Genomic DNA, 144179 nt, shown 5'->3' on the forward strand with positions numbered 1-144179 from the left:
AAATGGTGGAAATAACTGCCGAGGAGCAGAAGAAAGAATGAAACGAATTGAAGACAATCTCAGAGACCACTGGGACAACACTAAATGCACCAACATTCAAATTATAGGGGTCCCACAGGAAGAAGAGAAAAAGAAAGGGTCTAAGAAAATATTTGAAGAGATTATAGTTGAAAATTCCCTAACATAGGAAAGGAAATAGTCACCCAAGTCCAGGAAGCACAGAGAGTCCAATACAGGATAAACCCTAGGAAAAACACACCAAGGTACATATTAATCAAACTAACAAAAATTAAATTCAAAGAAAAACTATTAAAAGAAGCAAGGGAAAACCAAAAAATAACATACAAAGGAATCCCCATAAGGTTATCAGCTGATTTTTCTGCTGAAACTCTGCAGGCCAGAAGGGAGTGTCAGGATATACTTAAAGTGATGAAAGAGAAAAAAACTACAATCAAGATTACTCTACCTAGCAAGGATCTCATCCAGATCTGATGGGGAAGTCAAAAGCTTTTCAGACAAGCAAAAGCTAAGAGAATTCAGCACCACCAAACCAGCTTTACAACAAATGCTAAAGAAACTTCTCTAGGCAGGAAACACAAGAGATGAAAAAGACCCACAAGAACAAACCCAAAACAATTAAGAAAATGGTAATAGGAATATACATATCGATAATAACCTTAAATGTAAATGGATTAAATGACCCAACCAAAAGACACAGACTAGCTGAATGGATACAAAAACAAGACCCATATATATGCTGTCTACAAGAGACCCACTTCAGACCTAGGGACACATACAGACTGAAAGTGAAGGGGTGGAAAAAGATATTCCATGAAAATGGAAATCAAAAGAAAGCTGGAGTAGCAATACTCATATCAGATAAAATAGACTTTAACGTAAAGACTGTCACAAGAGATAAGGAGGAACACTACATAATAATCAAAGGATCAATCCAAGAAGAAGATACAAAAATTATAAATGTTTATGCACCCAAAAGAGGAGCACCTCATTACATAAGGCAAATGCTAACAACCATGAAAGGAGAAATCGACAGTAACACAATAATAGTAGGGGACTTTAACACCCCACTTACATCAATAGACAGATCATCCAAACAGAAAATAAGTAAGGAAGCACAAGCTTTAAATGGCACAATAGACAATATAGATTTAATTGATATTTATAGAACATTTCACCCCAAAGTGGCAGAATACACTTTCTTCTCAAGTGCACCTGGAACATTCTCCAGGATAGATCACATCTTGGGTCACAAATCAAGACTCAGAAAATTTTAGCCAAGAGATCACTGAAGAAATCAAAGAAGAAATTTTAAAAAATACATAGAAAAAAATGACAATGAAAACACAATGACCCAACACCTATGGGACACAGCAAAAGCAGTTCTAAGAGGGAAGTTTATAGCAATTCAATCTCACCTCAAGAAACAAGAAAACTCTCAAATAAGCAATCTAACCCTACACTTAACACAGGTAGAGAAAGAAGAACAAAGAAAACCCCAAGTCAGTAGAAGGAAAGAAATCATAAAGTTCATAAAGATCAGAGCAGAAACCATAAAGGTCAGAGCAGAAATAAGTGAAATAGAAATGAAGAAAATAATAGCAGAGATCAACAAAACTAAAAGTTTGTTCTTTCAGAAGGTAAACACAATTCATAAACCCTTAGCCAGAGTCATCAAGAAAAAAAGGGAGAGGACTCAAATCAATAAAATTAGAAATGGAAAGGAGAAATCACAACTGACACTGCAGAAATACAAAGGATTATAAGAGACTACTACAAACAACTATATACCAATAAAATGGGCAACCACGAAGAAATGGAGAAATTCTTGGAAAGGTACAATTTTCTTGGAAAGGTACAATTCTTCCTGAACCAGGAGGAATTAGAAAATATAAACAGACCTATCACAAGTAATGAAATTGAAACCATAATTTAAAATCTTCCAACAAACAAAAGTCCAGGAACAGATGCTTCACAGGTGAATTCTATCAAACATTTAGAGAAGAGCTAACACCCATCCTTCTCAAACTCTTCCAAAAAATTGCAGAGGGAGAAACACTCCCAAATTCATTCTATGAAGCCACCATCACCCTGATGCCCATACCAGAAAAAGATATCACAGAAAAAATAGACCAATATCACTGAGGAACATAGATGCAAAAATCCTGAACAAAATACTAGCGAACAGAATCCAACAATACATTAAAAGGATCATACACCATGATCAAGCAGGATTTATCTCAGGGATGCAAAGATTCTTCAATATACACAAATCAATCAATGTGATACAACACATTAACAAATTAAGGAATAAAAACCATATGATCATCTCAATAGATGCAGAAAAGCTTTTAACAAAATTCAACACCCATTTATAATAAAAACTCTCCAGAAAATGGGCATAGAGGGAACTTACCTCGACATAATAAAGGTCATATATGACAAACCCACAGCAAGCATCATACTCAATGGTGAAAAACTTAAAGCATTTCCACTGAGATCAGGAACAAGACAAGGATGTCCACTCTATCCACTCTTATTCAACATAGTTTTGGAAGTCCTAGCCACAGCAATCAGAGAAGAAAAAGAAATAAAAGGAATACAAATTGGAAAATAAGAAGTAAAACTGTCACTGCTGATGACATAATACTATACATAGAGAATCCTAAAGATGCCACCAGAAAACTACTAGAACTAATCAATGAATTTGGTAAGGTTTCAGGATACAAAATTAATGCACAGAAATCTCTGACATTCCTATACATCAACAATGAAAACTCAGAAAGAGAAATTAAGAAAACACTCCCATTTACCACTGCAACAAAAAGAATACATTACCTAGGAATAAACTTGCTTAAGGAGGCAAAAGACTTGCAGTCAGAAAACTATAAAACACTGATGAAAGAAATCAAAGATGACATAAACAGATGGAGAAATATACCATGTTCCTGGATTGGAAGAATCAATATTGTGAAAATGACTATACTACACAAAGCAATCTACAGATTCAATGCAATCCCTATTAAGCTACCAATGGCATTCTTCATAGAATCAGAACAAAAAATTTTATAATTCTTATGGAAACACAAAAGACCCCAAATAACCAAAGCAATCTTGAGAACGAAAAACAGAGTTGGAGGAATCAGGCTCCCTGACTTCAAACTATACCACCGAGGTACAGTAATCAAGACAGTATGGTACTGGCACAAAAACAGAAATATAGATCAATGGAACAGGATAGAAAGCCCAGAGATAAACCCACGCATAAATGCCGGAGAGGGTGTGGAGAAAAGGGAACCCTCTTGCACTGTTGGTAGGAATGTAAATTGACACAGCGACTATGGAGGACAGTATGGAGGTTCCTTAAAAAACTAAAAATAGAACTACCATATGACCCAGCAATCCCACTACTGGGCAGATACCCTGAGAAACCTGAAACTGTTTACAATAGCCAGAACATGGAACCAACCTAAATGTCCATCCACAGATAAATGGATAAAGAAGATGTGGCACATATATACAATGGAATATTACTCAGCCATAAAAAGAAACGAAATTGAGTTATTTGTAGTGAGGTGGATGGACCTAGAGTCTGTCATACAGAGTAGAGGGTGGGAGGGAGACACAAGAGGGAGGAGATATGGGGACATGTGTATGCATATGGCTGATTTGTTTTCTTGTGCAACAGAAACTAACACAGTATTGTGAAGCAATTATACTCCAGTAAAGATCTATTTAAAAAAATGGTATGTACAGTACAAGGCCAATCTTAATTCAAAATAATTATGAGTAGACAAAAGATTAGGTAGAGAAATTTGGTTGGATTTTATTTTCCTCCGTGTGATTTTATGCATTTGCAAAATTTTCTCTTTGAATATGTATTATAATAAAAAATGTGACTAAGAATTTTTAAATATATCTTTTCCCTTGAGTTTCCAAAAAAAAGTGAACGCTATTGGTCCGCAGCCCCGGGGTTGAGGACCCCTTATTTAGATCTTGTTACTTTCAAAAAGCACATGAAATTGTTTATAATAAATATCTGTACTATAAACAATAAAAATAGAGGTAGGAGTGAACTTTTTCAGAGACATAGAATTAGAAGTAAAAGTCATCTATTTCTAGTGTTTTAGACCTGGCCAGTCATTAGTTATCTGTTTTAAAAACAAACCCAGTTTTCACTTTGCACTCAAATGAAAACCAATGGTGGCAAATGTCAAATCCGAGGAGGTGAGGGAATTTTTGTGTTTCATCTATGGGACTCATTCCTTCCCAACTGTATCAGATCCTCGGAGACTGTATATTCTTCAACTCAGTGTCTGTGAAGCAAGGTCTCTGGCACCTTGATGATTATGCCTGTAAGAAAAATAAAGAAAAAGAAGGCGTTCACGCACAAAAAACTGTTAAAGAATATTAAATAGTTGTCTTTCTTTTAATGCATGGATCCAAAATATAAAACGATCCCCAAATGTTTCGACCCAGAGATTTCTGCTGGAGCAAAATCTCTTTTTCTCTCTCTCCTTCATTCACACACAGACGCACGCACGCACGCACAGTATTATTACAGTGGTTAGGAGAACGGCAATCAGAGAACTTTAGCGCTGTAGAGACTGCTGAGCCCAGAGCCCTGGATGGAGAATGCGCCTGGCCTCGGAAACCTTTAACCACACTGTCCAGGTCGCGGTGGCTAGTGGTCAGCGCGCGTCTGGACAGGAGGGAACTTTCGGACACTCCCGACGACCCAGGGCTTCCCTCGAGACAGGGCGTTGGAACCAGGGACAGAGTGGAGGGAGGAAGAGACTGTGTGAGTCGGGGGTGGCGGCAGCAGCGCTCTGGATCGGTCGCCCTCGGATCCCTCGGGCTGCGGGACAGAGAGACTCGGAAGAGGAGCGCGAGCGCCTCCCCGCCGCCCCCGCAGCCACTCAGGGCGCGCACGGATCCACTGGGCGCTGGGGCCGCGAGTCCAGGCCGGGACTCGAGCAGCTCTCCCCGGAAGTAGCAACCAAGGCGCGAGCTTCCGCGCGGCAGAACGGAGACCGAAAGGCACGGGGCTCGGACAGCCTGGCCCCGGGCATCCCCGACTAGTGGCCTCGAGCCCGACACCCCAGCTGCGCCGCGCTCCCGGCCACAAGTTTGCCTCGCGCCGGCCAAGTTGCGAGTGTGAATCTTTCCTCGGGCTTCAGGAGGAGTGTCCCTGTTCCTCGCTCGGGCTGGCTCGGGTATGGCCGGACCCCACCTCTGGGGGTGGCTGCTGCTTGGCGGCTGCCTCCTCGCCAGAGCCCAGGTAAGAGCCCCTGTCCCGCGGCACCTGCTTCCCGGAGCCTCCGGCCGGTGTTCAACGTTAGGGCGGCCGAGACCAAGGCGCGCGCGGGCGCTGACGCTTACACATTCACGCACTAACACACTCAGAAAGAGACAGACACACACACAAGTGCACCCGGCAAGGTTTGACAGTCATTTAGTGGAGCTGCAAAGATATGCTATAGGTGAATGATGTCCTGGGGGTGGGCACTATTCCGACCAGCATCTTGGCATCTGCAAAGTAAGAGGATATTTATGAACAACGGGGTTCCGGGTCAGGAGGGTTGAGAGGTGAAGAACTTTTCTTACTCTTAGTCTCCTTGATCCCCGTTTAATTAATTCAAATTATTTTTTGTCTGCTGGCAATTTACCGTCACTTTTTTTTTTTTTTTTTCGGTACGCGGGCCTCTCACTGTTTTGGCCTCTCCCGTTGCGGAGCACAGGCTCCGGACGCGCAGGCTCAGCGGCCATGGCTCACGGGCCCAGCCACTCTGCTGCATGTGGGATCTTCCCGGGCCGGGGCACGAACCCGTATGCCCTACATTGGCAGGCGGACTCTCAACCACTGCGCCACCAGGGAAGCCCGTACCGTCACTTTTGAGAACTTAAATTTCTAGGATTGTTTGTGACCACTGTCTGAAAGGATAATTGACTCTCCCTGTTACAGAATCACGTATCATTAAAGCGAGGAGACTAGATAGAAAAATACATATAACTTGTTAAAGCTGAGTTATGTTTAGACTAAATGGTAGTTGTCATTTTCATACTGCTAATATCGTTTAGAGATTTTCTGGGTGATCTTTCACAATGGAGCCTTTCTAATGCGCAAGCCACAATTCATCCTCACATTTTTTTGAGTCAAATAAAATGTAGGATTTACACTCAGCTTTTTAGATGAGCTAGAAAGAGATGCTTGTAGTGTAATGCAATTTAAGAGCTCTGTAACTTTAAATGGAAATCAATGTTATTTCTCTTTTCTGTTCGGGAGGGGGCGCACTTTGACCGTCAAATAAAGCCCCAAATTAGGTGTTTTTTTTAAATTCTTTCCGCATGAGAAAATTAAGGCATTAATTTATGTACTGGTACTGTCTAAACTTAATACTATGTTCTTGGCTTTCAAATGGCCGGTTTAAATTTGTTATTCTAAACGTGCAGTTTTTTTTTTTTGTTTGTTTTGTTTTTTAACCACATCGCTACATATGTTAATAGAAATAGGTGTTCTCCTAAATACTGGGCTTTATGTAATATGACTAGGATATTTCAAGTGAACTTAATATGTTAAAAAAATCAAACGATGTGTGTTATACATTGACTAATAGGATGGTCAATGAATACTCAAAAGTAGAGTATGCTCTAACCTGAAAAATTTCACCAAGGTAACAGAAGGAATTATGAATGAATGGAAAAACTCTTAAGAATTTGGTGACAGTTATAGAGCTCGGGTGATCTCTAATGTATTTCCTGCATTTCTCTCTCATAAGATATTTGGATAATATGCTTGAAAACACCACTTCCTTGTATAAGGGACAAGTGACCTCTAGCCATTTATTTTATTCAGCGTTCCAGATTACTTTTTCTAAGGAAATAGACATTGTTTAGTACAACGGAGAAGGAAATCACTGTGCAATTATGGGAAGAATATTTAGCTTTCAAAAAAACAATCAGAACATTGAACGCTTTTCCTATGATTTTAAACCAAGGTTTCTCAACATTTTGGGCCATATAATTCTTTGTTATGGGTGCTGACTTGTACATTGCAGGTTATTTAGCAGCATTCCCGTCCTCTCCACTAGAAACCAGTAGCAGCTCCCAACCCCTGCCTTGTGGTAACCAAAAACATCTCCCGCTATTGCCAAACGTCCCTTGGGAGGCAAAATCGCCTCTGGTTAAGGCCCATTGCTTAAAACCCATTTCCATTTATATTTATAGATTAAGAATTATGTGAAATGAGTTTGTGATAATACGTTACATTTCTGGCACTCTAAACAAAATCTGAAGGTTACATTAAAGTGATTTACATTGACACGCTGACACCTTCTTTGATCTTCAGTTTCTTCATTCCCAGCAAAGACATATATTAAAAAATGTAATATATTGATAGAACAACAAAGGAAACTCATCCAAGCAGAATGAGCTTGTGTAGAATAAATGTTTACTATCTGGCAAACATTGGATTACATTACACAATAGGCAACATAGGCCAGTACTTGCAATTGTTTTAAATATCCCTGTGGGTTTTGGCTGGTGAAGATGCTGCCTTTGCCTCAGTGCACAGTTCAAAAGCCATGAATTCATGCATCAGGCATCATTGAAGAGCCCAGAAATGCAGTTCCTAGAGTCAGAGTGAGGACAACTGTGTGAATATGTGTAGTATTTTCTTTATTGGAGGGTAAAACCTGAGAAAGGTAACAGGGTGGGGAAGCAGGATTGGACAAGGAGAGACTCAGACTGGGCTGCAAACCTGACAAAGTCTTGGCCAACCCCATGGAGAGCTCTGGGGCAAAGGTTGCCCATCATAGTCATCCTACATGGTGAAGAAATGGCCATGTCCTGGTTCTTCCACTGTGCTCAGTCATCGGCTAGGGTTTTTTTGTATGATTGTTGACTGGGATCCAGAGCTGAGACAGATGCTTGAAAGCACTGCAGCTGGAGGCTGTTAGCCAACTGCACTCCTTCCAGACAGGTAGCTGGTTCCTTCTAGAAGGACTGTCTCAGTGGTGTACCTCCATGGCTGTTCCCTCCCTTACAAAATTATCAAGGAACAACACTGGTTTTGCTGGGTTTGAGAATGGGCTGACGCCACGTGATGCAGGCACCTTCTCCAGGCTTCAGGGCTGCAGATCAGTGGGGCTCTCAGTGTGTGAGAGGAAGTGAGTACAAATCCACCACCACAACTGGAAAAATTTCCCAGGAGCTCCTGACATACTGAGTGGAAGTACCTCAGTTCCATAGAGTACCAGGTGTGAGCAGATGCCAAGGCAGGGCTGGTTTCCTGTTCTAGTTATTACTCATTTTTGCCTGAGTGGAATCCCAGCACCACCGTAGACATTCTGGTACAGGGGAAGGAACACTGGCCTGGGGGCTGGGAAAGCTGCATTCAGATCCCTCCTCTGATAACATGCAACCTCCTCAGGGCATGAAACTTGATCTCTCCAGTCTTCCTCTGTGCAGTTAGGAGGATGGGCTTTACTGACCTTCCAGCGTGATGATTCAGGGTCTCCTGGAAAGTCAGAAATCTCTTACTGGGTGGGAAGAAAATGATGACCACATACCACATACTGTGGTAAGCACTTTATCATTATTTCCTTTAATTCTCACAGTAACTTTATGAGCTAGGCACTGTAAATTGTTCATGCTTTATAAATGAGAAAATGGGGCTAAGAGATGTTACGTAGCACTCTTGGGTCACACCGCTAACAAGTAGAGTAGCCATGAGTCACACGGGGACTTCTGCTCCTGAACCCACCCCTCAGACTGGTGCCCTCAGCGTGGAGATCAGACGGGCATCAATTAGCTGGATTATGTATACACACATGCTCTTTATCAGCAATATCCACCCCGGGTCTATTTCCCCAAGAATTTCTCACACAAGTCCATAATGGTTATTGCAGTAATTCTGTGGTGTTAGAGAGCTGGGAACAATCTGGGTGTTCAGTGGGGTATCAGGCAGCAATAAAAAGCAATGGATTCAATGTACGCAAAGCAGCGTGAATGAAATCCTTAAAATAGGCTGAGATACAGCACAGAAACAATGAGATGTATATTACCATTTACGTACATTCAAATACATACACATAAAACAGCAATACATATTGTATCAACATATTTAGTTAATATTTTGTATATATATTTCACATAAATGGTTGTGTATGGGAAGGTAGAGAAGGAGGAGTGGGGTATAGAGATACAAGGGGATAGATAATCAATCAATCAATCAAATAAACCAACATGCTGTACTGGAAATTGTAGTGATAATAAATGGAATTACCAACAAGCCATTATTGGTAGACTTAAGAATGAAGACATAGGGCTTCCCTGGTGGCGCAGTGGTTAAGAATCCACCTGCCACTGCAGGGGACACGGGTTCGAGCCCTGGGCTGGGAAGATCCCACATGCTGTGGAGCAGCTAAACCCGTGTGCCACAACTACTGAGCCTGCGCTCTAGAGCCCACAAGCCACAACTACTGAGCCCACGTGCCACAACTACTGAAGCCCTTACACCTACAGCCACTGCTCTGCAACAAGGGAAGCCACTGCAACGAGAAGCCTGTGCACTGCAACAAAGAGTAGCCCCCGCTCGCCACAACTACAGAAGCCCATGCGCAGCAACACAGACCCAACTCAGCCAAAAATAAATAAACAAATAAATAAATAAATAAAATGGGGGCAATAATGACATTTATCTCATAGAATGTGAGAGTATTAAAATCATATAAACAACAAAAGCCTTAAGGTGTCTGATAATGAAAATGTCAGCTCTTTCCTTCTATCAGCCAATTAGTAAAGAGCTTTTTAATGGAATGATTATTAGATTGAGATAATTTCTAAACAAGATTGGGGGTAAGTGAAGGCTTTTAAAAGGGGTATGTGTGTGTGTGTATGTGAATTTTGCAAGGCTATTCCCTCTGCCTGCAGCACTCTTCCGTCTATTCCTTATGCTTTCTTTTTCAGAACCCAACTCCTTCAGATAACAATAGGACATTTTATTCATAATGCTGATAGATGTTATAGTTTGCCAGTTATTAATGAGTCCTTGATTAACATCTATCTCCTCCTTTGAAGAAGTTGTTCTGAAGACAGTACAGCTAATCATAAGGCAGTTGCAGCAGTCTTATAATCACTGGTGTGTCCTTGTAGAAGTGGAGATGCAGGGAGGCAGATGCATTCGAGAGGTAGAAGGTACATTCAACTGAAGGAAGAGTGGGTTGGGGCAGGTATCATCGATGAGTTAGATTTTTAGATAAGCTGAGCTGGTGGAGCCTGTGAGATATTTAGGAGAGGGTTGGGTATTGGATTATGGAGTTTAAGAGAAGCTCTGGATTTAGCATCATCCCTTTTTAAATAGGGAGTACTTGAAAACACATGAAAGAATGATATTCTCAGTGAGAGTATAGTGGAATTAAAAAGGGTTGGCTAACTAGTTTGAAAAAAGACATGCAGATTGGTTTTCTATAAGATTACCCCTGAATTGTAAATTCACAGGGGAAAAGGGGCTAATAAGCAATTTGGAACCCTCTGTGACAATTAGCATGGTGCCTTTGGGTGGTAGGTTCTCCATAAATGTTTGATTAAGATAATTTGTATTTCTTTTATTCATCTTCTTTGATCCCACTTGGAACTCAAGTCTCTGATCATTTACTCCAGTTTTTTTTTTTTTTTTTTGCGGTACGCAGGCCTCTCACTGTTGTGGCCTCTCCCGTTGCGGAGCACAGGCTCCAGATGCACAGGCTCAGTGGCCATGGCTCACAGGCCCAGCCGCTCCGCGGCATGTGGGATCTTCCTGGACCGGGGCACAAACCCGTGTCCCCTGCATCGGCAGGTGGATTCTCAACCACTGCGCCACCAGGGAAGCCCTACTCCAATTTTAATTGAAAAAATGTCATTCTATTCTAAGGATCAGAGATGACTGCCCTGGGTATAAATGATGCAGTGCAACGTATATCTGGTCACAAAGATGGAGGAAAGAGAGCTGCTGGTAAAGCAACCCTGAGGGAGTTGAGTGTTTCCAGAGATCTCTTGTCTTAATAACTGACAAACTAGCAGGCTAAATGTTGAGCTTGCCAATTAGTCCACTGGATGATAGAATTTTATAGACTCTCAAAGAAAGTAAATCATAGCTTTCTGGAGGAAGAGGGAACTACACAAAATGGTCAAGATTATGGACCTTCTAATAGGAACTGAATTTGGAATCTGTGTTTCCTATTCTCATGCTATTACTTATCTCAAAAACTCAGTTTCTTCATCCCAAAAATTGGGGTGAGAAAAAGTAAAAAAAATGGGATGACCTAATGCCAGTTATTTTTTTCTGACGTGTATTACATGAAAACCTCATGATAAGCATTTAATGTAGTGGCTGTCACAGAGTTTGCTCACTGTACGTATCAGCCATCAGTGTTGTCGTCATCATCATCATTACCATAATTTCTATCACATTTTAAATTATTGTTTGTATAGAGAATCTCTATTATTTTTATTTTTTGATTCATACCTATGAAGTTTATTCCTGAACAGTAACAATTTTCTCCAATATCTGTATCTGTCCTTTCTTTCTTTTTTTAGAGATAACTTTTATTTACAATAGTAACATTAATAACAAACAGTTACTGAGCACTTCATCTGTGACTGTGTTTTACCGTCATATTATTTATCTCAGATTATAGCCCAAGAGTGTAGATTTTATTTTGTTCACTTTGTATAGATCAGGACTATGAGAACTAGTATTTCATGGATTTCTAGAAGGTACATCTTTTTTGTTTTGAATACTTTATTTATTTATTTTTTGTAATTTTTATTGGGGTATAGTTGATTTACAATGTTGTCTTAGTTTCAGGTGTACAGAAAAATGAGTCTGTTATACATATACATATATCCACTCTCTTTTAGATTCTTTTCCCATATAGGCCATTACAGAGTATTGACTAGACTTCCCTGTGCTATACAGTAGGTCCTTATTAGTTATCTATTTTATATATAATAGTGTGTATGTGTCAATCCCAATCTTCCAATTTATCCCTCCCCCCTTTACCCCTTGGTAACCATAAGTTTATTTTCTACATCTGTAACTCTGTTTCTATTTTGTAGATAAGTTTATTTGTAGCCTTTATCTGTTACTTCTTTTTATCTTTTTTCTTACGTTACATTAGCTAGAAATTCCATATAAAGTTGAATGATAACAGTAATTATTGTGGGCATCTTACCTTGCTTATTACTTCAGTGGGATGCTTCTAAAGATTTATCATTAAGTATGATAGTTGCTCTAGGTTTTTAATAGAAGTAACATCATTGCTAATTTTGTTAAGTTGTTAAATGTAAGGCTAGTATAGAACTTTTGAATGACAACATGTATAATTTTTAAGTCACAAATGATACGTTATTTCTTTAAAAAATGTCATATTCGTTGTATTGAGCTCCTGTCACAGGTATTGGACTACTTGAGGGCAGGAACTGATTCTTAATCATTTTTCTAGAGTGAATGGTACCAGTAGATGCTCATTAAATATTGGTAAGTGTTTTCATAATCATAGGTAGAAGGGCTATTATATATTGCTTCTTAAATTAGCAACTAAGTAAAATACTTTTGTTATTATGAGATATAGGATAAAAAATTCAAATGTCTAGCAAACAAACAAAAATGTTGTTATTTGGCCAACTTTTCAGTGCCTTGTCTGCCCTCTCTCAAGAATTTGCCTGGATTCTTTCCCCTGTATGCATCACCAAGTTAATTTCCAGTTTGTCCTCTAGATATCAGCTCATGTGTACCTTATTCAGGAAAGCCTGGCTTATCCAGTAAGGCAAAAATGTCCTTACAATAAGCTCTCAGAACACTGTATATCTTACTTTCTCTTGTAGCATTTTTCAGAGTTGTAACTTAACATTTTCTGTGATCATGGTGTAATTACTCTTTCTCCTTTTCTAGACTGCAGTTTTCATGAAGGCAAAGGCTGTACTTGTTTTTGCTCCTTTTTGTATCCCAAATGGCCAGCACAGAGCAAGAAATCATAAACACCACTTGACTAAATGAACATTTAGTCAAGTAAAATAAACATTTCTCCGTAATAAAATATAGTTCCCAAGTTTTCTTGGTCCTGCAGAGATTATGAATATTTTGGTTGATTGAAATGGCATTAATTACACATTAATAAATTGTGTTCTGATTTTAAATTAAAAAATACTCTTTGGCCAAATATTTATATGAGAAGATTGGAATTGTATATATGTATATATATGTATAATTAAGGTAATTAAGGTAAAACTGCCTCTCTTTTATGAAACCATTTACATCAAATTGCAAACTGGCTGAAATTTCCTAGATGAGAATAGTTTATACTGCTTGTCACTTTCCTTACTTTTATAATCAGGTTAGTTCTGTTTTCCACGGTAAAAAGTTTCTCAGTTATTTTTTAAAATACATTTTTTTTGACAGCAGAGATTGTATTTAACAATGCAATTTTGTGGCATGAGATATGCCTGAGCTTGAATATTCTTCTGCCTACACTGTAACAGAACCTGCCTGTAGCAAGCCACTCATGCGTGTAATGAGTACCAAGGCGGGACTTCTCCTCTCAACCTATATTCTGGCATCTCATTACTTAGATGAATAAAGTCTGTAAGACACAATATTCAGAAGCTTTTGGTAGTTATCTACACAAAACTTAAGCTCAATTTTATGTTGATTAATTGAGCTTAGAGATATCTAAAAACTGGAAGAAATCGTGAGTAGATACGTGGGGCTTTCCTGCATCCTCAAGAATGCCTTTTAAAATCATTCCAAAGACACAGCATACTTCTATTTCCCACCCATCAGATTGGTAATATTTAGTTATAACATTTTGTTTGTGAGTTTATTGCATTTCTTACCACTCACGGTTATAGTGTAGTCTGAGAGCCATATTGTACCCCTTGACCTACCCCCAGGCAAGATCAATGGCTTGAATTTCTTTTATGTCTACCTTTTGCCACAGTATCTTGCCCTTGGGAGGATTAAACGAATACTATTGAAATAAATACTCTCAACACTCCTCAGTGCTAAACCAGCACAATCAGTGTAGAATGAGTAGATGACTGGCCGATGGCTTTTCTGTGAATTTGAGGAGTTGCCCCCAATGAAAATTCTTTTTCCCCAGGACTTTTTTTTTTTTTTTTTGCGGTACGCGGGCCTCTCGCGTTGCGGAGCACAGGCTCTGGACACGCAGGCTCAGCGGCCATGGCTCACGGGCCCAGCAGCTCCGCGGCATGTGGGATCTCCCCGGACCGGGTCACGAACCCGTGTCCCCTGCATCGGCAGGCGGACTCTCAACCACTGCGCTACCAGGGAAGCCCCAGACTTCTCATTTTTAATTCAATAAAATTGCACTGCGTTACTAAGTATTATGTTCATTGTGCAGGTTCCGAAAGTGGTTAAGAGATGGCTCTGTTCTCCAAGGAGCTTTCACTCTACGGGAGGAGACAAGATTGCTACTACTGCAAAAAGGAGCTCTTGGCCTCTGCTCTTGACTTCTGTCTCCCCTCCCTGCAGGATCTGTTCCTTTTCCTTCTTTCTAATATATCTTGTCTGTCTTTGACTTACACATTTTTGCAGTGTGAATGGTAGATACTCAGCTAGAGCTGGGAAAACCTCTGCCAGAGGTTTCTCATGTTCAGCCTTTTTTTTTTTTTCTCTTTTTACTTCACTAAGTTTATTTTGGTCGAATATATTTAGAATGTAATAAAAGTATAGGCTTGGTGATAATAGCAGTAGTAATAGTTAACATTTATACAGTGTCCACTATATAAAGGCACTTAATTAGGCATCTCTATGCATTATTTTCTTTAACCCTCACAACAATCTCATGAGGAAGGTAATGAGCATTTTTATTGCCTCTCCAAAATCCGCTCCATTTCTTACCAATTTTGTGGCAAACAAGGACAAGTGGTAGAGTAAGTGAAAAAAAAAAAAAAAGCAAAACTGAAAATCCCTGCCCTCATGAATTTTACATTCTCCCATTCTCCTGAAGCCTGCTCTACCTATGGAGTCAGATGTGTGCACCAAGAAATTTCCTTATGTTATCTAGTTAAGCATATTGTTGGCACAGTTTTACGCTGAAACTACATAAGATCTGTGCTTTAATTCTGTAGATATGGGAAAACAAAGAATAACTTACCTATTAACGTCTTCTCATTAAAATTTCAGCCATGCTAGATGACTAGGTTCTAGAGATTGGCTATTCAACACAAGGCCCATGGTTAGCAATATGGTACACTTTTTTTTCCCCCTTAGTTTTTTTTTTCTTGGCACTTAGTGCACTTAAAACTTGTTTAGAGGGTAGATCTCATGTTAACTGTTCTTACTACAAAAAACCGAAAACTAACAAAAGGGTCAGAAGTACTCTTTGGGAGATGTTGGCTGCATCTTTTATTTTGATCATGGTGATGGTACTGTGAGTATTTGCACATGTCCAGACTCATCAAATTGCACACATTAAATATGTGCAGCTCTTTGTATATCAATTATACCTCAAAAAAGCTGTCTAAAAAAAGGTATCCTATCTAATTAAAAAAAAAAAAAGAAACAAAAAAACCCCATAACTTTTTATTCATGACAGTTCCAATTGGCAAGTATTGATACTTTGATGGTCTCTCATGCACCAGACAATGTGATAGTCACTGGAAATATAAATATAGTGAAATACATGCTCATGTTTTCAAGCAGAGCATGTTCAGCATTTTTGTAAATGTTTCTAAATTTGAGTTAATGTTTAAACCAGCCTTTGAGTGATGACGGTTCCTTTGGGAGAGGAAATCAACTTGACAAAACACCTTATTGTTGAATTGTAGCCTCTTGTGTCTCTCCCCCTAGTCTCTCCAAGGTTTGTGTCCCAAGTTACACTGATCTCTCACAATGTTATCAAATATAGCACCCCCGTTTTTGCCCTTAGTGGGTTAAGTTTTGTTGGTTCAAAACCTCAGGAGCTCCCCGGGTAAAATGTGAAATGGCTTCTGTACACGGAGGGCAAGGAGAGATGGAAGAAAGAGGCAGATCACTCCACATTGGTAGGTGGCAGGTTTAATAAGCAAGGGAACTTAATATGAAGCTTGTCTTGGGCAGCAGCAAGATGAGTAGGTCTCCACACTCACCTGCCACCATCTTATAAGTTGATATAGAGGCCTTACCTAGGTTCAGTCACGTGTACCATCCGGATGGTCTCAACAACATGTTCTTTCAAGGCTGCGTCCATGAAAACAGCTCTCACTGTGGAAACAGTGGACAAAGTGTGCATTCCAAGGGCAGGGGAGGGGGTGAGGAGCCTCTGATTGCCTGGGTCCAGCCCTCGGCTCTACCTGTGGTCATGTCCTCTCGATAACCTCCCCCAGCAGTTTTACTTTACCTACAGTAAGACCATAGACTTTCACTTCTTACTTGTTCAGAGCCCCTTTATCATTCCCAATCTATTAACTAAACTGCTCAATACAGCCTACCTTTTCCTCCTTTTTTCTCCTATTATTCACTCAGCTATCTAAGAACTGTTACATCTTGGCCTCCTCTTTTTTGTTCATAAAACTAGCTGTTTGTTGTCTGATGGAAAACTAGCTGTTTCTGATATCATTATATCATAAATTAGGAAACCAAAGTTTTATTCACACCTTTTTTGAGAGGCCTTAGAACATTGTTTAATTTACAAGTTCTCATTGTAATTTTTCTTTATTCGCTTAATAAGCATGCACAATTTTTATGGCTAATGAGTGCGTAGTGTTTCTACTATGTGAAACTTTACCTTATAGTTTGTTGACCTATTAATGGTGATTTTACTTCATTGCTTTTGCTCAAAATTATTCTCTTCACTGCTGATGATATAATACCAACCATGTTAATTTTCCAAGCCACTACTCTTTCCCAGGATCCTACAACTGTGCCACATGACAGATGTGTTGCCTGGGGTGGTAACACCAATTATAAATGGAATATTGGACACTGCAGTTTGGCCTGTAGTGTGATTTTTCTGTAACTCAAATTCTGGTTGCCTACTGCCTGAAGGAAATGATCTTCTTGATGATTTGTTATGTCCCCACAAAGGTCAACACTGTGTGTGTGTGAGGAGTGGCTTATTTATTTATTATTTTATTCTTTTTTATATTATATAATGTGATTTGCAAAAAAGTGTACAACTTGATGATTTAATATCTCTATATATTGTGAAATGATTACCACTGTCAAGTAACCCATTCGTCACCTCACGTAGTTATCTTTTGTGTGTGTGTGTGTGTGTGTGTGTGTGTGTGTGTGTGTGTGTGTGTGTGTGTGTGTGATGAGACCACTTAAGATCTACTCTTAGTGGGAATTCCCTGGCGGTCCAGTGGTTAGGACTTCTGGGTTCAATCCCTGGTCAGGGAACTAAGACCCACAAGCTGTGCAGTGTGGCAAAAACAAACAAACAAAAACTACTCTCTTATAAAAATTCAAGTATACATACAACATTGTTAACTCTAGTCACCATGCTCTAGGTTAGCTCCCCAGAGCTTATTCATCCTATAACTGGAAATTTGTACCCTTTGACCGGCAGCTCCACATTTTCCCCACCCCACAGCCCCTGGTAACCACCATTCTAGTGTCTGGTTCCATGAGTTTGACTTTTTAGGTTCCACATATAAGTGAGATCATATACTATTTGTCTTTCTGTCAACACAGTTTTGATAGTGCTAATTATTGTCTGCTTTCCTTTCCACATGAGATGGACTCTGTCATAGTGCAGCACGTTATCGAACAGGCTTGAATGACAGAATCAGTCCTGTGTGAGAACATTTCCTTGGGAGATAGGAAACTTGGCTTTTAGTGCACATTTTACTATAACTGAGCTGGGTGACCATAGATAAGTGGCTAAACTCTGGGTTTCATTTTTTATTTGTAAAGAGTAGAAGGTTTTGATCTTTAATATATTAGGGATTCAGACTTCTTCAAATTTTCAATATAGTTTTAGCTTTTAGAAAGAACTTTATTGAAATTAGTATGTAAACATAATAGGAATCCAAGATAAAATCTGCCTACATTCTCATTTAGTCTTTGGCTATTCACATATTCAATGAATACATACTTTCAGTTACATTATAAATGAAACTTCATATGTTACTTTTTCACTTGACATACATTACATATTTTTCCAAAAAATGACTTTTTTTTTCTGTTTGACACACATTTTTCCTCCATCTTTCCTCTCACCACCATTCCACCGTCCCCATCCCACTTAGGTAATATGTGTCCTTCCACCTTTTTCTCCATAACTCATTTGATTGTATAAAATATAAACATACATGTAGGGGTGAAATAGCATTTTGTTCATGGTTTCCTTTGCTGTACAGAAGCTTTTTAGTTTGATGTAGTCCTACTTGTTTATTTTTGCTTTTGTTGCCTTTGTTTTTGGTGTCAAATTAACAAAACAAAACAAAACAAAAACACCTGCCAAGACTGATGTAAAGGAGCTGACTTTGTATATTTTCTTCTAGGAATTTTATGGTTTCAGGTCTTGCCTTCAAGACCTTAATCCATTTTGAGTTTATTTTTGTATATGGTGTAAGATAGTGGTCCATTTTCATTCTTTTGCATGTCCAGTTTTCCCAACACCATTTATCGAGGACACTATCCTTGAAAATTAGTTGACCATATATGTGTGGGTTTATTTCAGGGCTCTGTTCTGTTCCATTGATCTTGTATCTGTTTTTCTTCCAGTACCATACTTTTTTTTTTTTTTTTTTTTTTGTTATTACCGGGGCACGAACCCGTGTCCCCTGCATCGGCAGGCAGACTCTCAACCACTGTGCCACCAGGGAAGCCCTACCATACTTTTTTGATTACTATAACTTTGTAATATAGTTTTAGATCAGGAAGTGTGATGCCTCCAACTTTGTACTTCTTTTTTTTTTTTTTTTTAACATCTTTATTGGGGTATAATTGCTTTACAATGGTGTGTTAGTTTCTGCTTTATAACAAAGTGAATCAGCTATACATATACATATGCTCCCATGTGTCTTCCCTCTTGCATCTCCCTCCCTCCCACTCTCCCCATCCCACCCCTCCAGGCTGTCCCAAAGCTAATATCCATTAGAAAAATTTTTTCTATTTCTGTGAAAAATGCCATTGAAATTTTGATAGGGATTGCATTGAATCTGTAGATTATTTGGGTAGTATGCACATTTTAACAATATTAATTCTTCTAATCCATCAGCATGAAATATCTTTCCATATATATGTGTTTTCTTCAAAGTCTTTTATTAATGTCTTATAGTTTTCAGTGTAGAGGTTTTTCACATCCTTTGTTAAATTTATTTCTAAGTATTTTATTATTTTTGATGCAATTGTAAATGAGATTAAAAAATATTTTTCTTTCTGATAATCCATTATTAGTGTATAGAAATGCAACAGATTTTTTGTATTAATTTTGTATCCTACAACTTTATTGAATTTGTTTATTAATTCTAACCGTTTTTTTGGTGGAGTCATTAGGGTTTGCTATATATAATATGTCATTTGAAAATAGAGACAGTTTTACTTCTTCCTTTCTGATTTGTATGCCTTTCCTTTCTTTTTCTTTCCTAATTGCTCTGTCTAGGAATTCCAGTAGTATGTTGAATAAAAGTGGCAAGAGTGGCCATTCTTGACCTTAGAGGAAGAGCTTTCAGCTTTTCACCTTTGTTTTGTTTTCAGCAAGTAATTAGGTTTATTTTTTTCAGGTTTCTATTGACTTTATTTAAAAATTTTTTTATTTTATATTGGAGCATAGTTGATTAAAAATGTTGTGTTAGTTTCAGGTGTACAGCAAAGTGATTCAGTTATACATAAACATGTATCTGTTCTTTTTCAAATTCTTTTCCCATTTAGGTTCCCTGTGCAGTGTTCCCTGTGTTATACAGTAGGTTCTTATTGGTTATCTATTTTAAATATACCAGTTTTTCACCTTTGGGTATAATGTTAGCTGTGGGCTTGTCATATATGGTCTTTATTATGTTGAGGTACGTTCTCTCTGTACCCATTTTGTTTAGAGTTTTACCATGAATGGATGTTGAATTTTGTCAGATGCTTTTTCTGAATCTATTGAGATAATCACATATGACTTTTGTCCTTCATTTTGTTAGTGTGGTTTATCTCATTGATTGATTTGCAGATACTGAACCATCCTTGTATCCATGGAATAAATCCTTTGATCATGATGTATGACCCTTTTAATATATTGTTTAATTCAGTTTGCTAATATTTTGTTGAGGATATTTACATATATGTTCATCAAGGATATTGGCCTGTAATTTTCTTTTCTTGTAATGTTCTTATCTTGTTTTGATATAAGGGTAATGCTGGTCTGGTAAAATGAGTTTGGAAGTATTTCTTCATCTTCTGTTTTTTGGAAGAGTTTGAGAAGGATTGGTATTAATTTTTCTTTAATGCTTGGTAGAAGCTACCTAGTCCTGGACTATTGTTTGTTGGGAGGTTTTTAATTACTGATTCAATCTCCTTACTAAAATTGGTCATTTCAGATTTTCTATTTCTTCCTAATCCAGTAGTGGTCAGTTGTATGTTTCTAGGAACTTATCCATTTCTTCTAGGCTGTTTAATTTGTTGGCATATAACTGTTCATCATTTAAGTGTAGTTTCAATCAAAGCCAACAGATTTCTTTTTCCTAATTGGACTAAAATTTAATCTTTAGTAATCAATATGGAAAAATTGCATAAATAAGGGACTTCTGCTCAACTAGCTGTTAAAGCTTATGTATGGCAGAAATAAATACTTGGGTGTAGATAAAACTTGAGAGAGAGTAAAAGTGTACTAATTTCCTCATTTTCCAGAAAGGTTAAGGTCAAAGGGCTAACTAAACATTTACTCTGGAAACTTAATCAGGAAGAAAGTTAAATGTTAGAATTGTATAGTGGTAAATCCAAGATTAAAAAAATACCAAAGAGAAAGGTATAATTTACAATAAATACATAACTGATATACAATTGTATATGACTAATAACATAGTACTAATATTTAAAGACAAGTAAAGGACAAATCCAATTAAAATATTGGCAAAAATTTGATCACTTTGTAACAGATCATAGTAAGAATGGCCATTAAACACACAAAATTTAAATTAAAATCACAACAAGGTACCATTCATACCCTCTAGAATGGCTATAATCAAAAAGTCTAACAACATCAAATACTGGAGAGGATGTATACTATGTGAAGTCTCATACATTTCTAGTGGCAGTGTAAAATGGTATAATCACTTTTGAAATATTTTGGCAGATTCTAACAAAGTTAAACATATACATTCACTATTCCTTAGCAATTCCACTTATACATTTTCCAAAGAGAAATGAAAACTATGTCCAACAAAATGTACAAGAAAGTTTAGAACAGCCTTATTTATAGTAGCCAACAAGTGTAGTTGTAGTATATTTATAGAGTATTACTCAGAAATAAAAACCAAAAATCCATGCAACGACATGGATGAATCTCAAAAACAGTTGTTATGCAAAAGAAGACAGATGTTAAAATATACATACTATAAGATTATATTTATATGAAATCCAAGAATAGATAAAAATGATCTGTAGTGAAAGTAGTTGCCTGGGGCTGGGGATGGGAGTGGGAATGGGTAAGAGAGGAACTGAATTGAAAGGAGCACGAAAGAACTTTCTGGAGTGTTGGAAATGTGTATAAAATTGTGATGGAAGTCCTAGTCCCAGCAATCAGAGACGAAAAAGAAATTGTATTTCTAATACAAATTAGAAAAGAAGAAGTAAAACTGCCACTGTTTGCAGATGACATGATACTATACATAGAGAATCCTAAAGATGCCATCAGAAAACTACTAGAGCTAATCCATGAATATGGTAAAGTTGCAGGATACAAAATTAATGCACAGAAATCTCTTGCATTCCTATACACTAATGGTGAAAAATCTGAAAGAGAAATTAAGGAAACACTCCCATTTACCATTGCAACAAAAAGAATAAAATACCTAGGAACAAACCTACCTAGGGAGACAAAAGACCTGTATGCAGAAAACTATGACACTGATGAAAGAAATTAAAGATGATACAAACAGATGGAGAGATATACCATGTTCTTGGATTGGAAGAATCAATATTGTGAAAATGACTCTACTACCCAAAGCAATCTACAGATTCAATGCAATCCCTATCAAATTACCAATGGCATTTTTTACAAAACTAGAACAAAAACTCTTAAAATTTTTGTATGGAGACACAAAAGACCCCGAATAGCCAAAGCAGTGTTGAGGGAAAAAATCGGAGCTGGAGGAATCAGACTCCCTGATTTCAGACTATACTACAAAGCTACAGTAATCAAGACAATATGGTACTGGCACAAAAACAGAAATATAGATCAATGGAACAGGATAGAAAGCCCAGAGATAAATCCATGCACCTCTGGTCAACTAACCTATAACAAAGGAGGCAAGGATATACAATGGAGAAAAGACAGTCTCTTCAATAAGTGGTGCTGGGAAAACTGGACAGCTACACGTAAAAGAATGAAATTAGAACACTCCCTAACACCATACACAAAAATAAACTCAAAATGGATTAGAGACCTAAATGTAAGACCAGACACTATAAAACTCTTAGAGGAAAACATAGGGAGAACACTCTTTGACATAAATCACAGCAAGATCTTTTTTGATCCATCTCCTAGAGTAATGGAAATAAAAATAAACAAATGGGATCTAATGAAACTTAAAAGCTTTTGCAAAGCAAAGGAAACTACAAACAAGACGAAAAGACCACCCTCAGAATGGGAGAAAATATTTGCAAATGAATCAACGGACAAAGGATTAGTCTCCAAAATATATAAGCAGCTTAATGCACCTCAATATTAAAAAAACAAACAACCCAATCCAAAAATGTGCAGAAGATCTAAATAGACATTTCTCTAAAGAAGACATGCAGATGGCCAAGAAGCAAATGAAAAGCTGCTCAACATATCACTAATTATTAGAGAAATGCAAATCAAAACTACAGTGAGGTATCACCTCACACTGGTTAGAATGGGCATCATCAGAAACTCTACAAACAACAAATGGTGATGAGGGTATGGAGAAAAGGGAACCCTCTTGCACTGTTGGTGGGATTGTAAATTGATACAGCCACTATGGAGAACAGTATGGAGGTTCCTTAAAAAACTAAAAATAGAACTACCATATGACCCAGCAATCCCACTACTGGGCATATACCCTGAGAACACCATAATTCAAAAAGACACATGCACCCCAATGTTCATTGCAGCACTATTTACAATAGCCAGCTCATGGAGGCCACCTAAATGCCCCTTGACAGATGAATGGATAAAGAAGATGTGGTACATATATACAAAGGAATATTACTCAGCCATAAAAAGGAACAAAATTGGGTCGTTTGTAGAGACATGGATGGATAAGAGACTGTCATACAGAGTGAAGTATGTCAGAAAGAGAAAAACAAATATTGTATATTAATGCATGTATGTGGAACCTAGAAATATGGTGCAAATGAACCAGTTTGCAGGGCAGAAACTGAGACACAGATGTAGAGAACAAACATGTGGACATCAAGGGGGGAAAGTGGCAGGGGCTGGGGTGGTGGTGTGATGAACTGGGAGATTGGGATTGACATATATACACTAATATGTATAAAATGGATAGCTAATAAGAACCTGCTGTATAAAACACAGAGATATTGTATACCTTTCATACATTTTCTCCTGGTGGCAACGTCTGTCATAACTGCAGTGCAATATCCCAAGCAGGAAATTGACATTGATATAGTCCACCTACTTTATGCAGATCTCACTGGGTTTACATATACTCATTTATTTGTGTATTTTGTTTTATGCAGTTTTATTACATGTTGATGCACGTGACCACCACCATAGCTAAGATATAGAACGGTTTCAGTACAGGAATCCCTCCTGCTACACTTTTATGGCCACAACCACTTCCCTCTCCTCTCTTGCCTCCCATGCTCCCCCAATAACTGGCAACCACTAATCTGTTCTCCATTTCTATAATCATTATATGTCTCTTAAAAGAATTAACTGTGCTTTGATTCTAATTATTAATTGGAGGTCTATAAATACCTACAATAAATTCATGTCGTTGAAATGAAAGAGAAAGAATGAATAATAGGTGTGCAGGATGACAGCTCTATGTGATCACGTTCCTAATGCTGTCATCTTAACTGTTACTGAGCCATGGTATAGATAGACACATTTTATTCTTTAAAGAAATTTTTTTTATTAAAATTAAAAAAAAATTTTTGTATTGTAGTTGATTTACAATGTTGTGTTAGTTTCAGGTGTACAGAAGATTCTTTTCCCATATAGGTTAATACTGAATATTGAGTAGAGTTCCCTGTTCTATACAGCAGGTCCTTGTTGATTATTTTATATATAATAGTGTGTATATGTTAATCCCAACCTCCTAATTTATCCCTCCCCACCACTTTCCCCTTTGGTAACGATAAGTTTGTTTTCTATGTCTGTGAGTCTGTTTCTGTTTTATAAATAAATTCATTTAGATACATTTTATTCTTAAACTGCTTTTGATTTGCTTCTCATATGAACAGGGTCATGGGGAATTTTATACAGCCAAATGTGCAACATGGCCTGGTCTTCAGATTTAGTTCTGGGTTAGAGGTCAGTTTGTGAAAGGATTATAAAACTTGAGAAGTATGGACACTTTTGTGGTTTTTATGGTATTTATGCTTGTATTTTATACATATTGCTTGTTTTTCTTTGAATTAAAAAAAGGACAAATTGGGGGAACACTTCCATAGCTGGTGATTGAATTAAAGGTGGGTGGTTCAATAATATTTTCCCCCAAACTATCAGTTTATTATGGCAGATTCCTGTCTCTATTCTAACTGAATATTACAGACAATACATTCTAAATAATTAAAAACATGTTTCATTTTCAAACTTCCTTTACAATATAAAAACTTCGGCCACTCTCAAGGGAATCATACTCTTGAGAGTGACAGCAGCATTTAAGAATGTAAAATAAAACATTAATAGGTATATATGAACTCTTTTGAGGCCTGTGTGAAAACATGGATTAGAGAGTTAATAAAATGGATTTATTATTTGGCAATCAATTCTAGAGTATACGAGAAACCCTAAATTACAAGCAAAATACTTTATATTAGGCCAGCTCATCCTTCTCATGGACTATGGAAAATAGAATGTCGCCTCCAAGGGAATTCATTCTCTTTAAACATATTCTTTTTTAAAATTTATGTCCTATGAGCTGATTATCAGCCTTGCTCTGAGGGTCAGCAGCTGTCCAGATCCCATTCCTCAGCAGAATTCAATAAACATATTCTTTTAATCTTTTCCAAATTACAGTCTAATTTGATATATGAATGTTATAGTAACTTTCTAAGAGGACTTTTAAACATTAAAGAAACTTCAATTTATGAGAAATGTTTTTGCAAAATTATAAAATAATCATATTTGAACAATTCTCACTTACCTTTGTTTTTTACAACCACCTTGTGGCAAATCTTCATTTACTAGAATGAGGTAATGCTTTTACATATTGTGTTTTTAAAAATTAGGACAACATAATTCTTTTTTGAAAAATTAACTTTTGAGATAATTGTAGATTCACATGCAGTTGTAAAAAAAAATGCAAAGAGAACTGTATATCCTTTACCCAGGTTCCCCCAGGATAACATCTTATAAAGCTATAGCACAATACACAGCCAGCACGTTAACATTGATACCGTCAAGATACAGCACATTTCCATCCCCACAAGGATCCTTCCTGTTGCCTTTTTATAGCCACACCCACCTCCTTTCCACTCCTCACTCCTCGTCAACCCCTGGCAACCGCTAATCTGTTCTCCATTTCTATAATTTAATATATCTGCTCTTTTTTTTCTTTGTCTGCTTGCTAGAAGTTTATCAACTTTATTGCCTTCTCAAAGAACCAGCTCTTTGTTCCATTGATAATCTATATTGTTTTGCTGTTTCAATTTCACTGATTTCTGTTTTTATCTTTATTGTGTCCTTCCTTTTATTTTCTTTGGTTTTATTTTATTCTTGAGGTGGGAGATTATGTTGTTGATATATGACTTTTCTTCTTTTGTAATATAGATATTTAGTGCTATAAATTTCTCTCAGCATTGCTTTATCTGTGTCCTATACATTTTGATATGTTGTATTTTCATTTCTTTTCAGTTCAATGCATTTAAAAAAAATTTCCCTTAAGCCTTTCTTTTTGACCCAAGGATTATTTAAAAGTGTGTTTAGTTTCCAATGTTTGGAGATTTTCCTAGTATTTTTCTCTTATTGATTTCTAGTTTGATTCCACTGTGGGCTGAGATCACATTCTTTATGATTTCAGTTCTAAACTTGTTGAGATCTGTTTTATGGCCCAGGATATGGTCTACTTTGGTATCTATTCTGTGAGCTCTTGGAAGGAATGTGTATTCTGCATTGTCGAGTGAAGTGTTCTATAAACGTTTATTAGATCCTCTTGGTTGAGTTGTATCTTTGTTGATCTTCTGTCTAGTTCTATCAGTTGAGAGAGGAGTATTGAAGTTTCCAACTATAATTGTGGAATTGTCTGTTACTTCTGTCACTTCTATCAGTTTTTGCTTCACATGTTTTTCTCTTTTTTGATGTATACGCATTTAGGATAGCTATGTCTTGGGGGAATGACCCTTTTATTATTATATAATGTCCCTCTTGGTCTCTGGTAGTTTGCTCAGAAGTCAACTATCTGGTATTACTATAACTGAGGAAATGGGGGCATCTCTTTGTTACCGCTCAGTGGAGGTAGAAGTTGAGGTTCCCCAGCCAGCATCTGTTGCACTCAAGTTGGAGAGTTCCTTGTTACTGCTGGGTGGGGGTGTGAATTCTGCTCCCCATGTGGTCTTCACCAACACCACAGTGGGGTAGCCTCATTGTTACTAGACTGACTCTCCACTAGGTCTTCTCTGACACCACCCCAGTGCAGGGGATGTAGGGGCATCTTGTTACTGCCAGCTCTGGGTGAAAGTCTAGGATCCCCATATAATCTCCACTGATACCAGGGATGTGAAGGGCCTTGTTACAGACCACTGTGGGTAGGAGTACCGACCCTCTACTTTGCTCTGAAACCACTCTGGGGAGGGTGTAGGGACCCCTCCTTACAGCTTGGCAAGGATGGAAGTCTAGGCTCTCCACTTGGCCTTGGTAGGTATGGGTTGGGGTAGGACTGCAGTTTTTCTGTGGTGTTTGGCTTGGATTAGGCTGTTATTGTCTAAAAGTTTTCTGTCTTGTCAGGCTGCCCCTTTCCTTTCTTTGCTATAGAGAGCAGGGTTTTCTTGAGGTCTGTTTGTTTTTTTTGGCCAGCACTTGTTGATATTTCAGAGTTGCCCACTTTCTCCAACTCCAAGTTGGGAATATATGAGATAAAAAGAAAACCCAGAGAATTTACCACAGTATTGTTCTTCAGGATCTGAGGTCTTTAGCTGGTCTATATTTTGCTCTCCACTTTTCAGATTCATCTTATGTTCATTTTATATATAATGTCCAGAGTTTTTAGTTGTACTCATTGGGAGGAATAGAAGGAAATGCATATACTCCATCAATGCCAGAAGTAGAAATTCCAGAATGCTTCTTTTTGTATACTACATCTAATTTATGGATTCATGGTTGTTTGAAAATGGAACATATGTGAATATTGTAATTATGAAGATTCACATGTACTGGCAGTAACAATTAATATATATAAGGATAGCTACGTACTTTTAATAAAATATACATGATCAAATTACGGCTTCTTTTAGCCGTCAAATATGTGACAGATTGAAATTTAACATTTACTTTCAAATTGTAAATGATCACTTGCCCAGGAAAAATTGCTAACATCTGTTTTTCTAAATGTACCACTTTGTTTTGGATGCAATTGTTGCTTTTGGAGTAATAGTCATTGAATATGAAGACTGTTCTTCTCTTTTAAGTACACTGTGATTTTAATGTCCCTCTATGGTAAAGAACACTTGTTTCTGTAACAAAGGCCGAAGAGAAAACAATATAAAGGAAACATTTTCTTACTCTCATTTGAAATGACTAAAAATCAATTTAACAGGTCATCAATTAGCACACGCTAATCAAACTTGCTCCTGGTTGAACTGGCCACATTTTTTAGAACAAAATTATCTTTAGAAGCTGTAGTTTATTTGATGATTACGTGCCTGAAAAGGTTATCCCAGTAAAAAGGCTACATCTGCACAAAAGGAAACAAAAATGAATTTGTTCAGGTAAAAATGGTACAAGGGGTGATTTGAAATGTTCATGTTTAATATTTGAGGTCAGATTTCTCTGAATCAAATTTATAGTTCTGAAACTTGGTCACAGATTACCCAGTGTTCTCTGGGATTGAAGTAAAATAAAGTAACTATTGAACTGAAAAAACAGCCAGAAAAAATTAAAATAAAATAAAAATAAAGCCAACCAATTTGAATGGTGCCTGAGTGTTTCTAGATAATAGATGGGAAGAAGTCAGTTTTTCCTCCTGGCCCATTCACTTGGCTTGTCTCTTTCCATTTTGTTCTCCCTTTTTGATAAGTGAGATTTTTATGGCTCACTTTTAATGTAGCTGCTTTTAACTCAGAATCTGCATTGTGTTAGCCTGATACCTAAATTATGGTGTGTATTCCAATCCCCAAAATTAGTTTTATTTTCTCCTTTCACATTAAAATAAATATGGGCATTGAACTATGACTACTATCCAGAAATCTTTAAACTACATACCTTTTTACTGATCTACTCTTTGTATTAAAATACATTAGAAAATAATAAATTCATAATTTTCAGGAATAAGGCAATTTTTTGATGCTAAAACTAGTTCTTATGATAGATATTCTTTCTGTATCCTTCATTTCAGTTTAACCTGCCAGTCTATAATTTTATGTCATTTAAAATCATAATGATCAATAATCTCTAAGTGTACTTCCTATAGCTAGTAGTGTAAACATCTTTCTATTTCTAATGTTCAGTCCATAATGTCTTATTGCACAACATTAAAAGATTTGTTTTCCCACTTTCCTTAAAGAACAAATCTAGAGGATAATTTTATTTGCAGCCTGATATTAAAGATTTGGGGATGGCAAAGGATTGTATCATTGAGAGGCTATCAATTTAGGTAAATTGATAGGTTTTATTATCATATTTGATTAAAGAATCTCTAAGTCCCTAACAGAAAACAGAAATTCAAAGCTCTGGACCCTATTATTGTTAGCAAATCCACAGAAAACATAATTTTCAGTATTCTCTTTCTAGAAAACAGATGACCACCTGCAGAAAATTGTGATTGTTTAAAAATATCTTGCCATTTGTGACATCACAGATCTTGAGGGCATTATGCTAAATGAAATAAGTCAGAGAAAGATAAATACCTTTTGATTTTGCTCATATGTGGAAAATAAAAAGAAAAAAAGAACAAATCAAACCAAACAAAAACAAATACATGGCTACAAAGAACAGAGTAATGGTTATCAAGGGGAAGTGGCAGGGAGAGGGCAAAATGGATAAAGGGGATCAACTGGAGACTTCCCTGGTGGTGCAGTGTTCAAGAATCTGCCTGCCAATGCAGGGAACACATGTTCAATCCCTGGCCCAGGAAGATCCCACATGCCGTGGAGCAACTAAGCCCATGAACCACAACTACTGAGCCTGTGCTCTAGAGCCCGTGAGCCACAACTACTGAGCCTGTGCATGCACAACTACTGAAGCCTGCACACCCCAGAGCCTGTGCACCACAACTACTGAGCCCGCATGCCGCAACTACTGAAACTCACGCAACTCAGCGCCTGCGTGCCACAACTACTGAGCCTGTGCATGCACAACTACTGAAGCCTGCACACCCCAGAGCCTGTGCACCACAACTACTGAGCCCGCATGCCGCAACTACTGAAACTCACGCAACTCAGCGCCTGCGTGCCACAACTACTGAGCCCATGTGCCGCAACTACTGAAGCCAACATGCCTAGAGCCCATGCTCTGCAACAAGAGAAGCAACCACAATGAGAAGCCCGTGCACCACAACAAAGAGTAGCCCTCACTCACCACAACTAGAGAGAAAGCCCATGTGCAGCAACGAAGACCCAATACAGCCAAAAAAAAAAAAGGGATCAACTGTATGGTGACAGATGAAAAGTAAATTTTTGGTGGTGAACACATTGTAGGATATACAGAATTAGAAATATAATGTTGTACACATGAAACATATAATGTTATAAACCAATATTATCTCAATAAAAATTTTTATATTACCTCAATAAAAATTTTTTTTAAAGAAAGAAAAAATATATTTATAGATATTTTGATACCTTTCTTTAAGAGGTAGAGATTAATTCCTCTCCCCTGGAATGAAAGTTGGTGACTTGCTTTTAACCAGTAGAATCTGATGGGACTGACTGTAAGTGATATCTGAGACTGGATCATAAAAGGCATCGAAGCTTTCTCCTTTCTTTCTCTCTAGAATCACTTACTCTGTAGGAAGCCAGTTGTCATGTTGTAGACACTCAAGCACTCAAATGGAGAGAAGCATCAGCTACTGAGGAACTGAGGCCCCCTGACAATAGCCATGTGAGTGTGCCATCTTGGAAGTGGATCCTTCAGTCCTAGTCAAGTCTTTAGTTAACAGCATCTATAGGTAAATTCTTGACTGAAACCTCATAAGAGACTCTAAGCTAGAAGCACCCAGCTAATCCTCTCCTAAACTGTGAGATAAACAATGTTTGGTGTTTTATGCCTCACAGTTTTGGGTTAATTTGTTACACAGCTATAGATGACAAATACAGATTTTTCCCTCCTTAAAATTCTGTCCCTCTGGAATCACTCTTGGTACCAAATGAATTGTACCATGTTAGATGGAAGCATGACTTTGTTATTGAGTTTTCTGGAAATTGTGTGGTTTAAAGAGCTGTATATGGGTGCCAAGTTGACAGATGTGGATTTCGGTGGCTTTGTAATGTCAACTTGGCTATGTTTAACTGTATTACCCAGAATTCCCTTCCCTTCATATTTTTGGCTAAGATGAGCCACAAGAGACATTTTTTCATGAGTGTTTGAGGGCAAAGGTGAAGCAGCAGCTATTTTGTTTTTTACACTCAGATAGTCAAAGCAGGCACTTCTGTATCTCATGGACATTGTTGCTTGTCTGCTGGCTGATCTCATGGGAGAGGGATAGCAGCCAGGCCTGCAGCTATGTCATCTTTCCCTGGGTCCTCCTTTAACTTACCTGATTCCTTGGCCAAGTATGTATTTAGGTCCATGATGAGAGTGCCGGCTTCTTCTGCTGGGCACCCCCATCATGAAGGTTGGAGGCACCAAGAATTCACATGGATTCCAGTGTGTCCTCATGGTTTCTAGCTCATGCTGATGGTTCCAGCTTGTTTTCACTCTCCTTCTCTTTACACTCATCTTCTCTTTTTGACTCCTGACCTACAGATTTCTAGCTTCAGCATCAGACAAAAATATTAGCCTTCTGGAGACTGTTAAACCAGCTCCCACAACTGTATAGGTCAAATCTCTGTAACACATACTTTATTCTATTTCTAGCTTTATTTCTATTTCTACCTCCATCTTTTTATCTATAATCTATTTCAATCTCTTAATAGTTCTGCTCCTCTGAATGAACCTTGACTAATAGCGTGATCTTCATCATCAACTTGTACCTTCAAATATGTTTGTTCTCAAACCCATTAAAGTAAGTATAAGAATCAGGGGTTCCTGTGAAACATGAAAATTACCAGTCTCTACCTCCAGAAAAAAGTTCTGATTCACTGGGTGGATGTGCAGCCTAAGAATCTACATTTTACATAGGCATCAGATTCAGGTGGTCCAAGCACCATACTTTGAACACATGCTTATGAATGTTTTATCATATTTAAAAGATATTTCTTTGAAATTGAAGTTTTCCAATAATAGAATTTCTTTTTAATGCTAGTAGTGTTAAAACCAAATCTAGGTGAATTCATCCAACAAACATTTATTATTCATGTGTTATATGTTAGAAACATGCTCCAGGGTGGGAAAATGTATGACGGTATCTAGTGAAAGATACCCAGTAGAAAGAAGCATTGTGTTGGAGTCCTATAAAACGTTGTTATACATCTTTCTATTCCTATTGATAGTGATTTTTTCTGACAATGCTTTAAAAAGCCCTGTGGTTTTTCAGAGCAAGTTCAGGTATAAAGGAAGGTACAGATTAGTGAGACAGTGTGATTCTGCAGTTGCCTTTTCCTAGATTTCAGCCAGGGAAGTTCTGTTATTTTACACACACACACACACACACACGAGGTTTTCTCATGAGGTGTTTTATTTGGAGAAAATGTACTACATAAAAATAATTGAAAATGAAAATCTTTACTATAAAATATTAAGCATATTATTTTTCACATTAAAAAGTATTTAACAAATATTGATTAAATGGATAATGGATATGTTGATGCATTTTACCATTATAGAGTCACAGTATTAATGCAAAAAAGACAAACCATAGCTAACATCATATGCAGTGATGAAGTGTTGAAAGTTTTCCCTCTAACAGGAACAAGACAAAAGTGCCCACTCTCACCATTCCTATTCAACATAGTACTGGAAGTCCTAGCCAGAGCAATTAGTTAAGAAAAAGAAATAAAAGGCATCTAACTCAGAAAGGAAGAAGTAAAATTGTCTCTAATGGAACATGCTATGATCATGTATTTAGAGAACCCTAAAGATGCTATCAAAACTAATAAATGAGTTCAGTAAAGTTTCAGAATACAAAATCAACATACAAAAATCAGTTGTGTTTGTATGCGCTAACAGCAAACTTCTGAAAAAGAAATAAGGAAAACAGTTCCACTTACAGTAGAATAAAAGATAATGAATAAATTTAACCAAAATGGGTAAATATCTGTACACTGAAAATTCCAAGACATTGATGAAATAAACTGAAGAAAACAGAAATTAAGGGGAAGATATCCCATGTCCATGGATCAGAAAAATTAATATAGTTAAAATGTCCATACTACAAAACGCCATCTAGAGATTCAGTGAAATCCTTATAAAAATTACAATGACATTTTTTTTACAGAAATAGAACAAATAATCTTTAAATTCATGTGAAATCACAAAAGTCTCTGAAGAGCCAAAGCAATCCGGAGAAAGAAGAGCAAAGCTAGAAGCATCACAATTCCTGATTTCAAACTTTATTACAAAACTATAGTAATCAAAACTGCACAGTTCTGGCATAAAAACACACATAGACTAATGGAAAAGAATCAGGAGCCCAGAAATAAACTCATGCATACATGGTCAACTAATCTTTCACAAGAGAGCCATGAATACCTACTGGAGAAAGGACAGTCTCTTCAATAAATGGTTTTAGGAAAACTGGGTAGTCACATACAAATGAATGAAATTGGACCCCTATTTTATACCACTCACAAAAATTAACTCAAAATGGATTGAAGACTTAAATGTAAGTCTCAAAACTGTAAACCCACCCAAAGAAAACAGGGGAAAAGCTTCTTGACATTGGTCTTGGCAATGATTTTTTTGGATATGACACCAAAAACACAAGCAACAAAAGCAAAAATAAACAATTGAGACTACCTCAATCTAAAAAGCGTCTGCACATCAAAAGAGACAATCAGCAAAATTAGAAGGCAACCTGTGGAATGGGAGAAAATATTTGCAAACCATCTATCTAATAAAGGGTTAATATCCAAAATATATAAGGAACTCATACAACTCAACAGCAAAAATTAACAATCCAATTAAAAAATGGGAAAAGGACTTGGATAGATATTTTTCCAAGGAAGACATACAGATGGTCAATAGATACATCACTAATCATCAGGAAAGTGTAACTCAAAACCACAGTGAGATATCACCTCATATTTGTTAGAATAACTATCATCAAAAAGACGAGACAACAGGTGTTGGCAAGGATGTGAAGAAAAGGGAACCCTTGTGCACTGTTGGTGGGAATGTAAATTGGTACAGCCACTCTGGAAAAAAGTATGGAGTTTCCCCAAAAATTAAAAATACAACTACCATATTATCCAGCAACCTCACTTCTGGATAATATCCAAAGGAAATGAAATCACTATCTCAGAGTTTAGATATCTGTACCCTCTTGTTTATTGCAGCATTGTTTACAATTGCCAAGACATGGAAACAACCTAAGTGTCCATGGATGGATGAATGGATAAAGAAAATGTGACACACACACACACACTCACACACACACACACACACAGAGGAATATTATTCATCTGTAAAGAAGAAGGAAATCCTGCCTTTTGTGCAACATGGATTGACTTTGAGCACATTAGGCTAAGTGAAATAAGTCAGACAGAGAAAGACAAATACTGTATGTTCTCACTTGTTTGGAACCTAAAAAGGCTGAACTCATAGAAATAAGAGAGTAGAGTGGTGGCTGCCAGGGTCTGGGAGGTGGGGGAAATAGGGAGACGTTGGTCAAAGCATTCAGACTTCTAGCTATAGGATGACTAAGTTCTGGGGATTTAGTGTATAACATGGTAACTATAATTAACAGTACTTTATTATATACTTGAAAGTTAAGAGAGTAGATCTAAAATATTATCATCACACACACACACACAAAAGGTAATTATGTGGGGAAGGAGGTGTTAACTAACTTTATTGTGGTAGTCATTTCACAATATATAAATGTATCAGGTCATTACATAGTACACCTTAAACTCACTTATGTTATCTGTCAATAATATCTCAATAGCAAAAAGTTAACTAGAGACCATTTGGTGTAACCCTCTTATTTCATAGATGAGTAAACCAAAGCCCCAAAACATGGAATGATTTGTTTCATTGGTAAATTTTCAGTAGAGCTAAGCATAGTCTTCTAGTACATTTCTCCTTTCTATGTGCCATAACTGACATATTGTAAGAGGATTAATAAATATTGGTCTTTGTAACATTTCAGGAAATTTTCAATGTTTATTATTTTTTTTGATTATATTATATCTATTAGACTTACCTAATTAAATTAAAAATTTCTGGAGTTTTTTAACTTTTAACAAAGGGGATTTTTTTTCTTTAGGCTAATCAGGGTAAAAGTATGATTATTCTAAAATCTTATACATTGATGGATTTTTGAATTTTGATTCAGATAAAGAACTATTTCAGATAGCTTCACATCAAAACTAATTTTTAATTATATTAGAAGGTGAAATAATGAAAGATTGTATCGTGGCTTTAAAAAAAAGTAACAGGCATGTTTTTCTCTGTTTGTATTTTGTTCATGCCTACAGCTGGATTCTGATGGCACCGTTACTATAGAAGAGCAGATTGTCCTTGTGCTGAAAGCTAAAGTGCAGTGTGAACTCAACATCACAGCCCAGCTCCAGGAAGGAGGTAAAGATGCTGAGAACACTGGTCTTCACAAAAAATGCAAATTTCCTCCTTAGTGAGTATTAGGGAATTCCTCATCAATCATTCCATGTTTCCATGTGGAGAGCTGTGTAGCAGAATAACGCTCTTTTCATCTCTTTAACCTACCAGCTCTTCGCTCCCTGTGGATGAGTGACTTGCCTGGTTTGTGAGTTTGAGAATGACCGGGCACGTGCACATCAGCGTCTCCCTCAGACCTGTCTTTGGGATCTGTCTGTCTGCAGAGAGCATGCATATTGTTTTGCCCTTGACTGTGCAGTAAGCTTGGAGGAGCAGGCTCTGTACTTGTGGGTATCACCTGCAGTTTTAGGTAGTATGTAAAATTCAAAGGAGCCAATAAGCAAGCCCGTTGATAGACCATGTTCTAGACCATGTTCATAGAACATGTTCTCCAAAAAACTTTCTGCTTAATAAAATGATTATTTTATCTTCATCAGCCTGATTCCTTATGTAATTCTCAGTTAGTTCCAAGTTCAAGTGGGAAACTACAAAAACAAAACTACAAAGCTGCAGATGAGCTTGTGGTAGTGTTGGTACTCTTGTGTGCCTCTACCGTTGCAGCTGCACAGGGACCTGTGGCTTGTGTTCCTTGGGGTCTGATGGTCACTCACAGTCCTAAATGGAGCCACTGAGTAAAGTCATTTATTGAATTGGAGTAGTGGGAAGATTATAATGTTTTATATAGTGAAATGCCTTGATAGTTGAATATATTCAAAGACATTTTTTAAAAAGAGGGAGGTGCTACTTACTGAACTCTTTAAATTCCCAACAATCTGAATGAAGTAGATAATGTCCTTAAAGCTATGCTTTAAAAAAAATTTGTGATTGATTTCTCAGTTGGTTATGATCAGAGAATGTGGTCTGCATGATACTGATTTTTAAAAGTGTGTTGAGACTTAATGTCTTATATTGGGGTCAGTTTTGATAAATATCCTATATGGTCTTTAAGAGACTGTGTACTGTCCAGTTTCTGAGTACAGTGTTTTATAGTGTCCACTAGGTTAAGCTTATTGGATGTGTGGTTCATGTATTCTGTGTCTATGATTTTTCATCTATTTGACCTATTCTTTCCTGATATATATATATCTTAAAACATCCCACTCTGAGGATGAATTTTCTTGCTTCATATATTTTGAAAATATGATATTGAGTATATACAAGTTTAAAAATGTTATACTTCCTAGTAAATCAAACATTCCATTGATATGAAGCAGACTTCTTTATTTCTAGTTTACTTTTGTTTTAAATATTAACTAATAAACATCCCAATCCAAAAATGGGCAGAAGACCTGAATAGACATTTCTCCAAAGAAGATATACAGATTGCCAACAAACACATGAAAGAATGCTCAACATCACTAATCATTAGAGAAATGAAGGACCTAGTGGCAGGACAGGAATAAAGACGCAGACGTTGAGAATGGACTTGAGGGCACGGGGGGGGGAAAGGTAAGCTGGGGGAAAGGGAGAGAGGGGCATGGGCCTATATATACTACCAAATGTAAAATAGATAGCTAGTGGGAAGCAGCTGCATAGCACAGGGAGATCAGCTCGGTGCTTTGTGTCCACCTAGAGGGGTGAGATAGGGAGGGTGGGAGGGAGACGCAAGAGGGAGGGGATATGGGGATATATGTATGTGTATAGCTGATTCAATTTCTTTATTTTTTATGTAAACACATACAGTGTATTGAGACCATTTGGGCAAGAATTAGTTTCACTCTACATATAATGGACAAAAGTGATCATTATTTCATTAGTCATTATTGATTCAATTTCTTATAAAGCAGAAACTAACACACAATTGTAAAGCAATTATACTCCAATAAAGCTGTTAAAAAATATTAACTAATATATAATATAAAATTATTATATTAAAATAATAATATTTAATAAACAACATTAGTTCTTTCTTCTTTGGTATTTGCCTTGCATATCTCTTCCCATCCTTAAAAAATCTTTAATTATGATACAATGCACAAAATATTAAATTAATCATACTAAATGTTTTTAGATGTACAGTTCAGTAGTGTTAAGTGTATTCACATTGTTGTGCAAACCAATCGCCAGAAAATTTTCATTTTGCAAAATTGACACTAAATCCATTAAACAGCAATTCCTTATCTTTTCCCATTCTTCTGTTAAACTTTTCTGTTTACTTATGTTTGGGGAGTATCTTTTATAAAGGAGACACAGGTGGACTTCTTGTTATTTATTCTGTTAGGCTTTGTCTATTAACTGAAGAGTTTAGCCAGTTACATTAATTATGATAATGAATATACAGTATTTGAATTTAATTTTACCATCTTATTTGGGCTTTAAATTTCACCAGCTCTTCCTGTGTGTCCCTTCTACTCCCTGCTTCCACCTTCTGTTGGCTTCTTTTGAATTGATTGGAACTTCTTTCCTTATTTTATCCTCCCTCCCCCTACTAGTTTGGAAGATATATGTTATATTTAATTCTTTAGTGATTAACCTAGAATTTTTTCATGTATATTTAAGAAAGTTTAATGTTATCAATAACTTCCCTCTCTCAAATAATGAAAACATTTTGAAATACTTTGCTTACAAATTATGTGCTATTATCATATAGTTTTTTTTTTTTTTGCGGTACGCGGGCCTCTCACTGTTGTGGCCTCTCCCGTTGCGGAGCAACAGGCTCCGGACGCGCAGGCTCAGTGGCCATGGCTCACGGGCCCAGCCGCTCCGCGGCATGTGGGATCCTCCCACACCGGGGCACGAACCCGTGTCCCCTGCATCGGCAGGCGGACTCTCAACCACTGCGCCACCAGGGAAGCCCTATCATATAGTTTTATCTTAATTGTATGTTTTTATAATTTTTCTTCTTCCTGAAATACATCTTTTTTAATAGTATTTTATTTATTTATTTTTTAACATCTTTATTAGAGTACAATTGCTTTATAAGGGTGTGTTAGCTTCTGCTTTATAACAAAGTGAATCAGTTATACATATACATATGTCTCCATATCTCTTCCCTCTTGCATCTTCCTCCCTCCCACTCTCGCTATCCCACCCCTCTAGGTGGTCACAAAGCACCGAGCTGATCTCCGTGTGCTATGTGGCTGCTTCCCACTAGCTATCTATTTTATGTTTGGTAGTGTAGTGTATATATGTCCATGCCACTCTCACACATTGTCCCAGCATTCCCTTCCCCCTCCCCGTATCCTCAAGTCCATTCTCTCGGGGGTCTGCATCTTTATTACTGTCTTGCCGCTAGGTTCTTCTGACAATTTTCTTTTTCTGTTTTTAGATTCCATATATATATGTTAACATATGGTTTTGTTTTTCTCTTTCTGACTTACTTCACTCAGTATGACAGTCTCTAGGTCCATCCACCTCACTACAAATAACTCAGTTTCATTCCTTGGTATGGCTGAGTAATATTCCATTGTATATATGTGCCACATCTCCTTTATCCTTTCATCTGTCAATGGACACTTAGGTTGCTTCCATGTCCCGGCTATTGTAAATAGAGCTGCAATGAACATTGTGGTACATGACTCTTTTTGGATTACAGTTTTCTCAGGGTATATGCCCAGTAGTGGGATTGCTGGGTCGTACAGTAGTTCTATTTTTAGTTTTTTAAGGAACCTCCATACTGTTCTCCATAGTGGCTGTATCAATTTACATTCCCACCAACAGTACAAGAGGGTTCCCTTTTCTCCACACCCCCTCCAGCATTTATTGTTTGTAGATTTTCTGATGATGGCCATTCTGACCAGTGTGAGATGATATCTCATTGTAGTTTTGATTTGCATTTCTCTAATGATTAATGATGTTGCACATTCTTTCATGTGTTTGTTGGCAATCTGTATATCTTCTTTGGAGAAATGTCTGTTTAGGTCTTCAGCCCATTTTTGGATTGGGTTGTTTGGTTTCTTTGATATTGAGCTGCATGAGTTGCTTGTATGTTTTTGAGATTAATCCTTTGTCAGTTGCTTCATTTGCAAATATTTTCTCCCATTCTGAGGGTTGTCTTTTCGTCTTGTTTATGGTTTCCTTTGCTGTGCAAAAGGTTTTAAGTTTCATTAGGTCCCGTTTGTTTATTTTTGTTTTTAGTCCATTTCTCTAGGAGGTGCGTCAGAAAGGATCTTGCTGTGATTTATATCATAGAGCATTCTGCCTGTGTTTTCCTCTAAGAGTTTGTTGGTGTCTGGCCTTACATTTAGGTCTTTAATCCATTTTGAGTTTATTTTTGTGTATGGTGTTAGGGAGTGTTCTAGTTTCATTCTTTTACATGTAGCTGTCCAGTTTTCCCAGCATCACTTATTGAAGAGGCTGTCTTTTCTCCACTGTATATTCTTGCCTCCTTTATTAAAGGTAAGGTGACCATATGTGTGTGTTTCTCTCTGGGCTATCTGTCCTGTTCCGTTGATCTATATTTCTGTTTCTGTGCCAGTGCCATACTGTCTTGATTACTGTAGCTTTGTAGTATAGTCTGAAATCAGGGAGCCTGATTCCTCCAGCTCCGTTTTTCTTTCTCAAGATTGCTTTGGATATTCGGTGTCTTTTTTGTTTCTAAACAAATTGTGAATTTTTTTTTGTTTTCATTTCTGTGAAAAACGCCAGTGGTAGTTGGTAGGGATTACATTGAATCTGTAGATTGCTTTGGGTAGTATAGTCATTTTCACAATGTTGATTCTTCCAATCCAAGAACATAATATATCTCTCTATCTATTTGTATCATCTTTAATTTCTTTCATCAGTGTCTTATAATTTTCTGAAAACAGGTCTTTAGTCTCCTTAGGTAGGTTTATTCCTATTTTATTGTTTTTGTTGCAGTGGTAAATGGGAGTGTTTTCTTGATATCACTTTCAGATTTTTCATAATTAGTGTATAGTAATGCAAGAGATTTCTGTGCACTAATTTTGTATCCTGCTACTTTACCCAATTCATTGATTAGCTCTAGTAGTTTTCTCGTAACATCTTTAGCATTCTCTATGTATAGTATCATGTCATCTCCAAACAGTGAGAGCTTTACTCCTTTTCCAATTTGGATTCCTTTTATTTCTTTTTCTTCTCTGATTGCTGTGGCTAAAACTTCCAAAACTATGTTGAATAATAATGGTGAGAGTGGGCAACCTTGTCTTGTTCCTGATCATAGTGGAAATGGTTTCAGATTTTCATCATTGAGGACGATGTTGGCTGTGGGTTTGTCATATATGGCCTTTATTATGTTGAGGAAAGTTCCCTCTATGCCTACTTTCTGCAGGATTTTTATCATAAATGGGTGTTGAATTTTGTCCAAAGCTTTCTCTGCATCTATTGAGGTGATCATATGATGTATTGTTTAGCCTCCATGTGTTTGTATTTCTTACAGATTTTTTCCTGTAATTGCTATCTAGTCTCATAGCTTTGTGGTTGGAAAAGACACTTGATACGATTTCAATTTTCTTAAATTTACCAAGGCTTGATTTGTGACCCAAGATATGATCTATCCTGGAGAATGTTCCATGAGCACTTGAGAAGAATGTGTATTCTGTTGTTTTTGGATGGAATGTCCTATAAATATCAATTAAGTCCATGTTGTTTAATGTATCATTTAAAGCTTATGTTTCCTTATTTATTTTCATTTTGGATGATGTGTCCATTGGTGAAAGTGGGGTGTTCAAGTCCCCTACTATGATCGTGTTACTGTCAATTTTCCCTTTTATGGCTGGTAGTATTTGCCTATATATTGAGGTGCTCCTATGTTGGGTGCATAAATATTTACAATTTTTATATCTTCTTCTTGGATTGATCCCTTGATCATTATGTAGTGTCCTTGTCTTTTGTAATAGTCTTGTTTTAAAGTCTATTTTGTCTGATATGAGAATTGCTACTCCAGCTTTCTTTTGATTTCCATTTGCATGGAATATCTTTTTCCATCCCCTCACTTTCAGTCTGTATGTGTCCCTAGGTCTGAAGTGGGTCTCTCATAGACAGCATATATATGGGTCTTGTTTTTGTATCCGTTCAACCAGTCTATGTCTTTTGGTCGGAGCATTTAATCCATTTACATTTAAGGTAATTATTGATATGTATGTTCCTATTACCATTTTCTTAATTGTTTTGGGTTTATTATTGTAGGTCTTTTCCTTCTCTGTGTTTCCTGCCTAGAGAAGTTCCTTTAGCATTTGTTGTAAAGCTAGTTTGGTGGTGGTGAATTCTGTTAGCTTTTGCTTGTCTGTAAAGGTTTTAATTTCTCCATCAAATCTGAATGAGATCCTTGCTGGGTAGAGTCATCTTGGTTGTAGGTTTTTCTCCTTCATCACTGTAAATATTTCCTGCCACTCCCTTCTGGCTTGCAGAATTTCTGCTGAAAGATCAGCTGTTATCCTTATGGGGATTCCCTTATGCATTATTTGTTGTTTTTCCCTTGCTGCTTTTAATATGTTTTGTTTGTATTTAATTTTTGATAGTTTGATTAATATGTGTCGTGGCATGTTTCTCCTTGGATTTATCCTGTATTGGACTCTCTGTGCTTCCTGGACTTGATTAACTATTCTTTTTCCCATATTAGGGAAGTTTTCAACTATAATCTCTTCAAATATTTTCTCAGTCCCTTTCTTTTTCTCTTCTTCTTTTGGACCCCTATAATTTGAATGTTGGTGCATTTAATGTTGTCCCAGAGGTCTCCGAGACTGTCCTCTATTCTTTTCATTCTCTTATCTTTATTCTGCTCGGCAGTAGTTATTTCCACTATTTTATCTTCCAGGTCACTTATCCGTTCTTCTGCCTCAGTTATTCTGCTATTGATCCCTTCTAGAGAATTTTTAATTTCATTTATTGTGTTGTTCATCACTCTTTGCTTGCTCTTTAGTTCTTCTAGGTCCTTGTTAAATGTTTCTTGTATTTTCTCCCTTCTATTTCCAAGATTTTGGTTCATCTTTACTCTCATTATTCGGATTTCTTTTTTTGGAAAACTGCATATTTGCTCTTCATTTGTTAGGTCTGGTGGGTTTTTGCATTTCTCCTTCATTTGCTGTGTGTTCTCTGTGTTCTCATTGTTCTTAACTTTCTGTGTTTGGGGTCTCCTATTTGCAGGCTGCAGGTTCGTAGTTTCCGTTGTTTTTGGTGTCTGTCCCCAGTGGCTAAGGTTGTTTTAGTGGGTTGTGTAGGCTTCCTGGTGGAGGGGACTAGTGCCTGTGTTCTGGTGGATGAGGCTGGATCTTGTCTTTCTGGTGGGCAGGTCTACGTCTGGTGGTGTGTTTTGGGGTGTCTGTTGCCTTATTATGATTTTAGGCAGCCTCTGTGCTAATGGATGCAGTTGTGTTCCTATCTTGCTAGTTGCTTGGCATAGGGTATCCTGCAGTGTCGCTTGCTGGTCGTTGAGTGGAGCTGGGTCTTGGCGTTAAGATGGAGATCTTTGGGAGATTTTCGCCATTTGATATTACGTGGAGCTGGGAGGTCTCTTGTGGACCATTGTCCGAAACTTGGCTCTCCCATCTCAGTGGTACAGCCCTGATGCCTGGCTCGAGCACCAAGAGCCTGTCCTCCATGCGGCTCAGAATAAAAGGGAGAAATAAAAGAAATAAAGAAAGAAGAAGATAACATAAAGTAAAATAAAATAATGTTATTAAAATAAAAATAAACAATAATTATTAAGAAAAAAATTTTTTTAAGTAAAGAAAAAAAAATGGACAGACAGAATCCTAGGACAGATGGTAAAAGCAAAGCTATACAGGCAAAATCACACACAGAAGCATACACATATACACTCACAAAAAGAGAAAAAGGGGAAAAAAAAATATATCTTTGCTCCCAAATTCTACCTCCTCAATTTGGGATGATTCGTTGTCTATTCAGGTATTCCACAGATGCAGGGTACATCAAGTTGATTGTGGACATTTAATCCGTTGCTCCTTAGGCTGCTGGGAGAGATTTCCCTTTCTCTTCTTTGTTCGCACAGCTCCCGGAGTTCAGATTTCGATTTGGATCCACCTCTGCATGTAGATCTTCTGAGGGTGTCTGTTTTTTGCTCAGATAGGACGGGGTTAAAGGAGCCGCTGATTCGGGAGCTCTGACTCACTCAGGCTGGGGGGAGGGAGGGATATGGATGTGGGGTGAGCCTGCAGCGGCAGACGCCGGTGTGACGTTGCACCAGCCTGAGGCGCACCGTGCGGTCTCCCGGGGAGGGTGTCCCTGGATCATGGGACCCTGGCAGTGGCGGGCTGCACAGGCTCCCGGGAGGGGCGGTGTGGTGAGTAACCTGTGCTCACACACAGGCTTCTTGGTGGCTTCAGCAGCAGCCTTAGCATCTCATGCCCGTCTCTGGGGTCCATGCTGATAGCTGCGACTCGCGCTTGTCTCTGGAGCTCCTTTAAGCGGCGCTCTTAATCCCCTCACCTCGCGCACCAGGAAACAAAGAGGCAAGAAAAAGTCTCTTGTCTCTTAGGCAGCTCTGGACTTTTTCCCGGACTCCCTCCAGGTTAGCTGTGGTGCACTAGCCCCCTTCAGGCTGTGTTCACGCAGCCAACCCCTGTCCTGTCCCTGGGATCCGACCTCCGAAGCCCAAGCCTCAGCTACCAGTCCCCACCCGTCCCGGCAGGTGAGCAGACGAGCCTCTTGGGCTGGTGAGTGCCGGGCACCGATCCTCTGTGTGGGAATCTCTCTGCTTTGCCCTCCACCCCCCTGTTGCTGTGCTCTCCTCCGTGGCTCTGAAGCTTCCCCTCTCTGCCACCCACCGTCTCTGCCCGCGAAGGGGCTTCCCTAGTGTGCGGAAACCTTTCCTCCTTCACACTGGTGCAGACCTCACACTGGTGCAGGTCTTGTCCCTCTTGTTTTGTCTCTGTGTTTTCTTTTTTCTTTTGCGCTACCCAGGTATGTGGGGAGTTTCTTGCCTTTTGGGAGGTCTGAGGTCTTCTGCCAGTGTTCAGTAGGTGTTCTGTAGTGGTTGTTCCACATGTAGATGTATTTCTGATGTATTTGTGTGGAGGAAGGTGATCTCTGTATCTTACTCTTCTGCCATCTTGAAGGTGTTCCCGAAATACATCTTTTTAAAGGATTTCTTTACATTGGAATCTACTTATAGTGAATTCTCTCAGTTTTTGTTTGTCTGAAAAGGTATTTATTTCGGTCTCAATCTTCAGAGATAGTTTTTCTGGATTTATGATCCTTGGATGAGAATTGTTTACTTTTAGCTCCTAAGGATATTGTTTTACTTTTCTACCCTGGCTTCCATTGTTGTTGTTGACAAATCAGTTCTCAGTCTTCGTTGGTGATTTGTTTTTCTCATTGGCTCCTTTTAAGAGTTTCTCTTTGACTTTGATGTTCTGCAGTTTCATTCTGTATTTAGGTATGAGTTCATTTGATTTCTGGAGTCTAAGGTTCTGTGTCTTTTTTCAGTGATGGGAATGTTTTGCTATTTTGTCTTCGAAAATTTGCTCTCCCCTATTCTCCTATTCTCTGTTTCTGGAACTTTAAGTAGACAAGTATGGGAACTTCTCACATTACCCTTTGTATCTTTACGTCTTATATGATTTCCTTTTCTTTGTTTTTCTACTGCTGTTTTGTTAATTTCTGCAAATATATTTTCCAGTTCACCAACTCTTTGTTCAGCTTTGTCTAATGGCTCTTTGATCCATCCATTAAGCTAATTTTGATTATTCTATTTTTCAGTTTTTTGGGATCTTCCTATTTAATTTTGATAGTTTCTTTATCTTAAATATCATTTTAATCTCTTTTCTTTTTCCTTCTTAGACATATTTTATATTCTGCATTTGATATTAAAAGAACGACAGACTTTGCTTGTCAATACTGACTACCACACATGGGGGCTTATTTCCTTGTGTGTCTAATGACTTATGATAAAGAACTTATAAGGTACTCATGTAATGAGGTACTCTTCCAAAATTTCTGTTTTCTGCAAGGTGCCTAGTGGAACTGTTGATCTATTTCCAGTTTAAACTAAGACCACATATTAGACCACACATGAATGTGAGCTTGTGGTTAGAAATTGTCAGAGAAGAATTGTTTTTTCCATTGTTTCCTAGTCCAACTCTAAATGCAGCCAGGAGTGAAACAAGCCAATCTCTTTCTGAAAGATACTTTTGTTTCTTGTTCACTCACTAAGGGGTTCATATTTTGGGGATCCTGGAGTTATACAGGAGTTTCCAGTCCAGTTTCCCACTTCATCAGGTCTCAGACTCATCTTTTGTTACCAGAATACAATCAAAATCCAAGCTCTTAGCCAATAAGTCAGTAGAGGCCTCTAATGTAAGCCCCAAATGCAGTGCCTACTGATCCTACGGAATAATTTCTGGTCTCAGATTTATTCCTTTAATTTGTAGCCAGCTAAGCCATGTTTTAACAAAGAAGGTTTTTATATTAATTCAGCCTTTGTAGGTGTCTTATACTAGGAAAGAGTTCTCTGAATGGCTAGACTAATAATGTTAGGAAGGGGAATCACTTACGTTACCTTTAAAGAACACTGACCCTGATATCTCAAACATGTAGTCTACTAACAAAGAGCAACACTGTCATGAAGGCATTTATAAAGATTGTTATCTAGGAGGGCTAAATGAACTATTTTCTATGAAGTCTCATGAAATTTTGAGCTGGAAGCTATCTTAGAGACTATCTAGTCCAACATTATCATCTTTATTGTCCCTTTAACAGTTCAACAAAGATATTATGTGCCTACAGTGTGGTGCTTCTGTAGTAAGCACTGGAAAAAATGAATCAAAGTCTGTCCTTACCCCATGGAAATGATGATCTAATAAGGGAAGTAGACACCTTTCAGATGGTGTGTAAGTGTAACAACAGAGGTATCACAACTATGGAACCACTGAAAAAGCATCCTAATTCATCAGGGAAGAATCAGAGAAAGCTTTCTGGAGGAGCAATCTTGAAATTAAAGGAGTAGGATTTAGATGTGTACAGGAGGAAGTAAAAAGACATTCCTGGCAGAGGGAATAGGGTCAGAAAAGACAAGCAACTGGGAATCAGTCACACACCACAAGAGTTAAAAAGAGTAAAAGATCTGGATGTAAACGTATGTAACATCTAAAATTTGTGATGGTGCAACTCATGTGAAATGTGTAGATGAATAAATATTAAAAGAGAAAAGCCACTTTCTTTGAGATCTTTCTCCATACAATAGGATAGAATTAAATCTGGTCGAACTTTGGTCTCCCTTTCAATGAAAAATGTCTATATATGTAAATTGACTTAGCATTTCTTCACTTTACAAGTGTGAAAAGATAAATGACATTTTGAATTCACTAGTTAATTTAAGAAGTTTTCATTTTAAAATTCTCCTAAAATTGAGAGATGCATATCAGAATATTTAGGAGTGAGCTGTTATGCTGCCTGCAACTTACTTTAAAATACCATAGCATTCATTTAGGTGAAATAAATATGGTAAAATATTACCAACTGTAAATCCTAGATTGTGGGTATGTAATATCCTCTGTTTTATTTCTGAAGAAAATTTTATAATAAAAATAAAATATAATTTTTCTTCTTGTCTATGAAAGAAGGAAAAGAAAACATAAATGCAAATACCTCGTTATACAACTATTTAGGTATTTAAGAACAAAACCTCAAATATTAATGATCTCAGTTTTATTTCACAATTGTATGGTTGTATTATGTTATGGGTAACTGTAGAACCGAAAACAGTCAAAGTTATATTTTCCAAATTTTAGATTGCTCTGTGTAAATATCATGGTTTGACAAGTTTCACTAATGATCAGTTTGTCCTGGCACACACAGAAGATTACAGGGAGTATAATTAATGGTGTTAATTTATAAAGGGAGTTTGGTGACTCATTAGGCAATTTATTAGTTTCTTGCTAAGTAATGAAAGTATGTACTCGCATAGAATGTGAAATGATGATCAAAGAGATGTTATTTAAGATCTCTATGTTAGCTGTATGAGGGCATGGCTTTCACAATCTTTTCAACCTTTTGTGAATATTGACTATTCTCTTTGTCAAAGAGCCACCAGAGAGATGATTATAATCTACAGAAACATTTTCCTGGGAGAGTGTTGGTTTTCTGAATTTTGAAATATGTCTGTGTGTGGGATGGTATCTTTTTTTTTTTTAAAGGACATGCTATTCTATTTTATTTTAAAAAAACTTCTTAAAATTGAAGTAGAGTTAACTTACAATGTTGTGTTAGTTTCAAGTATACAGCAAAGTGATTCAGTTTTATATATATATCTATGTTATATATGTTGTTTCCATTATAGGTTATTACAAGATATTGAGTATAGTTTCCTGTGCTCTACAATAGGTCCTTGTTGTTTACCTATTTTATATATAGTAGTATGTATATGTTAATCCTAAACTCCGAATTTATCTCCCACCCCCACCTCACTATCCCCTTTGGTAACCAATAAGCCCCTTTGGTAACCAATAAGCTTGTTTTCTATTTCTGTGGGTCTATTTCTGTTTTGTAAATAAGTTCATTTGTATCATCTTTTTAGATTCCACATATAAGGGATATCATATGATACTTGTCTTTCTCTGTCAGACTTACTTCACTTAGTATGATAATCTCTAGGTCCATCCATGTTGCTGCAAATGGCATTATTTTATTCTTTTTTTTTTTAAGGCGATCTCCGCGTCTTACTCTTCCGCCATCTTCAAGGTCCCCCCTATTTTATTCTTTTTTATGGCTGAGTAATATTACATTGTATATATATACCACATCTTCTTTATCCATTCCTCTGTCGATGGACATTTAGGTTGCTTCCATGTCTTGGCTATTGTAAATAGTGCTGCAATGAACATTGGGGTGCATGCATCCAGGAGTGGGATTGCTGGATCATATGGTAGTTCTATTTTTAGTTTTTTAAGGAACCTCCATACTGTTCTCCATAGTGGTTGCACCAATTTACATTCCCACCAGCAGTGTAGGACATTCCCTTTTCTCCACACCCTCTCCAGCATTTATTATTTGTAGACTTTTTGATAGCCATTCTGATAGGTGTAAGGTGATAACTAATTGTGGTTTTGATTTGCATTTCTCCAATAATTAGTGATATTGAGCATCTTTTCCTGTGCCTATTGGCCATCTGTATATCTTCTTTGGAGAAATGTCTAAGTCTTATGCCCATTTTTGATTGAGTTGTTTTCTTAGATATTGAACTGTATGTATATTTGGACTGGTATCTTTTTGGGAAAAAAAAAGATTCCTTTAAAGCATAAGGAAAATATCAGCAGTGTTCTTTATTGCAGTTTAAAAACTACATAATTATAGAATAAACTGGCCATTGACTTTTAGACTTCTGTGAAGACCTTAGTCCATCACATGATCAACTCTTGTCAGAAAATCTCACGTGACATTGCAGCATATATTTTAGAGGGACAACTAGTTACAAGAACACAGGAATATGTGTCTGGGTCCATTTTATGTAGATTGCACCATAGATACTGTATCTGGTAAAGGATTGGATCCAGATAAATAAGGATGCATGACTTATTAAAGATAAAGTGAATGGGTGGGAAACCATATGGAATGCTATCAAGACGTAGAAGAGTATCTAGTGCAAAGTTTATGGAAGAGATTGATTCATTATACTCTGTTTAAACAAGAAGGAAGATAAACACACAAAAAGCAGGTCATGGTGGAAAGAAGCAGGTGAAGCCGTATACCAGAAACAGGAGCCAGCATAATGAGTTCCCGGGTTACTTGCAATATGCAAAGCCCAGGCTTTTATTATGAGAGCAAAGTGAGGCTGTTTCCAAGAAACATTCTCTTCTATGAGAACAATGTGGTGAGGGAAGATATTTTCTTTTTCTTGTTGCTTCAGCAATTCACAAAGCAAATCAAGTACTTGTTTCCATGTGATACGGTGGACACTAGCAAGTTAATTTCAGGTTTATGCTGAATTCTTTTCTGTAGAAATCGATGTTTGTATGAGGTTCTGTCATGCTGACTATTCAAAACTGAACAACTCGACATAACGAATGTTAGCTATAACAAAAATCCTCAGCTACAGTTAGTGTAATTGGTAACTAAAAAATTGAGAGAGCTGTAATGGTACTTGTGGTAGCAGAATAATGTCCCCTCAAAGATGTCCAAACCCTAATATCTGGTGTTCTGCCTGTGTATGTTATATTACAGGGCAAAAGGGCATTGCAGATGGAATTAAGGTTGTGGACCTTAAAATAGGAAGATTATTCTGGATTATTTGGACGGGACTAATGTAATCACATGGGTTCTTAAAAGTGAAAGAGGAAGGCGGAATAGTCAGTAATGGAAAAAAAGAATGGAAGAGAGACTTGAAATGTAAGAAGGACTTGACCTCCCTTGCTGACTTTGAAGATGGAGGAAGGGGGCCATGAGCCATGGAATGCAAGTGGCTTTCAGAAGTTGGGAATAGCCCTCAGCTGACAGCAAGGAAGGGGATGGGAACCTCAGTCTTATCACTACAAGGAAGTAAATTCTACCAACAACTGGAATGAGTAAGGAAATGGATTTTCCCCCAGAGCCTCAGAAAGCATCACAGTGCTGCCCAGCCCTTGATTCAGCCTTGTGAATCTATAAGCAGAGGTCTGGCTGAGCTCACCGGACTTCTGACCTACAGAAAGAGTGAGATAATAAATTTGGGGTACTTGAAGCTGCTAAGTTTGTGCTAATTTGTTATGGAAGCAATGGAAAATGAATACAGCACTCATGAAAAATAGTCTCTTTTGGGTAAGTTGGAATATGACATGGCTGATAGGCTCTCTTCTTGAAAGTTTCATACACAACTAATGGAAGCGAGTCCTGAAAAACACAGAGTGGCAAACGCATGAAACAAGGCAGGAGAAGATATTTGCAAAGGAACCAACTGACAAAGGATTAATCTCCAAAATATACAAATAGTTCATGTAGCTCAATACCAAAAAAACAAACAACCCAGTCAAAAAATGGGCGGAAGACCTAAATAGACATTTCTCCAAAGAAGACATACAGATGGCCAAGAGGCACATGAAAAGATGCTCAACATCACTAATCATTAGAGAAATGCAAATCAAAACTACAATGAGGTGTCACCTCACACCAGTTAGAATGGGCATCATCAGAAAATCTACAAACAACAAATGCTGGAGAGGGTGTGGAGAAAAGGGAACCCTCTTGTACTGTTGGTGGGAATGTAAATTGATACAGCCACTATGGAGAACAGTATGGAGGTTCCTTAAAAAACTGAAAATAGAACTACCATATGACCCAGAAATCCCCCTCCTGGGCATATACTGAGAGAATACCATAACTGAAAAAGAGTCATGTACCACAATGTTCATTGCAGCACTGTTTACAATAGCCAGGACAAGGAAGCAACCTAAATGTCCATCAACAAAGGAATGGATAGAGAAGATGTGGTACATTATATACAATGGGATATTACTCAGCCATAAAAAGGAATGAAATTGGGCCATTTGTAGAGATGTGGATGGACCTAGAGACGGTCATACAGAGTGAAGTAAGCCAGAAAGAGAAAAAAAATATCATGTACTAATGCATATATGTGGCACCTAGAAAAATGATATAGATGATCTTATTTGCAAAGCAGAAATGGAGACACAGACGTAGAGAACAAACATATGGATACCAAGGGGGAAGCGGGGGTGGGATGAATTGGGAGATTGGGATTGACATATATACACTATTGATACTATGTATAAAATAGGTAACTAATAAGAACCTACAATATAGCACAGGGAACTCTACTCAGTGCTCTGTGGTGACCTAAATGGGAATGAAATCCAAACAAGAGGGGATATATGTATATGTATAGCTGATTCACTTTGCTGTACAGTAGAAGCTGTCACAGCATTGTAAAGCAGCTATATTCCAATAAAAATTAACTAAAAAAAACAAACAAAATTCCTCACCCTCAAGCTCCTTAAATCCTATGGTTTAAGAAAATGATAAATAACACTTAATAGTGGAAGGTGATGAGAGCTCAGGTGAAAACTATAGTAGGAAAGGGGATAAGGAGTATGGGTTGGGGTGGGTGAGTGGGGAATAAGCCAGGGGAGAGAGAAGATCCTGAGGGGCCATTAGGCCTTGGAAAGACTCGGCTTCTGCTCAGAGTGAGATGGGAAGCCTTTGGAGGATTTGGGGCTATTGTATGAAGAATAAATGAGAGGAGAGCAAGAATGGAATCAAGAAGACCCATTGGGGGCCATTGCAGTAATTCAGTCTGGAGATGTGGTGGCTTGGACCAGGGGTTTGGCAGTGGACATTGTGAGAATTAATAAGGTTCTGGATTCATCTCAAGGAGAGTAGAGTTTCTGAGAATTTTGTGTAAGATGAGTGTGAGACTCAAAGAAATTACTAGTAATTGGTAAAAGGGCAAACCCAAATCTTGGAGCTTACCTGTGAAGCTCAATCTGTTTCATGTGTCACATGTTTTAACAGCAATTTAAAAAAAAGTCTAGGGTAAAATATGTAGCTACAACTATGATAGACTTTTACGAACAGAAATTGTTCTTATCTCCCGATTCATCCCACCCCGCCCCCTTCCCCCCTTAGTATCCATACGTTTGTTCTCTACATCTGTGTCTCTATTTCTGCTTTGCAAATAAGTTCATTTGTACCCTTTTTCTAGATTCCATGTATAAGCGATATTATCCGATAGATAACTAATGAGAACCTACTGTACAGCACAGGGAACTCTACTCAGTGCTCTGTGGTGACCTAAATGGAAAGGAAGTCTAAAAAAAGGGGATATACATATATGTGTAGCTGATTCACTTTGCTGTACAGCAGAAACTAACACAACATTGTAAAGCAACTATACTCCAATAAAAATTAATAAAAAAGAAATTGTTCTCAATGAATTCTGATGTTTCTTTTTTAAAATATCTTTATTGCAGTATAATTGCTTTACAATGATGTGTTAGTTTCTGCTTTATAACAAAGTGAATCAGTTATACATATACATATGTTCCCATATCTCTTCCCTCTTGTGTCTCCCTCTCACCCTCCCTATCCCACCCCTCTAGGTGGTCACAAACCACCAAGCTGATCTCCCTGTGCTATGCGGCTTCTTCCCACTAGCTATCTATTTTACGTTTGGTAGTGTATATATGTCCATGCCACTCTCTCACTTTGTCACAGCTTACCCTTCCCCCTCCCCATATCCTCAAGTCCATTCTCTAGTAGGTCTGTGTCTTTCTTATATATTAATTGCTATAACTCATATATATTGGAGTCACTAAAATATGTTTAATTTATGCAAATCAAATGTTCCTATCAATGGGCCTTTGATGAGGCTAGATGGATGAGTTTTGGGATATTTGCATCATATCTACCCCATTCTAGTTTCCAAAACTACCGATTTGTTTTACAGTGTCTGTGTTTTACATAGGCAGTGACCTGAAATTTTGTCTTTTGAATGCATTCATTCTCTGCTTCTAACTGCATCTTTGTTTATTTGCTTTTTAATTTTTTTCCTTATCAGAGGGAAATTGTTTCCCAGAATGGGATGGACTCATCTGTTGGCCTAGAGGAACAGTGGGGAAAATGTTGGCTGTCCCATGCCCTCCTTATATTTATGACTTCAATCATAAAGGTATTGAATTTTTCTGAAATGATTAATTTGGAAGAGAAATATTTTTTTTTTTTATAATGGACTCTACAAGAACTGAGCAGTCTCAGTGTTTTTCTTCATGTCTTCACAGGAGTTGCTTTCCGACACTGTAACCCCAATGGAACATGGGATTTTATGCACAGTTTAAATAAAACATGGGCTAATTATTCAGACTGCCTTCACTTTCTGCAGCCAGATATCAGCATAGGAAAGGTAATGGTATCTTTGTATTTGTGAACCCCTAAGGGAAAGCAAAAGTCTTTATACAATTCTTGATTGTCAACCACTATTATAAAAATCCTTATATTATATGACACAAAGATCAAAAAAGATAAAAGCAAGTTTTCTTCGTTTGATTTTTGTTTCCCTAGTTAAGGAAAGGTCTAGGATCTGAAACATTTTTTTTTCCTGTTTTAAGAAGTTAGTATTTTATTTTATTTTTTAAAAGTTAATTTTTATTGGAGTATAGTTGCTTTACAAGGTGTTAGTTTCTACTGTACAGCAAAGTGAATCAGCTATACATGTACATATATCCCCTCTTATTTGGATTTCCTTCCCATTTAGGTCACCACAGAGCATTGAGTAGAGTTCCCTGAGCTATACAGTAGGTTCTCATTCATTATCTATTTTAGGACCTGAAACATTTTGATATTTTCTTTAGGTTAGAGTGACCTGGCTGAGATATATGCATATATACTTATAAATATGTGTCTGTTATATTATGTTTACATTACACTATATGATGCTACATTATTTATGTATAAAAATTCAAATTGGTAGTCAGCAAAGTGATGCATGATTTTTTTCTTGGTTACCTATGAATGGCTACATCTCATCTCACTCTATTCCTGGAGGAGCTTTGTATTTTTGAGATGTATTTTCCATATCATAAGATTTGCCAGCAGGTGATTTCATTAGTATATGAACGATTAGAGTTTCAGAATTAAAGAGGAGCAAGGGGTGTCTTATAGGTCTTCTCACACAATACCTTAATTTTACGCGTGTGAGGCAATTCAGAACCAAAAGTTAAGTGTTGGTCAAAGTGACAGCTGGATCATGGCAGGTTCAGTGCTGTTTCCGGTATGGTAATCATATGTAAATTTCAAAAACTTCTAGATAGCTACTTTTAGGTTATATGTGGTGGATTAAAAGTTATGCCTAAATTCCTATCACGCAGACCTCGTCAGTAAAATGCATGATGCTATAAGCATATGATTCTAGGAATGAACATGGTAAGTTGATGTATAAATGATTTTATGAGGATCCTGAGAACAGTCATAATACATAACTCTCCTAACATTAGACATTTTTCTTTATGCTTGATGATATTTATTTTTTGGTGGGGAGGGAGGGAGAGCAGTAGAAGAAGTGGTAAGTTGGAGTTTTCTTCGTTTGATTTTTGTTTTTTGGCCATGCTGAGCGGCATGTCGGATCTTAATTCCCTGACCAGGGATCAAACCCACACCCCCAGCATTGGAAGTGCAGAGTCTTACCCACTGGACTGCCAGGGAAGTCCCTGTTTGATTTTGCATTAATAGTCAGAGCTTCTTTTCTTAACTTTTTTTCTAGCACAAAGCGCTACCACCTTAATGACTCTTTAGTAAATTGCCAAAAGACCTCAGTTTTGTATTTCACTGTTGACATGCTTCTTAGATAAAATTAGTCAATGTGAGGAGACAATTATGTACTCTACAATGGAACCAAAGCCAACAACGACTTAATATAAAATACTTCAAAATAATTTCAATTTCATTGATATAAATAAACATTCACAATAGTTAGTATACTCTGCTATGAATTTGTGCATTAAATGATGATAAGGGCAAGTCTTCACAGCTTTTAAATGGCCATTAAATTATATCATGATTTTATTTACACTTAACTCTATTCAGAATATTACAACCATTCTTTTTAATTACTATGTATTCCAAGAATCAAAATAGCTAAGGATGGTGAAATACCCAAAATATATACTATTTTATATAAACATGATTTAAAAGTTAACTGAAAAATTTGATTTTGTTAGTGTAAGTAATTTTATCTCCTTAGTCAAAAATATAAAGAGTGTTTTCTATTGTTTACAACCCTTAAGCAATAACTTGAGAAAACTTAAGAATGTAAATATCTTTTAATAAGAAAACTGGATACCTTCTAAAGTTTTGATATAGTGTAGGGCAAAATGATATTACTTATGAGATATTAATTATTAATGGTTATAATCAGAGTTTTTGCATAAAAAAAGGTAAAAATGAAAAAGTGCATTTAGAATAAATGCCACATCTTTACAGGGAACATAAGGTAAAGATTTTTAAAACATCTATTGTTTTGTTCTTTAAATAATTCCCATATCATTGACTTGACAAAATGAGCTAATTACTTTCAATAAAAAAAGCAAGAAAACTCTTATGATGGACCATGAGGTTGTTAAATTCTTTAGAGTATGATATTTTAAATAGTAACATACTGTAGAAATTACCATATATCTCATGTCTAAAGGTTATATGGACTTTTGGACAGTAAATTAACAATATATATTAAGAAATTTCAAGGGGGTCATATCCTTTGATCTTATAATTATAATTCTAAGATTCAAGCATAAAGATTTGAAATGGGGGGAACTGAATGGAATAATATTCATTGAACCATTAATTATTATAGTGAATATTCTGAAGAATTTAAATTTCCAATGAAGAAATGGTTAAATAAGCTCAAATATATAGTTTGTGTCAAGAGTTTGTGGTCTTGGGAAACTCCTTTGTTACCCGGAAAAAAAATCAGATAATAAACTTATATATAAATTGGGAATGCAAATATTCAAAACAGTAGGAAATGATACATAGAAATAGAGTGAAAAGAAATACATGAAATACAGTGTTTCTTTTTGCTTGGTGGGAATTAGGGAATTTTTTTCCTTCCTTTTTTGTATTTTACACATTTTCCAGATATTTTCTATAAAAAGTTTAACATTTTATTAAGAGAAAATAATATGTAATAAATGTTTTAAAACAGAAACAAGAGACAAAGTCAGGATGTGGGAAGTTGCAACAATAAGAATAAGTTGAGTAAGATGCAAAATTAATAATTTGTAAAAACCTGTCAGTAAGCTGAGGATGACAAGAAGTCTAAATAAACCTATTGCAGAAGTGGGAAAGCCCTTCTTATGAGAGAAAAGACCTATGGCTGCATTTATCCCTGGCTCTGCGCCAGAAGAGGAGCAACCAGGCTATGGAAGGGGATAAAAAGAAAAGAACCAGACTTTTAAAACAACTTTTATCAGACAAGGACTGGAATAAGGGCTTAGAATTCCAAGGAATGAACCCCAGTCACAGTGAGCTATTACCCATCAGCCAGTTCTTTCCCATAAGCCTTCACTGAGTGTCTAGAGCCAGTGTGCCAAAGGCTGGGGTGTAGCAGGTGAGCCAAGAGAAATTTCCCAAGATGTGCGTAGGACCCTCACAGAATGAGAGGTAGTTGTAAGCTGAAGGCATGGCATGGAACAGAGGAGCTAAGAGACATCTCTTGGGGTATCTGTGGCTCTCTTTAAGTGCATGACTGCTGCAGCTCATAGACCAGGGGGAGGGCAGGAAAGCTGAGACAAACCCCCAAGATGACAAATCTCACTAAGTGAAAGGCAGCAGCCTGACAAAATAGAGCTGAGAAAGATCTTTCCTAGGCACATGATGTCTTCATCCAAAGCAAGGCAGTGGCTAGCTGAGAACTGGAGCAGAGCAGCATAATGGAGTGACATCTTCTGAGATGCAGAAAGCCCAGGGCAGAGCTGGAGAGCAAAGTGAAATTTCCAGCAGCTCCAAAGCTGATGGATGGTTCACAAAGCAGAAAGAGTCCTGTGGCTTGGAAAACTGTCAGATGGACTAAAACCCATATACTGGCCACTAGAGGCTGCTGGTGCTCAGATCCCACAATCTGCTGAAGGAAAAGTCTCGAATCTGCTCTCAAAACCTAAAATCAGGATAAAGGGAATCATAAAAACAAAAAAACCAAAGCACTGCAGCAAACCCAATCCCAGTTTAAAAACAAAGTAATCCATCCTCCCAACCCAAGAAGCCTGGTAGAGGAAGAGGACTGCCCTTTTCAGGCTGTTAATATTACATACTCCAGTCCTTACTCTTCTTTTACCTACAATGCCTGTAGTGTAATAAAAAATTACAAGGTAAGGACCCAAAATCTAGAGTAAAAACAAAAGCAGGAAGAAACAGATGATCCAGATGTTGTAATTTGCAGATGAGGACTTGATAATTATTATAGATATGTTAGATGATTTAGTGAAAAATGTGCATAAAACAGGTGGGAAAATCAGCAGAGAAATGAAAACTTAAAGAAAAAGGAAATTGTAGAATTGAAATATTCAATTAAAAAATGAAGTTATTTGATATGCTCAACAGCAAACTGGACACAGCATGATAAAGATCAAAGATCAGTGAACCTAAAGAGAGGTCAGTAAAAATTATCCAACTGAAGCATTAGGAGAAAAAATAAATTAAAAAAACAGAACCATCTGAGACTGTGAGATAATATGTAATTGTCTAAACATATGTGAAATTAGAGGTAAAGAGAGAGGGAAAGAATAGGACAAAATAAATATCTGAGAAGGCAATAGCCCATAATTTTCTAAAGTGGATGAAATAAATCAATCCACAGGTTCCAGAGATTCAGCAAATACTATGCAGGGTAAATAAAAAGAAAACCATACTTAGACATATCATAGTTAAACTGCTGTGAATCAAAGTAAAAAGAAAATCTTAAAAGCAGTGAGAGAAAAAGGGCACATTATATTCAGGGGAGCAACAACTAAAAAGATGCTGTGTTTTAGTAATAAACAGTGGAGGCCAGAATACAATGGAATGATATCTTTAAAGTGATAATATTCATTAAGACAGAGGCAAAATAATGATATTTTTCAGACAGAAAATATCCAAGACAGGTTATTTTCATCAGCCTTTCAGTATAAGAAATGCTCAAAAAAATTCTCTAGGCAGGAGAGAAATATACCAGATGGAAGCATAGATTGTCAGAAAGGCATGAGGAGTACCAGAACAGGTGTATATGTGGATAAAAATGGCAGACTAAAATAATAAACAAAACTATATACCTATCCTTATTTATTGCTATGTTTATATCTATCGTTATATCTATAATTTAATTCATTTAAAATTTGTTGACTGCTTAAAGCAAACATAATAGCCTCTTATTGGGGTTTATAAATTATGCAGAACAAAATCTGAAAGGTACAAAGGCTAGGGGAGCAAAATTGAGTACATGATTGTAAAGTTCTATTTATATGGTGAAATAGTTCAATATTACTTAAATGTAGGCTCTAATAAGTTCAGATGCATAACCAAATCTCTATAGTAACTGCTAAAACATAACACAAGTTTTGGGAATTCCCCGGCATTCCAGTGGTTAGGATTCCAAGCTTTCACTGCCAAGGGCCAGGGTTCAACCCCTGGTCAGGGAACTAAGATCCCTTAAGCTGCCCCCCACCCCAAAACAAAACAAGACAAACCCACATGTGAAATACTAAGAAATACTTGATTGATTTCCCCATCCCCTACCCCCCAATAAAAGGTAAGGAAGTAGGTACAGAGGAACAAAGAAGAGATAGGACATTTAGAATGCAAATACCTGTATGTTAGATTTAAACCCAGCCATAGCAATGATTGTATTCAAGGTAAGTGAACTGAACATTTCGCTTAAAAGGCAGAGGTTGTCAGAATGGATAATGAAAGTATGAATCAGTAGTTTGCTGTCTTTGAGAAATATACTCTAAATATAAAGACACAGATAAATGTAATTACCAAGACGGAGGGACATTTCAAATTATAAAGAATCATTTACCAAGAGGAAATAATCCTAAATATACATGCATTTAGGAGCTCCAAATTACATGAAGCAAAATTTGTCAGAGCTAAAGGGAGAAATAACCAAATTACAGCATGTTGACATTTTAAAGAATGCCATTTTCTTAGTAATTGATAGAACAATTGGACAAAACCTTCTATAGAATATATTTCAAACAATTTGAATAAATTGACATTTGTAGATTAGTATTCACAATAACTGCAAAATTTACATTCTTTTAAAGTGCTCACCAAAGTTTTATCAAGATGGAACATATGCTGGGCTATAAAACAAGTTTCAATAAATCTCAAGATTAAAATCTTATGGAGTATGTTCTCTGACCACAAAAGAATTAATTGAAAATAAATTAAACTATGTATACAATTCATAAATAGTTGGAAATTATGTGACCAATGGCAAAAGTTTGAACTGAATAAATATGAAAGCTCAATATATATAAAAAATTGTGGGAAACAGCAAAATCAGAGTGTAGAGAAAGATTTATACTTTTCAATGTTTAATTAGAATAGAAGAAAGGTGAAAATTCAATGATCAAATCTTCCACATTAAGCTACATAATGTAATACCGAGAGCCACCACCGAAAGCACTATACAAAAATAGAAATCAAAATGGAATTCTACAAAATGTTCAAGTAACCAGGGATGGCAGGAAAAGCAAAACACAGAAATGAAAAACATAACAGAAAATAAAAATATAAAATGATGGACTTAGCCTTAACATATCAATATTATATTAAAAGCAAATGGTCTTAATATACCAATTAACAGAGATTGAAAGAGTCTATAAAAAACATGACCCAACTTTGTATGTTATCTACAAAGTTTGAAACTCTTTTCAAATATGGTATATGTAGGTCACATGCATACCATGCAGTACTATGTAGCAATAAAAAAGAACAAACTTGGTATGTGTAACAACTTGAATGCATCTTGAGGTTATTACTCTGAGTGAAAAAAACCAATCTCAAAGATCATGTTCTGTATGATTTCATTTCTGTAACATCTATGAAATGACAAAATTATCGAGATGGAAAACAGATTAATGTTTGGCAGGTGATAAGGATGGTGGAGAGGAACAGGGTAGGTATGACTGTAAAGGAAACAGCACAAGGAACATCTTTGTGGTGATGGAATAGTTCTGTATCTTGATTGCAGAGAAGGTTACAAAAATTTTCGTATGTAATAAAATGACACAAAACTGTAAACACATGAACTGCACCAATGCCAAATTCCTGGTTTGATATTTTAGTGAACTTATGTAAGATGTAAGCATTGGAGGATACTGCGTGAAGGGTACATAGGACCCTTTTTACTATCTTTTCCACTTCTTTTGAATCTAGAGTTATTTTAAAATACAAAAAAAAAGGAATGAACCATTGATTAATGCAACAATATCAGTGAATATAAAAACAGTATATTGACAAAAAGAGTATATACTATATAATTCCAAGAAATATAAGAACAGTTGAGAAATACATGAAATACATGAACAGATAAAGCCAATTTGTGGTGACAGAAATTGGAACAGTAGTTACCTGGGGGTGGATGGTGGGTGGATTTTTGACTAGCAAGTGGCACAACGAACTTGGTTTGTCAAAACCCATCAAACTGCTCATTTTAAATCTGCACATTTTGTTTCATGTAAACTACAGCTCAATAAAAAAGCTAAAGAAAACTAGAACTAATATTCCAAAAGTGACATATTTTTTTTACCAGTTTTAAAATAGTCTGTAATATGTGTTTTATTTACTCCAAATATCACATGTTAGATATACAGTTCCAATTAGTTAAAATGAACACTGTAAAAATACATGAAGTAAATTTTGTAACATTGAATTTGGCCTCACTTAAGCAAGAAGAAATGCCAAATATTTTAATTATATCTTTAACCCTGACTTGAATTTAGGGAGTAAAAGGAAGGCCAGAAAAATAACCTGTATATTATACGAATGTGGTCACACGTTGCCTATCTTTAAGGAGGTTAAAAGCATGATTTTTGAGTTTATCTACATCAAATTATTTGTTCAAACCTGCTTTTCTGATTAAATCTGTTGCCCTCCAGCAAGAATTCTTTGAACGCCTCTATGTCATGTACACTATTGGTTACTCTGTCTCCTTTGGATCTCTGGCTGTGGCTATTCTCATCATTGGTTACTTCAGGTGAGTGATTCCCAGTCACTTTCTCCATGAAGGGGTAGTTCTGTTTCTTATTCATCAAAGACACAGACCTCTCATAATCTGTACCTCCAAATACTTTTCCCAAACACAAGTTTCTGAATTCAGCCTAGTGTAAAATTATTTGACTTTGTAGTGTAAAATTATTTGACTTTGACAATTTATTTTTGATGAAAAATTCAGGGTTCTTCTTCGTTGTTTGTTTGTTTAAAAACTTAAAGCATCAAAGCAGTATGAAACCATTAAGCCAATAGATCTGCACTGTAGTATATTTTTGCAAAGTGACGCAGACTATTGTCAAGTGAGTTACAAAAATTTTCACTCATGATGTAAAGACTTATTTCACGTTTCCCAAGTGATTTTGGTGCCATAGGACAGAAATTCATTTAAAATAATCTCTAATTGATTTGATATCATATATAAAGAAATAGTATATATTGCTTTTGCTGTGGTTTAATTTTTATCCACTTAAACTTTTGTCTAATTCAATTCAACTTAATCTAAGTCAACAAAGAATTTTGAAAGCCAATATGGAGATAAAACAGTGAACTACATGTATAGGCTGATGCTTGCAGCTGGTTTGTGACACAAATAGCTGAGAAAACAATGAGTTTACAGTTTGAGAAGTGCTGTGATTCAGGTGGCTTATAGTGATTTGGGAGGACAGAGGAGGGACAAGAGAGAAGACTTCCCAAATGACACATGAGTATACACAAAATTTAACCAAAAGAGGAGACTGAGGAGAGAGTTCCAAACCTAAGTTTAGATCAAGAAAAAACATGGAATATCTGAGAATTGAGAATTTTGCTGTAGGCAGGTGATGGACACTGAGGCTAGAGAGGTAAGCAGCCTGGGAAGGTATTGAGACTTGTATATGGAATCTGAACTTCACCCTAAGAGCCAGTGAGGAGCCATGAAGGATTTTAAGCAGAGGAGTGACATGGAACGTGCATTGTAAGGTGGAGTGTGAACTGGTGGTAGGAAGCCCATTTGGAAGATGCTAGTAGAGTCATCAGGACAAGAAGATGGTGGCCTGGCCTAGGGCAGTGGCCTTGAGGATTGGATAGAAATGGACAGTTTTGAGACATATTAAATTAAGATTGTACAATTGAAAAAATTTAGTGCTAAATTATATGCAGGAAAAGAAGGAGTGAGGTTAGATGATACAATAGAAAATGGAAATAGAGGATTTAGAAATTAACAGAAACTATAACTAAAAGAAAAATTTTATATTTTGTTTCCTATTATCTTACAATCCTCTCTTCCTTGAAACTTCTCATACCTATTTCCTAGTTTACTTTTTTCCTCTGATTTATAGCTGTCTAATGTATTATCTGATGTTTTACTTATTTATCTTTTTATTTTTTGTCTCTCCCTCTAGAATGTAAAGCCACACAAGAGTAGGCATTTATTTTTTTCTGTTTGCTCATTGCTGCACTCTCAGTAGTACTTGATATGTCCTGGTGCTCAGTAAATGTTTGTTGAATTAATAAATAATGACTAGTTGTAATATTCCAACCACTTCCAACAGTTTCTCATATAGTAGTGGTATAGTGGTGTAGTTTATATTTCCAAAGCATTTGCTTTATTGATTTACTAGTCCATTGGTTCAACAAGCGTTTTTCTCTATCATGTGATAGTCCCTTTTTGGTATTGATGGAGGCCAAGTTAAGATATGTTGAAGACCAGAAAAGTAGTATATACACCATTGAGAGAAAATGGCACATTAGATGATTATCAATTAAAATATTACTAGTACTGTAATGCAGGTTTCATAAAGGGCTTTGGGAATACTAAGGAACTAGTCTAAAACTAACAAGATAAAGGAGAGAGATTTCCCAGAACAACTGGTGTGTGAGCTGATACTGAATGATGAGAAGGAATTTGGCACATTCCAAATGATGGGAACAGAATGTACAAAGGTCAGAGGCACAAAGGAGCAGAGTATACACAGGGAATATAGAAGGGTCCCATATGAATGCAGCATTTGATGCACAGGGAGGAGTGGCCATATGGGAATGGCCAGGGAGAAACTAGATTTTGTAGCATTAGGTTTTACAGGCTCTTGTCAAGGGCTTTGAATTTTGTCTTATAAGGTAGTGTACAGGGAGCCAATGAAGTTTGTGAATAGAAGGGTAACACGATCACATTTGTGGGGTTGTAGAGGGGTTCCTCAAAATAACCTCGTGAAGTTGGCTTGGCAGGGATGATCTCATTTGAGAGACAAGAAACTGAAGCTCAGTGTTCAAAGTCACAAGGTCATAGGTGGTCCAGCTGGAAACAGAACCTTCATCTTCTGGCTTGGATCCAGAGTTCATTCCATTACATCAAAGTTAGCTGTGGTTGTTCAAAATAATAGATAGATATTTATGAGAATAAAAGTTACATGAAATTTCAGGAGGATACAAATGACTAAGTAATAATTCCTCAGTTTACATAATAGTTTTTATTTTTTTATTTTTTTTTTATTTTTATTTTTTAAACATCTTTATTGGGGTATAATTGCTTTACAATGGTGTGTTAGTTTCTGCTTTATAACAAAGTGAATCAGCTATACATATACATATGTTCCCATATGTCTTCCCTCTTGCGTCTCCCTCCCTCCTACTCTCCCCATCCCGCCCTTCCAGGCTGTCACAAAGCACCGAGCTAATATCCCTGTGCCTTGCGGCTGCTTCCCCCCAGCTATCTACCTTACTACGATACATAATAGTTTATCAGAGTATTTAACAGTAGATTCTTTCTATATAATGAAATATAAAAATATATTACTGGATTAAAACATTTCTTCTTTTTCTTCTGGATTAAAACATTTATTACTTCCTTATACTTGAGTACTTTGTCTTTTCAGGAAGAGACATAGTATCAGTGTGTTCATTGTACACGAAAGCTCAGCTTTTTTCATAGTCAAGCAATGGTAGAGCTGGGCCTTTTGACCAGATTATACATCCCTTTTCCTGGTGTTTTTGATTTTGTTTTAATCAAACTTAAAAGAAATCTTTTTTTTTGGAGTTACCTTTTTGTACTAGTTGATGCTGCTATATCTACTCCTGAGTATGTTACTGACTTAACTTGTGTCTAAGATCCTTTTATAATTCCAAAGTTTTTTATATTAAAGGAAGCTTGTTTTCTCTCTAACATTCCTAGGAAATAAAACTGTGTAATTCTATCAAAATATCTTTTTCATATAGAGAATATATTGAAAATGTGAACATTCCAGTTTTAATAAGGCTTATCCCTGTTCAAGGTGGTTCTCCATCGATTATTTATTACCTTAATATATAGTATAATGTAATGCTATAGTATAATGTAGCATAATATTTAACACTGCATAATCTGGATAACCATGGTAGCTGATCAGGATAAATTTGAAATTAATTCTCAAAAAGCTACATTTTAGTTTTTGACCCCAATTGTTTCTTTGTTCAGGTTTATTTCTTCTTTTTTGGGAGGAGTTTGAGCTCATTTATGTATTTTCTTTCTCCATTTCTAATTTTATTCAAATCTAAATACTGAATATTTTCTCTCCATAGACGATTGCATTGTACGAGGAACTATATCCACATGCACTTATTTGTGTCTTTCATGCTGAGAGCTGCAAGCATCTTTGTCAAGGACAGAGTGGTCCATGCTCACATAGGAGTAAAGGAGCTGCAGTCCCTGATAATGCAAGATGACCTACAGAGTTCTGTAGAAGTGCCTCTTGTGGACAAATCACAATATGTAAGTGTTTTCACCATGAGCCCTTGCATGGCTCACCACTTTCAAAAGTAAAAAGCCCACCTGCAAGACCAGGAGCTTGGGATTTAAAAACCCAGGGCATTTAGTTCCTTTATTGTAGCCTCAAAGACTTTTTCCCAAATAAGGTTCCATGGTACTTGATTCTGCTCTTAAACGTCCTGTTGTTATTTAGTAAGTAGAATCACCCAATAATTCAGTTAATGAGAAGCATTATCACCATTGAAGCAATATATCTGGAAATTAGGTAGAATAGATTGATTGTATTGATGGTGTGAATTAATGCTGTCGGTATCTTTGCCCTTTGCCCTGTAGATCGTTGTTGTCTCTGCTGATTCTAATTCTGGATTGGCTTTGTGACTTTTTAAATGAACTCGAATGAAGTAGGTGTGATGGTGTGTCAGTTGAGGGTAGACCTCTATGAGTGAGCCTAGCCAAGATTAGCTGAGCTTTGCCCAAATCAGCAGAATCATCTAGCCAATCAATCGATTCATAAGACATATTAAATGTTTATCATTTTAAGCCATTAACTTTTGGGGCATAAAAAAGACCAGAATGAAATAAATTCATGGTAGAATGATGGTTAAGTTTTCCTCTTTATGCTTTCCTTTACTTTCCTAATTTTCTCTGATGATCAGGTATTTTTATAAACAAGAAAACTTAAGGAAAAGTGATTTCTTGTAACTTCTAAAGGAATAAAAATCTTATTTTAAAAATAGAATCAAGCCAGCAGTCTTAGAAATGCTATGTTAAAATAACTTTGTTCTGGTCTCTTTCAAAAGTCTTGGCCATCCCAGGTATAAGAGATATTAGATTATAAAAAAATAAATGGAGGAACTGCTTTTTAGTGGTCTAATGTTGGAACCAGTATGATTAGGAATTCTAATATGGTGCAATGTTGGTTTATTTGTAAACAGATTGGGTGCAAGATTGCTGTTGTGATGTTTATTTACTTCTTGGCTACAAACTACTATTGGATCTTGGTGGAAGGCCTCTATCTGCATAGTTTAATCTTTGTGGCGTTCTTTTCGGACACCAAGTACCTGTGGGGCTTCACGTTAATAGGCTGGGGTAAGGCATTTCTGTCTCCTTTCCTTTTCAACTGGATTATGGATTGTAGGGCTTTCTGTCTTGCCTGTCATTAGCATTCTTTCTGTCATTTTCCCGAAATAATCCCTCCCTATTCTATCTTTATCCTTTCTTTCTCTTTAATTATTCAGGAAGTGTGTTAAGATCAAGTCTATAATCCTCCCAGTGGTAACAAACTTTTCACTTTTAATTTAGGGTTAGTGTTCTTAGGCCAGATTCTTGAGAGGATTCTTTGGAGGAAATACCTTGTTAGCCATGCACATTTAGAACTGCTGTGCTCATCGTATCTTATGTCAATATCTTGATTTAACAATAATTTCATCCTAAAAATTTTGATTTTTGAATTTCTAAGCTATAATGATGCACCTTTGATTTGTAATTCTAGGTCATATGATGAGAATGCCAGAAAGGAATTTATAGGACCATCTTGACTGCATTTAACAATGCAAATTACAAACTAATTACGTAGATGTCTTTTGGAAGGAAATAATTCAAATTACTTGCGGCATAAATAATAAAAAAAAAAGGATATTCAGCTCACATTCCAAAAATGCCTTGTCAGTACTAGAGGGATTACTGAATTAGGCACTAACTCAATGTGATGTGGAGAAAGGATGTTGTTTGTTTGTTATAATTTAAGAAAAATTAAAACTCATACGTGGTTAAAATTAAGAAGTCTCAATATTAACAATTGCTATTTTAATATCCAAATTATGACGTGCTCAGCACAGGGAAAAAAATCAACTAAGTGGCTCAAGATTAAATTTGAAGGTTTTTTTCCCCATCAAAATAAGAATTTTTTGGCCTGTTTTGTCTTAATATTGTCTTAACGTTTGAAAACATGAAGTAAAGGATATTGAATTTCCTGTTAGTTAATAACCTTTAAGAAGACAAAGGGTCAATTTACTGTCAAGCGTTATTTATTATGAAATAATAATTGTTGTGAATAAAAATTTATGAAAGCAGTTTGTTTTTAGGCTCTCCCTTATCTTTGACTAACAGTTACTAAAATAAAAAAAGATACACTTTGTTTAGGGTTCTTTGGAAATTTTCTCAACAGTTTTTTGTAGTTTGCCTTCAAGGCAAAATTATATCTGTGTACCCACATAATTACTAGAAGTTAGTAAAGATGTTGATTGAAAATTCAACAATGAATTTGTCTGAGTTCCATTTTATTTTTTGGTTTTCTATGACATTGGTCACACTAGTAATAAACTTGTTTTTCTTTATTTACATATTGGTTTGATAGCAAATTTCCCCGTCAGCTCTTATTTGGGCTGTATCACTCAGTCTGTCGCTCTGTAAAATCAGGAGTTTGCCTCACTGAAACCCAGGAAACTAGTTTTCAAATCTTTCTATGAAAATGAGAATTAAAAAAAAACAGTGAGGGTTCCAGTGAGCTTCTATGTAAGTATGAGGTTCTCACCTTCCTTTACAACTTTAATTATTTGTCCACAAAACTTTGTCATAAGAGTGACAATTACAGTAGAGAAGCATCACAACTTGAAATCCTCATTTCACCAAATGGTTTAAGAACATGCATGAAAGCAAGTAGTATCTACATGGAAGATCACTTTACAAAAAGCATCTTACATGCAATATTATGTAATTAACCACAATTAAAACAGTAACAAGTAATCTTTACAGAGTTATGGTGCTATAGTTGGTCTATCTTCCAGCTTCTCTCTTTGCAACTCCAAAACAATAAATGCTCTAGGCTAGGGCATATATAATTAAAAAATAGTAATATTCTTTTTTTTTTTTTGCGGTACACGGGCCTCTCACTGTTGTGGCTTCTCCTGTTGCGGAGCACAGGCTCTGGATGCGCAGGCTCAGCGGCCATGGCTCACGGGCCCAGCCGCTCCGTGGCATGTGAGATCCTCCCGGACCGGGGCATGAACCCGCGGCCCCTGCGTCGGCAGGCAGACACCAGGGAAGCCCCCCAAAATAGTAATATTCTTTTACGAATTTCTCTCTGCTACTGAAGTAAATATCCAAGTCTATTTGATTAATAGACTATTTTCTCTTATCTCAACACTGAGAGTATGATTTTAAAATATCATTTTTATTTCAGACTCATTTTTCCAACTTTCTATAAGAAAAATAAATATCAAGACATTATAGCTGCTTTGCAGGATCCTTTGCTAGACTAATCCATAGTGAACCCAGTTTCAGACTTTCTTCCAGTGATTTATTGGCTTCACTAGAGAAGTGAATTTGCTTGGATTCCTTTGTTGTTCATTTGGACCCAATTATTATAACTTGAAGCTCTCTTCAGCTAGGTAAATACTCAGCACTTTATTACTCACTTCGTAATGATATGTGGAGTTGCATTATTTACATTGATTTTGCTGGTTCTTAATAATAAGTTGGCAAGGAAGGAAATTACCATCTAAAGAGGAACATATGCCATGTCTGCCTTAGTAAATTGAAGGCAGATATTTAAAATGACTTTTTTGTATATCTTTATCACAAAACAAGATGTGTAGAGGAGTAAAGGCAAATTCTAATGATGACTATGCTTCTTTTCTTTCAACTAACCATTTTCTTAATTTTTCCTATCCCTGCTCAATTTTCTCATGAATAAGGCACTTTATTCTCGGTTCCAACTACATATTTAAAAAATATATTTAATTCTATATTTAAAAGGTCAGTCAAAAGGTAACAAACTTCCAGTTATAAGATAAATAAGTACTGGGGATATAATATACAACATAATAGGAAAAAAAGTGTCATTCTTGTTTCTTTATCCTTATTGAATGTGGTAATTTACCTCTGTATTAGCAGCCATTCTTAATTTTCACCTGTCAGATGAGATGCCAGAATGTATGTATTATCATATAAAAGCACCTATCCTGGTTATACCACATAGTCACGTCCCTGCTGCCAAGCTTTCTTGTAGAATATTTTCATATTTTGTATTATCTTAAAATAATCAGGAGAAAAATAATCAGAAAACACTTCCAGTTTTATTATCTCTGTATAAAATTATTTCAATCCAGCAAACATTTTTTGATCATCCATTTGGCAGTATATATAATTGAAATGCAAGATATATATTAAAGTCCCAGCACACAAGAAGCATGGAGTCTGACCCTTTAGGTTATTTTATTTTTTGTAGGCCTATTCTCATCATATGTATTATATTCAAAATATTTAATTTATAAAATCTGTTCTTCATAAAATTATTTATGATAGTCAATATAACACCTTTATACAATTAAAAATCTTCGTTGTTTGCTTTAAGCTGAATTAAAAAATCTAGAAAAACTGTTTCTCCCTTGCCCTATGATTTTTAATGCCATTATTAATTCTACCTTAAAGTCATCTTAAAGTTAAAATTATATTTAACCATTAGAGTCAATAAGAGATCTATATTTTGGCCCTGCTTTATGAAAGATAAGGAATTTTGTTCTCCCTGCTTTTTCCAGACCTTCAAGATGTAATTTGGGGTTTTACTACTTATCATTAAAAATTCTACAGGTTATTATCTGTTTAAAAGAAAATAAATTATAGTCAAATTTATATTTGTAACCATTATGTAGATTTATCTCTGTGGGTTCACCCGGTTTCAAGATTCCACCTCCTCTCCACCAATTGATCTACAGTTTCTGCCCACTGGCAATATTTAATTCAGTAAACATTTTCTTTTCTATTGTAGCTCTTCGTTTTAGATTGGTCCTTTTTCATAATGCCTTACTCTTCTTCTAGAGCAGATTTTAGACTATGAATTAGATATATTTTTTAAAGATTTCTTTTGTTTACTGTAGTAATTCCATTTCAGGGGAGGGTAACTCTTCTGAAGTTTCATAAATAGACACTCACCTTTGTAACAATGGAAAACTTTAAAGGCTCTGCAGTTTTCCTTACAGAGAGGAAAGACTCATTCAGTATTGGCCTTAGAGTCCTATGAGACTTGAGAACAATTCTATCAAAATTATATAGACGAATTTCTAGGTTCCTCAAAGAATGAATCAGCAAGTGATAGATACTAAATTCTAGCATCCTGCAGTGAGTAGAGAGGGAACTGAAGACATAGCTTGGAGCTTCATGTCTGACCAGTCAACAGACTGGATTCCCAGGGGAATCAAGGTTTCTGGTAAGACATTGTATGTCTGTAGCAAATCTGGGAATCCCCATGTCGTGATGGGTTTCTAATTTTTAGGGTTAACTCTACACTTTATGATCAAGCTATGACTTTGCAATGCCACAGTAGCATTTCAGGAGGATGGTAAGGCTGAGGTTGGATTCTATGAAGCCTCTGAAGTGTCCAAAACAAGATAAAATTACATGGGCCAATATGGCAAGGCCCTTTTACCCCACTTTGGCTTCAAGGCATCTCTGGCTTATGTGTTGGGCTGCTGTATAAGTTTTCATTTGAAGAAAGTGTTTAATTGCTAAAGTTTTTTTGACTACTATTAGTCCAAACCTTCATTTTAAGGGAGAATAGTAATGAAGCCACACCAAAACTCGAGTCTACTTATTCTGAGACCAGAGATCACCTCCCTCTGAGAATCACTTATTTATACTGATGTATTTTATGAAAATAACTCAGCTCTTAAGATAAATGCAAATATAGAATAACATTCCAATTTACATTAAAGTTACTTAAAGTAACACTTAAATTTAAAATAACGTCTAGATTTCAAAGATTTTTCCCTTTGTTTATATGTTCTTAATTAAATAATAATGTGATACTAAGATTGGTGACCAAAAATTCTTAGAAAGCCTCAAGGTGGTTTCTGTTCTTTATTCCTCCATGGTTGTCTCTGTGCTCATCTTGTGAATGAGGGTCTTCCAAGAGGGTGAGAAAAGCAATTTCATTAAGACATGGTGTCTGATATAAAGTATTTGCTATAATTATCATTTAAGACACAATTCCAAATCCAGCACCATTAATCAATGTCCTATATATAGAACATCATTCAGGAAATTGCCTGATCAGGAGATTGTAAAGGAAGCAGAAGATGAAGACCTGCAAATGAGAAAATGTGAACATTTTGATAAAAGGCAGACACTTTTTAAAGATAACCAAGGCAGTAGAACGGCAAAGGTATCCAGGTCAGACCTTTTTGAACCATTCTGTCAGAAGGAGCCATGCTGTCTCCATTACATAGTATCATTCTTGTTTTTTCTTCATAGCGTTAATTGATAACTGAAGTTGTGTTATTAATTTTGCCTCCCATACCAGAATATAAGTTTCAGGAAAACAGGAATATTGTTTATTCTGTTCTTTTTTTTACTCATCTGAGACTATATCAGTTCTTAACAAATGAAAAGGCATTTAATAAGTGCTTAGTGGATATATGTTTATACAGATGGATGGATAGGTGGACTAGATAAATAGAATAGCAAGCTGAACCTAAGAATTAACCAGAATTGGGTAAATCTCTTTTGACAAAAATTTCCTAGAACATAGAATTCGAGCAGAATTTTTAAAAAAGGAGTTGTATAAAAACAATAAATAAAATTGGAATATAGAGTCATAAAATTAAATAGCCACACAGGCAGGCTGTGGTTAAATTCAATTAGATCACTAAGGAGAACAAAGAAATTCCCTTTTGTGGGATATCACCTTATTTTAATTTTTTTCTGAAATTTTTTTCATCTGAATCTATTTTTATGTTTACTTTTTTTGCTTAGAAAATATATCTGAAAATTTAGAAATGTATTTTTTAAAAGGTAAAGAATATTGTGTTAAAAAAATGTTCTGAGTTAAATGTTTTTTCTCTCTTTGTAAGGTGCTTCCTATGGTTTCTCTTCCTTTTTTTTAAACTTCTTTCTAAAAGGCCACATGATGAAGAGTTATCCATTAAATCCTTTGATCTTCTATTGCAGTGCTGCATAAAAGTTACGGTTTGTGATTTTTTTGTGATGTCAGAGTCCAGGTATAGCGTGAACTGAGCAGTCAACCTTTACTGGGGGCAAAGGACTCATGGAAAGTCAGTATAATAGAGTTGATGTTGCAAGCTCATAGGTATTTATTGTTTATGAAGGGCAAATATGTCATGCTCAAATCATCAAACTAATATAGCACCACCCTTTGCTAAGCTTTCAGTGCCTGCAAATGCTTCTGTCTGGAGCCGATACAAACAAAAAAAGAAGGGCTAAACTGATCAAAACTTCCTAATTTTGTAACTTGCGGTATAGCCTCTCTATGCCTTCAACTTTTAGAATGAGAAAATTTGAGTATTTTAGAACAACAGCCTTCCTGCCACTTCTCATGAGTCCCTCTTGTTGCTTCACTCCTCTTGGAAAGCATGTGGCTTTCGGCATTTCAAGAGGCAAAGTTGGATGCACCGACCACCGCCTGCCTTTGACCCCGGGAACTTCAGTCCCCTCCATACATGGCTTAACCTTACACCCTTCAAAGGAAAATAGAGCCAGTCTTCATCCTCAGACTTTTGAGAACGAATAACATCAGTGTACCACTACCCTCTCAAACGGACAAGATGAAAATTAAGTGGACTTTTCATATTCACATAGCAACAATTTTCATGCCTGTTTTTCTCTCTCACCTTTTAATAGTATATTTTTATGTGATGAATATAAGAAAAAAATCCCTTAATCTCAAAAGAAATATGGTCTCTGAATCCTCTTCTGATTTCAGGGTTCCCAGCGGCATTTGTTATAGCCTGGGCTGTGGCACGAGCAACTCTGGCTGATGCGAGGTGAGTGGAAACAAGAAGAGGTAAAGCAAGAGCCTGGGGTTTTCTCAAGACTTGCTGCTGTTCTTGATGACATTGCCCTTTAGGGACGTTATGTGGGAAATTACCTTGTAGCCTCTGATACATTACCAGCAAGCTATCCATCCCAGAGTCATGGGACAGAAAGACTCACAGGCCCGATTAGGATGGTCATAAACTCCATGGTTTATGAAATCAATTTGAAACATACAGTGAGAAGCAAAGGGAAAGAGATGGGTAAGTTAACACACTTAGGATATCATGCACACAGGTGAAAGGACTGCACTACCTGAGTCCTGGGATAGGCAGTGCTCGTATCTCCTCTCGGTCTCTCTCTCACTCTCTCTGCCACATCAGCATTCCCCACTGATGGTGTGGTTATGAGGACCAGAAATGTGGTTGCAACAAGGGGACCCACAGACAGAAGGTGCCTTGGGCCGGAGACACACACTTGCTGTCTCAGAGAGATATAAGGGCAAGTTCACTTGGCCATGGCTCTAGCTTGCCACTTAGCCTGCTGAGCAGCTCTGGGTTGTTTTTGCGTTCTTTGGGCAAAGGATATGTGGCCATGGGTTCCACCAGTCAGTGGCTGAATTAAGACATCAAGACTATCAAGTACTTCCTGCATATTTGGGGATACTTTGTGCCTCTTATATATTATTTAGTGCTCAGTTGCCCCAGATATTTAGTACCTGTGCTTAACATGCATGTGCTCTACTTACTAACTACTGATCTACATTTAATGCAAACTGTAGGTTTAATCCACCCCGTTTGTTCTCTTGTCTTCTATAGCGTAATTAAATATTCTTAAATGATAAAAAAAATGCACATTAGAAGTGGAATCCCTCCTAGGGAATCACTAGCCCCCCAGTTGTCTGTTTCTCTTTGGGTGCTACGTGATGAATGGAGACTGAAACATTCATTTTTTCATATTATTTCTGTTTTTAGTAATAGTGAGTCAAAGAAAGTAAAGGAGAACATGGAGAAGCATTCAGTGCCTGCTCTTTGCTTTCATGGTCAAACGTATTGCTTGGAATGAATTGTGTCTCCCCAAAATTCATATGTGGGAAGCCCTAATTCCCAGTGTGACTGTATTTGGAGATACGGCCCTTAAGGAGGTAATTAAGGTTAAATGAAATCCTAAGGGTATGGCCCTGATATGATAGGATTAGTGTCTTCATGAGAAGAGACGCGAGGGAGCTCCTTCTCTCTGTGTATGAACATGAAGTAAAGGTTTTATGAGTACACAGCAAGATGACAGTGCCTTGCATTTTGATCTCAGACTTTAGCCTCCAACTGTGAGAAAATAAATGTCTGCTGTTTAAGCCCTCAGTCTATACTATATTGTTATGGCAGCTCGAGCAGACTAATACACTTATGATACATGAAAAGGCAATTTAAAGAGAGACAGTTTTAACTTATAGATGTAGTAATGCTGAGCATTCTTCCCTGTTAACAGAATACAGTTTAATATCCACAGATCGTGTACATCTCCTGACAGCAACTCCTTTTTGTTTGCTTCTTTCTTTCTTTGAGCCCGTACCTTTGTTTTGAGTCATTGAGTATTTCCTTCAGAATCATTTTGTCAGTTGTGCAGTGAAAAAAATGCCACATCATGTGAGCACCTGAATTCTACAAAGAACGTACCACTGTTCCCCCAAATCTGAAGTCTACAGATCATTATCTTTAGGTGCAGCCTTGCTCCAGAACTCCCCATTCATCAGCTTTCCCTCAGTTCTAGAACTTAACTGGCTTTGCTTTTTTTTTTTTTAAAACATCTTTATTGGAGTATAATTGCTTTACAATGGTGTGTTAGTTTCTGCTTTATAACAAAGTGAATCAGCTGTACGTATACATATATCCCCATATCTCCTCCCTCTTGCGTCTCCCTCCCACCCTCCCTATCCCACCCCTCTAGGTGGTCACAAAGCACCAAGCTGATCTCCCTGTGCTATGCGGCTGCTTCCCACTAGCTAGCTATTTTACATTTGATAGTATATATAAGTCCATGCCACTCTCTCACTTCGTCCCAGCTTACCCTTCCCCCTCCCTGTGTCCTCAAGTCCATTCACTATGTCTGAGTCTTTATTCCTGTCCTGCCCCTAGGTTCTTCATAACCATTTTTTTTTAAGATTCCATGTATATGTGTTAGCATATGGTATTTGTTTTTCTCTTTCTGACTTACTTCACTCTCTATGATAATCTCTAGGTCCATCCACCTCACTACAAATGACTCAATTTCGTTTCTTTTTATGGCTGAGTAATATTCCATTGTATATATGTGCCACATCTCCTTTATCCATTCATCTGTCGATGGACACTTAGGTTGTGGCTTTGCATTATTGTTACTGAGCTGAACTTTGGGTTCACTCACCCGATGAGCAGCAAAGCGAATCTACTGACACTGGATTGTAGTGAGGAAAAGTACAGCTTTTATTTGCAGGATGCAAAGCAAGGAGAATGGGCAACTAATGCTCAAAAGACCTGAACTCCCTGTTGCTTTGGAGCAAGGGTTTTTAAGGCAACGTTAGGATGAGGGTCACAGGTGCATGGTTAGCTCAGGGACATTCTTCTGACTGGTTGGTGGTGAGGTAACAAGGTGATGTTTTAGGAGTCTTAATCATCAGTTTTCTGGTTCCAACCAGTCCAGGGTCTACATGCTTGTGGTCAGCATGTAGTCAACATCCTCCACAGGGTAGGGGTCTTAGTTTCTGCAGAACAACGCAAGATATGCATCAGATTGTTACCTGTATCCCTTCAGGAGGAACTAGGAGTCCTGTGACTCTGCTCTTCAAGCTATTACTACTTTTCTTGCTTGACTGCTTTTCCTGTGTTTCTGCATTTTCTCACTTCACTAATTAGTAACTGTTTGAGTCTGCTCTTTGGAACTTGGGGAAACCCTTGGAGACTAAAGCTTTTTTCTGCAAACAAGAAGTGGGGACACAGAGGGGCTTGTACCCAGTAGGGTCCCGCAGGGTTTCATTTTTACTTACTTTATCTCTTTATGCCATTTGGATTTGTTGACAATTGGGGGTTAACGTTATCTACATTGTTATCATTATTGTTACATTTACCCAGTGATATTGGAAATCTCAAAGAAAACTTGCGGCATTGCTGTTTGATTTCTTAGAGGAGGGAGGGAGGTTGAGTCAGTAAAGAGGTACTAAATAATGATAAATAATTTTACCCTGAGATGTGTAACCAAATCACTTAGATTTGGAATTTTAGAGAAGGTAGAAGGGAAGGCATTGTTTGGTCCAATCCCCACATTTGAGAGATGAATAGAATGAGACCCAGAGTTATCAGGTTACATCTCCAAAGCCTACAGCTAGCCTGGAGCAATTTTGACTTATTCATCCATTCAACAGCTATTCCAGGCCTTGAGCAAGGAAAGAAAGCAAATATATTCATAGTACATTTTATATTGAATTAATTAGTTTTCTTAGTTATCTTGCATTTTTAAAAAAATCATAAACTAGATATTAAATCATTAATAATCCTGTCTTTTTGCTGAAAAAATAAATATATGTTTATCATTTTTGAGAAAAAATCCATTAGGTATGTAATACTTTGAAAAATACAACTGATACTAAATATTGCCCTAAACCAGATGTATTAATGTAAAAATATTAAATATAAGTTAGATCATGTGACTCTTCTGCATAAAATATTTATTCCTACCTTACTTAGAATAAAATCTTGAATTCTATAGTGCCCTGATCTGAGTGTGATAATTGGGTTAAGGGGTCATTTTATATTTATTTTGCATAGAAAATAAAACTGTATTACCACATTCATGGCATGATTTTATAGTTGCCAGATTTGATTTCTCATGAAATTCAGCTTGTCTAAGTTAAAAAGTTTTTGTGGGTTTTCTTGAGTGTCGTCATCTGACCTATGTATAGTGCCATGTCACAAAGTTCAAGTGGAGAGAGCAGACTTGGAGCATCTCCAAAGGACAGATGGGGCCCCTGCTCATGTCTCTTATAGTTGCAATTTATAGTTTTCTAATCTGGCCTTTCAAAGCTAGAACTCTGACTTTCTCTGTATCTTAGATATTTAGAGATAAGCAGATAAGACCCAGTTTTAGAAGGTACTCTAAACTCTATAGAATATACAAAAGAAGTCTCTTCCAGTTCTAAAATTCTATCAAAGTGTTATTTGACTAAGGTAGGGTAAGATAATTGGGTAGTTTAGATGGGACAAATGACTTAAAAAGTGAATAATTTTGTTTTTCTTTTTACTTACAAAAGCAAAAACACCTTACAAGATAACTTATTACCTTCTCCCTGCTCATTCAAAGGAGATAAGAGATGCCAGCAGGAACCTTAGGGCTTGCAATTGAAAGGACCAAGAAAAGATACACTCCATCATTCCTAGGAAATCTTCATGGCTCTCAGGGAACTTCACTTCCTCTACTCTTATCAGAGTATGAGTTGTGGAGACAATACAGTATTCAATGAATATAATTCCCTGGATCCCTCTGGTGGAAAAATGCATTTCCTGTTTCCAGTCCTGGCTGCAGGAAATCATACTTTCTAATCTGTCTGCTTTACCATTCAGCATACAGACTACTGTGTTTCATGCTCTACCATTCAGAACTACGTTTTTACCGACATTTAGTCCTGCATTTCCTAGAGTGTTAAAATTTATTTTAAAAAATCTGGACAGAGGGTAGTTTCTCAGCCATATTAACAAACATGGTGTGAGCTGGGACATTGAAGGATTAATGAAAAATAAGGATTAATAGCATTTTCTTTAAAATATCTGAAACCTCAGTTGCCTCTTATCAAAGGGCAAATTTGAAACTTTGACATTGAAAATGATCAAAGTCAAGTTTTTCCTGTTTTTAGAAGTAGCTGGTTTGACCTACTTCCAGATAAAAGTATTTTGTAGAGCTGAAATTGTGTAATTGAATTCTGGTGTGTTAGGAGACACCACGATGAAATGTCATTGAAGCAAAGAGGGAAGATTATGAAGATATTACCAGATGTCAAAGCTGAAAAGAAAATTTATGAAATCCAAATTTATGAAATCCAAAATTTAGTGAATCAAAGTTCAATTTATATTCTCACAATATGTGCCACTTTCCTTACAGTGGGAAGCCTTCTTAGCGTGGTGTGATAGATGTTTTGCACGACTCTAACACTTTTATCTTTCTTGTCTGGCTGAACAATGTGGAAAATAGATGCATACAAATAATATGGGCAATGTTCAATAATGTGTAAACAAGTAAGGTGTATGCAAGTATAAAATGTCCCTGTGTTTGATTTCCATTCTTATTCAGTCTTCAAGCCCATTGACTTTGCAGATTTCAGTGTGGCTGGACCAGAATTACACTTTGTTCTAGGGGTCTGTTTGATTTAACTGTGGTACCTCCTTCCAATGGAATGCTGAGCTACTAAGCTCTCTTGGTACTGATATAGAAAGAAATCAAAAGTATACTATTAAAAGGAAAGGGCAAGTTACAGAACAGAGTGTACATTGCATTTTTGTAAGATGGGGAAAATAAGATTATAATATGTGTATGTGTTTGTATATGCAAAAAGAAATACTGAAAGCATATACAATAAAGTAATAAAAGATGTTACCTGTAAGGAGAAAGGCAAGGTCAGAGGTATACAGGAACATGGGGAGGACTGAGATGTCTCAATGTCTATCTTTTTATATAGTTTGTTTTTTGAAATGAGAATGTATTGCCTATATACAAAATTATATTTAAAAAGTATGTTGTTATTACATGTGTACTGAAAATGTTTTACCTTCAAGGAATAGTTGAAATAGCTTTTTATTATCCATAATTTGTTCATTAATTTAAAAGTAACTTTCTTAATAAGTTTATTATCCAAAATTTAAAAATTATCATTATATCATTAAAATTTCTTTATAAAATTTCATTTACTGTTACCACAATCAATGCTAGGTTTTGTCTAAGGAGAAAGAAACTGAAGGCTTTTATTTATGTATCTTTAATTAAAAAAAAACCATTTAAAGTGCTACATTAAAGTTTCAAGTGGAACTAGTTTTTCTCAACTCTGTTCCATTTATTCTAGTGTAAGACCTTTACCACAAACCAGATTGGGTGAGGTTGGGTCTAACTTACTTTGAATTCAATTCAATTCAACAAGTGTTTATTGACCTCCTACATGCTATGTACTGTTCTAGGCACTTGTAACAGAAAACAAAAACAACAATGATCCCTGCCTATGTAAACTTAAATTCTAGTTGGAGTGAGCAGGAAGCAGAAAATAAATATTAACAAATAAGTAAATCAAATAGTGTTTTTATTAAGTACTGTTAAAAACTAACTTTTTAAAATAGAAGATAAAATCATGATCTAATGCAAATATAAAATGAGCACCTATCAAGATTTTTTAACTCACTAATTAATGAGGAAACCATTAAGATGTTGTAACTTGTTCAAAGGAGAAATAAAAGAATTACATGTTTATATCTAGTAATAGGTACACTGAAATAATTTTACAAATAAATGTAAAAACTGGTCAATATTCACAGATCACTGAGCAATTACATTCCACCAAACACAGCTAATTTTCCTTTCTATGGACAAAAATAATTTGCATTCAGGTTTCTTCTACATTCCTATCAACAAGAATCATTTGCATGATTGTCAGTTTTCTGTTGCATTTCTGTGGATAAGAATGTACTAATGTCTGTGTTCTACAACCAATGGAGTAAATTCTGAAAGTGAGAGGACTTTCTCTATCAACAAGGTTTAATTGTTATGGATCTTTCCAGTGATAACAAAAATAAACAATCAGTGGTACCACATTTAGAAGACTAATTTTTTTGTGGCTCTAGAAACATAGTTTTGATTCTTTCATAAAAATAATAAACCACTATTTATAATACTTTACTTATCCCCAAGGAGTAGCTAATAGTATGGAAACCAGGACTGTTACACTTTTTTTTTTTTTTTTTTTTTTTTTTTTTTTTTACTGTTTTGGGTGTTTTAGGAGATTTTTTTTTTCCCTGTCTACTTGTTTCTTAATCAAAAACCTGGGTCTGGAATTTTTGGTAAAACAAAATGTTACCTCTCACTGCTTATTTGCTTTGCTGATTCTTTAATGGAAGTTCTTTTTCATGTCTCAGATGCTGGGAACTTAGTGCTGGAGACATCAAGTGGATTTATCAAGCCCCAATCTTAGCAGCTATCGGGGTAAGTTTAAAAACCTGTATAGTTTAAATAAAGAAGAAAAAGATGCGTAATTAAACTACTGCTAAAACCCAGAGAAAGTTTGTCTGTCACTTTGTTTCCTAAACCTCACATTACAGCAATAGCTGTTGGGAAAGTCTGGATTGGGGATCAGACCCTTATTCATGGCTGACACTGCGATCCGTGAAGAAAGCGCATACCCTCCCTTTAATCTGCCAACATGTAGGGAAAATTCCGGGACTTCAAAATATCTATGAACATTTATAGGTTCAAGCAGTTGGGGCGGTCCTTAAACTCTTCCCCCTTTTCAGCCATTATTTTATAAAGTTCTGACCACCTGATCACCTGGTAATAGGTAGGAGGAGGGGGCAAAGATGTAATAGCAAGAGAACAGAGGAATTATCGAGAGAGAAAAATGATAGTGTGATTTATTATAAAACATTGCCTAAAGCTTTTATTTCACATACTTTCCCCAAGGAGTTAAGAGGATTCCATACTCTTTTGGACTGTCTAGTCCAAAAAAGACTAGAGTTGGCAGTCATATTGCATGGGACTTATCTGCCTGTATATTATGTCTGTGTTACAAAGGAAAACAAAATCACACACTTTGTGTCTAACAAAACTCACCAAAATGCTCAATATTCTGTAATAACCTAAATGGGAAAAGACTTTGAAAAAGAATAGATACATGTATATGTATAACTGAATCACTTTGCTCTGCACCTGAAACTAACAACATTGTTAATCAACTATGCTCCAATATAAAATAAAAATTAAAAAAGAAAAAAGAAATGTGTACTCTTGACCTTCCCTGAAGAGTTATGGTATTAGCTTCTCTGTGGTTTGATGAAGAAATTATACCACCTTGTGTTTTCCTGGTTTTCATGTATTAACCCAAGATTATATACATCTTTAAAAAAGGACTGATGTCCCAATATTAAATGTTAAATAATTTGAAAGTAATATAGCAGCCTGATTTTTTTCTATTTTTTCATTGAAGTATAGTTGATTTACAATGTTGTGTTAGTTTCAGGTGTACAGCAAAGTGATTCAGTAATACATATCTATCTATATCTATCTGTCTATCTAGCTATCTATCTATTCTTTTTCAGATTCTTTTCCATTATCGTTTATTACAAGATATTGAATATAGTTCCCTGTGTTATACAGTAGGTCCTTGTTGTTTATCCATTATATATATAGTAGTGTGTATATGTTAATCCCAAACTCCTAATTTATGCCCCCCCCAACCTTTCCCTTTTGGTAACCATAAGTTTGTTTCTATGCCTGTGAGTCTATTTCAGTTTTGTAAATATTTTCATTTGTATCATTTTTTTAGATTCCACATATAAGTGATATCCTATGATACTTGTCTTTCTCTGTCTGACTTACTTCACTTAGTATGACAATCTCTAGGTCCATCCATGTTGCTGCAAATGGCATTATTTCATTCTTTTATATGGCTGAATAGTATTCCATTGTGTGTGTGTATACATATATATGTATACACACACACACACACATATATATATATATATATATATATGTATACACACACAACACATCTTCTTTATCCATTCATCTATTGATGGATATTTAGGTTGCTTCCATGTCTTGGCTGTTGTAAATAGTAGCAGCCTGATTTTTAACCAATTTTTTCAGTGTTTCTTTGTTCTCCAGTTTCTTACTTTTCTCATTTTGTTTTCTTTTGGACAAGGTGTGTCAGCATGTTGGCATGATGGATCCAGAAGTACAGCCATTCATGTGGTTGAGGTTTTGTAAGATCTATCCAGATAGTCAGGTAAAAGCTTATTTATTCATAGGAAAAATGCAGATAGCAAGGTAGAAGAGATTGAAGAGGAATCTTCACTTCAGAAGCTCATTGCTGTAAATATATAGAGGGGAAAATAAAGTACCGAAGTTTTAGAGAAGCCAGTTTGTACCCTTGCTACAGCAGCCTGTTATCAAATTAGACCCGATTCTAAGTCTTAGGGGAAGCTCAAAAATGGATTGTGGAAATGAACATATCTACAAAACAAAAACAGACTCACAAACATACAGAACAGACTTGTGGTTGCCAAGGGGGAGGGGGTGGGGGAGGGAAGGATTGGGAGTTTGGGATTAACAGATGCAAACTATTGTATATAGGATGGATAAACAACAAGGTGCCTACTGTATAGCCCAGGGAACTATATTCAACATCTTATGATAAACCATAATGGATAAGAATATGAAAAAGAAGATATATGTATAACTGAGTCACTTTGCTTTACAGCAGAAATTAACACAACATTGTAAATCAACTACAATAAAGTTTTTAAAAATGGGTTGTGGATAAATGAATGAATGACTTCAGTTTAGAAACTCATTAATTTTAATGAAGTGCTGCTGTATTAATGTAGTGATAAACCATCCCATCAAACCTAGTGATAAACTATATCCCTGAGAGATTATCAATAAACTTAAAGAAGATAATTAACTTTATAAATTAACTGGGGTTTACTTCTCTGATTTCCCTTTTATGCACTGATATGCTAACTTGTCTGCATTTCCAGGCCTTTAATTTTCTTTTCTCTCTCTTCCTCCTTTATTATGTTTGCTCCTCCATCTCTTACTACCATCTTTTTAAAGGGATAACCCATGTCTTAATACTTTTTGTGTCTTCAGTGCCTTGTACTTGAATTGATAAATAAGAGGTAATTAAATATTATAAAAATGAGGCAAATTTAAGAACATTAAGTTTGTGTTTTCATTTGATGAAAAGGAAGGGCTTATTAAAATCCAAGGGATCTTTGTAAAATTACTAGGAATTGAAGCAAAGAACAGTGGAGAAAAAAGTAAATCATAGGACCTTTTTCACTGAAATAGTTGATTTTTATCCAAAGCTTTGTTGTTTATTTACAGATCTTAGTTACTCACATCAGCAGTGTGGATGAGAAGTTTATTTGGTGAGGTTTCTAAATTGCAATGTGAAACAGTACAGTTAGGTGATTATAGAGGTTCTGAAAGATTCACCATTGATGAAAGAGAACCAGAAATGATGGTACACTCAATAAATTTTGAAGGAAACTTAGGTGGGATGCCATTTTCGTCTTCTAGAACTAATATTATGAGCAATGCAAAGCAAGAATTCTTAAATATTTTTCCAATATTACAACATCCATTTAATCTCAAAAATCAGAGAAGAGATTCAAGAGCACCTTTCTGTTCACTTAAAGTTACATTTTTGTTTCTTTATTACAATTCAGGGTTATCTCAGTTCCTCTTAAGGTTTCCTCACTTTACTGTGGAAACAGCCTATATGGGACGTGGTGCACCTGGAGCCCTGGTCTCAGCACCTGGAGTGTAGTACTCCTTCCTCTGAGCTCTTCTGTGTCCTGAAGCCAGGAAGAATGATACTAATAATAACAACATACACAGCAAAGTGCTTACCACCATTGGGCACTGTTTTAAACACTTCATTTACATTGATTGATCTAATCCTCCCAATAACTCTAAATGAGGAAACTGCCCAAGGTCACTCAGCTAGTAAGTGGTGGAGCTCAGATTCTAATTTCAGGGTCAATGTCCCTACCTAGTGAGCTCACAGTAAATAATGTGAGCTCTTATAATAAAAAGCTTACATCCCGCACTTATAATAAAAGCCAACATCCCTGATAGTCCAGAGGAGACCCTGTCACTCATGCCTGCACCCTTTATGCTCTCTGCCTTAGCCTCGTTGTTTCCCTTTCGGTTCCTTGAACTTCTCCATGGCTGCCCCTCTCAAGACTATTCTTCATCTTGCCCTGTACCCTTGGAAGGCTGGGATATGCTTCCTTCTACTCCTCCCTTTAAATGTCACTTCTTCATTGTGGCTTCCTTGTTGCCCCCAATCAAAATTAGGTCACCTGTCATAATCCGGAGAGCACGGTGAGGTTTTTATTTCTCAAGATCATCATCAAGTATAATGCTTCTGATTGTTTGTTGAATGTCCATCTTGCCCACTAAACTGAAGGGCTTTTGTGAACAAGAACCATATTTTTCTCAACTTCTATATTCTAATGCCTTGTAATTTTCCTGGCACAGAGTAGACTCTCAATAAACACTTGCTGAAAAAATAAAACATGCATACAAAGTAAATATTCTGGGACACGGTAAGAGGGAAGAAGTGAAATAAGAGCAGAAAGCCAGTATAATTACAGAACTTTTGAGTCCATTTTACGCAACCTTTTTATTTTCTAGAGAAGGAAACTAAAGCCCACACAGATAAAGGTCACACAGCCAGTGTAACAAAACAAAGACTATAACCTGCATTTTTGGACCATGTTCTTTTCACTTACATTCCAAAGCATGTCAGAATTTTTTCTTGAAGTTATGGGAAAATAATCTTTTCAATTTTATGGCTACATTTATAATTTTTTATATGTTAACTTTAGAATAAAAGTTTGTTTGTTTTTTAGTCTTGCATTTCGTAGTATGGATGAGTGTTCATAGGTTCTAACTTGAAGAAGTCATATCAAGAGAATTGAATTTCAGAGATAATGACAGACTTTAGTACAAATTTGGAAGGAACAACTTGATTTTGGAATCATAGAATCTAAAATTGTAGCACGATGGTTTTCTGTGTTTTGTTCATATGTGGTAAAATTATGTTTAAGAGAATTAGGGTCATTTGAAACATTAATTTTTGTTCTGAAAATAAATGTCTCTAAATATAATTAATTATTCACCCTCAACAGCTTGCTGTTGATTTGAAGATGATTTTAAGTTCTATATAGCATTAAAATATGAAAGGAATGGGCTTCCCTCGTGGTGCAGCGGTTAAGAATCTGCCTGCCTAGGGGACATGGGTTCGATCCCTGGTCCGTGAAGATCACAGATGCCGTGGAGCAACTAAGCCCGTGCACCACAACTACTGAGCCCGCGTGCCACAAATTCTGAAGCCCGCATGCCTAGAGCCTGTGCTCTGCAACAAGAGAAGCCACCACAATGAGAAGCCTGCACACCGCAACGGAAGAGTAGCCCCTGCTCACTGCAACTAGAGAAAGCCTGTGGCAGCAATGAAGACCCAACGCATCCAAAAATAAATTTATTTAAAAAATATGAAAGGAATATTTCCTAATTGACAACGGGACATGAAGCATTGTTTTGGTCCTGGGCCTCCCAGAGCAGCATTAGGAGGAACAGTGTGCTTGGCCCACAGAGCAGGAGAAGCCACAGGCAGGGCAAAATGGATTAGAAGTGGTGAAGGTGAAGTTGGCAGAGGTGATAAATCCCGACCAAGCGGGACACTGCCCCCTGACACCCGAGAACCTACGTTTTCACTGGTGTCAACCAGAAGAGACTATAATAGCTGAAGAGAAATAAAACCACAGACATAAAAATACAGATTGTAAAATTGAGCAGATTTGCTCATGAGCATTTACAAGATGGTCTTTGAAGAGGCCAGTAATATGGGGTGGAGAGAGCTTTGGTCTTAGTAGAAATCTGAGATCTTGGATTTACAGGTTAGGGAAAAGAAAAACAGAAACTCTGTGGTATTTGTCTTTACTTGTTTCCTTCATCCTGTATTAGTCGGCTTCATCCCTCCATCCTTTCATTCATCATCCTCTGATGTGTGATCAAATGGTCTTTCTAGTCCCTGCTCAATTTGATTTTTACCAAAATGTCTTTTCTTTTGTCCCTTGACAGAGTTAAATCTCTTTCTATTTATCATTTGATGAATAAATATTTTGGAGTGCATTTTTTGCTTCATGTTTTATCTCAAAACGTTTTCTTCATTAACCCTCAAACAACTTTGAGATTGGTATTTTCATTATTCTTAGTTTGAGTCCAAGAGCAGTTATGCAACTAGCTTAGGTATATACATTTAGAAAGTGCTGTAGTCGGAGTCAGGTTCAGGCAGTGTAGTTCCAGAGCCCACAGTTATCCCTGTTTGTGGTAATTGAATTTAAGTTCTGCCAGTGTTTGCCAGGGTGAGAGCACATACCCTGGTGCATACGTGCAAGGTTATTAAGTAAAATCACTTAACATTGAGAATACTGGTCCCTCTCCAACCCTTCTGAACACATCTTGGAGGTCTCATTTTGATACTGGTCTTTAACACTTTTCTAATGTGTGTGGTGTCTTCCTTTGGGGGATGGAGGTGGGGGACAGGCAACCCAGTCTAGGTAAAATTTCATATGACTTGTTTCCATTGTATTTTTACAGTTGCCTCTTGCTTGTAGCAGCTTCTATTGGTTTTCCACTGATGGTAATGATATGAAATTTAAATAATTTAATAAAAGTGGATTGCTTGAAGAAGGGTATTAAGTAAATAATAGCAGATGAATAATATTGATATGGCCAAAATCATGGTGGTGACACCCTAAGCCACTTGGAAAACGCTGAACTAGATCAGTTCCTTTGACAATGAAATTTGGAGTTACTGAAAAAGGCCTGACCAGTGTAACCAGTGAGTGTCCACATGGTTGTGGGAGGTCAGATATGTGTCATGTGTTCAGGAACGTTAAGGGTATAAATGGACAGGTCATGTTTTCTGTGGCTGGAAGGATGGGTGCATCTGTGGAAAATGCAAGAGATCAGACTGGAAGTGGATGGGGGTTGAATCATGATTGGACTCGTATTCTGTGCTATAAGGACATTGGAATTTTCCTTAAAATTATAAGACATTGAAAGATTTTAAGCAGGATAGTGATCTGATTGGAGTTGGGTTTTGGCCTTATGGGGATGATGCCCCAGGCACAAGATGCTCCTAACCCTGGAGATGCTGCAGAGAAAATCTGTTCACCGCAAGCTCCCAAGATGAAGAAGGATAGGCTGAGTCAAGCAAACTCGGTATTCTTCCCACATTCACTCATCAAATACTTCAACCCATCTTCTCCAGGGATGGAGACAGTATGGGGGACTAAGGAGCACAGACATGCACATCAGTTGAGCTGCCTTCCCTGGAAGGAAAAATCAGGAACGGGGATTAAATGAACTAGTCTGGAGGTATGGCAATCTATCTAAGAGAGCTATTGGCTATTCACTTTTTTAAAAAAATTTATTTATTTAGTTTTGGCTGCATTGGGTCTTCATTGCTGCACATGGGCTTTCTCTAGTTGCAGTGAGCAGGGGCTGCTCTTTGTTGCGGTGTGCAGGCTTCTCATTGCGGTGGCTTCTCGTTGCAGAGCACAGGCTCTAGGTGCACAGACTTCAGTAGTTGTGGCACGTGGGCTCAGTAGTTGTGGCTCGCGGGCTGTAGAGCGCAGGTTCAGTAGTTGTGGCGCACAGGCTTAGTTGCTCCACGGCATGCGGGATCTTCCCAGACCAGGGCTCGAACCCATGTCCCCTGCATTGGCAGGCGGATTCTTAACCACTGCACCACCAGGGAAGTCCTGGCTATTCACTTTTAAGTATGTAATTCTATCTGACTGACTCTGACATCAATTATGATATTTTAAAAGTCCTCAGATTTCTGTATGAGAGGTCATTTTCTTGATGCAGGCTTCCAAAGAAAGATACAGGAATTAAAGAGTTGCATTATAATTGGAACAACCAGGACTTCCCTGTGGTCCAGTGGTTAAGACTTTGCTCTCCCAGTGCAGAGGGCCCAGGTTCGATCCCTGATGAGGGCACTAGATCCCGTATGCCACAACTGAAAGATGCCGCATGCTGCAGCTGAAGACCCCGCACGCCACAACAAAGATCCCATGTGCCACAACTAAGACCCAGCACGGCCAAATAAATAAATATTTAAAATTGGAACAACCATAAACAGTGTTAAACTAAGGTGAGCAACAAAGGGACATCAGTGCTTCAGCAGTTGGTGACCATGAGCAGGGTGACAGCAATCCATGTTTTTTTCTTCTTTTGATAGGAGTCAAGCCCATATCTTCAATTCATATAAATCCATTCCTTTGGAGAGACCACAAGCTCCCAAAATATTTCTCTATACAATGTGTTGCTTCATCTTAGCTGAACTAAAATGCAAATGTGCAGTAAGAACTATTTTTTTAAAGGTGCCAAGAAAAGGTAAATATCATCAATAAAAATGTAAATGTATTACTAATTTAATTACTAATTTTAATGTATTACTATTTAATAATATATCTTTTATACTTGGAGGGTCAAAATTTCTTCCAGAGTTACTTTTCTTATAGTACATACATCTAAGCAGTGTTTATACGGTGGGAGTGGTAAAATAGAAAATCCAAGATTCAGTCTTAAACCAACCCAAAGCTTTTATTAAAGACACTGAAATTGGAAATCAGGGCCAGTCACTCGCGGAGATGTTAGAATTTATGTACTTGTTTTTCTATAGGCAGTAGTTCATTTTCTGGTAACTCCTCAAAAGTAATCCATAGAATCAAAAAATGTCCATGTTGGGAAGCATTCTGGTGGGGGGCTCTTGCCTGATGTTAATCTGGCAACACTATTGCAGAGATTTTTGAGCTTTAAATAACCCTACAGAGAACTGATAACTGTGAGAGTTTATAGTTTGCTTTATATATGTTGATGGATTTTAGGAAAATACAGGGCAATAGTCCGTCCCTCCTTCCCTCTCCCCTCCCCTCCTTTCCTCCCTCCCTTCCTTCCTACCTTTCTCTTTCTTTTCCTTCCTTCCCTCCCTCCCTCTCCCTCCTCCCTCCCCCTTCCCTTTTTCTTTCCCTTCCTTCCTTCCTTCCTTCTTCCCTTTCTTCCTTCCTTCCTTCCTTGTTATTGGTATATTTGCTTGTTTTTAGATGTCTACCATGGCTTACAGCACCACTGTGTACCCAAGCTAAGGACTAATGTCTGTGGTCAACAAGTAGTTTGTGGTGTTTGTCATGGGCTTGCTCATTCTATGGATAACGATCTAATTTGAATGACTAACTAAGTAGTGGCCCCTGAGGAGACTGCATGCTACTCAGAGTGCATTAAATGGAGAGCTCCAGACTTTCAATTTTTTTCTTATATATGTTTTGTTCCATGTAACTGTCAAAGGATATCTCAGGGAATTCTGGCAGATGGAATAAGATGGTACTTCTAATAAATTCCTTTAAGAAGAATTCTAAAGTGATATGTTTAAAAATTCATATCCAGTGCATTTTATAAAATATGAAAAGAAGGGGACAAACAGAACATAAGCTTCTCAGCTGCTGTTGAGTCAGTGATTCATTTCTGCCCAGTTGTTATTAAAGGAGGCTCGATCATGAAGCACAAGAAGGGAGCATGAGAGGGATGACTGGTAAGGGAGAAGTTTTAAGTAAAATGGATAAAATTTAATCTCTGATCTTTGATGGAATTACAAATACAATTTTTTTTTTTTTTACCCAGAGGAAAATCTCTGCTCCATAATCTCTTTCCTTTTCTAAATCAGTCAACTATAGAACCTTGAGTGAAATTAAAGCTCTAGCATTTACCCCTAAGTTATAAATTGAATTCCAACGGATAAGAAGTGAACTACATATTTTGTCTTCATATCTATTATACAGATAATCAAATTATAGTAGCTGATATAGATTAAGGAGTTTATTATCTATCATTTAAATGTTCAACATTTAGAATTGATACACATATAAACAAAGCAGAAATGTTTCTCATGTTCATGATATTGAAAAAGAAACCAATATATGGGGTGAGATGTGACGTATTTAGAGAATCTCTGAGGGCAGCTAATACATAGCATCCCTCTTTGCTGCTCAGATTCTAAATAAGTCGAGATATAAAACAAAGGAGGAGAGAGAGAAACAAAGTAAAACCCTTATAGCTGTTAGAGTCTGGGTTGGAAGTTGTGATCTTTGGTCTGTTAGCCAAGTGGGCCAGTTGAAGAACCCCATAATTAGGCAGGATCTGCCCACCCAGGCACAGATTGCTGAGGGGCAGGCTTCTAAGCCTGGAGATGCTGCAGAGAAAGTCTGCTCACTGCAAGCTCCCAAAGAAAAGAAGGATGGGCTGAGTTAAGCAAACTCAGTACTTGTCCCATTTTCACTCATCAAATACTTCAATCCATCTTCTCCAGGGTTGGAGACAGTAAGAGGGAGTAGGGAGAACAGAAGTGCACATCAGTTGACCTACCTTCCCTAGGAGGAAATATCAGGAAAGGGGAGATAGCAAATCTTCCCCATTGTGTATCCAAAGGCGTTGATGAAATTTTTAAGTGTAAATAGATAGTTTTAAATATATTTTATAACAGTGGAATTTCTTGTACATAAATTTTGACTTCTTTCTCTACTTATGTCTTTTGTGATAGACACCTAGAAGTGAAAATTCTACATTAAAGGGGGATATGCTGATTTACCTCAATATAAGTAGGGTTTAGAGAGTGCACATTTCATTCACTCATTTATTCATTCACTCATTTAACAAATCTTGATTAGACACCAAGAACATGGCAGGTGCTGTGTGAGGCAGTGGGGATGAGATGGGGGGAACAGGCATCAATTTCTCCTTAAACTTAAGCATAGTGGGTGAGACAGACATTGAAATGTGACGAGTGCTGTGGTGGGGCTGGGGTGTGGGGAATAGCTTTTGAGAAGTGACATTCAGCTTAAAGCCTGAGAATGAGCTGTCCTAGTAAGGGTGAGAGAGTGGAGGGAGTAGGGAGAATGATCCAGGCAAAGGTGATTCTAGGAGCAGTCTCTGAGATGGCCTGAGGAGCCAGAGGTTTCATGGCTGAAATTTTGACTTTGAAACTCATCTGTGGTTCACTTTGAATAAATCTTTAAAAATTTAATTGACAGAGACTCTAATGTTTATATTTGCATTATTTTAAAACCACACTTGCATAAAATTTATTCGATGTGCTACTGGCTTATTAAAACCACCCTTGCATAAAATTTATTCTATGTGCTACTGGCTTATTAACAGCTTTAAAATTTTTCCTCCAAGAAGATTACTTGAGATATGCAAGGACTCTCTAAATGATTTTTTTCTCTTTGAATGATATTTCATTTAAAATTTTTAAAAAAATCTCACGAGAATGTGTTGTTCTTTTTCATTCCATTTCCCCATATATAGAGTCATTTTTCCTTCTGCAGACTTGGATCTTTCTTTAGAGCAGGATTTTTTCTTTTATGTCTTCATTGATTTGTTCTATTTATCACTTCCTTCAGAAAGAGAAATAATCTTCATAATGACTCTGAATTCCATGCTCTCCATGTAAGCATCTATCCCTCATCACAGAAGTCTTTGTTCTTCATCCCTTCATTTGGGAAGATTCTTCGAGTGTCTTCTAAATTGCTAAATCCACTTTCCTACTCTGTTAGACCTAATGTTTAGGTTTCTAATACTGACTTTAAAACTGGGTTATAAGTTAGATTCTTTACAATCTTTTCTTAACCCATCCTGCTCTTTAAAAAATTTCTGTCTCCATCTCAATCTGCTATTAACTCAACTCTATTTTATGGGCAGTTTGGTGCAGTGGTTAAGAGTCCATGCTATGCATCCAGGCTGCATGGGACTAATTAGGGCTCTGCTGCTTGCAGGCTGTGTGATCATGCATAATTTGTGTAAGCTGTGACTCAGATTCCTCATTTGTATAATGGGGGCAATATGCCTATCTCATAGAGCTGCTGTGAAGACTAAGCGTCAATTCACCTAAAACACTTAGAATAGTAAGTAAGTAGTAAATAACTTAGTTTCTAGTTAACCTATATTCTCCTAAATTATTTATAATAATTTTTTGGAAATTCATTCAGCTGTTACTGCGTGTATCAATATGTGTGTGTGCATGTGTGTGTGTGTGTGTGTATTTTGTTTACCTATCTTTTAAGGCAGCAAGTTCTATTTTTCTTAATTCTTAATTCTTTCCATAATCCACTTTGCTGTCCTTTGAGTTATAAAACCAATGGACTAATTGGTGTGTGTCTTCTTTAATAAGTTTCTGGGAATTTGCGGTATTTACTTAGTATGGTCTACTGACTTGAGTACAGAGTCCCTGGTCATGGGCATTTTAATATGGACGGAGTTTCAGTTTGGCCCATCTGAAGCCATTTGTAATTCTTTATTTTTTCCAGAAATAAGGAATGGCAAATGACAATACCCAGCTAACATTGCTTCCACAGCGCTGCCAGCTTCAGCTCCTAGCACTTGGTCCTTCACACAGTAGTTACACAGCATCACTCCCCACTATTTTCACTCCCAGCTGCATTTGTATTGCCAGGGAGTATAGTCTTAGGGAGAGAGGAATTAATGAAGCATGAAATAAGTTTGGCCATTCAGAAAGTAGCACTCATGTGATAGACAAGTAGTAGTTTCTCACCTTCTTATTGAAAAAGATTATGTGGACATCAATCAGGTGTTGTAGTGGGTGAGGATGAATGAAAATCCTCAACTCTCATGTTTTGAATCTTTTTATCCTCCTGAAAAGAAAGTATAAGATAGTGGTTAAGAGTGACATCAGCATCATGGCAGTGTGTGGCACTCTCTTTGCCTTTCCCCTTCAGTCTACAACCAGTAAAAACATCCATAACTCAACAAAGGTGCCTTTGCTCAACACAGCAGGACATCAGAGAATCCCACACATCTAAAGGTGGGTGGGCTGAAACACATGGAAGAGGCAGAACCAGGCAGAACAGCAGAGGTGGTGCCTATGATCCTGGACCCTCAGCCATGGTAACTGAGCCTGCAGCCCCAGAGAACCTGGTAATATCAGGGGAAGCAGAACATATGACTCCAGCCCTCCAGCCAAAGTGGTGCCCCTGGCCAAAGAGATCCAGGCAACAGTGACAGTGGGCCTATGACCTTGTCCTTCCAGTTATGGAGATGCCTATTACTCTGGATCCCCCTGCCTGCCCCTATCCACAGTGGCAGTGCCTATGAGCCTGACAACCCTGGACATGGTAAGGACACCTGGAACCCTGGCTACCTACCCTCCCCACCCTGCCGGGGGGTAGTGGAGCATGAGCCCCTGGACATAGGAGAAGTACCCACTAACCCAATGTCCCAGGTAGTGATGCCAGCAGCAGCAATGCATTAATGACCCCAGAGGCACAAGCAGCGACAACCAGGGCAATGGATGACACCTCTGACAGAGGTGGTGGAGAGTGGAAAATGCTGATGCTCAAATATAACCAGAAGCAGCTCAGATAAGTGACCAAAAACTTGTGCTATATCACCCCTACTGGAAAACAAGAGAGGCCTCTAGTTACTAATCTGTTGAATCTTTTGAATCAAGTTTTTTTTTTTTTTTAAAAGCTTTACCTAAAGAAGAAAGGTGTCCTCTACTTCAAATATGCTGGTAGAAGAACAACTCATCAAGCTCAATGAAGAACCATGGTAACACTGTATCACAAAAAGAAAGTGACAGTTCTCCAAAAACCAAACTTAGAGCCACAGAATATTGCAATCTTACTGATAGAGTATTCAAAATAGCTGTCATAAAGAAACTCAGTGAACTAAAGGAAAATATAGGAAGGCAGTTCAATAAGCTCAGGAATAAAATTGATGAACAGACGGAATATTTTGCCAAAGAGACTGAAACTCTAAGAAAGAACCAAAGCGAAACTCTGGACCTGAAGGACTTGATAAATGAGATGAGGAAAGCACTGGAAATAGAGCAGATGATATGGAAGAGAGACTAGTGAGCTTGAAGATAGGAATCTAGAAATGATACGGATAGAAGGAAGAGAGAATTAAAATCTTAAAAAAAGAAGACATTCTTTGAGAACTATTTGACTCTATTAGGAAGAGCAGCATTATGTTAATGGGTATACCAGAAGGAGAAGAGTGGAAGAAGGGAGGAGAAAGTTTATTTAAAGAAATAAGAGCAGAAAAATTTCCAAACCCGAGGAAGGAACTGGATATAGAAGTCCATGAAGCTGGGAGAACAACTAATTACTTCAATGTGAAAAAACCTTCTCCACAACACATTATATTACAGCTGTCAAAATAAATGACAAAGAAAGAATTTTAAAGGGAGCCAGGGGAAAAGACTGGCAATCTACAAAGGAACCCCAGTTAGGATATCAGCAGATTTCTCAGCAGAAACTCTACAAGCCAAGAGAGAGTGGAATGATGTACTCAAAATATTGAAAGATAAAAACTGTCAGCCAGAAATAATCTGGCAAAGTTATCATTTAGATATGAAGGAGAAATAAAATTTCTCAGACAAACAAAAGCTGAGGGAGTGCATTCGTATCAGATTTGCCTCATAAGAAATGTTGAAAGGAGCTGTTCTTCCTAAACGAAAAGGTAAAAGTGTGCAAAACTTTGAGTAAGGTGATCAGTAGAATCAGAAACTTGCAACTCTGTATCAGAATAACACAGAGGTTAAAGGTGAAAAAAGCAGTAAAAACAACTATAGCTATTTCAAGTTGGTCACAAACTCACAACATATAAAGGGATAATTTGAGATGACAGAAACATAAAAATGGAAGAGGAAAGTACAGAAGTCATGTAGTCAAATGAAGATAAGATGCTATTGGCAGAAAAAGAACAATTTTATCTATGAGAATTTTAAACAAACGTTATGGTAACCAGAAAGCATAAATCTAGAGCAGAGACATGAAACATAAAAAAAAGGAAACTGAGAAAATATCATAGAAAGCCACCAAACTAAAATGGCAGTCAGAAACACAAGGAAAAAGAAATAATGGAGATATAGAGCAACTAGAAAATAAAAGATAAAATGGCAGTGCTAAGTCCTCATTTATCAATAATCACCCAAAATGAAAATGGATTCAATTCACCAATCAAAAGACACAAAGTGGCCGGATGGATTAAAAAAACATGACCCAATGAAATGCTGTCTCCAGGGGACTTATGTCAGCTTTAAAGACAAACATAGACTCTAGTGAAGGGATGGAAGATGATACTCCAAGTAAATGGCAGCCAAGCAAAAGTGATGTAGCCATACTCATAGCAGACAAAAGCAGACAAAATAGATTTCCAGCCAAAAGAGGTAACAAGAGACAAAGATGGACATTATATAACGATAAAGGGGATGACACCAACATGCACCTAACATATGATCACCAAAATATATAAAGAAATTAACAGACCAAAAGGAAAAAATTGACAGCAACACAGTGATAGTTGGGGACTTTAACACCCCACTTACATCAAGGGATAGATCATCCAGACAGAAACTTAACAAGCAAACAGCAGCTGTAAAACATTAGACCAGGTAGACTTAATAGATTTATACAGAACATTCCACCCAAATGTAGCAGAATACACATTCTTTTCAAGTGCACATGGAACATTTTCAAGGACAGACCGAAAGTTGGGACCCAAAACCAGTCTCAATAAATTTAAGAAGATTGAAAAAATAACAGCATCTTTTCTGATGAAACTAGAAATCAACTACAAGAAGAAAGCTGGAAAAATCATAAATATGTGGAGACTAAACAACATGCAACTGAACAAATATTGAGTCAAAGAAGAAATCAAAGTAGAAATTTAAAAATACCTTAAGACAAATGAAAGTGAAAATACAACATGCCAAAATCCATGGGATGCAGCAAAAGAGGTACAAAGAGGGACGTTTATAGCAATACAGGCCCACCTCAAGAAACAAGAAAAATCTCATATAAACAATCTAACTTTACACCTAAATGAACTAGAAAAGAAAAACAAATGAAGCCCAAATTCAGCAGAAGGAAGGAGATACTAAACATTAGAGTGGAAAGAAATGAATAGAAACTAAAAAGATAACAGAAGAGATTAATGAACCTAAGAGCTGTTTCTTTGAAAATGTTAAAAAAAAATTAACAAATCTTTAGCTAGATTCACTTAGAAAAAGAGAGAAGGCTCTGATAAATAAAATCACAAATGAAAGAGAAGAAATAATAGTGGATATCACAGAAATGCAAAGGATTAAAATAGAATATTATGAACAGGTATATGCCAACAAATCGGACAATATAGAATAAATGGACAAATTTTTAGAATTATACAACCTTTCAAGGCTGAATCATGAATAAATAGGAAAATTGTAATAGACTGATCACTATTAAGGAGATTGGAACAGTAATCAAAACCTCCCCCAAATCAAAAGTCCAGAACCAGATGGTTTCACAGGTGAAATCTAGCAAACACTCAGAAGATTTATTACCTATCCTCTCAAGCTCTTCCAAAATATTGAAGAGGAGAGAATGCTTTCTAACTCATTTTATGAGGACAACATTACCCTGACACCAAGGACAACACACAAAAACAAAACTTACACGCCAATATCTTTGATGAACATAGATGCAAAAATCCTCAACAAAGTATTAGCAAGCTGAATACAATAGTACATTAAGATTACCATATCTTATAATCAAGTGAGATTTGTTCCAGGGATTCAAGGATGATTCAATGGCTGCAAATCAATCATGATACACCACATTAACAAAATAAAAGATAAAAATCATATGATCATCTCAGTAGATGCAGAAAAAGCAACTGATAAGATTCAACACCCATTTATGATAAAAATTCTCAATAAAATGAGTATAAAAGGAGCATACCTCAACATAATAAAGACCATATATGACAACATCATAATCCCAGCTAACACATTCAACAGGGAAGAACTGGAAGCTATCTAAGATCAGGAGCAAGACAAGGATGCTCACTCTTACCACTTTTATTCAACATAGTATTGGAAGTCCTAGTCAGAGGAATTAGGCAAGAAAAAGAAATAAAAGGCATCCAAATTAAAAAGGAAGAAGTCAAACTGATGCTACTTGCAGATGACATGATTTTATATATAAAAACCCCTGAAGATTCCACAAAAAACCCTGTTAGAACTAATAAACAAATTCAGTACAGTTGCAGGATACAAATCAACACACAAAAATCTGTTGCATTTCTATACACTAACAATGGACTAGCAGAAAGAGAAATTAAGAAAACAATCCCATTTACAATTGCAACAAAAAGAATAAAATACCTAGGAATAAATTTAACCAAGGAGGTGAAAAACATGTACACTGAAAACTATAAGACAACCTGAAAGAAACTGAAGGCTATGCAAAGAAATGGAAAGATGTTCTATGCTCATGGATTGGAAGAAGTAACATTGTTAAAATGTCTACATTACCTAAAGCAATATACATATTCAGTGCAATACCCATCAAAATCCCAAGGACATTGTTCAAAGAACTAGAATATAAAAATCCAAATATTTGTATAGAGCCACAAAAGATCCCTGAATAGCCAAAGAAATCCCAAAAGAAAAGAACAAAGCTGGTGATGTCACACTCCCTGATTTCAAACTGTATTACAAAGCTATAGTAATCAAAACAGCATGGTATTGGCAGAAAAAGAGTCACACAGATAAATGGAACAGAATTGAGAGACCAGCAATAAAACCACACATATATGGACAATTAATTTAAAACAAAGGGGCAAAGAATATACAATGGAAAAGGATGGTCTTTTCAATAAATGGTGTTGGGAAAACTGAACAGCCACATGCAAAAGAATGAAAGTGGACCACTATCTCACACAACACACAAAAATCAACTCGAAATGGATTAGACTTAAATGTAAGACCTGAAACCACAAACTCCTAGAAGAAAACATATGTAATATACTCTTTGGCATTGGTCTTAGCAATATCTTTCTGAATATGTGTCCTCAGGCAAGGGAAACAAAAGCAAAAATAAACAAATGGGACTACAGCAAACTATAAAGCTTCTGTATAGCAAAGGAAACTATCAACAATAAAAAAGACAACCTACCAAATGGGAGAAGATATTTGCAAATCATGTACCCAATAATGGGATTAATATCCAAAATATATAAAGAACTTGCACAACTCAACAACAAAACTTGGGTAGAGGAGCTGAATAGACATACAGAGCAAACGAGCACACTAAAAGATGTTGAATATCACTAATTATTTGGTAAATGCAAATTAAAACCACAAAGAGATATCATTCCATGCCCATTGGAATGGCTATTATCAAGAAAAATGAGAAATAACGAGTGTTGGAGAGGATGTGGAGAAAAGAGAACTCTACATATTGTTGGTGGGAATGTGAATTGGTGTAGCTACTATGGAAAACAATATAGAGATTCCTCAGAAAATTAAGAACAGAACTACCATATGACCTAGCTATTCCACTTCTAGGTATTTACATGAAGAATACAAAGACACTAATTCGAAGTATATGTACCCCTATATTCATCACAGCACTTTTTACAATAGCCAAGATATGGAGATAACCTAAGTGCCCATTGAATAGGTATAGAAGGTATGATATCCGTATGATATCCGTATCTATATCTGTATCTATATATCTATATCTATCTATCTGTCTATTCAGACACAATGAAATACTACTCAGCCATAAAAAGAAGAAATCTTGCCATTTGTGACAACATTGATGGACCTTGAGGGTATTATGCTAACTGAAGTAAATCAGAAAGACAAATATTGTATGATTTCACTTACATGTGGAATATAAAAGCAAAAACAATATCCCCCCAAAACAACATTGATGGACCTTGAGGGTATTATGCTAACTGAAGTAAATCAGAAAGACAAATATTGTATGATTTCACTTACATGTGGAATATAAAAGCAAAAACAATATCCCCCCAAAACAAAATAAATGAACAAACCAAATAAAAACAAACACCTAGATGCAGAGAACACAGTAGTGTTTACCAGAAGGGAAAGGTGTGGGGAGGACGAAATGGGTAAAGGGGATGGATAGAAACTACCTTTTTGTAGTGAGCATGCTGTAGTATATACAGAAGTCTAAATGTTGTACACATGAAACATATAATGTTATAAACCAATGTTACCTCAATAAATAAAAAGTTAAATTTAATTAAAAAATAAAGGTAGTGGTTAAGAATTCACAATACAGACTCACATAGGCCTGGTTCAAATTCCAGCTGATAGCTGGGTAGTCTAGGTCAAATCAGTTAATCTCTTTGAGCTAGAGTTTCTTCATTCATAATAAATGGGCATAATAAAAATTCCTGTATCATATTTATGTGAGCATTTAAACTAGGCAGTGTTCAATAACTAGTAGCTCTTATTAGCCTGAAAACATCCTTCTTCCACAATTTCACAGCACAGCTCTGTCCTTCCTCTAGGGTATGGGGATCAAGACCCAGCGCCCAGTTCTTTTTTTTGTTTGTTTTTTTTTTAGTCTTTATTGGAGTATAATTGCTTTATATTGTTGTGTTAGTTTCTGCTATAACAAACTGAATCAGATATATATATACATATATCCCCATATCCCCTCCCTCTTGCGTCTCCCTCCCACCCTCCCTATCTACCCCTCTAGGTGGTTACAAAGCACCGAGCTGATCTCCCTGTGCTATGCAGCTGCTTCCCACTAGCTATCTGTTTTACATCTGGTAGTGTATATATGTCACTGTCACTCTCTCACTTCATCCCAGCTTACCCTTCCCCGTCCCGTGTCCTCAAGTCCATTCTCTACATCTGTGTCTTTATTCCTGTCCTGCCCCTATGTTCGTCAGAACCATTTTCTTTTTTTTTTTTTAGATTCCACATATATGTGTTAGCATACAGTATTTGTGTTTCTCTTTCTGACTTACTTCACTCTTTATGACAGTTTCTAGGTCCATCCACCTCACTACAAATAACTCAATTTCGTTTCTTTTTATGGCTGAGTTATATTCCATTGTATACATGTGCCACATCTCCTTTATCCATTCATCTGTCGATGGACACGTAGGTTGCTTCCATGTCCTGGCTATTGTAAATAGTGCTGCAATGAACATTGTGGTACATGACTCTTTTTGAATTATGGTTTTCTCAGGGTATATGCCCAATAGTGGGATTGCTGGGTCATATGGTAGTTCTATTTTTAGTTTTTTAAGGAACCTCCATACTGTTCTCCATAATGGCTGTATCAATTTACATTCCCACCAACAGTGCAAGAGAGTTCCCTTTTCTCCACACCCTTTCCAGCATTTATTGTTTGTAGATTTTTTTGATGATGGTTATTCTGACCAGTGTGAGGTGATACGTCACTGTAGTTTTGATTTGCATTTCTCTAATGATTAGTGATGTTGAGCATTCTTTCATGTGTTCATTGGCAATCTGTATATCTTCTTTGGAGAAATGTCTGTTTAGGTCTTCTGCCCATTTTTGGATTGGGTTGTTTGTTTTTCTGATATTGAGCTGCATGAGCTACTTGTATATTTTGGAGGTTAATCCTTTGTCAGTTGCTTCGTTTGCAAATATTTTATCTGATTCTGAGGATATTTTTTTCATCTTGTTTATGGTTTCCTTTGCTGTGCAAAAGCTTTTATGTTTCATTAGGTCCCATTTGTTTATTTTGGTTTTTATTTCCATTTCTCTAGGAGGTGGGTCAAAAAGGATCTTGCTGTGATTTATGTCATAGAGTGTTCTGCCTATGTTTTCCTCTAAGAGTTTTTTAGTGTCTGGCCTTCCATTTAGGTCTTTCATCCATTTTGGGTTTATTTTTGTGTATCGTGTTAGGGAGTGTTCTAATTTCATTCTTTTGTATGTAACTGTCCAGTTTTCCCAGCACCACTTATTGAAAAGCCAGACCCCAGTTCTTGTAGGAGGCTGTGAAATTGGTGAGAGTTGCCCATGGGGTAGTCAGTGGTAGGATGGCCAAGAAGGTGGTTGGAATTAAGGGCTGATGCAGATAATCAACTAGTTTGGGTCGTGGGGCACATGAATCACCCAATACCAAAATTCTCCAAATTCCAGAAGTGATTGGAGACTCTGCAGGATAATTTATCCCCAGGAATGCAGAGTTGATGGGTCCTCTCTTCTAGCTGTTGCTCTGGCATTAACAGAAACCCACTCTTGGCAATCCACAATTCCATTATTCCTAAGTACTAGCGCTTCCTGGACTGTAGACATCTCCCTGAATTAAGAGACCCAAGGGGTTCGGGCTTCTACCTCCTTATCACCCCTGACCTGGAGATCTTTTCTTCCTCTTCATTTTGGACCTCTTCACTGATCCTTGAGGCCCTTGGACATAAAATGTCTTATCCCACCAATACTTTCCCTCCCCCCCCCTTTTTTTTATTTTATTTTTTTGTTTGCGGTACGGCCTCTCACTGCTGTGGCCTCTCCCGTTGCGGAGCACAGGTTTCGGATGCGCAGGCTCAGCGGCCATGGCTCACGGGCCCAGCCGCTCCGCGGTACGTGGGATCTTCCCGCACCGGGGCACGAACCCGTGTGCCCTGCATCGGCAGGCGGACTCTCAACCACTGCGCCACCAGGGAAGCCCTCCCTCCCTCTTTTTAAAGCCAGAACGTGATTGTCTGGTGGTGCCCACACCTCAATTTAATTGCCTACACTGAGACTTTTTCTTATACAGCATCTTACCTGGCTTTTTTTTTTTTAACCTTGTATACTTCACCCAGTGCTTTTCATACATCGTAAAAGAGACATCATCCCCAAAGCAACCCTATTATTCTTCTCCTTAAAATAGATACAGAAGCTGGGAATTCATTTCAAAAAGGGCTGTCAATTACATTTGTATAATAACTATTATCCTTTATCCAGCAAGTCTGCCACAGAACTTCATCTGAACTTTGGTTTGGAAATTCCCCATGGATTCTGGCAGATTATCCTCTGGTATTTCTTGTTTCTAGTGCTGTTGAACTTTTATCTCTGTGTTTTCATGAAGGCAAATCAAGAATCCCTATCTTTCCAATATCTTACCTCAGATTTCCTCATTCACATTTACAGAATGGGTAATGTTCAGTCTTTGAATACAAAGAGGTGCAATTTATGTAAATTTTTACAAACAACTTGAAGACTAACTTAATAATTCTTTGTAATATTATCTTCTCTTTCAGCTGAACTTTATTCTGTTTCTGAATACCGTTAGAGTTCTGGCTACCAAAATTTGGGAGACGAATGCGGTTGGGCATGACACAAGGAAACAATACAGGTAATTCCAGGACAGACATCCATCAGAGGAAATATTTTGGTTACTATTTAGAGTAAAGGACAGATATCAGTTGATCTGAAATGTCTGTAAGAGACTAAATTGTGAATGTGTATTTTCGTTTGGTTTTATTGTGCTTGTGTTATTTATCAGAAAAGTATATATATATTTTAGGAAAATATAAATAACAACAAACCTTCCCAATATGCTTAAATTCTAAGTATATTTTAAAAAATCTGTTCTTAGCAGCGGGGATTTTACCATTAACTGTGTAACCTATGTGACTATGTAATCTCTTGTTGATGATCTTGGCAGACAATTTCACTTGCCTTCTTAAAATAATGTCATAACTGAAAAAAAATCAAGAAAGTGTATTTGCTATATTGTTTCCAATCTTCCCATCAAATTGGTACCTCCCAAATATTGATTTTTAAGAACTTTCAAATGTACTGATTGAAGGAGGTCTGTTATTCAGTCTTTGCTGAAGAAAAGGACAAATTAAGTATTTATAATCATTATCAAACTATCTTAAGAATGTGTCCATTTCTCCCGATGATCATTTTGGAAGTTCTGAATCATTTTGGAAGTGGCTTCTATCTACCTGAACATATGCACCACTAGTCAGGTGCATGTGGATTAGTTTTTGTAATCCCCAAACAAGAATCTGTTTCTTTCTGCCTCACATTGTCATGAAATGCTATCGCAGACACAGAAAGGAAGAAATCATAGTCAACATTTCGATCTTCTCTCACAAACGTTCTCTAAGTCCTTTGTGGAATCATTCCCGTGCACCGTGTAGGCAGCATTTACTGTCAGGGAGAAAAGAGTACAGATACAGATGGACTGAAGTCTAGAATAGGATGCACGATATGAACAAACCATCAGCTGCTAGCTCCAGTCATTTTCAATATGCTGCAAGTGGTAGTATTAAAATCATGCCTACGTTTACAGTGAAGGGTCTGTGCTATACTAGAATAGCTTGTCTCATGTCTCATTCCATTGGTGAAGACAAAGGTCAAAGGAGGATAAAAAATGGAAAATGTAAGTAGCCTTTCATTCTTCATAAAATGAAAAAGTGCAGTGGTGTTTGAAAGCTAATTATTTCTCTAGTTCTGAATCAAGGCTACTTATTTCTCTCATTCTGAATAAAAGCTACTTATTTCTATAGTTCTGAATAAAAGCTACTAATTTCTAGAATTTCTGAATGATGTGAAATTATACTTTCAGTAGAAAGTTGCTGAGGAGATTTGAGAAACGCTGGAGAGAACAAAGAGTGGATTATCTTAAAACCGAGACAGAATAGACAGCTTATTTGCAAAAAAAAAAAAAAATAATAAGTAAGTAGGGAAAGAAAGAAAGAAAGAGAGAGAGAGAGAAGGAAAGAAAAGGAAAGAAAGAAAGAAAGAAAGAAAAAGGAAAAGAGGGAGAGGGAGGGAGGGAGAAAGGAAGAAAGAAACTGAAAGAAAGACTAGTGAGGAAAGGAAGAAGGTTATAATCATTTGAGATTACTGGGGCATTAATGATTCTTAGAAAAAGAGGGATATTTGAGAAATAAAGAAGAAACCTGATTTGGCTGTTTCTTGGATAAAGAAATGCAAAAAAACAAAACCTAACTAGAAAATGATGTGCTTGGGTCATAGAGTAGCTCTTTATTGCTGCAAAATGAATTACCACAAACTTAGTGGCTTTAAAACAACACACTGGCTATTTCATGGTTTCTGCTTGTCAGAAATCTGGGCGTGACTTAGCTGGGTCCTCAGCTTCTGGGTCTCTTTACAAGGATATAATTGGGATGTCAGTTGGTTGGACTGGGGAAAAAATCCACTCTTAAGCTCACGTGATTGTTGACAGGATTTATGTTCTTGCTGGGTTGGTCAGATGCCACCTCTCCTTGCCACATGGGCCTCTCAGTAGAGCAGCTCACAACTTGCTTCACTGAATCAAACAAGGGAGAGAATCTGCTACTAAAATGTATGTTACACTCTCGGACAACATAGTCACAGAAGTGGCATCCCACCATCTTGGCCATAACTGATTGGTTAGAAGTAAGTCCCAAGTCCTGCCCACACTCAAGCAGAGAGGATTAACAAGGATGTAAATACCAGAAGGTTGGGAATCATTAGGGGCCATGTTAAAGTCAATCCATTATATTGGAAACTGGGATTCCTCTAAATACACAAGAAAATGTGTATGAAGAAGCAGTTAAAGGAAATAAAGTCACATTGCTTAGTTTGTAAACAAACAAACAAACCTACAACTATAGATAATTTGAGACAGAATATTTGACAGAGAATATTTAGGGAAGGCAAGAGGTATTGACCACATGTAGCTCATAAGAAAATATGAAATGATAAATGAAGATCCAAGTGTATGAAGAGACCAGGGAGTAGTTGGTTCTAAAATGAACAGAACAAGCCAAAATGCTGCCTGTGAAAGTAAAGACAGTTATTGAGGATGGAGGTGGAACCTCTTTAAGTCTCAAACATAGAAGTTAAAGAAGACTTAGGACAGAGAAAAAAAAAAGGCATTTTACAATTTTATGAAAATAGTATCCTTTAAGCAAGAAGAGTGGAAATGACATTAAAGAGACTTAGGGGATAGTAATCATGGGAAGTGAGAATAAACTACCTGATTTAGTATAGAAGTGACAGGAAGAAGAGGGAGAGGGAAAAAAAACTAGCAGAAGCAGTGGATCCAGAGAGATGGGGGAACGTCAGCCCCTGGTAGCTCTGCTAAATAAGCTTTATGTTTTCCAGCAAGCTGTCTCTATGGAAAGGCACTCTACATTGACTAATTAAAAGGCTTGCCATTCTCTTCCAGGAAACTCGCCAAATCAACACTGGTGCTGGTGCTGGTCTTTGGAGTGCATTACATCGTGTTCGTGTGCCTGCCCCACTCCTTTGCTGGGCTTGGGTGGGAGATCCGGATGCACTGTGAGCTCTTTTTCAACTCCTTTCAGGTAGAGTGTGCTACTAGTAATTTGATTCCTGTATTTTGCTTTTTTCCTTCCTCTGCCCCTCCCTCTGGCGTTCACGCACCTGTCTCCCAAGGGCCAGGAAAGGGGCTATTTTCTGGCACCTGCGCATTTCTATCCTGCAGCGGTCAGTCAGGTTAACCTCTGACCACAGCAGGAGCTGTTTCTCACAGACAAGCTTGGGCTATGAGACAAGAAAGCACATTGTTGTAAAATATGTGACACCTACAGAGCAGGAATGTGTGTGTGTGCGTGTGCGTGTGCGTGTGCGTGTGCGTGTGTGTGTGTGTGTGTGTGTGTATGGAAAGTCAATGAAAGCAAAAGAAGGGATAGGCAGGGGAGAGGAAAAAAGAGAAAGGGAGACAAGTAAGAGGAAGAGGTTGCTTCCTTATATTTGATCTCATTTGAAAGCATGATACCATTTCCCTCACGTGGAGGCTACAGGCGCCTCCTAACTCTTCTTCCTGCTACTCCTTTGCTGCCACCTCCTGCCTTCAATCTAGTCTCCATACAATAGTCTGAAGAATCTTAAAAATAAATCTGATAGGGCTTCCCTGGTGGCGCAGTGCTTGAGAGTCCGCCTGCCAATGCAGGGGACGCGGGTTTGTGTCCCGGTCCGGGAAGATCCCGCATGCCGCGGAGCGGCTGGGCCCGTGAGCCATGGCCGCTGAGCCTGCGCGTCCAGAGCCTGTGCTCCTCAACGGGAGAGGTCACAACAGTGAGAGGCCCGCGTACTGGAAAAAAATAAAATAAAAATAAACAAATAAATCTGATAATGTCACTGAACTGCTGAACATATCCAGAGGCTTCTCATTGCAGTCAGAATAAAATCCAAACGCAGTTTCCTGGTGTGCACAGCCCTCCCTGGCGGGGAGCCTGCCCAGCTGTGACCTCACCTCACACCATGCTCCCTGATGCCCACTAAGTTTGAGCCACACTAGCTCTTCCACAATTTCTGTACCTCAAGTTCGTTTCTGCCTCAGGGGTTTGTACTTGCTGTTTCCTTTGCCTGGAATGCTCTTCCCTCTAATATTCACATGGCCTGGCTTCTTCTTCTCACTCAAACCAGCTTAAATGTCTCCCCCTCAGGGAGGTCTTCATTGAGTTCTCCCTTTGATAGATCTTCTCCATCTTCTTTTTCAATACCACTTGCTTTGCCTGCATGGCCTTTATCTTATCATCTTACATTTTTCTCCTGTGGCTATTTGTTTATATTTTAATTAATTCATTTATTTTTACTGTGCTGGGTCTTCGTTTCTGTGCGAGGGCTTTCTCTAGTTGTGGCAAGCGGGGGCCACTTTTCATCGCAGTGCATGGGCCTCTCACTATCACGGCCTCTCTTGTTGCGGAGCACAGGCTCCAGATGCGCAGCCTCAGTAGTTGTGGCTCACAGGCCTAGTTGCTCTGCGGCATGTGAGATCCTCCCAGACCAGGGCTCGAACCCATGTGCCCTGCATTAGCAGGCAGACTCCCAACCACTGCGCCACCAGGGAAGCCCCTATTTGTTTATATTTTATCCATCTGTATTTCCTACTAGGATGTAAGCCCTAAGAGAACAGGGACTTTGTCTGTCTTGATTAAGTTGTTTATCCCTGTCATGCTGAGCATTTCACACTGTATAAACTCAATAAATATTTTTGAACGAGTGAAAAAAAAGTTTCTGTGTGTTTTCACCTTATAAGATCCTATGTCTGTAGTTTCCAGCATTCACAGTGTAAAAATTTCACTTACTGACTGGGGGATGTTCTGTGGTCCTGGGGTGGCAACCCATGAAACGAATGTAACAAAAACCAGTTCTTCATGTATCTTGGTGTGTTTTATTTAGTTATTTGGTTCAGTTCATACCAAGGAAAGATCTCAGACAAATTTCATGTATATTTAAGGATTTCAAAATATTAGGAGAGATAATTTGCATAATTTTCTGGAGGAATCATTAAAAAAGAACCCAGTTTTTCAACTTACGCATTGTGGCACAAGACACTTTAGTGCTGTGATCTTCATAATTAAAATTGATTAATTAAAACATTCTATTTTCTCCTCCAGGGTTTCTTTGTGTCTATCATCTACTGCTACTGCAATGGAGAGGTAAGTTTGAAGGAACCCCATACCTCCTGCAGGTCTAGCTCCAAGTAAGCTCGTAAATGGCCATCGCAATGTGACCGGAATCTCTTTAGAATCCTCAGGGGTTACAGGACAAAGTGGACACAGAGAAGGGAGATATTTTAATCATAAATTATTTTGAGAAAGGAAGAATTCATGTAAATAAGCCAAGGTCTTCCTCTTCCAGCACTTTTCAATGTCAATTCAGTTGCAACCCTCGATATCAAAAACCCAACTTAACTGGAATGCAGATTGATACTTGGAAGGACCGTGAACTTCATATTCCAGTCAATGCTTCAACTTATATTTTATTTCAAGTTCTATAAGAAACTCAAATATAACTTTCCCTGGGAATAATCCATTAGAACATTTTGACATTTTTTAAACTACAAGATGGTGATGGGACAATTTCAGTTCATTTAGGAGTTGGCTGGAGAGAAAGAATGGTACCTATCTTTTAGATGACATCAGCTTACCAGGTTTCCACTGCTTCCAATGGAACTTTCAAAAAGCTCCCTTCTGGAAAGTTGCAATAGCAGAATTGAATCTTCAGCAGCAAGAATGGAAACAAGAGCCCCACCCTACAATGAATGCCCTTGCAGCACCCACTTTTCACCATCCAGTCCTTTTCTCAATTTCCCTCCTTCGTATGCCCATGCAGAAGCGATGGTGTTACAGTTACATTTCCAGCTGAGTACCTTCCATGCCCGTCCACAGCCTTAGCTGGCACTATTTATCCCATTTTCTCCTCCAACCCCATGTCCTCTTTTCCTCTCCCATGAGTCAGATATATGTATTGGCTGCATTTCAATACGTACTACAGTCCTGCACCATCTGGGGTTGGTTGAATCCACCAATGCAGAACCCCAGATATAGAAGGCCAATTGTGAAGTCATAGGGGATTTTCAGGGGCATGCGGACACCCCTAAGCCCTGTGTTCTTCAAGGGTCAACTGTATATATAAAGTCCCTGGCGCACAGTGGAACCTTAGTGATTATTACTATCATTGAAATCAGGCAGACATCCATCTAACAAGGTTCCAGGATCTCTGATGGTTTCTGATGCACAATATGGTCCTTGCGGTTTAGGTTCAGTCTGAGGTGAAGAAGATGTGGAGTCGGTGGAATCTCTCTGTGGACTGGAAAAGGACGCCCCCATGCGGCGGCCACAGATACGGCTCCGTGCTCACTACCGTGACGCCCAGCACCAGCAGCCAGTCGCAGGTGGCGGCCAGCACGCGCATGGTGCTCATCTCCCGCAAAGCGGCCGAGACGGCCAGCCGGCAGCCCGACAACCACGTGACTTTACCCGGCTACGTCTGGAGTAACTCGGAGCAGGACTGCTTGCCACACTTGATACATGCTGAGACCAAGGAAAGTGACAGGAAGCAGGGAGATGCGATTCCAATGGAGGAGTCATCCACGCCATTAGAATTTAACCCAGACCCTGAAGGAAGCAAAGGAGAAACCGAAGATGCGCTGTGAATCAACATTTGTGTCTTATAGGAGCTGATCCATCTGGCTGTGGCAGAGGAGCTTGGCTAGCGTCCCTCTGCTTGAGCCCCAGAGCTGAACAGTCAGGATTCTAGTGTTCACAGCCTTTTTAGGCTCTATGAATTGGCTCCTGTAAATACTAAAGCCACAAAAGGAGAAGTGTCAGTGGAATAATTACCTTATTTTGGCATCACATTCTCTTCTGAATTGATGTGTAGTACCTGTAGTACTTGCTCTGTGATTGTTCATTTTTCTGCTACTTTTGGGTAGAACAAACGTTTCAGTTGCTCGACTCTAGTTTTCTCTCATAAATATCACTCGAAATATGATAGAGATCATTTAGTATGTGTCATTTTCTTTTTAACAAATTAGTATTCTCTTTCTCACTTTAAGGGACCTCTATCATTGCATTCATTTAGCCTGTTCATCGGAGCAATTAGGATCTGAAAATACTTTGAAAGATTAAAGATCTCGGAACAAGTACACACTGGAAGATAAGCTGGCTGGACTTTGTTAAAATAATAACTGTGTGAGAAACTTGTTTCTAGGAATAAGGAAAATTACTCAAAAAAGAATATTGCACGTATTCCTCTTTTTGAATGTCCCCTCTGTGACCAGCCAAATCTCAAGTCTTCACTCTTTTGTAAACCTTGACATGTCACAAGGTTTTCTTAGTCAGTGAGCTTGTATCTGCAAGCTGATTTTGTTTGTAATCATTTATAGTGATAGTCACACTGCTTCTATATTTTTTTTCTTTGTTCTGTTACTCTATTCCAGATGGCATGTGGGATAAATTAAAAGTTTGTTTTAAAAATATATTTTGGGTCACTTTTTAAAATGTTCTCTTAGCACCTACCTTTGTTTTTGGGAATCAACCAAATGTCTCTTCTCCACATCTACAGAGATCAGCATGTAGCCCCAGAACTTCACTGAGCTTGAAATTTCAGTGTATTGCAGTATTGAAACATTTACTGAGTGCATGTTAGGTACCCAGCATCCTGCTAGGTTTTTACAAGCATTACGTTATTTAGTCCTCACCACAAAGTTATGGAGTAAGTCTTATCACCGTCCCCCTTTTTACAGATAACAGCATGACTCACAGAGGTGGAATGACTTGCCCAAAGTCACACAGCTAGTGATTGAGAGAACACGGTTTCAGACACAGATCTGACTTTAAGTCCCATGTTCTTAGCCATATGCATACTGTTGCCAATGTATATATTGCCCATTCACAAAAAAATAAATGAATTCCTTCTGGGTAGAGAATGCTTGAGGAACTCTTATTGTAGTATGGTCTAGCCTCTGACCCTCATGAAGTTTCCACTCTAATGGGAGAGCCAAATACACATAGGAAATGAAAACATCACAGAGTAATGTGTTTTTAGGTGAAATGACACAGGTCAAGCTGATCCATCTTACTTTGCTGAATGGTTTAAATATGCAAATAGTGTTATGATGAAAAAGGTACTCTGATGTCTACATGCCCTCTTGAAAAATATTGCACTTTTCTCCCATGTTCATTCTTTCCTTCCTCGCCTGTGACAGACAGAGGTCATTTCCTTCCCATCCTGTTTACGAAGGTGCCATTGTGCAAACTTAATTCATTTGATTCAATGCTATATTGAATGCACAGGTTTTGATAATGTTTGCATCCAATTAGACAGCTAGGACTGTAAGTTATACCTGTGCATTGATTTTATCAAGTAAAATATTGAGTACTTACCAAGGATTGCCATTAAACTAGTACTCTATTTTTGTAATTTTTATTCTTTTACTAAAGTGTGGTTGATTTACAATGTTTCAGGTGTGCAGCAGAGTGATTCAGTTATACATATACATATATATGTGTATATATATTTTCAGATTCTTTTCCATTATAGATCATTGCAAGATATTGAATATAGCTCCCTGTGTTATACAGTAGGTCCTTGTTGTTTATCTATTTTATATGTAGTAGCCTGTATCTGTTAATCCCAAATTCCTAATTTATCCCTCCACCACTTTCCCCTTTGGTAACCATAAGTTTGCTTTCTATGTCTGTGAGTCTATTTCTGTTTTGTAGATAAGTTCATTTGTCTCATTTTTGTTTTAGATTCCACATATAAGCAATACCATAAGATATTTGTCTTTCTCTGACTTTTACTTCACTTAGTATGATAATCTCTAGGACCATCTATGTTGCTGCAAATGGCATTATTTCATTCATTTTTTATGGCTGAGTAATGTTCCATTGTGTGTGTGTGTATACACACACACATACACACACACACACATATATATATATATATATGACATTTTCTTTATCCATTCATCTGTTGATGGACATTTAAGTTGCTTCCATGTCTTTGCTATTGTAAATAGTGCTGCAATGAACATTGGGGTGCATGTATCTTTTCGAGTTAAGAGTTTTCTCCAGATATATGTCCAGGAGTGGGATTGCTGGATCATATGGTAACTCTATTTTTAGTTTTTTAAGGAAACTCCATACTGTTTTCCATAGTGGCTGCACCAATTTACATTCCCACCAATAGTGTAGCAGGGTTCCCTTTTCTCCACACCCTCTCCAGCATTTATTATTTGTAGACTTTTTAATGTTGGCCATTCTGACTGGTGTGACGTGATACTGCATTGCAGTTTGATTGCATTTCTGTAATAATTAGTGACACTGAGCATCTTTTCCTGTGCCTTTTGGCCACCTGTATGTCTTCTTTGGAGAACTGTCTATTTAGGTCTTCTGCCCATTTTTTGATTGGGTTTTTTTTTCTTTTCGATATTGAGCTGTATGAGCTGTTTGTATATTTTGGAAATTAGTCCCTTGTTGATTGTATCACTTGCAAATATTTTCTTCCATTCCACAGGTTGTCTTTTAATTTTGTTTATAGTGTCCTTTGCTGTGCAAAAGCTTTTAAGTTTAATTAGGTCCCATTTGTTTATTTTTGTTTTCATTACTCTAGGAGACATCCAAAATATATTGCTATGATTTATGTCAAAGAGTGTCCTGTCTATGGTTTCCTCTAGGAGTTTTATAGTATTCAGTCTTACATTTAGGTCTTTAATCCATTTTGAGTTTAGTTTTGTGTATGGTGTTAGAGAATGTTCTGGTTTCATTCTTTTACATGTAGCTGTCCAGTTTTCCCAGCATGACTTATTGAAGATTCTGTCTTTTCTCCATTGTATATTCTTGCCTTGTTTGTCATAAGTGACCATAGGTGTGTGGGTTTATTTCTGGGTTTTCTATCCTGTTCCATTGATCTCTGTGTCTGTTTTTGTGCCAGTACCATACTATTTTGATTACTGTAGCTTTGTAGTATAGTCTGAAGGCAGGGACCATGATTCCTCCAGATCTGTTCTTCTTTCTTAAGATTGTTTTGGCTATTCGGGGTCTTTTGTGTTTCCATATAAATATTAAATTATTTTGTTCCAGTTCTGTGAAAAATGCCATTGGTAGTTTGATAGGGATTGCATTGAATCCATAGATTGTCTTGGGTAGTATGGTCATTAGAACTCACTTTCTTACCAGCGATTATTTCATTTTAGAAAAGTAAATATATGGTTGAGTTTATTCAAAAATCTGTGGAGGACAGTCTCATTTTTTCTAATGAGTTATTAAATATTTTAGTTCATTTTTTCTCTCTTTAGACCTGTTCTGCCTATGTCCTCCACTCTTGGACCCTCTCCCTAAGACACACAGGGAAGCAATTGCCCAGTAAATCTCTAACCTGCTCTTCCCAGAAGTTCTATGCTGAACAGATGGGCAGTTTAGAAATAGCATAGATAAACAGTCAATATACATTGGCGTTGTTTTAAGAACTGAGCTCAGTATTTTCAGTATATTTTATCATATAATCTTCGTCACACACTATGATGCAGTTATCACCATTTCAAAAATGTCATGATAATCAGAAGTTAAATGATTTGCTCCAGATCAAAGTAGCTGACTCAGGATTTGAACCCAGTTCAGTTTGACTCCAAGGCCCCTGATTGTTCTCTCACCCATGTGGCCCTTTTTTACTTTCTTTATCAAGAGCTTAATAGTATGGCAAGTCAATGAGGAAATAAAAAAGATTTAGTTTCAACTATTTTGATGGTAGAATTAGCAATAGTTACAAGAATGTAAAAAAGAAATAATAACATGATTATGGTTTTTAATAAAAGCATTTTTATCTCCCAGTATTTCATGACTATCAAAATAAAAAAAAAAACTTTTGACTCTAAGCTCTTTTTAAAATTTCACCCAAAATATCTAACTTAAGTTTATAAAGGTCTAAATCCTATTTTTTTAAGAACATATGCATACTGTGTTTATTGACAGTTGGTATGTAAAGTAGTATTTTGTTAACTTTTTAATTTGATGTACAATAAACAAGGTAAGTTTCCCTTAATGCCCCACAGAAGAAAACATAAGAACTGAATTTTATTCAGGTCTTTTTCAGAAACAATTTGTATAACAAGTATCAGCATATATTTTAAAGTAAAATGGATTTCCAAGTGACAATTTTATTTACTAACCAAATAGCTGATCCCTGTTTTCCTAAAGTCTTCCTTTGGAAATAATAGTTAAAAGTTATTAATATATTCAATCACTTTGATTTACAATAATGACAATTTTATATTGTTAACCTATATTGTTAGGGAAGGTAGTAATAAATATTATAATAAAGTCAAATTATTAAATGATAAATTCAACATTGTGTAAGTATAAAATTTTTTCTCTTTGGTCCCTTCTAAAAACTTACTGACCTTAATGTAGGAGCTAATATTTACATTATAAACAGTAAGGAGGGATAAAAAAAAAAAGAGAAGGTCATATAATTAAAGGCACAGAATGCAGAAGAGCGTCTCTAAAAGCTCTGACTCCTAAGGAATTCAGTTATTCTTCACCAGTTAACATGCAATACTCCAATCTTTGCACATGATCTGTTCTTAGTTACTTATTTTACAAATGAAATCCCAGTTTTCTACCCAGAGAAAGACCACAGATCATGTTTTGTTTTGGATTCTTCAATCCTGGTAAAAATAAAGTATTATTATAAGGAATTAGGTGCAACATCAATGACTCAAGTTATTAAAGGAAATGTAGTTTCAGTAAATATGTAAACAGGAGGAGCTGCTTCCCATGATGTATTTCTTTTCTGAATATACAATATATTTTTAAACATAAGGAACATTATTTTTACTTTCATATTTGACACATAGATTTCCAAGCCATTAAATAAGTGTTTCTATCCTGCGTATATAGCTAAAGAATCTTGATAATATCTAAGTCCTATTCTTAAGCTGCCTAATGAGACCATGGAAAATTTGCCCCCGTATTGTTGCAAAAATGACTTTGAACAACTTTACCTTTAGATTACTCATCTCTCTGGCATTTAAAGAGAACTTTTATGTAGGGCTTCTATTTATTCACTATTATAAAAATCACTCACAGCAATGGAAGTATCTGTAAATGGTGTAGAGCCAGGCAAAATGGTAAATGTCCTTATCTCTCATCGACTCTTAATTTAATGCTGTTAGCATTTAAATTCAGCCCCTACTTAGACCCTTAATCTCTTTCAAAACCACATTCATTTGGGTGGCTTACGTGGCTCATTTGATTAATGATTTAAATGGCTAAATAGGAAAACAAATTTAGTAGATGAAGCTCTGAATTTGTATAACATTTTTCCCGCAACTCTAGCACTTACAGCAGATTCTTGATGACCAAAGACATTTCCAGAGTCTGATCTTGACCCCCCCCCAGAGCATGGCAATAGAGTTCAGTGCCTCAGAAAAATGCCAACCTGAGCTGGCAAAAGGCGGTCACCCCCAATTCAGCTTAATTGAGGGGCGCTGGCAGCACTCCCAATTCCATTCCAATTGACAACCAGAACATCTAGCATTTTCAAAGCTACTGTAACTTGGAAAGAGTGCCTGAATAAATCATAACAACTGTTTAAAATAAAAAATGGCAATTGTGATTTAATCTTGCTGGATCTTATTTTGGGGTCTGACTAGGGGCTGAATAAACTAAGAAGGATTTCACAGGCTTTTATGGCACACAAAGAAAAGGGCTTCTTAAAATGACTACTTAAGCAAGTGCTATTTCCCTGAAAAATCTCATTTTGTCTCAGTTTAGTCATTAGAAAACAGACGAACCTAGATTGGGGAACATTTTACAGCATACGTGCCTAATATTTCTCAAGACTGTCAGTCATGAAAAGAGAATAGACTGAGGAAACTGTCATGATCAGAGGGGACAGAGAGACAGGACAACTCAATGCAATGTGTGCATGTCAATCCCAAACTCCCTAACTATCCCTCGCCACCACCCTTCTCCCCTGGTAACCGTAAGTTCATTCTCTAAGTCTGTGAGTCTGAATTCTGTTTTGTAAATAAGTTCATTTCTATCATTTTTTAAAAGATTCTGCATATAAGCAATATCATATAATATTTCTCTTTCTCTGTCTGACTCACTTCACTCAGTATACACTGCTATATTTAAAGTGGATAACCAACAAGGACCTACTGTATAGCACAGGGAACTCTGCTCAATATTATATAACAACCTAATTGGGAAAATAATTTGAATAAGAATTTAAAAAATGTTCTCACCACAAGACTGTAAATAGAGCTGCAATGAATATTTTGGTACAGGACTCTTTCTGAATTATGGATTTCTCAGGGTACATGCCCAGTAGTGGGATTGCTGGGTCATACGGTAGTTCTATTTTTAGTTTTTTAAGGAACCTCCATACTGTTCTCCATAGTGGCTGTATCAATTTACATTCCCACCAACAGTGCAAGAGGGTTCCCTTTTCTCCACACTCTCTCCAGCATTTATTGTTTGTACATTTTGTGATGATGGCCATTCGAACTGGTGTGAGATGATATCTCATTGTAGTTTTGATTTGCATTGCTCTAATGATTAATGATGTTGAGCTTTCTTTCAGGTGTCTTTAGGCAATCTGTGTATCTTCTTTGGAGAAATGTCTATTTAGGTCTTTGGCCCATTTCTGGATTGGGTTGTTTGTTGTTTTGATATTGAGCTGCATGAGCTGCTTGTAATTTTTGGAGATTAATCCTTTGTCAGTTGCTTCATTTGAAAATATTACCTCCCATTCTGAGGGTTGTCTTTTTGTCTTATTTATGGTTTCCTTTGCTGTGCAAAAGCTTTCAAGTTTCATTAGGTCCCATTTGTTTATTTTTCCATTTCTGTAGGAGGTGGGTCAAAAAGGATCTTGCTGTGATTTATGTCATAGAGTGTTCTGTCTATGTTTTCCTCTAAGAGTTTGATGGTGTCTGGCTTTACATTTAGGTCTTTAATTAATTTTGAGTTTATTTTTTGTGTATGGTATTAGGGAGTGTTCTAATTTCATTCTTTTACATGTAGCTGTCCAGTTTTCCCAGCACCACTTATTGAAGAGACTGTCTTTTCTCCACTGTATATTCTTGCCTCCTTTATCAATGATAAGGTGACCATAGGTGCATGGGTTTAATCTCTGGGCTTTCTATCCTGTTCCATTGATCTATATTTCTGTTTCTGTGCCAGTACCATCCTGTCTTGATTATTGTGGCTTTGCAATGTAGTCTGAAGTCTGATTCCTCCAGCTCCATTTTTCTTTCTCAAGATTGCTTTGGCCATTCAGGGTCTTTTGTGTTTAAATACAAATTGTGGAATTTTCTGTCTAGTTCTGTGAAAAATGCCAGTGGTAGTTTGATAGGGATTGCATTGAGTCTGTAGATTGTTTTGGGTAGTAGAGAAATTCTGTTTTGTAAATAAGTTCATTTCTATCATTTTTTAAAAGATTCTGCATATAAGCAATATCATATAATATTTCTCTTTCTCTGTCTGACTCACTTCACTCAGTATACACTGCTATATTTAAAGTGGATAACCAACAAGGACCTACTGTATAGCACAGGGAACTCTGCTCAATATTATATAACAACCTAATTGGGAAAATAATTTGAATAAGAATTTAAAAAATGTTCTCACCACACAAAAGGCATGATAATTACATGATGAGATGGAGGTGTTAGCTAATGCTATGGTGGTAATCATTTTGCATTGTAGAAGTGTATTAAATCTACACATTGTACACCTTAAACTTATATAATGTTATATGTCAACTACATCTAAATAAAGCTAGTAAGATACTTAAAAAATAAAAATGCAATGTATCACCCTGAATGGGATCATGGAACAGAAAGAAGAGTCAAAGGTCAAAAACTGGTCAAATCCAAATAAAGTCTGAAATTTTGTTAATAGTAAATGTGACAATATTAGTTTCTGAGGTTTGACAAGTATACAATGGTAATATAAAATGTTAACAAACGAGGAAACCCAATGTGAGATGAGGGGTACACTGGAACTCTCTGTATTATCTTTGCAACTTTTCTGTAAATACAACACTATTCTAAAATAAAAAGTCTTTTAAAAATCTCATTTTAGCAAGTTAGAAATAAATTTAGGAAATCAGTATAAGTACCAGGGTCTAACCCCACTTGATTTTTTTTTAACATCGTTATTGGAATATAATTGCTTTACAATGGTGTGTTAGTTTCTGCTTTATAACAAAGTGAATCAGTTATACATATACATATGTCCCCATATCTCTTCCCTCTTGCACCTCCCTCCCTCCAACACTCCCTATACCACCCCTCTAGGTGGTCACAAAGCACCAAGCTGATCTCCCTGAAAAACGTTGTGCATTTCAAAGAATTTGTCCGTTTCTTCCAGGTAGTCCATTTTATTGGCATAGAGTTGCTTGTAGTAATCTCTCATGATCCTTTGTATTTCTGCAGTGTCAGTTGTTACTTCTCCTTTTTCATTTCTAATTCTACTGATTTGAGTCTTCTCCCTTTTTTTCTTGATAAGGCTGGCTAATGGTTTGTCAATTTTGTTTATCTTCTCAAAGAACCAGCCCTTAGTTTTATTGATCTTTGCTATCGTTTCCTTCATTTCTTTTTCATTTATTTCTGATCTGATCCTTATGATTTCTTTCCTTGGCTAACTTTGGGGTTTTTTTGTTCTTCTTTCTCTAATTGCTTTAGGTGTAACGTTAGGTTGTTTATTGGAGATGTTTCTTGTTTCTTAAGGTAGGATTGTATTGGTATAAACTTCCCTCTTAGAACTGCTTTTCCTGCATCCCATAGGTTTTGGGTCGTCGTGTTTTCATTGTCATTTGTTTCTGGGGATTTTTTGATTCCTTCTTTGATTTCTTCAGTGGTCTCTCGGTTATTAAGTAGTGTGTTGTTTAGCCTCCATGTGTTTGTATTTCTTACAGATTTTTTTACTGTAATTGATATCTAGTCTCATAGCGTTGTGGTTGGAAAAGATACTTGATACGATTTCAATTTTCTTAAATTTACCAAGGCTTGATTTGTCATCCAAGATATGATCTATCCTGGAGAATGTTCTATGAGCACTTGAGAAGAATGTGTATTCTGTTGTTTTTGGATGGAATGTCCTATAAATATCAATTAAGTCCATGTTGTTTAATGTATCATTTAAAGCTTGTGTTTCTTTATTTATTTTCATTTTGGATGATGTGTCCATTGGTGAAGGTGGGCTGTTCAAGTCTCCTACTATGACTGTGTTACTGTCGATTTCCCCTTTTATGGTTGTTAGTATTTGCCTTATGTATGGGGTGTTCCTATGTTGGGTGCATAACTATTTACAATTGTTATATCTTCTTCTTGGATTGATCCCTTGATCATTATGTACTGTCCTTGTCTCTTTTAATAGTCTTTGTTTTAGAGTCTATTTTGTCTGATATGAAAATTGCTACTGCAGCTTTCTTTTGACTTCCACTTGCATGGTATATCTTTTTCCATCCCCTCACTTTCAGTCTTTATGTGTCCCTAGGTCTGAAGTGGGTCTCCTGTAGACAGCATATATACGGGTCTTGTGTTTGTATCCATTGAGCCAATCTATATCTTTTGGTTGGATCATTTAATCCATTTACATTTAAAATAATTATCGATATGTATGTTCCTATTACTATTTTCTTAATTGTTTTGGGTTTATTATTGTAGGTTTTTTCCTTCTCTTGTGTTTCCTGCCTAGAGAAGTTCCTTTAGCATTTGTTGTAAAGCTGGTTTGGTGGTGCTGAATTCTCTTAGCCTTTGCTTGTCTGTAAAGGTTTTAATTTCTCTGTCAAATCTGAATGAGATCCTTGCTGGGTAGAGTCATCTTGGATGTAGGTTCTTCTCCTTCATCACTTTAAATATGTCCTGCCACTCCCTTCTGTCTTGCAGAGTTTCTGCTGAAAGATCAGGTGTTAACCTTATGGGGATTCCCTTATGTGTTTCTTGTTGTTTTTCCCTTGCTGCTTTTAATATTTGTTCTTTGTATTTAATTTTTGATAGTTTGATTAATATGTGTCTTGGCATGTTTCTCCTTGCATTTATCCTGTATGGGATTCTCTGTGCTTTCTCGACTTGATTAACTATTTCCATTCCCAAATTAGGTAAGTTTTCAACTATAATCTCTTCAAATATTTTCACTGTCCCTTTCGTTTGCTCTTCTTTTTCTGGGACCCCTATAATTCGAATGTTGTTGTGTTTAATGTTGTTCCAGAGGTCTCTGAGGCTGTCCTCAATACTTTTCATTCTTTTTTCTTTATTCTGCTCTGCAGTAATTATTTCCACTATTTTATCCTCCAGGTCACTTATCCGTTCTTCTGCCTCATTTTTCTGCTATTGATCCCTTTTAGAGAATTTTAAATTTCATTTATTGTGTCGTTCATCACTGTTTGTTTGCTCTTTAGTTCCTCTATGTCCTTGTTAAATGTTTCTTGTATTTTCTCCATTCTATTTCCAAGATTTTGGATCATCTTTACTATCATTATCCTGAATCTTTCAGGTAGACTCCCTATTTCCTCTTCCTTTGTTAGGTCTGGTGGGGTTTTGCCTTGCTCCTTCATGTACAGTGTGTTTCTCTGTCTTCTCATTTTACTTAACTTACTGTGTTTGGGGTCTCCTTTTTGCAGGGTGCAGGTTCATAGTTCCCGTTGTTTTTGGTATCTGCCCCCAGTGGCTAAGGTTTGTTCAGTGGGTTGTGTAGGCCTCCTGGTGGAGGGGACTAGTGCCTGTGTTCTGGTGGATGAGGCTGGATCCTGTCTTTCTGGTGGGCAGGTCCACGTCTGGTGGTGTGTTTTGGGGTGTCTGTGGCCTTATTATGATTTTAGGTAGCCTCCCTGGTAATGTATGGGGTTGTGTTCCTGTCTTGCTAATTGTTTGGCATAGGGTGTCTAGCACTGTAGCTTGCTGGTCATTGAGGGAAGCTGCGTCTTGGTTTTGAGACGGAGATCTCTGGGAGATTTTCACCGTTTGATATTACGTCGAGCTGGGAGGTCTCTTGTGGACCAGTGTCCTAAACTTGGCTCTCCTACCTCAGAGGCACAGCCCTGATGCCTGGCTAGAGCACCAAGAGCCTGTCCTCCACTTGGCTGAGAATAAAAGGGAGAAAAAAAAGAATGAAAGAAGAAGATAAAATAAAGTAAAATAAAATAAAGTTATTAAAATATTATTAAGAAAAAATTTTTAAGTAAAAAAAAGAAAACAAAAAACGGACAGACAGAACCCTAGGAGAAATGGTAAAAGCAAAGCTATACAGACAAGATCATTTGATCCACCTCTGTGTATAGGTCGCCTGAAGGTGTGTGTTCTTCTCTCAGACAGGACGGGGTTAAAGGAGCCGCTGATTCGGGGTCTCTGGTTCACTCAGGCCGGGGGGGAGGGATGGGTACGGATGCAGGGCGGAGCCTGCGGCGGCAGACGCCGGCGTGACGTTGCGCCGGCATGACGTTGCACCATCTTGAGGCGTGCTGTGAGTTCTCCCGGGACCCCGGCGGTGGCGGGCTGCAAAGGCTCCCGGGAGGGGCGGTGTGGATAGTGACCTGTGCTCGCACACAGGCCTTCTGGTGGCGCAGCAGCAGCCTTAGCCTCATGCCCGTCTCTGGCGTCCGCGCTTTTAGCCGCGCGGCTCGCGCCCGTCTCTGGAGCTCCTTTAAGCAGCGCTCTTAATCCCCTCTCCTCGCGCACCAGGAAACAAAGAGGAAAGAAAAAGTCTCTTGCCTCTTAGGCAGGTCCAGCCTTTTTCCGGGACTCCCTCCCGGCTAGCCGTGGCGCACTAACCCCTTCAGGCTGTATTCACGCCGCCAGTCCTCTCTCTGCGCTCCAACCGAAGCCCAAGCTCAGCTCCCAGCCCCGCCCGTCCCGGCAGGTGAGCGGACAAGCCTCTCAGGCTGGTGAGTGCTGGTCAGCCCTGATCCTCTGTGCGGGAATTTCTCTGCTTTGCCCTCAGCTCCTCCTTGAATTTTTAATATAAGTTGACATATAACAAAAATCACACACCAGGATCCTTTGGCTTATAAATATATATCTAATATTAATCCCGCTTTTGTGAATAATTAATAATTACTGAATGCCTTTATCTTAAAATGTTAAATGTTTGTTTTTATCTGTTCCCATCACAAACCTTTTACCTCTTTCACATTCAGTTATTACAATGTAAAATTTCTAGTTACAATCGAACCTTAAGGTTTTTGAAAGCTTTGGAAAAAAACAGTAAATTCTGAAAGTGTGGTCTGGAGGCCTTATCTTTTGGAGTTGTTATTTTGTCACCATTCCTTCACTGGTAAGGCCTCTCCTCCCATCTTTTGAATGCTGTTTTTATTCTAGTTGAATTTCTGTTACACTGAAGAGAGTTGCTAAAAGGTCAGACTTGGAGCTCAAATCCGGTAGTTTTATTATATTAGCTGTGACACCATCCAGCACATAATATGTGCTCTTCTGCATGTTTCCTTTTGGCAATTTCCCTTTTATGAAAGTATCAGTTTCTATAATGCAATCTAGATTACACATTTCCCTTTGTAATGAAATAGTCACAATAATTCCATGTTTTCCTTTCATCATAATTGTTATACATATATACATTGATTGACTAGAGTTGGAGTTAAGTAATGTGTGGAATTTCATCTTTGTCGACTTTTAGGCTGTGCCCTTACAATCTTGGAAATTTCCAACTGAGCAACAGTGATTGTCAACTCTTTTGTTTGACCAACATCTATTGAACTCTGATTAAAAACCCTAAGTGTAAGAGACAGAAATAACAGGTTCTATTCCTACTCTCAGGAAGCTCACAGTCAAATGTAAAGACTGTTATGAGAGAAGATAGTTATGGGGCCACAAAGAGGAGGCACTTGGTTCAGACACAGAGTGAAAAGGAGGCTTCCTGGGAGGTAAAGTAGAATCTCTAAAGAAGAGTAGAAGTGAGCAGTCAGAGAAGGAAGGAAGGTGTCCTAGGCAGTTGAAACCGCAGGTGAAAAGCCACAAAAGTGTGGGAGAATGTGGTACCTCCAGGGAGATTCCAGGGTTTCATGATCACGTGTGAGCTGTGAAGGAGTAGCTGTAAGAGCTGAGGCTGGAGAGAGAGACAGGGCAGATACTTGGAAGGGCTTTTATCCTTAACTATAATCTAAAGGGAGTAAGGCATCTCTAACAGTTATAAGCAGGAAAGAAGCAGGTGTGTATTTTTGAAATAACTCTAAAACTGTCTGAGAATGAGCTAGAAAAGGTTAAGTAGGAGCAAAGAAAGCAGTTAGTAGGTGACTCAATGACACAGATGAGATACAACATGAGTCTAAAGTATGACAAGGGCAGTGAAAATGGAGAGAAGGTACAGGTATTCCCCCACCCCCTTCGAAAGTTCGCTATAGGCCATTTCGCTATTAGGAAAGACCTACATTAGCATGTACTGTTTTCGTTAACTGAAAGAAATTTAAAGAGAAATTTTGCTTTTATGGAAAAAGGCAAAAAGCAGAAATAGCGTTCAGCCTTTGTTTTCCAGCCAGAGGCAGCGTACACCCTGAGCAGTGAAAGTGGGACCGCCAAGCTGCTTTACCTGGAACTACACTCAGCACCACAGCATCAAGTCACCAGAGCTTTGCACTGGGTTTGAGCGTCTGTGTTTTATCTCATTTCATTGTGTGCATCCCTTAGCAAGATGTGTCCTAAGGTACGTGCTTCCTTGCTTTCTACCATTTTATGAAAGGTTTCATAAAAACACTCTACTTTTGGATAGCGGGGGGAAAACCTGTATTTAGAACGTAGAAGGCAGGCAGAAGTACTACTGAGAGAAGCTGGTAGTTCCAGTGTTGGACATGCTGAATTTGAGAGCTCTTTAAGTCGAGGTAGCCTGAGGATGGGAGCAGAAAGAAAGGCAGAGGAAATTTCCTTCGAGGCAAAGGAATTACTGTCTGCCATGGCTCTAGCAACCAGAGCTTTGCAGGCTGTACCACTGAGACTTTCCTAAGTATTATTTATCGGGTTTCAGCTAAAAGAAAAGAGTCATGGTCCCATAATTTAAGGCTGATAAAGGATGGAATGAGCCTCTATGGGGATGGTGATCTCCCTCCCTGTGGAGGTGTTAGGGCAGAGTGGTAACCTGCTGTTAGGAGCTGTAGAAATATTCATGAACAATGAAAGGAATATTAAGTAACATAGCCTCTGCCCTCCTTTCTGTTTTCCTTATTCTGATCAGAAATAGCAGCACTGTGTAAAACTAAATAACATTCAAATAAAATGCTAGGTTTGAATCTAGCTATCATTGATGTCAGTTAAAGGATTCAAAGAAAGGTACTGTACAGAGCATCTTGTGTTTGCTGCCCAGCATCTGTTCTCTTTCATTCTGGTAATAATACTCCAAATTTCCTTTGGGAAACCACCCCTCTGCCATTCTCAGCCATGTGATTTGGGTGGGATTGATGCCACTTGTGACTTCCAAGAGCCACCTGTTAGGTTTCAATTAAGCAGCCTCTTTCTTCTGGCCGGTTATTGGGCTGGTGACAAGGGTGTAACGAAGAAGAAATAGGTTGGGCTCTTGGGGAAAAGAAGCTCACTCCCTTGAAGCCGCCATCATACAGAGCTTGACAATGGAGCTGGCCCCAAAGAGGCAAAGCTGACACATGCATCCTGGTGACATTGTTTTGTGGTAAGAATCCCTTCACTTCATGTATGAGCTCTTTAATGATAAAACCAATAAATTCCTTATTTTTCTGCCGCTTGAGGTTTTTCTGCCTTTTCAGCCCAAAGTATATTGATATAAAAAGTCACACTTTATTCAGAAGTTTATTTGTTCAACAAATATTTCACATGTGCCATGTGTTCAAGGAGTTGGGATTAAAGCAGTGAACAAGATTGACAGGGTCTTTATTCTCAAGGTGATTATATTCTTTGGGAAAAGAGCATAGACAGTAAACAAATGAAATCTTACATAGATGAGGTAATTTCAGATTAAGTTAGCTGCTATAAAGAAAATTAATAGAGTGATGTGACAGAGAAAATACTGGGGAGGATGCTTAAGATACAGTAGGTCAGGGAAGGTCTTTTTCTGAGGATGTGGCTTCTGAGTTGAGACCAGAAAGCCAGCTACGGAAATATGTTTGAGGAAAATGGCACAGCAAGAGCAAATTCTTCATCGAGGAAGACCTTTGAGTATTCTAAAAATGCAATGAAAATCAGTATTATTTGAAGATAATGAGTAAGAAAGAAAGATGTGACTAGAGAGGTGAGCTTGGTGTCCCCCCCACCAAGAAACAAATCCTACCCCTTATTTTAACCCAAATGGATTTCTACTTCATTCACATATTATGCATTCAACTAACACTTAGGCCTTTTGTGTGCCAGGCTCTGTGGTAGATACAGCAAATAAAGGGATGAAAACCTCAGAATTCCTATTCCAGAGGATCTCACAGTCTTTGAGAGTTCTTTTCACTCACAGCCTCTAGAATTTCATGCACCTTCCTGGTTCTGGGTTGACTGTCTCAGACCTAAATGTCTTTGCTTACCTCTGAGCTCCCCACTTTCTGGGCTGTAAGTAGTTTTCTAAAGCAAAGCTGTATGTGCTATTAAATAGCACAAATGTCATCAAATTTGGTATATAATTTGTTGTAGTTCCTGTGGTCTTATCACATGCATGCTTGTTAATGTAAATTTTTATAATATATCTTTTTAAGACAGCCTCATTTGCAATAATAAATTCAGGAATTCTGTACAGAATCTAAGACTATTCTAATGATGTTAATGAAGACTATATGTTTATGAGGTTTTCTATAAATTTTCTTAAGAAACGGAAAGCCAGACTGGCAGATAGGTGATGAAAAATAACTAGAGAAGTTTGCACACACACAAAACTCTGCCCTCTAAATTAGGAGACTCAGGAGACGTAGGCTTAAATATTTATCATCCAGAAGATACTTCGTATATTAATAACAAAGAGAATACCAGAAAAGCAATGATAAAGGGAAACAAGATAATTTTCATTGGCAAATATTTATCAAGTTATTTTATACAAAACACTGAAGCAAGATTGATATTGGACTATTCAATGGACATAATTTTGTAACTATGAAAATAATATTTGAAGGCAAAATGATGAGGAATCATAAGACAGTTTCAAATATTGAAAAGTTGGAAAGCTTAGACATATGAAATTTTATTTCAGGCAGTCATTGAGAATGCTAAGACAGATATTTCACACCAACCTCTGATCACTGTCCTAGTGGGAAAATGAATATAATTTAATTAGCTTCACCTTACTTTCCCTCCTTTATTATTTAATTTTCCTTAGGTTTCTAAGAAACTGTCATCAAGTAGTAGTATGCATATAGATATATAACTATGAATTTTATGTGTTTAGATAGATATATTTAACTTAAGGGCCACCTCTTTTATTGTTTTTTTCTTGTAGAAAGCATGAGAAAATGAAAGGCATATCACAAACAGGCACATCACAATGAAAAATAGTGATGTTCAAAAGGAAGAAATAACATGTAACTCTCCAAAAGGTGATTAAGCATGAAATACTGCATATAAAATGAACCATGTATATCATGAAACATAAGCTAAAGTTGGATAGCTACTGAATTTGTGTGTACATTAAAAATGTGTGTCGAGTTAGAAAGAAAAAAGAAAGATAAATCAAAATATGCCAGCACATAGCATGACCTATCAATACTGCTTCAGATATGTGGTCTGTGCCTCTATGATGATAGACTTGCTTGTTTGGTTGGGGATGGGACATATGCTAATAGGATGAGGGAAGAACTTGGTGATCTGAACCCCCCACTATTAATGAGACACTACAGTCTATTTTCTTTATGATCAAATTGTTATTGTCTCCAAAGGATACCATTGTGATTGAAACATCATTTTACTTAAAAGCATTTGTCTCTGTGTTATTGTAAACAAAAGCAGACATTATTACAGAAGTAACAGTGAAAATTCACATTTTTCATGCTAAATTTTCCAGTGACTCTACTTCCTTAAAAAAGACAATAAAGTGTTAAAATAAAACGTACCTATTTTAAAGGTACATTAATTTTTAATATTTTTATACAATTTTTAAACATTACTTTCCATTTATAGTTATTACAAAATATGGGCTATATTCCCCATGTTGTATAATACATCCTTGAGCCTGTCTTATGCCCAGTAGTTTATAGCTCCCACACCCCCCCGTGTTGCCCCTTCCCCTGCTGCTAACCACTAGTTGGTTCTCTATATCTGTTAGTCTTCTTCTTTTATGTTATGTTCACTAGTTTGCTATACTTTTTAGATTCCACATATAAGCAACATCATACAGTATTTGTCTTTCTCTGTCTGACTTATTTCACTTAGCATAATGCCCTCCAAGTCCATCCATGTTGCTGCAAATGGCAAAATTTCATTCTTTTTTATGGTTGAGTAGTATTCCATTCTATATATATATAGCACATTTTTTTAAAACAAGATTGTATTTATTTATTTATTGATGTGGACCGTTTTTAAAGTCTTTATTGAATTTGTTGCAATACTGCTTCTGTTTTATGTTTTGGTTTTTTGGCCCCGAGGCATGTGGGGTCTTAACTCCTTGACCAGGGATCAAACCCATACTCTCTGCATTGGAAGGTGAAGTCTTAACCACTGGACCACCAGGGAGGTCCCCTACATCTTCTTTATCCATTCATTTGTTGATGGACACTTAGGTTGCTTCCATATCTTGGCAATTGTAAATAATGCTGCTATGAACATTGAGGTGCATGTATCTTTTTGAATTAGTGTTTTTGCTTTTCTTGGATATATTCCTACCACATATTCTACCGCAGAGTGGAATGGCTGGGTCATATGGTAGTTCTATTTTTAGTTTTTAAAGAAACTTCCATACTGTTTTCCACAGTGGTTGCGCCAATTTACATTCCCACCAACAGTGTACAAGGGTTTCCTTTTCTCCACATCCTTGCCAACATTTGTTATTTGTGTTATTTTCAGTGAGCCATTCTGATAGGTGTGAGGTGATGCTTCATTGTGGTTTTGATTTGCATTTCCCTGATTATTAGCGATGTTGAGCATCTTTTCATGTGCCTGTTGGCCATCGGTATTTCCTCTTTGGAAAAATATATATTCAGTTCTCCTGCCCAGTTTTTTTCTTTCTTTCTTTTTTTTTTTTTGTGGTACGTGGGCCTCTCCCTGTTGTGGCCTCTCCCGTTGTGGAGAACAGGTTCTGGACATGCAGGCTCAGCGGCCATGGCTCATGGGCCCAGCCGCTCCGCGGCATGTGGGATCTTCCCGGACCGGGGCATGAACCCGTGTCCCCTGCAACGGCAGGCAGACACTCAACCACTGCGCCACCAGGGAAGCCCTGCCCATTTTTTAATAGGGTTGCTTTTTTGATGTTGAATTGTATGGGCTGTTTATATATGTTGAATATTAATCCCTTATCAGTCTTATCATTTGCCTATTTTATGTACCTATTAATGTACCTATTTTAAATACCTATTTTAAGTAGACTGTGCAGTGAGTTTTGATAAAAGCGTATACCTGTGTACTACCACCACAGGTTATGGAGACTTATTTTATGGAGCATTAAATGGCCTATATTTGTTAATGCTCCACATCCACTTGAAAAGAATGTATAGTCTGTTGTTAAAAAGTCAATTACAGGGATTATAGAGTTATATCAAATTTGTATCATTAGTCATAGTATATAGTAATATTTGTCACTGAGGCACACATTAACATTGTTGACGGGAGTTTTGAGGATCTCACAGGAAAATACTTTTTAACGTTAAAATACACCCATCCCTTAATTAATAATCCATGTGATATTCATCTGGAAATGATTAAGGAAGCAGGTGTGGTAGAATTTTTGAAGAGCAGTATAGTCACACTCAGTTTGCACCTGAATCTTCCATAGCTGCTAAAAATGGTTCAGTTCTTAATTAAATTTTTATTTTGAATGGGAGCAGTTTTTCCCACCAGTCAGGGAAAAGCCAGGACCATATGCTTGGAACTTGTGAGAGTGGCTTTTATCTTGTGCATCAATAGGATAAACAATCTCGGGTGGCAAATGCATTAATATAAATCACATAAAATATATAAAAAACAACAGAATCAGAGCAGTGCTCTGGGGGAGGGGAGACTGACCGGAAGTGGATATGAAGGAATTTTGGGGGGTCATGGAAATGTTTTAGTGCATGATAAGGGTATAGGTTACACAGGTGTATATACTTGTTGAAATTGTACACATAAGATTTCTTTAAATCCTATTTGTTGGTTAAAGCACAAAATAATATATTGTGAGATTTATGACATATGTGGAATTTTACTTAAAAAATCCATAAAAATTTGTTTTTAAAAAACCCTTAGTGTGCATATTAATTTTCTGGACATTTGTTAAATATTTTATTTAGATTACCATGTTCCATAGCAGAAGTTCTAGTTAATTAGGCCTAGGGTGAAACTTAGGAATTGGCATAATTAGCAACCATACCAGGCACTTCTTAAGAGAAAGTGACACCCTTTGAGAAATAATGGACAGAAAAAATTCCAAAGAGGGTTCCAGGGAAAGACATACTGTGTTTCTAGTTGTTGGGAAGAACTTTCTGAGAGTAGGACTTAGGCATTGTAGAATAGAAATAGTTAAGTAAACAGCAAGCAGTTATATCCATTTTGTAGAGAAAGTCATTGCCTAAAAATTCTAAATTGTGAGGATCCATCCACTTTGTAAATTTCAGTCCTATTTGGTTTATAGCAAGTTAAAAAAAAACAAACAGGCTGGCTACTGACTCATGTGTAACCATAGTTACCTTTTTAAAAGCATAATTTTCCTGAAAAGGAAGTAGCAAAAATGACAATGTAACCAGTAAAATATCTCTTTTAAACATGCAAATGAAAACTAGTTGAAGAGAGGAATTGAATGTTAGTGAGGCATGCAATTGCAAATCAAGAAAATACATGATACCATGGTTCATACTAATCTCTCACACAACCTTCACTCAGAGATAATAAGCAAGATAAGGCAAGTTTTATTGTTTTCTTCAAATATACTGTCACGGTGATTAATAGTAAGTTAGGTGTCCTGAGCTACATTAAAGTGAAGAATTAAACTTTGTACATGTGCCTTTAGACTTTGAAGATGAACATGGATATATAATTCACATACAAACGATGTATAATTCATATTAGAGTAGGTACATCATATATTAAAACTGAATGGTGATTTCAATATCAACTAGGAACTTGGGTGATGAAGAGGTTTTGGGAAATGTCAAGGAGCACCACTTTATTCTCCATATCTAGTGATGTCGCATATTCAAAATCCATGCACTTATTTGTGAGTAATAGAAAAAGAACACATAATCATTATAATAGTGGAAAGAAGCCATGACCCAAAATTAATAAAAACTAAACTCAAATACTGAGGAAACAGGCATAAAACATTTCCCTGTTCTTCGTTTTAACTGTGTGTGTGTGTATGTTTGTGTGTGTGTGTGTGTGTATGTGTGTAGGTATCAGAGTGTGTGTCTGTATTTGTATGCTTTTGAATAAAGGTGGTGGGAGAGATATGGGTACAGATAATAACGTTGACATAATTTATTAAATTCGGTATCAATTAGATAAACATGGTAAATACATAGTGATTTTATTAAAAGTTGAAAATTGAAAAATAACCAAAGAAAGCTCAATTAACACAAAAATATATTTGAATTAATTTATGAGCTGTCACATTCAGAGAGAATATTTCCATAGTAAGGGTGATTAGTTTTAAAATTTCTGCTTAGATTTAAACATCTGAAGCACCTGGAACATATTACAATGATACTAGATTGGAAAATGAAATGTCCTCACCAAATAATGTGCATGATGGTGAGTTAATGGCTTATTGAAAGATGCCATTAAAATATAAAAAGGAAATTAGAATACAAGAATATATGTTCATGTTCATACTCAGGGACGTTAAGAATCTATTAAAAAATGGAGTCATTATCCCTGAATAATAGTAATGGGATTTAATCAAGACATTTCAGAATAATGAGGATATAGTAAGAGCTGGTCAGTTACTTCTTTTCATGTTGCCCTTTCATTCCAGAAAACGATGAAACCTTGGTGAAATGAAGTGCCTGAACGTGAATAGGGAATAAAATATAAAATATATTTAAATATAAGAGATATGACCAATGAGTGCCTCATGCAGAAAGTCCCTAAATCAGAGAGTATGTCTATATGGAAAGGGAAAATAATATTTTTATCATCTTTCTTTAATCTGTCCTTATTGGATCCTCAGTGGGTTCAGAGTTCTACACTAGACATAAAAGCTCAAGGCTTTAAGGAGCAGCTGCTGAGACATGAAATATTGCCTTCTTTAACATCATTGTTTACATGAGTTACCACTGGATCTTATCTATAGCTTGAATAAAGTATTTCTTTTGTAAACAATAAATAATACCACTTATTGAGAAATTACCTTGTGCTAGGTGCTTTGTGTTTTACCCGTGTTAATCCTCACCACAGCCCTGCTTTACCATAATGAAATTGGTGCCCACAGAGTGACCAGGCAGGGTTTAAAGTTCATTATCCACAGGTTATTAATAACGTTCACATTGATCGTTGATTTGCTGTAATTATTCCTTTTTCAATGGGAATTCAACCAGAAAAGAAAGAACTAACCTCATTTAAGTGGAAGTTATTCAGGGCTGGGATTCACAGGACTTGTTCTATTTCAGCCCTGGAGCAATCCGGCCCTGCAGCCCCCATACGATTGCAAGATATTCTGTTTTAAAACAGGTGGGCCAATATTCCAACTTTCCATCTGAAATCTTTCATGTCTAAAAATATTCTATCTGGATAATACTTAATCTTTCCATTTAGAAAACAATTTGAGAAAATCCCAAATTTAGCAGTGTTTTTTTGTCAGCACAGTTATGGTGTTATGTCATGACCCCTGTTAGACTAGTCCCACTCCCCGCCCTGATTTTTCACTATTGGTTACCACAGTGGGGAACTGCTGGGTGAAATCAGGGTCCTCCAGGGGCCTAGAGCAGGCATTCCCATGTAGCACAGTCTGCTGCACACCTGGGCAGCAACCAAGGGCACTTTGACTCTGTCAGGCAGTGGCAATCACACAATAGCCCGGGAGGTTTGAAACATTTGGTTTGCTCCCCTGTAGTCATTAGTCTAGTTTTTAGATTACCCCAGTGTTCCATATATAAGTAATAATTAAACTCTTTGTCAGATATAGTTGGTTGCCTTAATTTAAAAATTAATAAAATGCAAATATAATGAGAACATTTCTTGATACAAAGATCAGTGATAATGTTTAAGGTATGAATGTGATATTAGTGCATAGAATTGATACATTTTCTATTGAAGCAGTGAATCTCTTCTTTTCATACTAACGTGTCGAAAAAGTGATTTCCTTTTGAAAACTCACTGAAAAAACCTCTGACACCACTTCCTAGAATACGGGGATGTCAAGATTCCATTTCGAAGCAAAGTGGTCAGGTTTAATACTAGGTTCAAGGGGGTGAAGATATGGTTGGTTTCCCTTATCTTTGCTGTAAATTTTAGTAATACCTTCGATTAGCTCTTTATTTGGTCCTTGGTGAAAAAAAAAAAAAGCTTAGTATTTTGTAAATGGATTAATAAGACTAAGTTATAGGTGTGTATAATTATATGTGTTCTCTATCATAAATAAAGCCATTTGTCTTTCGGTGTTGCTCTCCTCAGTAATATTTTATTGTAAAAATGAAGGAAAGATAAACGTGGTCTCTATTTTTTTATATCACTTCTTTTTTTGTTGTGGCCTCTCCCGTTGCGTAGCACAGGCTCTGGACGCACAGGCTCAGCGGCCATGGCTCACGGGCCTAGCTGCTCCGCGGCATGTAAGATCTTCCCGGACCGGGGCACGAACCCGTGCCACCTGCATCGACAGGCGGACTCTCAATCACTGGGCCACCAGGGAAGCCCCTAGTCTCTATTTTTTAAAAGCCTCATGTTTTAAAAGCTTGTTAAATCAAGGAAGAATGTGATTTTAAAGTGTGAGGGAAAATGGAAAGTCCCTCAGGAAATTAGGGCATGTGGATGTAGGCTTTTAGTGCACTTTTTCTAAGCATCTGTCAATATTTTAATTTTTCTTCTTACTAAGAATCAGCTAAAGAACTCTTAGGGAGAGTTCATTATAACCCTCTCAGCAGAAACTGCGTTACAAAGGTGAAGTTGTGATAGTATGAGGGCTGGAAATAACTGTGTTTCAGCATACACCTACTACAATATTTTATCATGCTCCTAAATGCACTTTCCCTAACGAGTAAAATTGCCCCCAAATTCAATTTTTAGATTATATTTACCTGTCTGTGGGTTGTTTTGTTTCAGTGCACTTTCTCTTCATCAATTTCTCTTCATACAGGTGCAACAACTTTGCTTCCCATTACTGTGAAAGTTAATGAAACGAAAAAGCATATGTTTTAGTCAGCTGCTCCCCTCTTTCAGCAGGCATTTTACTAAAAGGGCAGGAATTATGCAAACATTGCTCCCACCTACCACTACAATGTGGGCAAATACAGACCTTCTAATTTTTCTGTCAGTAACACAATTTGCCACTCAAACGAGAATTTGAAATGGTTAGTCAGAACTCCAGGTACGGAAAATATTCTTTATTTCCGTATCACAGGGGTAACTCCTTCATTTCAGCTGTTTGGCCTGCTTTAGAATGGCTCTTCTCAAGGTGTGTTTCCAGGACCACCAGAGCATCCCCACGACTTTTCTCAGGGCCCATGAGGTTCTTCTTTCTCCAATTACGTATCTAAGTGAGGCCATAGTTTCTTTGTGTACCGCAATCAAAAATAGCACACCACAACAAATTGGATGTAAAAGCAGATATGAAAATCTAGCTGTCTTCTGTTAAACCAGACATTGAATACATTTTACAAAAATGTAAGACAATGCTACTCTCACTCTTTTTTTTTTTTTGGTTTTGGAAAATATAGTTATTTTTCATTAAAATGTTTACTATTATGCATACTATAGAGAATATGTATACTACCATTATTTTCAATGCGTTTAAATAAATAGTTTTAAATGCCACAGTATTAATTTCTAGTATGGTAAATATTGATGGATAATAACTGACACAAACAAAAGCTCTTTGGTGTTCTCAGCTTTTAATAGTGTAAAGGGGTCCCAAGATCAAAAGGTTTGAGGTCTGAATCTTTACAGCATGTCTTCTATCAATTAAAGCAGAAGGAAAAATTATTTTTCTCTTTAAAATAATAATCCATGTAAATACAATTCTGGGTTTATTGTCTCAAGCATATATTTTAAAGTAATCTTCATGGCATTAAATGGTATGAAGTTCTGAGAATATCATTGTTAAAAATCAACAAATGAAAATACTTTGAACCTAAAGTATATCTTTCTATCCTAGTTGTCTAACTTAAACTTCTATATAAGTGAAATTAACACTGCATGTGTACAACATCATATTTCTACTTCTGTATACCCTACAGCGTGCTCACCACCAAAAATTTAGTTTTCATCTGTCACCAGACAGTGATTCCCGTCACCCATTTAGGATTCCCACCTCTGCCCCATCTCCTCTGGTAGCCACTACTTGCTCTCTATCTATGTCTTTGTTTTTGTTTGTTTTGACTTGTTCCTTTATTTTGTTTTGTGTGTTTGTTGCATATGAGTGAAATCATACGATACTTGTCTCTCTCCATCAGAATTATTTCACTTAGCATAATACTCTCAAGGTCCATCCATATTGCTGCAAATGGCAAGATTTTATCTTTTTCTTTTTTAATAGCTGAGTGGTATATCATTGTATATAGATACTACATCTTCTCTATCCATTTATCGGTTGATGGGCACTTAAGTTGTATCCATATCTTGGCTATTGTAAATAATGCTGCAATGAACATAAGGGTGCATATATCTTTTCAAATTACTGTTTTTGAATTCTTCAGATAAATACCAGAAGTTTAATACAAGAATATTTTAATTCTTTGAGGAATCTCCATACTGTCTTCCATGGTAGCTGCACCAATTTACATTCCCACCAACAGTGTATGAAGGTTTCCTTTTCTCCACATCCTTGCCAACACTTGTTAATTCTCATCTTTTTGATTACAGCCATTCTTATGGGCATAAAGTGATACCTCATTGTGGTTCTCTTTCAGGTCTTATAGTTTCTTTTTGTCTGGAACTAATTTATTTTTATTTTATTTTTTAGCATCTTTATTGGAGTATAATTGCTTTTCAATGGTGTCTTCTTGTAGTTTCTTGAAGCCTGAGATAGTCATATTTTGGGTCCCATTTTCTCTTGGAAACAGATGTTAGGACTCTTCTCCTCATTTGCCTCCTTTCTTATTTTCCTCGAATCTTTAACTTGACGTCTGATGTAAAGGGTTTAGAAATATTGCTGGTCCACAGTAGAACTTTCATTGGAAACCTGCTCTGGAGGATGTGATCCTCAAAATTTTCAAAGGTTATGTTTGTGAAACATTGAGTGTGTTTCTAAATATTCTCTGCCATCTGAAATTTGGTTGCTGTCTCTTTAGCAATGGAAAAATTTCATTCTTCCCCATAAGAATCATTTCTTGTCAAACTCATCAAGACCCTATGTCAAAGAAAGTGTAAGCAGTTGAAGCAATGCTGTTATGACCAAAGAACAAACTCCTATCCCTACACTAATTCTAAATAGATTTAATCCCCTCATGTAAGACGCAGAGGGACATTTTCTAGTATGTTAACTGATTTCCTCTACAGATGAAAAACACTTTGAACTGCTTATTTCTCCAGAGCAAATGTCTAAACTACATTAATAATTTCTGGATTACTAAAGATCAGATTTAAAAAAATGCTCTTAGAAATTTGTTTGAATTTCTATGACTTCTTCTATGAATAATATTTCCAAAAGAGACGGTAGTACATCCCCATGGGCAGTTTCTTATAACACAGGCACATAGTAGTAGTATAATTTTTTATGTTTACTTATTTTTATGTTTATGACTCTTTTAGAATGATGGATTTCTCAGAGTATATGCCCAGTAGTGGGATTGCTGGGTCATATGGAAGTTCTATTTTTAGTTTATTGAGGAACCTCCATACTGTTCTCCATAGTGGCTGTATCAATTTACATTCCCACCAACAGTGTAACAGGGTTCCCTTTTCTCCAAAACCTCTCCAGCATTTATTGTTTGTAGATTTTTTGATGATGGCCATTCTGACTGGTGTGAGAAGATACGTCATTGTACTTTTGATTTGCATTTCTCTAATGATTAGTGATGTTGAGCATCTTTTCATGTGTTCGTTGGCAATCTGTATATCTTCTTTGGAGAAATGTCTAGTTAGGTCTTCTGCCCATTTCTGATTGGGTTCTTTGTTTTTTGGATATTGAGCTGCATGAGCTGCTTGTAAATTTTGGAGATGAATCCTTTGTCAGTTGCTTCATTTGAAAATATTTTCTCCCATTCTGAGGGTTGTCTTTTCGTCTTGTTTATGGTTTCCTTTGCTGTGCAAAAGCTTTCAAGTTTCACTAGGTCCCACTTGTTTATTTTTGTTTTTATTTCCCTTACTCGAGGTGTGGGTCAAAAAGGAGCTTGCTGTGATTTATGTCATAGAGTGTTCTGCCTATGTATTCCTTTAGGAGTTTTACAGTGTCTGGCCTTACATTTAGGTCTTTAATCCATTTTGAGTTGATTTTTGTGTATGGTGTTAGGGAGTGTTCTAATTTCATTCTTTTACATTTATACGTCCAGCTCTCCCAACAGCACTTATTGAAGAGGCTGTCTTTTCTCCATTGTATATTCTTGCCTCCTTTATCAAAGAAAAGGTGACCATATGTGCATGGTTTTATCTCTGGGCATTCTATCCTGTTCCATTGATGTATATTTCTGTTTTTGTGCCAGTATCATACTGTCTTGATTACTGTAGCTTTGTAGTATAGTCTGAAGTCCAGAACCCCAATTCCTCCAGCTCTGTTTTTCTTTCTCAAGATTGCTTTGGCTATTCGGGGTCTTTTATATTTCCATACAAATTGTGAATCTTTTGTTCTAGTTCTGTGAAAAATGCCATTGGTAATTTGATAGGAATTGCATTGAATCTGTAGATTGCTTTGGGTAGTAGAGTCATTTTCACAATGTTGATTCATCCAATCCAAGAACATGGTATATCTCTACATCAGTTTGTATCATCTTTAATTCCTTTTATCAGTGTCTTATAGTTTTCTACATACAGGTCTTTTGTCTCCTTAGGTATGTTTATTCCTAGGTAATTTATTCTTTTTGTTGCCATGGTAAATAGGAGTGTTTCCTTAATTTCTCTTTCAGATTTTTCATCATTAGTTTATAGGAATGCCAGAGATTTCTGTGCATTAATTTTGTATCCTGCTACTTTACCAAATTCATTGATTAGCTCTAGTAGTTTTCTGGTAGCAACTTTAGCATCTGCAAAGACTGACAGCTTTACTTCTTCTCTTCCAATTTGGATTCCTTTTATTTCTTTTTCTTCTCTGATTTTGCTGTGGCTAAAACTTCCAAAACTATGTTGAATAATAGTGGTGAGAGTGGGCAGCCTTGTCTTGTTCCTGATCTTATTGGAAATGGTTTCACTTTTTCACCATTGAGAATGATGTTGGCTGTGGGTGTGCCATATATGGCCTTTATTATGTTGAGGTAAGTTCCCTCTATGCCTACTTTCTGGAGAGTTTTTATCATAAATGGGTGCTGAATTTTCTCGAAAGCTTCTTCTGCATCTGTTGAGATGATCATATGGTTTTTCTCCTTCAATTTGTTAATATAGTTTATCGCATTGATTTGTTTGAGTATATTGAAGAATCCTTGCATTTTGCTAGTATTTTGTTGAGGATTTTTGCATCTGTGTTCATCAGTGATATTGGCCTGTAGTTTTCTTTGTTTGTGACATCTTTGTCTGGTTTTGGTATCAGGGTGATGGTGGCCTCTTAGAATGAGTTTGGGAGTGTTCCTCCCTCTGCTATATTTTGGAAGAGTTTGAGAAGGATAGGTGTTAGCTCTTCTCTAAATGTTTGATAGAATTTGCCTGTGAAGCCATCTGGTCCTGGGCTTTTGTTTTGTTGGAAGATTTTTAATCACAGTTTTAATTTCAGCGTTTATGATTGGTCTGTTCATATTTTCTATTTATTCCTGGTTCAGTCTCGGAAGGTTGTGCATTTCTAAGAATTTGTCCATTTCTTCCAGATTGTCCATTTTATTGGCATATAGCTGCTTGTAGTAATATCTCATGATCCTTTGTATTTCTGCAGTGTCGGTTGTTACTTCTCCTTTTTCATTTCTAATTCTGTTGATTTGAGTCTTCTCCCTTTTTTTCTTGATGAGTCTGGCTAATGGTTTATCAAATTTGTTTATCTTCTCAAAGAGCCAGCCCTTAGTTTTATTGATCTTTGCTATTGTTTCCTTCCTATCGTTTTCATTTATTTCTGATCTGATCTTTATGATTTCTTTCCTTCTGCTAACTTTGGTGTTTTCTTGTTCTTCTTTCTCTAATTGCTTTAGGTTTAAGGTTAGGTTGTTTATTTGAGATGTTTCTTGTTTCTTCAGTTAAGATTGTATTGCTATAAATTTCCCTCTTAGAACTGCTTTTGCTGCATCCCATAGGTTTGGGGTCATCTTGTTTTCATTGTCATTTGTTTCTGGGTATTTTTTGATTCCCTCTTTGATTTCTTCATTGGTCTCTTGGTTATTAAGTAGTGTATTGCTTAGCCTCCATGTGTTTGTATTTTTTACAGAATTTTTTCCTGTAATTGATACCTAGTCTCATAGCGTTATGGTCAGAAAAGATACTTGATACGATTTCAATTTTCTTGAATTTACCAAGGCTTGATTAGTGACCCAAGATATGATCTATCCTGGGGAATGTTCCATGAGTACTTGAGAAGAAAGTGTATTCTGTTGTTTTTGGGTGGAATGTCCTATAAATATCAAGTAAGTCCATGTTGTTTAACGTATCATTTAAAGCTTGTGTTTCCTTATCTATTTTCATTTTGGATTATCTGTCCATTGGTGAAAGTGGGGTGTTAAAGTCCTCTACTCTGATTGTGTTACTGTCGATTTCTCCTTTTATGGCTGTTAGCATTTGCCTTATGTATTGTGGTGTTCCTATGTTGGGTGCATAAATATTTACAATTGTTATATCTTCTTCTTGGATCGATCCCTTGATCATTATGTAGTGTCCTTCTTTGTCTCTTGTAATAGTCTTTGTTTTAAAGTCTATTTTGTCTGATATGAGAATTGCTACTCCAGCTTTCTTTTGATTTCCATTTGCATGGAATATTTTTTTCCATCCCCTCACTTTCAGTTTGTATGTGTCCCTAGGTCTGAATTGGATCTCCTGTAGACAGCATATGTACGGGTCTTGTGTTTGTATCCATTCAGCCAATCTATGTCTTTTGGTTGGAGCATTTAATCCATTTACATTTAAGGTAATTATCTATATGTATGTTCCTATTACCATTTTCTTCATTGTTTAATATTGTAGGTCTTTTCCTTCTGTTGTGTTTCCCACTTAGAGAAGTTCCTTTAGCATTTGTTGTAAAGCTGGTTTGGTGGTGCTGAATTCTCTTAGCTTTTGCTTGTCTGTAAAGGTTTTAATTTCTGCATCAAATCTGAATGAGATCCTTGCTGGGTAGAGTAATCTTGGTTGTAGGTTTTTCTCTTTGATCACTTTAAATATGTCCTGCCACTCCCTTCTGGCTTGCAGAGTTTCTGCTGAAAGATCAGCTGTTAACCTTATGGGGATTCCCTTTTGTGTTATTTGTTGTTTTTCCCTTGCTGCTTTTAATATGTTTTCTTTGTATTTAATTTTTGACAGAGTGATTAATATGTGTCTTGGCGCGTTTCTCCTTGGAGTTTTCCTGTATGGGACTCTCTGTGCTTCCTGGACTTGATTAACTATTTCCTTTCCCATATTAGGGAAGTTTTCAACTATAATCTCTTCAAATATTTTCTCAGTCCCTTTCTTTTTCTCTTCTTTTTCTGGGACCCCTATAATTTGAATGTTGGTGTATTTAATGTCCCACAGGTCTCTGAGACTGTCCTCAATACTTTTCATTCTTTTTTCTTTATTCTGCTCTGCAGTAGTTTTTTCCACGATTTTATCTTCCAGGTCACTTATCTGTTCTTCTGCCTGAGTTATTCTGCTATTCATCCCTTCTAGAGAATTTTTAATTTCATTTATTGTGTTGTCATCCGTTTGCTCTTTCCTTTTTCTAGTTCCTTGTTAAACTTTTCTTGTATTTTCTCCCTTCTATTTCCAAGATTCTGGATCATCTTTACTCTCATTATTCTGAATTATTTTTCAGGTAGAGTGTCTATTTGCTCTTCATTTGTTAGGTCTGGTGGGTTTTTACCTTGCTACTTCATCTGCTGTATGTTTCTCTGTCTTTTCATTTGCTTAACTTACTGTGTTTGGGGTCTCCTTTTTGCAGGGTGCAGGTTCATAGTTCCCGTTGTTTTTGGTATCTGCCCCCAGTGGCTAAGGTTTGTTCAGTGGGTTGTGTAGGCCTCCTGGTGGAGGGGACTAGTGCCTGTGTTCTGGTGGATGAGGCTGCATCTTGTCTTCCTGGTGGGTAGGTCCACGTCTGGTGGTGTGTTTTGTGGTGTCTGTGGCCTTACTATGATTTTAGGCAGCCTCTCTGCTAATGGGTGCGGTTGTGCTCCTGTCTTGTTAGTTGTTTGGCATAGGGTGTCCAGCACTGTAGCTTGCTGGTCGTTGAGTGGAGCTGGGTCTTGGTGTTGAGATGGAGATCTCTGGGAGATTTTCGCCGTTTGATATTACATGGAGTTGGGAGGCCTCTTGTGGACAGTTGTCTTGAACTTGGCTCTCCCACCTCAGAGGCACAGCCCTGATGCCTGGCTGGAGCACCAAGAGCCTGTCCTCCACACGGCTCAGAATAAAAGGGAGAAAAAAAAGAAAGAAAGAAAGAAAGAGGAAGATAAAATAAAATAAAGTTATTAAAATAAAAAATTATTAGAAATTTTTTAAAAGGTAATTAAAAGAAAAGGAAAGAAAGAAAGAAGAGAGCAACCAAACCAAAAACAAGTCCACCAATGATAACAAGTGCTAAAAACTATACTAAAAAAACAAAAGAAAAGAAAAAAAACCAGACAGACAGAACCCAGGATATATGGTAAAAGCAAAGCTGTACAGACAAAATCGCACACAGAAGCATACATATACACACTCACAAAAAGAGAAAAAGGGAAATATGTATATATATATAATTGCTCCCAAAGTCATCCTCTTCAATTTGGGTTGATTCGTTGTCTATTCAGGTATTCCACAGATGCAGGGTACATCAAGTTGATTGTGGAGATTTAATCTGCTGCTTCTGAGGCTGCTGGGAGAGATTTTTCTTTCTCTTTGTTTGCACAGCTCCCGGGGTTCAGCTTTGGATTTGGCCTCGCCTCTGCGTGTAAGTCACCTGAGGGCGTCTGTTCTTCGCTCAGACAGGATGGGGTTAAAGGAGCAGCTGATTCAGGGACTCTGGCTCACTCAGGCCGGGGGGAGGGAGGGGTATGGATGTGGGGCGAGGCTGCGGCAGCAGAGGCCAGCGTGACGTTGCACCAGCCTGAGGCGCACGGTGCGTTCTCCCGGGGAAGTTGTCCCTGGATCACGGGACCCTGGCAGTGGCGGGCTGCACAGGCTCCCAGGAGTGGAGGTGTGGATAGTGACCTGTGCTTGCAGACAGGCTCCTTGATGGTGGCAGCAGCAGCCTTTGTGTCTCATGCCTGTCTCTGGCTGCGGGTGGTGGAGGGGGGGAGCTTCAGAGCCGCGGAGGGGCTCCCTAGTGTGTGGAAACCTTTCCTCCTTCACAGCTCCCTCCCACTGGTGCTGGTCCCGTCCCTATTCTTTTGTCTCTGTTTTTCCTTTTTTCTTTTGCCCTACCCAGGTATGTAGGGAGTTCCTTGCCTTTTGGGAGGTCTGAGGTCTTCTGCCAGCGTTCAGAAGGTGTTCTGTAGGAGTTGTTCCTCATGTAGATGTATTTCTGATGTATTTGTGGGGAGGAAGGTGATATCCACGTCTTACTCTTCCGCCATCTTGAAACTCCTCCCTGTGGTTTAGTTCTTATTGCAGCATGCATAGTCTTGTGACTAATAGAGGCAGGAATTTATGGCATTTCACAAAAACAGAATTAAAATGATTTGTTTATTGCCTAAGATCAGATAAAATAGTTATTAATATGCTACTGGACCAGAAACTCACATGAACTACCTCAGCTATGCAGACCCAATGTTAACATAATCTAAATATCTGATTGTAGCACAAATAGCTTGAATTGACTTAGAATTTCTAAAAAGTATTTAGGACTTTGCCCTCCACACATGTAAGTTACTTCCCTAAATTATTAAGTCTAAAGGCAAAGCTCTTGCATTTTTATAGTTTTTTTTCTTTCAGTAGACACTTTCTTAATTTCCTGTTTTCCAGAAACTCTGCTGTTTGCTCTGTCCAGAGCAGGCACCTTTCATTCTTTGTCACACACCTCATGCTGGTGCATAAGAACTGAGATTACACCCCAGTCCCATTCCCTCACATTTAAACTAGTATTTCTAACCATGATTTGGTCTCTGTTTCACCTATAAGTATGAGAAGACCCACAAAGAAATAGAAGTGCAAAGAAATGACACATATTTAATGGATACAGAACAGTTCAATGTACACATTTCAGATGGCACAATGGATCAACCCTCTTTATTCTCTTTGCTAAGAAAAGATACGATTTTCTTATCACTTTTGAGAGGAAAAATCCCCGGAATTTTCTTTGGTAGTTGATTAATGTATGGGTCTCTGAGACTAAGTAGACACTATACAAATGGTGCTGTTTCAACTCTATTTTCCATAATTGGCATGCCAGCCTCCCCCATTAAATATCCAATTCAGGAAGCCACCCTACAACTGTTTGTGTTTGAAAGTTTTGAAAACAGCAGTGAACCCAAGTTAACCTGGTCCATACAAGAGACATTAGTGTGGCACCAGCTCCTCCAAAGCTTCTCATCTCACTACCAATACTCAGAATTCCATTTGAGAGAAGTGGTACCCAGACCAGAAGCATCGGCATCAACTGGAAGCTTTATAGAAATACGAAAGTTTGGGCCCCACTCCAGACCTGCTGAATCAGAAGCTCTATGGATGGGGTCCAGCAAGCTGTGTTTTAACAAGCATTCCAGATGATTTTGATGCTAAAGTTTGATATTTGCTTAAAGCACTGATACTTATCAGACATGTATTTATCAACGAAATATGGAAGTTCAGACTAGACTTGATGGGGGATGGAGGGAAGTAATAAGAGGGGTATAATCTTGCAGTGGGAGGAGTCCTGATAAAGAGTAGGCTTTTCAGGGAAGCAAATACCCTAGTTTGGTTTATGTACTTTCAGAGAAAGCAGCCAAGCCAAGAAATACTTGACTATTACAGTGAGTTTAAAATGGAAAATGAGACGGGGAGGGATTATTGGTTCTGGAAGGAAAAATGTTAGTGGACATATATGCATCCAGGCATCCAGCTCTGTGACATCCATCCTTTCTAAGGGAGGGAGAACTGTGAGTCACCCCATCTTTTCCAGATCCTCCAGACCCTCTAGACCCCCCAGCCTAGCCAGATGGGCTCAAGGCTCCTCTTCCTCCTCAAGCAGTCTTTGCAAATGCCTGTGAAATCTTGGTATTGTAGGAATCTATTCCTCAAATGCTGTAGGGCCAACACCAAGGTATGGTATTTACTGAATCAAAATTTAGAGTGAGAGGCTTCCAGTGTTGTGCAAAGAAGGTACCATGCTGCTCTTCTGGGAAAAAAAGATAGCTTAGAAAAGGAGTAACAAGAAGAATAACCAATCATGAAAGCTGCAGATATATTTATCTAGTAAGTAGTTATTCACCATAGCACAGATTCAATAGAGTTTTTTTTTAATATTCACTTTACGGTCTGAAAATGTTTTCGTTTATCCTACCCTCCCTCTTAGTTCTCAGTTGTATATAGATCTGTTTGCAGAAGTTGTGAATAGGGTGAGGTCGGAGCACTTGTGGTAGGCAGAATTGAAAGTTGGTCTGCAAGATTTCTGCCCTCTGGTGTAACTGCCGTGTATAATCCCCTTCCCTTGAGTGTGGGCAGGACCTGTGAATATGATGGGATTTCACTCCTCCAACTAGGTTACTAATTTATTTTACTAGTTCAAGGCACTACATGGAAAAGAGTTTAAATGAATAACTCTCCAATAGAGGAAACCAGAATTCTTTGGACAAATGGCTAAATTCAGGGCTGGAATAGGGAAAATACAAGATTAGTCTGAAATATATTGTGGTGCCATAAAATTAGAAAGTGCTCAAAAAATGATGGGAACATATTAAAGGGCATAGGCAATAACTTGAAGTAGCCCCCAATAACCATATCAGTAACAAAATGAATAATGATAATAATAGCTTATAATCCATGAGTCCATAGTGATAGAAATAATTTTTTAAAAATCAGAAAAAAATCAATGGGAGAGAAGAGAAACCTCTTTATTTATAGTAGAATTCCAAAGATTAAATGTAGCGAATGATGAAAATAGAAAATTCCATTTGTCAAATACAGTAATAATTGCTTCAGGCAAGAATCATCAATGGATGCTAAAATTAGTCGCTGAAAGTGTGATAGAAAAGGAAATATTGAGACTGTGTAGTGTTAACTTATCTCCGCATAAGATACATAGTAAGTACAAAGGGAAGGAGTAATTTTATGATGGAGAAATCAGACAGACACCACCTGTTGATGGGTTGAATTGCGTTCTCTCTCCGCAGACTCGTAAGTTGAAGTCTCAGAACCTCAGAATGTGACCTTATTTGGAAATAGAGTCATTACAGATATAATTAAGAGGAGGTCATATTGGAGCAGGATGGCAGTACATGATCCAATATAACTGGTGTTCTTATAAAATGGAGAAAGTTGGACAAACATAGATTTGTACCAGGAGAATGCCACATGAAGATGAATGCAGAAATCAAGGTGATGCTTCTACATGCAAAGGAACGCCAAACATTGCCAGCAGATTGCCGGAAGCTAGGGGAGAGGCATGGGACAGGTCCTTCCTCACAGCCCTCAAAGAAACTGACTCTGCCAACAGCTTGAGATCAGACTGCTAGCTTTCAGGATTCTGAGACAATCAATTTCTGTTGTTTAAGCAAATCAATTTGCTATATTTTGTCACAGCAGCCCTAGCAAACTAATACAAAACTCTAAGTGATCATAGTTAACATGACCAGTAATAGAACAAATGGACATTATGCTCTCCTTGTAGAATATACCAAGAAAGACACAATATCACTTTTGTGAGATTTTGCCAAAAATGAAAAACCTGAATTTTATAACGATGAAGTGGCAGATAAATTCATATTGAGGGACATTCTATTTTTAAAAAACCTGGCTAGTATCCTTCATATATGAGTATGAAAGACATATCATGAAAGACAAGGAAAGGATGAGGAATTGTTCCGGATTAAAAGAGACAAATGAGACATGACACATAAATGCAATGGTGGACCTAGATTAGATCTTAGACCAGAAATAGCACATTAGTGGAACTGTTGGAAAACTTTGAATGAAGTCTCTAGATCAGCTAATATTATTGAATCAATATTAATTTCCTCATTTTGATAACTATCCTATGATTATATAAGATATTAATATTTGCATAATCTTGATGGAGGGTATACAGGAATTCTTTGTACTATTTTTTCAACATTTTTCTGTCTGAATTTTTTTTCAGTGTGAAAG

At 37.1% G+C, this 144179-nt stretch overlaps 1 protein-coding gene across 1 annotated transcript; it reads left to right on the forward strand.

Annotated features, from left to right (window-relative positions):
* Window positions 1-5222: 5222 nt before the first annotated feature.
* Window positions 5223-108156, forward strand: PTH2R (parathyroid hormone 2 receptor). Its single transcript, XM_024738377.1, has 13 exons — window positions 5223-5299; window positions 35318-35420; window positions 52861-52971; window positions 53081-53202; window positions 60932-61029; window positions 64578-64767; window positions 65700-65853; window positions 72482-72542; window positions 79671-79737; window positions 101437-101531; window positions 104349-104487; window positions 106546-106587; window positions 107691-108156. Exons 1-13 carry the CDS (start codon window positions 5237-5239, stop codon window positions 108084-108086), a joined length of 1641 nt encoding a protein of 546 aa, XP_024594145.1. The 5' UTR covers window positions 5223-5236; the 3' UTR covers window positions 108087-108156.
* Window positions 108157-144179: the final 36023 nt, after the last annotated feature.

The sequence above is a fragment of the Neophocaena asiaeorientalis genome, unplaced genomic scaffold (assembly GCF_003031525.2).
Source record: "Neophocaena asiaeorientalis asiaeorientalis breed wild unplaced genomic scaffold, Neophocaena_asiaeorientalis_V1.1 scaffold258, whole genome shotgun sequence".
Taxonomy (NCBI): Eukaryota; Metazoa; Chordata; class Mammalia; order Artiodactyla; family Phocoenidae; genus Neophocaena; species Neophocaena asiaeorientalis.

What these genes read in the sequence shown, in the direction of transcription:
- PTH2R (XM_024738377.1), top strand. Translation starts at nt 5,237, where the DNA reads ATGGCCGGACCCCACCTCTGGGGGTGGCTGCTGCTTGGCGGCTGCCTC. An exon ending in CTCATCATTGGTTACTTCAG is followed by an intron (nt 61,030 to 64,577) that starts GTGAGTGATTCC and finishes TTCTCTCCATAG; the next exon opens with ACGATTGCATTGTACGAGGA. An exon ending in CTTCACGTTAATAGGCTGGG is followed by an intron (nt 65,854 to 72,481) that starts GTAAGGCATTTC and finishes TTCTGATTTCAG; the next exon opens with GGTTCCCAGCGGCATTTGTT.